General features: G+C 38.7%; 8 protein-coding genes and 1 long non-coding RNA gene across 16 annotated transcripts; 4 read left to right on the forward strand and 5 right to left on the reverse strand.

Annotated features, from left to right (window-relative positions):
- Positions 1-7,515: 7,515 nt before the first annotated feature.
- Positions 7,516-22,665, reverse strand: nfatc4 (nuclear factor of activated T cells 4). Of its 2 annotated transcripts, XM_044220735.1 has the most exons (13): positions 21,999-22,665; positions 17,619-17,785; positions 16,437-16,949; positions 16,128-16,303; positions 14,493-14,655; positions 14,064-14,164; positions 12,908-13,009; positions 12,477-12,664; positions 12,105-12,245; positions 10,928-10,983; positions 10,655-10,781; positions 9,138-9,860; positions 7,516-7,803 (listed from the first exon to the last, which is right to left on the reverse strand). In XM_044220735.1, exons 1-13 carry the CDS (start codon positions 22,189-22,191, stop codon positions 7,733-7,735), a joined length of 2,721 nt encoding a protein of 906 aa, XP_044076670.1. In that variant the 5' UTR covers positions 22,192-22,665; the 3' UTR covers positions 7,516-7,732. The 2 variants fall into 2 exon arrangements, with proteins under 2 accessions (XP_044076670.1, XP_044076671.1); XM_044220736.1 differs by lacking the exon at positions 12,105-12,245.
- A 6,193-nt stretch (positions 22,666-28,858) lies between these two features.
- Positions 28,859-34,602, forward strand: ltb4r2b (leukotriene B4 receptor 2b). The gene is made up of 5 exons (XM_044220775.1): positions 28,859-28,996; positions 31,319-31,898; positions 32,695-32,895; positions 33,006-33,049; positions 33,608-34,602. Exons 2-5 carry the CDS (start codon positions 31,338-31,340, stop codon positions 33,870-33,872), a joined length of 1,071 nt encoding a protein of 356 aa, XP_044076710.1. The 5' UTR covers positions 28,859-28,996; positions 31,319-31,337; the 3' UTR covers positions 33,873-34,602.
- A 276-nt stretch (positions 34,603-34,878) lies between these two features.
- On the reverse strand, positions 34,879-36,523 carry LOC122887503. The gene is made up of 3 exons (XR_006380556.1): positions 36,276-36,523; positions 35,214-35,248; positions 34,879-35,114 (listed from the first exon to the last, which is right to left on the reverse strand). It is a non-coding gene; the product is annotated as an uncharacterized LOC122887503 (long non-coding RNA).
- Positions 36,524-37,780: 1,257 nt separating this feature from the next.
- sdr39u1 (short chain dehydrogenase/reductase family 39U, member 1) lies at positions 37,781-41,784 on the forward strand. Its single transcript, XM_044220776.1, has 6 exons — positions 37,781-37,943; positions 38,465-38,571; positions 38,797-38,879; positions 39,607-39,728; positions 39,855-40,007; positions 40,241-41,784. Exons 1-6 carry the CDS (start codon positions 37,922-37,924, stop codon positions 40,666-40,668), a joined length of 915 nt encoding a protein of 304 aa, XP_044076711.1. The 5' UTR covers positions 37,781-37,921; the 3' UTR covers positions 40,669-41,784.
- A 7-nt stretch (positions 41,785-41,791) lies between these two features.
- mettl17 (methyltransferase like 17) lies at positions 41,792-48,843 on the reverse strand. The gene is made up of 14 exons (XM_044220761.1): positions 48,629-48,843; positions 46,867-47,008; positions 46,604-46,753; positions 46,413-46,500; positions 45,908-45,989; positions 45,631-45,704; positions 45,445-45,539; positions 45,260-45,330; positions 44,436-44,543; positions 44,173-44,241; positions 44,028-44,078; positions 43,834-43,926; positions 43,163-43,359; positions 41,792-42,049 (listed from the first exon to the last, which is right to left on the reverse strand). The coding sequence occupies exons 1-14, from the start codon at positions 48,695-48,697 to the stop codon at positions 41,983-41,985; spliced, it is 1,356 nt and encodes a 451-aa protein (XP_044076696.1). The 5' UTR covers positions 48,698-48,843; the 3' UTR covers positions 41,792-41,982.
- Positions 48,844-49,196: 353 nt separating this feature from the next.
- On the forward strand, positions 49,197-61,552 carry parp2 (poly (ADP-ribose) polymerase 2). Its single transcript, XM_044220746.1, has 17 exons — positions 49,197-49,403; positions 50,817-51,026; positions 51,536-51,700; positions 51,908-51,978; positions 52,852-52,902; positions 53,350-53,446; positions 53,604-53,679; positions 53,770-53,872; positions 54,017-54,170; positions 54,519-54,657; positions 54,760-54,823; positions 54,924-55,058; positions 56,103-56,230; positions 56,499-56,598; positions 56,692-56,790; positions 58,149-58,273; positions 60,076-61,552. Exons 1-17 carry the CDS (start codon positions 49,331-49,333, stop codon positions 60,233-60,235), a joined length of 1,950 nt encoding a protein of 649 aa, XP_044076681.1. The 5' UTR covers positions 49,197-49,330; the 3' UTR covers positions 60,236-61,552.
- si:ch211-284o19.8 (protein lifeguard 1) lies at positions 61,392-69,334 on the reverse strand. 4 transcript variants are annotated; one of them, XM_044220769.1, is made up of 7 exons: positions 69,178-69,334; positions 68,183-68,239; positions 67,085-67,386; positions 66,778-66,978; positions 66,024-66,152; positions 64,121-64,264; positions 61,392-61,722 (listed from the first exon to the last, which is right to left on the reverse strand). In XM_044220769.1, the coding sequence occupies exons 1-7, from the start codon at positions 69,317-69,319 to the stop codon at positions 61,588-61,590; spliced, it is 1,110 nt and encodes a 369-aa protein (XP_044076704.1). In that variant the 5' UTR covers positions 69,320-69,334; the 3' UTR covers positions 61,392-61,587. The 4 variants fall into 4 exon arrangements, with proteins under 4 accessions (XP_044076704.1, XP_044076706.1, XP_044076705.1 ...); XM_044220771.1 differs by lacking the exon at positions 69,178-69,334 and adding an exon at positions 67,545-67,679; XM_044220770.1 differs by lacking the exon at positions 68,183-68,239.
- A 1,514-nt stretch (positions 69,335-70,848) lies between these two features.
- Positions 70,849-79,064, reverse strand: zgc:66427 (uncharacterized protein LOC406256 homolog). 3 transcript variants are annotated; one of them, XM_044220785.1, is made up of 6 exons: positions 78,918-79,064; positions 78,249-78,813; positions 76,849-76,944; positions 76,655-76,760; positions 75,043-75,144; positions 70,849-73,504 (listed from the first exon to the last, which is right to left on the reverse strand). In XM_044220785.1, exons 2-5 carry the CDS (start codon positions 78,772-78,774, stop codon positions 75,087-75,089), a joined length of 786 nt encoding a protein of 261 aa, XP_044076720.1. In that variant the 5' UTR covers positions 78,775-78,813; positions 78,918-79,064; the 3' UTR covers positions 70,849-73,504; positions 75,043-75,086. The 3 variants fall into 3 exon arrangements, with proteins under 3 accessions (XP_044076720.1, XP_044076721.1, XP_044076719.1); XM_044220786.1 differs by having other exon boundaries at positions 78,249-78,810; positions 78,918-79,060; XM_044220784.1 differs by having other exon boundaries at positions 78,249-78,817; positions 78,918-79,054.
- Positions 79,065-79,298: 234 nt separating this feature from the next.
- tep1 (telomerase-associated protein 1) lies at positions 79,299-112,512 on the forward strand. 2 transcript variants are annotated; one of them, XM_044220729.1, is made up of 57 exons: positions 79,299-79,490; positions 80,232-80,752; positions 80,913-81,116; positions 81,285-81,434; positions 82,336-82,500; positions 82,597-82,734; positions 83,088-83,159; positions 83,437-83,561; positions 84,181-84,338; positions 84,893-85,002; positions 85,193-85,271; positions 86,554-86,746; positions 87,307-87,598; positions 87,753-87,905; positions 88,192-88,263; positions 89,361-89,482; positions 89,615-89,623; positions 89,763-89,828; positions 90,590-90,733; positions 90,819-91,110; positions 92,264-92,385; positions 92,637-92,750; positions 92,983-93,100; positions 93,728-93,916; positions 94,809-94,996; positions 95,098-95,239; positions 95,525-95,704; positions 95,859-95,951; positions 96,821-96,956; positions 97,136-97,295; positions 97,784-97,917; positions 98,015-98,103; positions 98,459-98,573; positions 98,782-98,808; positions 98,896-99,106; positions 99,345-99,465; positions 100,049-100,173; positions 100,311-100,410; positions 100,724-100,879; positions 101,454-101,666; positions 102,091-102,147; positions 102,353-102,488; positions 103,260-103,511; positions 103,708-103,859; positions 104,449-104,556; positions 104,725-104,829; positions 104,979-105,108; positions 105,236-105,321; positions 105,602-105,728; positions 106,415-106,545; positions 106,643-106,764; positions 108,668-108,811; positions 109,384-109,483; positions 109,780-109,891; positions 110,033-110,115; positions 111,386-111,490; positions 111,995-112,512. In XM_044220729.1, exons 2-57 carry the CDS (start codon positions 80,234-80,236, stop codon positions 112,112-112,114), a joined length of 7,866 nt encoding a protein of 2,621 aa, XP_044076664.1. In that variant the 5' UTR covers positions 79,299-79,490; positions 80,232-80,233; the 3' UTR covers positions 112,115-112,512. The 2 variants fall into 2 exon arrangements, with proteins under 2 accessions (XP_044076664.1, XP_044076665.1); XM_044220730.1 differs by lacking the exon at positions 89,615-89,623.
- Positions 112,513-114,796: the final 2,284 nt, after the last annotated feature.

Below are 114,796 nucleotides of genomic sequence, written 5' to 3' on the forward strand. Positions count from 1 at the left end.
TTTGGTTTGAAGTGAAACGTCTCAACAACTATTGGATGGATTGCCATAGAGTTTGGTGCTGATATTCAAGGTGCCCAGAGGATGAATCCTGATGATTTTGGTCACCCCCTGACTTATTATTAAGCACCACCAGCAGGTCAAAGTTTTTACGTATCCAGTGAAATACCTCAACATCTACTCGATGAATTGGCACAAACTTTTGTACAGACATTCATGGTTCCCAGACAGTGTTTCATAATGACTTTGGTGATCCCCTGACTTCTCTTCTAGTGCCTCTGTGAGGTTCACATTTGTGGATTTAATTTTAACGTCTCACCAACTAGAGAAGAATTACTTTTATTAATCCCCCTCGGGAGAAATTCAATTGTACTGCTCCTTAAAAACTATTGGATGAATTGCCAACAAATTTGGTTCAGACATTCATGTCCCCCTCAGAATGAATTGTGAAAACTTAGGTGAATCCTTAACTTTTCATCTAGCACCAACATCAGGTAAAATATTTTAGTCTGTCAAATACTTTGGTTTATGACTAAATACAGGCATTGACATTGCCATCACAGATGTTAGCATGCTAACATGCTAAACTAATATGGTGACCATGGTAAATAAGACCTGCTGAACATCAGCACGTTAACATTGACATTGTGATGTTAGCATGCTGACATTAGCATTTAGCTCAAAACACAGCTATGCCTGAACACTCAAAATTCTGCAAATAAATGTAGTTTAAAAAGTATTTAATTGAATTAATTTGTATAGATAGTCCTTATAATACTAAGTCCTGCTGTAAACTGGCATGAGTGATCCAATTACAGGAACATTTAAGGATCCTGTATTTTAAATATTCATACTGAAATAAATGATTGTTGGTTATGTGAAAGTGTTGTTAGTATCGCTGATACCACTGAGAAACAACACTCAACACTCTATTTTGCAGCTCTGTGCTGCTTTCAGACACTTTGAGCTCATTGTTTTGGTTCACTAGACAGGAAAAACCAAAACGGTACCACTTTTTCAAAAACCATGGGCTCCCAGCACAGGAGCTAACACAAGCTAACAGTACACTACCTGCCTGGCACTAATGAGCCTATGAGATCTATCAAAAGTGATTTGAAATCTGTCTTGAAACATGTAATGTAAGAACCTGTAAAAAGTGCTATAAATGAATTCACTTTAAGAAAAAAGAGCAATGCTGATTGCTTGAACTTGAACTGCTCTATGCACACTATTTATACTTCCCTGTTATCTCTCACCACACTTTCTGCTTTCCCCACCTCTTCCCATCACTGTCAGATTCCCTCCAGCTCTCTGCGGACCCCAGCACAACCTACAGGGGCTTGAGTGTATCTCAGGGGCCCAGAGCCTTGACTGTCAGGAGGGTTGACTACCGGTGACCATGCTTCTGAGGGGCAGAGTGGAACACAGTCTATAAATCTATGGCCAGGAAAGGAGACGGCAACGACGCCCAGTTCTGAGACAATGACAAATCATGGAGTTTATTTTGTTCAAGGAAGGGTTGTACCCTCTGGCATGGGAACATGGCTACTACAATAGCAAGCCCAGCCACTGGCAAGTTAGGAGTTAGTGTACCTGGATCACAAGGCAGGAGCACCATGACTAAACTTCATAACGATCAATGTGCAAGGGAGCTTGCATAGTTATTTTGTGTTACAGTACATATGCAAAAAAAAGTTTCCTTTAAGTGTTATAAACTAAAATGGTTCATCAAAATATTAAGCTTAAATAGAGAGTGCTTGACTAAACTCAGTTTTTATTAAAGGCTTATCATAAACGTATGAGAGTATTGTCTGTTTAATTTGTCAAATTCATATCTGATATTCTTTGTTTTGACAGATATACAATACATAATGTTTGCTGTCTGTCCTTTTGTTTTTCTAACTCGCCTCTGTATGTAATGTAATGAGTGTCCTGTAAGCCCTTGTGGGCGGGGCACTTGAATAAAAAAGTATTCATTAATTTGTTCATTCACAAAGCTCAGGCTACATTTAATGAGCCATTGTACCCTGGGTTTGAGTTTATGTGTTTCAGGATGTCAAGCAGAATAGATATAAAAAGAAAAATCACTAAGCAGAGAGGCGGACAGTGTGTCTCTGAGTATAATCCTCCTGATTTCCTACTTTCCAACGTCTTTTGTGGTTCATTTGTTTACATTTTGGGTTATGTATCATATAACATATCAAGACTGTCACCAAAAAACATGTTATATATTACCATTTATATTGTATTCTGATTGTAAACATTATTCACACGCTGCTGAGAATATGGTAAAATGAGCAGGACCTCTGGAGTGAAAATGCAATTAACTAAAGGACTGAATCCCAGCTTTTCTCTTTATTTTCTCGTTTTTCTCTCGTCCCTCTCAGTGAAAAATGTTGATTGACCTGACATTCCTTGGTCTCTTAGAAATTAATTTTTGCAAGATTCAATCTCTGCTGGCATGACGTTAGTCTGCACTGCTTTTGTCTGTTTTACACCATCTCCCAGTAAGCTTTGCTACTGTTGTATACAGTCCTGTGGGGAGTGGCCTTCCTACTCTCCTTAAGTAACTAAATTAATTCTTGGCCTTCCCACTCTGACCCATAAAAAGAACAAAGAGTGTAAGTCATCAGCACTACAATAGCTTGACAGAATCTCAAACGAGGAGGCCATAGAAAGAACTCTGTCTCAAACGCAGTATCGTGTTTCCACTCTTGAAGCGGATGTATTGTTCTCAACACAGCCAAGAGTCAAGTGTGTAACAACAAGCACACTCAAATGACAACACAATACATGACACTGAAGACATACGACTAATTAAAATAGACACACGGGTATGTTGAGTGGTTGGAAAGGCCCGACATTCTTTCATGTGTCCTCATGTTCCCACTGATACAGCTTGTAGCTTCCTGCTTGGCTTCAGTCTGGATTCTAACCTCTTCTCTTTCCAAGCCATGAGAGTCTCAATGGCAAACAGCTGTGCAACAAGTGAAGTTGGTTGGGTTGTTTCCTAAAAAGCTCATTTTATTTCAACACGTTTGTGTCCTCTGACTCTACATTGACCCTTGACTGTGTTGCCATTGGTTGCTTCCACTACATCTCCTTTTATCCACAGGTTTAAAAGGGGAATTTAATCAATTTTACACAGAAAGGTCAGTTTATTTGTCATGGGCAGGACTCCTCAGTTATGTGGTTTGTGCGGGGTCATGTGCAGGACTATTTACAGTGACTTCTTCTCTGCTGGTTGCCTAGCAACTTCACTGTGACGTTGGAAGGAAGTTACTGCTCCCGGCCAAGATTTATTTTTATTTTTTTACACTTTGGTTTTTGTACAGATTAAACAAACGAGATATAACATGTTAATTAGTGAACTCTAGAGGTGCTGGTAGGCGGATTATGTTACCTTTGGACAGAGCCAGGCTAGCTGTTTCCCTCTGTTTTCAGTCTTTATGCTAAGCTAAGATAACTGGCTGCTGGCTGTAGCTTCGCATTTACCATACACACTCCTTTAAATCCCTCTCTTGTGAGTCCCCCAGACTTTAAGGAAGTTTAACACTAAATCGCTGGACTACCCCTCTAACTCCTTTATTACAAGGCTGAATACTGAAAACAGACACTTCTAAATCCTCTCTGCAGCTGAAACAGCAGCTCCTTATGGAAACTCTGCTTCTCTACTCGGGTAGTTTTCCCATACAATAAAGCTTGCGTAAAAACAGATGGCTGTCTGATGTTCATTCAGTCCATAAACGCTGTAGACTGTTTCTCCACAGGTCCTGAACCATGCAGTAAATTACTCTAATGTGATTACTCTGTGTTGGCCATTAATACTTGTCCAGTACAGATACTGAGTGTATGACAGTGGTCCTGCACCCGGCACACACATTTACAGACAATGTTTTAAAATATCTCTCTCTGTGAATCCTCTTTCTCAGCCAAATTCTGGGCACCAACACTACAGTCACACATGTTAAGTAAAATATTGACATTGCAAAAAGTATTGTAGGAATACAACCACAAATACTAATTGTAGTAGTAGCCATAGTATTAATATTAGACTGGAATTAGGATGCTTGTATCATTAGCATTAGCGTTTGTTAATATTATATTGCTATTAAATGCATAAGTATATCAGTAATAGTAATACAAGTAAGTAGGATTATTAGGTGTAGGCTATTGGTATTAGCTTCATCATTAATATTAGTATTCGTGTTAGCAGGCTATCAGTATATTTACAGTGACTTCTTCTCTGCTGGTTGCCTAGGAAGTTACTGCTCCCAGCCAAGAATTTTTTTGTTTTGTTTTTACACTTTGGTTTTTGTACAGATTAAACAAACGAGATATAACGTGTTAATTATCAGTATATTAGCACTGGTAAATTAGCATTAGGAGGCTATTAGTATGTTGTAGTCTTAAAGGGTCGGTTCACCCACAGAAAAACATATTTTCTCACTTACTTCTAGAGGTATCTATCCATGCAAATACTATTTTTGGTTAATAACTGTGAAGGCTAAAGGTAAATATAACACAGTCTCCTGGGAGGACTGGTCAGTGCAGCTGTCCTGACAAGGCTGAGCTGTCTGTGTTTAGGATCCAACATCCAATAGAATATCCACACATGTATAGCTGGGTGAAGAGGTGTTTTGAATCTCAGGAGGTCTAGTAGGGGTTAAAGTAGTATCTGACGTATCCTTCAGATTTGGGCTTGAAGATTGAGATTGAATCTCAGACCACCATTTCTGTTCAAACAGGGTTTTTTAGATTAAATCTGCCCAAAGTCTACTACAGTGTATTAGCACCTTGGTCAAGCCAATCATATGCTAATCAGGTACTTAACAGTGATGAGGGAGGTGCAGCCAGAAAACAATAGGCCTGATTACTGATTACTGGGTCATCATGGAAACAATTAGGTCAGTTTCAGGTGAAACTAGCTAATCAACAGTTCCTGTTCCATTTTTTCACAATTGAGAATGACTTCCGGATGGGAGCCGAAACGTCTTGATTCTGAAAACAGTGTCCAGATGACTACGACTGAAACCTTTTCTACGATTATTAGTGTAGTATTAGTATGAGTTAGCAGTATGAGTGTCACTATCTGAGTCAGTGCCAGTATTATAGGGGCAGCATTAGTAGCATTATTACAGTGGCTGTATCAGTATTGGTATTATTATGGTAACAGTACACTAATGTATTAAGTCACATTAACAGCAGGAAGCAGCAGCCTGGCTACTCTGTATTACTCCCACATACCTCAGTGATCCTATAGTTAGCTTGTCTTTTGAGACTTTCCAGTTACTGAGGCTAGGTTTAGACATAATGGATATTCTGTTATCACATAGGCTCTTTATGATCTAATGAAGGCATTTCCATTAAGGGTCCACTTGGCTGCTGTTTCATGAACCTGTATGTGTCAGTCAGCCTGGCTCAGAGAGCTCATTGTCTGATGTTTGAGATTTTACCTCCCCCTGGTGACACTCAGAGGGATTTAATGTGACAAGACATGTGGATAGAGGAGCACCATATGTTCCTAGATACCAATACAAGAAGTTATGATGTAAGAAACAATTTGGCATCTTCAGGCAGGATAAAGCCTACTTTTGATGTCTGTATCTGATTCTTGAATCATGGTATGAAAAATAGTTTTAAGCAGTATTTCCTGGTGCCGGGGTGAAATGACCTGCTGAAATGAAATATTTTAGGTCATTCAGCAGCTTTAAGTCAGGGTGACCTTGCTTATCTATTCATAGACTGGGAAACTATGCTATGCAGATAATATAATGGCAAATAAAGTTGTGTTTCTCAAAATTACAATTACTCTTGTAAAATTACAAGACAGAATGTACTACATGTCTGCAGATTGTGATAGATTTTATGAGACTTGTGATCAAATGTGATTAACTTGTGAAATGTCATTAAATCTTGAACCAACAGACAGTCACATATTTGTGACCAAACTTCACATTGCTCAATGTTTTAGGAATTCATTCTTTCCAAGTATTTTAAGTAAGAGAAAGGCAGTGCCTATTTGTTAAGAGAACATCAGGATGCTGGGGTTTTTCTGATTGACTGCCTTTTATGTTTACATAGCTATTGATGTTTTTTTTCCCCCTCTTGTCTTTAGTCTTCTTTGATTTCTTTTCTAAATTGTTCTTTCTTTTTTTAAATATCTGAACTGTTGCGTCAGAGGACTGTATCTAAATAAAGGAAAAGTTCGTATTTTTGAACATTTTACACTGTTAAAAAATGCACAAAAACCTAAATGGCAGTGCCAACATTTGATTCCCAAATATGACTATTAACTTAGCACTTAGCGCTGAATATAAACAAATGAATTTAAAAGTTATTTGCAGCAAAAGGGAATGTATTAATCATCTTGGTAAGTGGTTGGTGCTTGGAGTCTTCCCCACCATTATTTTTGCCATATTCATCTCTCATAAACTTTCCATGTGTAACTACCTTTCCTGAGCTGCAGCCAGAGAGAAAAGTAGGAGCTGGAACTGGGATAGTCAAAGTCATGAAGGAATTATGGCTTCAGATTCCAGCAGTAAGTTCTTCTTAAAAGATGTTCAAAGCTCTACACCATCTATATCAATCCCTTACCTCCCTTACCATTAAGGCTTTTTTGGTCTCAAGCTCCCAACATGCCCATTTATGGTTGCACTGAACCATTTAGACCCATAAAACTGTCAAGAAAACATATAATGCTACTTTAGCGTCTTTTTTTTAGGTTTTCATTGCCTTTGCCTTTTTGTAATATTTAAAAACTTTTGTCTATCTTTCCTGTAGCCTCACTCCTTTTAGTGGAGAAAGTACACATAGCAGAAAATAAGACCTGTGAAGTTTTACAGCAGAATGAGTAATATCTCAAACAGTTGCTGATTTAGGGCTGTTGAGGCGTCCCTGCAGGTGGCACTGTTCCTCAAGACAAACTTGCTCTGCTTAGAGAGGATCTAACAAACTATTTCTCATCCAAACCTTTCAAACACCTTTAACAGTCACAGCTGAGTTACATCATCCTTTCATGAGGTCAAACTATCTTTTGTCTCAACACTTTGCCTTTACACCAGCCAGACTCAACATCCAAGATAAGATGAATCTTTGACTTAAGTTGATTTGTCAACTTACCGATCAGTAAAGTCTTTGTTAACAACAGTCACTTTTAGTCATTTTCTCTGCTAATAAGTTATTTCATTAAACTACTACGCATAAATCTGGCATTGCAGAAGTATTCAGAAATAATTGCTGCTATCTGGCAACACAGGATCCTAAATCCTGTTGCCGTTACTCAGAAAATATCCATCACATCCAGGAACTGAGCAGGGAAATGTGTTCTTATTGCAGGATGGATTAAGTTTCTGCTAGTGCAATCTTAAAATAAAGACACATTCAGGAAAAATTAATAATTGGGTCTCCATAGGGTTTAAGCCTTTTTCCTTCAGCCCCTCTATTCTGGATTCACCTTGTATGAGTGTTAATTTTGGTTTTTGCAATAGAAAATACATAAGACACATCAAACCCAAGCACTTTCTTGTATAATTTATAGTGAAAACATGTTAAAAACATTAGTTTCCCTTTATAAAACGTAACAGTTACCAGTGGTCATAATTACAACAGTGTCCTGGTAATCAAATTCCCCTGTCAATATCGCATGTAACTGGAGTGATGCATCTTAATACAAGTGCATAATCGATTTAAAATTATGCTGAATATCAAGTGGGGGTAATGAGCTACTCTGAGCTCAGTTTGGCTGGTTGTCCATCTGTGAGCCTGACTGGTAGGACTGGATGTCCTCCCCGATGAACTCCGTCACTGTGGAGGGAGAAGAGAAAATCACAATCCATCCTTTCATTCACCTCATATACTCAGTGTCATTGGTACAGTTTGTTCAGCTCATGCATTGCTAGAATAAACAATATGTATCAACCTGTAAGAAATTTTATTTTCAATCATTTGGAAAGCAGCAGCATCTGAATAACTTGTCTCCTCCTACACAAATCTCTATGATGAAGCTGAATAGTGCAGATTTCTAAGGACAAAGTCTAGGAAAGATAATAGATCACAAGGAAAACATGCAATGATGCTACTTTGGCCGTAAAACACATTTTTTAAAAATACTTTGCAGCTGAAATGTTTTGCATTGTCGGTTGGCTCATATCAAAATTCTTCATTGCTGACCGGTTCAAAGTGCAAGTTAAGCTCGGCAGAATGGGAACATGTAAAAATACCAGCAGGTGTGAAATTTTTAGAGTATGCCCAGAAACTGCAAGACAGTATCAGCCGATATATTGGCTGATATTAGCTTATCACCAATATATCCTTATCGATGTGTGTATATAAAGAAAATGCAGTATAGAAATAGCACCGAAATGGTAGCTTAGAAACAGTGACTCCTTTCCTGTTAAACGTCCAACTTAGTACATATCTTCGTTTCAATTATTTATAAACAAATTTAAGGGATCTTTATCAAAAAAAATTGTTTACTATATTTTGTTTATTTTTATTCATTTTTATATTATGTGTTAATGTAAAAACAAATATAGGCTGATATATTGTTATCAGATCTTTTTAAACTCTCAAATATCCAACATCAGTCTATCAGCTATAGTGGCTGGCACGTGCTTGTAACAATTCAGCTGGAAAGCGTAAACCCAAATCACAGGATTAAAACTGACGTCTGTGAACTTTCTGTTCGTTCAAACTTTCACCACAGTGACAGAGCATCTAGTGTTTCATTTGTGAAATTGTTTTTTAGTTTGCAGTTAAACTGTAATTGAACAAGCAGGTAATGTGAATGTAAAAATATATAAGATAAAGTATGATGGCACTGGTACGACCTGTCCAAACTGATTAACAGCAGAGTATGGAGAGCATCTCCAACCATGGTATAATGCACAAATGAATGGAAAAAATAATTCAATATCAACAAAAAACAAAGTTATATATCCTAGTTTTTAACACATTCATCCTCCCACTCATCTATACATACATACAGTACATAATAGCATTGTTAAATTACTCATTTCAGTTTTCTATCATTTCTTTATCATCTCTGGATGTCCTTTACATGTCTGTAATGTGGCCAATTAGTTCATCTTATCAACAGATTATTACATATTTAAATAAGATAAATACATGCAACTCACCTTCTTCAAATGTAATGTGGTGCATAGAGGCAGAGCTGGTAAACTCCAGGGAGCACTCCTGGATCTTGGCATTCCTCTCTCCCCCATGTCCCGTCCCCAGCACCCTTCCCTGGGGGTCCCAGCCATCGTAGTGGGAGTAAGGTGCTGGGCAGATGTCCTGATATGGGCTGGGGTTCGAAGGAGGGGAAGGACACACCTCCTGAGGATAAGCGGAGTACTGGGGGTAAGGGGAGGTGGGAATGGGAGGCAGAGGGGAGGTCGAAATGGGACTGCCGGCAGGAAACGGGCTGAGAGAGGAAGAGTGGGAGGGAGAGGGCGAGGAGGACAGGTAGGGAGAGTCCAGCCACGGGGAAGGGGAGGGGGAGGGAGGCTGCGGGCCGCGGGGGTACAGGGGGGGAAGGAGCTCTGTGAAGCCCAGCTCCAGGTTCTCGAAGCTCGGGTGACCATCAGACAGGGCTGCCCTGGACCCGCCGGGCTCCTCCACCGCAGCGTCGGGTTTAGAGCAGTACTCCTCATGGTAACCCATAGTGGGGCAGGGAGGGGAGTAGGTGGAGGGGTAAGGGGGCAGGTGGAAGCCCAGGCCTCGATCGTCAGCTATGGGGTCGCCTCTCACGTGGAAGCCCCTATCCATCCTGGGCTGACCCCCCCCAGGACACACAGTCCCCCCATCCAGGGGCAGCACAGAGGGCCGGGACAGCAGCGGGTCATCCTCTTTGAACATAACTGTGAGGAGAAAACTGTTTCACTAATATGTGGAAAAAATAATTCAATTTCCTCTCAATGAAGACTTTGATATATTGTGTCTTTTTTCAGTAGTTTAATCTGTTAATTCTCTCAGAGAATTTATATTTATATTTTTTATATTTCTTTTTTCTTTTTATGATTTATATTTGTGTGAATGTCTAATTCAACTTTGGCTTTTGGTATTTAATTTAATTTTTCATTTAAATGACTGAAAACATTTTGCTGTGGAGACCTCCTAATGAACATAATAAGGATGATAAATATATATTTTGACTCCTAATAATCACATCATTGAAACAAATCGAGACGATGGGAAAAAAATAAACACCCTGAGACTTAAGTATTAGGAAAAATGCAATTCAGAGAGTACAGTTATTGGAGAAATGAACTCATAAAATAGAAAACATTGAGGATACTTTTTTTAAAGGTCGACGTTAGTGATGTAAAAGTAAGATTCATTTTCAATTTATCATATTTTTCCTGTTTTTCCCCCTGGTTGTTGGCACAATGTTTGTACTTGTAAATGATGGATGGAAATATATGTGTATTTATGTATATATGAATATATCAGTAAGTTGGGTTTTTTGTTTGTCTTAGTAGTCTTTTCATTTGTCATTTGTTTTTTATCGTATTTGGGGAGAAAATCTCCACAGAAATATCAGGGATGATAGTAAAACCATAGGAGCAGCTCCAGATATAAACCCACAAGCTGACCAAAACTGACGACAGAGCGGAGACAGACAGAGGTGAACAAGGTGAGATTGGACACTCACTGGGGAGATACTTGAAGCAGTGAGTGCTGCTCCTTTTCCTCTTCCCGTTGGAGACGTAAAGACTAACCGACAAAGGCCGACTGATAGACAGGTCGCTGTAGGCGGGGATCCTCACACACAACAAACACTATAATGAAATAAGAAGTGTGGACACAGAATATCACAGATTAGAGGAGATTCATCAGATGCTTTAGTTGTATCAGTCACGTTGTTGCAGAGACTGTTCAGAAACTGTAACGTTGCTTTGGACTGATGTCACACATACAAAATTACCTCATTGCTGTTGTCACGGTCGACATGAGCCTCCTCCTCCCACTGTAATTTACCATCTAATAGATAAGAACATTCGGTAGAATTAAGTGTAACCTACATGCACACACATTGACACACAGCCGGTTTAATGAACATAATTTCCTCTCACTGCATAACAGGTAACGCCTAACATTAAAGCTTTTGTAAACGAGGTTGCTCGTAAAGCAGTCTCCACTGATAACTGATTGAAATCTTAACTTCAACTGAGAACATAGAAAAGCTGATTTTTTTGAGGGGGAAAACTAACTGGATGCAGGCATGTGATTTTTAAAAAAGGTGATGATTTTTAATCATAAACATGAGGACATAAGAGTCGATTATTTCTCCAACTTGACTGCTATTTGCCAGAATAAATAATATGATATGTTTGTAAACCCTGCTCCTCCTCCTGTTCTTGCACTCACAAACCATGTTTTTTTTCATTCATCATTTTATGTTAACAAATCTACTAAAATCTGATCTAAAATTATTCTGTTGAATCACTCTGAGACCCTCATAATGTACTTTTTTTTAAATCTGACACTGACACTGTTTGTCTTATTAGCCTACATTACTTGCTTATTTACAAAAACAAAACTTATGTGCAGGTTAAAAATAAACAGAACAACTGTTATCCTTCCTGTTTTTTCACTGAATGACTGAATGTGACTGAGGGAAAGCTCCCTGATTCATTTCAAGTGTCTAAGTGCTGTGCCACTGTACAATATGTAAATGACTGTCTGCTCTTAAAAAGCCTTTATGGAAAGATCTGTATTTATTTACACTGAGGTACTAAATGAAAAAAGAATAGAAAACAAGCACAACATTGAATATGTGGGGCACTATTCAAAACTGAATGCAATGGGCTAAATTATTATTACCCTATTACTGAAATTAATTTTAATGTATTTTCAGACTCATTGATCATATCTGAATTGTATCACTGTTTGTGTAGCAAAAAAGATTTTCTCCTGCCAGCATTAGAAATCCTTTCTCAAACTACCACTACTATTTTCTGGTAGCTATTTCAAAATTTTGTTCTCAGCTCATTTCTGTATTTTTTACTGGCTACAGTTTAGTCAGGGACTCATCAAGACATTAGAGGCAAAAGATAAGAAACAACATTAGAAAGGATTGCGTCTCCTCTGTGGACCTTTACCTGTCCCTCTCTCCATAAAAAGGACTCTGGAGATTGGCAGGAAGTTAGAGCCACTCAGCAGAAGCTCCTCCCCTCCCTCCACAGAGCAGGAAGTAAGACTGACAGACTCGATGACGGGCAGCTCCTGAGCCGAACGCTGGGCTGAGGCAGGGAGAGTCAGGCAAATCAAACCTTCACTACCACTTAATGTGCTTCTAATTTAAAGACACCGTGTGTAGATTTTTAAAAAATTCTGACTTTGGCGACCCCTAATGGCAATGCTACAAATCTTACACATGGTGGCTTTAACAACCTGCTTTGTTTTGTATTATGTAAGGCTGTATTCTCTTTGCAGTTAAGTCTCCATAAAACTGCATCTGACCAGCTACTCACAGCATTCGATGGGCACAGAGGCAACCTGCAGAGCCAGGACTCGGCCAGGCGGGGCCATGGGGGGCGCTAGAGGGAGGTGGGTACGAAACACCAAACGGACACGTGTGTTCTTCCGTCCTACGTCTGTTTCTCCTTTCCTCAGCTCGATGTCCGAGTTCCTCAGCTTGAGAATCCCAGCACAGTCGATGCTACGGCACAAATAATTTTTTTTTAACTGTAAATTTATCCAGGTGGCAGATTAGGTGTTGTATAGTGTTGTTTAGTAACATTTTTCAACATTGGTCCAGTAGAAGGAAGCTAAATGATTAGCCTGCTTCTCAAGTATATACTGTAGACTTCAAATTAGCCTTGAAACTGGAGTACAAGGTTGAACAACATGCACAAATAATGAATCTTGTAGAGGAAATGTTTCCTGTCTCGTTCCTACTCACAGTGCAGTCATGTTGTTCTCAGGGTTTAAGGGGATGTCCAGCAGTTTGGTCCCCGCCTGGACGCTCTCATGACTGGCAGTACCCACCATCTTCCCTGTCACCCTGAGAGGGGAGAAACATTTACAGTTTTTATGCTGAATCAAAGTCCCGTGATAGACTGGTGCTCTGTCCAAGGTGTACCTGGCCTCCTTTCACAAAGTGCATGCAGCACCCCGCAATCCTGAACAGGATAAACGGGTACAGATTTACAATTTTGACAAGTGATTAATCATTTAAGTCATTTATCAAGCAAAAATGTCCAACATTTGCTGTATTTACAGTAAAGATTTTCTGCTTTTTTTCTGTTTCATATCATTGTAAATTTGAATACCTTGGATTTTGGACTTTTGGACAAAACAAGCAATGTATCCTTGGGGTCCAAAACTTGTGCGGACATTTCTTTCTATTATTTCTGACATATTCTAGATTAAACAATTATACATTATCTATTAAAATAATTGATAGATTAATTGATAATGAATTGTTAGTATCTAGCCCTACACAGTTTTTTTTAATTAAATATCAAATTATATATATACATATATACATATATATATATAAATATATATAAATTATATTATGTTTGCTCTGATTACATTTAACCTATAGCGTGCAAAATTTGATGAAACACTTTCAGTTTATGCGTATATCTCTTCATGAAAAGAACAAATAACAAGTAAGGACAATGTCCTGGTTACTAAAACACAGACAAATCATATGTTGTTAATGTCCAAAAATATTCCATAGGTGCCTCAAGACGGAGCAGAATAATAGCATAAACTAGGGCACACAGTAGCTACGTGTCTTTGCTGTTGATGCTCCTCGTCTTCATCTATCTGGAGTTTAGATTAATGGATTTCTGTTGCTCTATTGTGCAATCATATTCAAAGATTTTACATTTTCTACAATAAGCTGATGTTCTCATCCAGAGCAAGCTTCATTGAGAACAACTGGTGCAAGACATTTCCTGGACCAACACTAGAAGCAGCTGGTGAAAAGTTACGCAATGGTTAAAGCCACAGTGGTCAGATTGTATGTTGTGTCCCTTGAATATCAATGTATGATAGAAGGATGCTTGGTAATAGGTTTGATTATGAATAGAAATACGGTTCAGTACCTGTGTATCTGATAGAAAGGATGTGGCCTGATTGATCGGTCATCAGCTGTTCCAACGTAAACCTGAAGGGAGAGCGGCTTCCTCTCTGTGTATCCACAAAGCTGTACGAGAGACACAGTGTGAGGGACAAAATCAAACTGTGATGAGGCCAACAGCAGTGAGCCACAACACGTGTCCTAAGACTTTGTTCCAGTATTAAGAAAAAACACCATTCAAACAAAATGTCTACTTCAGCTTCAAAAGAAATTACATTTAATATAAGGACAGTCAGAGCTGTTAAAATAATCTCATTATAAAAGCAACTAGATTATGAGTATGCAGGATTGTGCAGCATTTCTAGGCACGAAGTTGGTTGGGAAGAGCTGTTCTACCAAATCAGTATTGTCACAACTTTCAGCAGCTGCTGAAATCTGCAGGTTTGCATATCACCTTGACAACAGGATGTCCTGTTGGTGCAGCCTTGACGGCTCCTCTGCTCCCCTCTGTCTCATAGTGGGCTCTGTGGTGTGGACGGGGCTGCACCTCAATACGCAGTTCGTACTGGTCAAACTGGGACGGCAGCGGCCAGTCGAGTGGCGGCAGGGCATTAGACCTACGCGTAAGTGTATTAGAGCAGGAAAACTGTTTTAGTTGCAGTGAACATGGAGGGAGCACACCAGATGCCAATGAATAACTATTCTGCAGGCTAAATGACGAGAGTTACATATAATTTACACATGCAAACATGTTTAAAACAGACAGCATGCAGTTAGTGAAAAGTGGGACTTTTGGGGATTTTGTCATCTGGATGAATAAATGTTTATGAATACAGTTAAAATTTTATACGAATCCAGACAGTGCTGACCCCTTAGCATGTCCACATTTTATTGCTTTTTCATCTTCAACTGCAGGACTTTTCTTTTTTCATTTAACAAAAATCACAAGTGGATTAATGAACTCCAGTTTATACTATTGATGATATGGCTTCTTTTTTTTTTGCACGAAAAGATATAACCACAGTGACATGCTGCAAGCATATCGCCTGGGAATTGTTGGGTCTCTGTAACTAATGTTATAAAGGGTACAGTCTAGACCTGATCTATAGGAAAACTGTAATGAGATAACTTCTGTTATGAATATAAATAAAATTGAATTGAACTGAATTGTTGTATTGTTACATAGTCCTTAGCTAATGTTGTTAAACCTTGAATAACATTCTTAAAGCGGATATACATTAAAGTGGATATACATTATACTGCACGTGAGAGCAGGTGGCCTTGCTTAGTCATTTTAAAACACTGAACACAGTCGGTACTGCTAAGTGAACCAGCAACCAGTTAATGCCTGGTCACACCAGAAAACAGCACAGCAGAATGTATTGCAAAGTAGATGGTGATATAAGCTTGGAGATGTAGTGACCACTTGGCTAGTTTAATTCTTAGCAAAAAGGATATGAAGAGAAAAATCTCTTTTTGCTGTTACTTCTCATTTTGCCAAGCAGGGTTATAGAAAATTGAATGGTGCGACACAGCTATTATGACATCTTTTAACAACAACAAGTTCTGTCTGTTTCCTTAAAGGCCATCATTGTCAGGGTGGTTTTGTTAAAGTTCACCAAAGTTGAACTCTGCACAAGCACTGCACTCAATGTTCCAATGAAATGAATTTATTTGAAGTTGTGTTATAAATGCTGGTGCGACCAAGCTCTTGGTTTCATGCCATCTGCTTTTACAAAAAAGTGACACTGTCTCAGCTCAAAACTGAAACAACTTGTATCACTTTCAGGAGAATAGCAAGCAACATACCCTTTTCCCCCACAATACAATGGAGGTAAACTGGATTTTGTTTATGGTGAAAAATTACATTTAAAAGTCAGTATAAACATGTCCTTTTAGAAGAATAATGGAGACACTGTTTCTGGAAAGTCACATTATATTGAATTCTTTAAATGCAATGTTTTTTATCTTTGTATGTTATTTTCTAATTTGGGTAACCAGCCCTTTAACACATCTTCAATATTTGTAGCTTCAAACTGTGACTTTTGATTTTGCATATTATCATATGTGTGGTGATGTGTATCCTTGCCTGAACAGAGGGCTGTGGGCGCTGGCTCGGGTCCGGCCCCAGGCTAGAGCAGGGGGCACAGAGAGGTAGTCCATGCCCAGCGAGGGGGGCTCTCTCCTGGTCTGCTGGGTCTCTGGCAGCATGCAGGGGGAGCTGTGGCCCGGAGCCTGCTCCTGGTCCACCTCCCTGGGAGACAACTGGAAAACAAAAAGTATGGTTCACCACTTTAGTGCGATGCAAATTTCTTAACTATTTAATATTTTAATCATCTTTCATATGACAAGACAACAAAATTTGAGAAACACCACGAAACCAAGCCAACGTCTTTACCTGTTCCAATGACGTCTTTCTGGTTTTCTGTGGGATGCTGAGCTCACAGTTGCTGGGTTGAGCTTGTGACAGAGTGATGGAGTCTCCACCCTCGAGGTTGCATCCCTGCAGTTCCTCTGAGTAACTGCCCCTCCGTGAAGTACAAGGGGAGGCCAGTGGGGAGTTTCTGCGCTTTTTACCCCCAGGGGAAGTGGGCCTTGAGGAGGGCGAGAGCCCGAAATTGATTGTGGCCTCGCTCAGCTCCTCCTCCTCTACCAGCAGGGAGTCACAGCTGGAGGCGGGGCTGAGCCAGCCACGGGAGGAGGGGCTGGAGGCGGGGCTGGGGCTGAGGGAGCCAGGGCACCTGTCGCGGTAAGAAAAGGGGTCCAGCAGGGGGAGGTAGAGGCGCTCTCGGTCCCACCCACTACCACCGCCCATGTCCCAGTAACTGGAAATGGTGGGTGCTGGTTCATCTTCAGGGGAGATGGTTGTTATCTGGATGCTAGGACACTCGACCACACGAGACTCTGAAACCTGGAGGGAAGATGAGAGCGAGCAAAAGATACCTTTAATTTTCTCAGTTTTGACTCTCAGTCGATAGAAAATGACAAAAATTGTAATCATTTATCAAGCAAAATGCCAAATATTTGCTTGTTCCAGCCTCTCAAATGTAAGTATTTGCTGGGGGGGCATAGAGCCACTGCATAACTTGGCAAAGCATTGTTGTTTAGCAGCTGACTCTCAAATATTGGATGGTGGACTTTCAGACAAGAAGCTAAATGCAACAATGTAATTGCATTCAGTGTTAATTGTATGTAACACTGACAAAAGACATAAACCAACTAAATGATCACTGTAATGGATTACTTTAAGCAAGTTTCAAGACTTTGGAAGAGTGTGTTACGAGTGACAGTTCCTGCGACTTTCTCAAAATGTTTAAAGCCTTAGTTTACCTTCATAGAAATGTACATCTAAGATTTAGCTGAGTAGCTATAATAACTTAAACGTGATGTTAGTGAGTTTGTCATTATATGGAGAAAGTCACTGGTGAGTGAAGGACCCATAGCTGAGCTCACTCCATTGTAATTTGTAGTTAATGGGGTAGAATATGCAAAAGGTGCAGAATGATCCACAAACTTAGGTTTTTAGGTTGAAACCCTCTGATTATAAACAAGCAGGACTTAACTAAACAGGTCGTCTCACCTGTACAGAGCGTGCCGGCAGGCTCTCGTAGGTCCCGCTGAACTCTCTGACGGGGGCCCTCCGTGGTGGCGGAGAATGCATCCCTGCCCGCTGATTGACCGAGGGTGGTGGGCTGGGGATGCTGATTGAATGTCCCGTGTGAGTGGAAGCCATGTGGTTATCTGTAACTGATAGAAAGAATTATCAGACTGAATCTGAGGAAACAGGATTTAGAAAATGAGGTGGCTAACATCACAAGTTCAGAGCACAAATTCAATACACTTGAGAGCAATAACAGTATGCTCTTGTTGACAAAAGTTGATCTTACTTGCTAAATATGCTGATAATCAAATGCCACAAATGTTGTTTACAGTGTGTTCATTTTCCTAATATACACCTTTCCTTCCACATGGCAACAATTTATTTTCTGGCTGCTTTCTAGTGAAAAAAATTGTTGTTTTTTTTCTTTTGTTCAAACACACTTTTCTTTTATATCATATGTTTTGTATTTTGGGGTCTGTGACCTCCCATTAATCTTTTTCACAACGGCAAAAAAACAGTTAGCTCTCAAAACCTGCTGTTCTTTCACATCTGGCATGAGAAAGACTCATTAGATGTCAATCAAACTACTGTAAACACAATTCAAATGAAACAAAGATTCATTTTCTATCATCAACATGCCTTCATCATTCATTACACATCAGTTCTCCTTCATTTACTGATCTGTAATTGTCACCATATGGAAAATGCATGCAACTGGAACTTAGAGTTAATGTCTTTGAAACAGGTGCAGCATTTTTGTCACTTACAATATAAAGGAGTGGTTCGACATTTTGGGAAATACGATTATTCACTTTCTTGCTGAGAGTTAGATGTTCATATTGATACCACTCTCATGTCTGTAAGGTAAATATGAAGCTGGAGCCAAGAGATGGTTAGCTTAGCTTAGCATAAAGACTGGAAACAGGGGGAAACAGCTAGCCTGGCTCTGTCGAAAGGTACAAAAGCAAGTTGTAAAAATCACACGTTGTTGTTTTAGGGGTGGTTATGTGCCAGGCTAGCTGTTTCCCCCTGTATGCTAAGCTAAACTAACTAGCTGCTGGCAGTAGCGTAATATTCAGAGTACAGACATGAGAGTGGTATCAATCTTCTCATCTCACTCTCTTCAGGAAAGCGAATAGGCGTATATCCCAAAATGTCTAACCTTTAAATTAAATATGTTTATATTGAATGATATGAATACTAACTTTGTTTATATTGTTATTCTTTGGTGTTAGTCTTTGTATTGTTGTTAAACTATGTGAGGTAGGATTTGGTTTTATATTCCATAATCTCACACAGTCATATGGCAACAATTTCCTAAACAGCTTTTTAAACTCTACTTTGAGTGTGAAGAAGTATTTCAATACATTTTTTCCATGTATTATAGTCACAAATAGTGCAGTAAAGTGTGAAGTGGGAATTGTAACCAAATCATGAAGTTTACTTTTGGCTCACTGATCCAAATCTTACACTGCTAAGAATCACAAACCCAACTCTGCTGCTAATCTTGACAGTCATGAAGCTAATTTGGGACTTTTCTACATCTCCTTTTTAAAAATTTTTAAAAAAACATTCTCAACAAAAGTCTTTGGACTTTGCCAAACAATCATCCGAATGAGGACACTACCCCTCAAGGCCAAGGTCCCTGCCACAACATTTCCCCAGCGTGGTGTGGTTGGCCTCCTCATGGAGCCAAACGGTAGTTACCCTGTAATGAGCAAGGCTCCAACTGATCATTGGTGCGCTGCAGTGGCGACGGGCCATACAGGCAATTTTTGGGCAACACGGACACACAACAGCAACTGCCAACAAATTAAGACTCGGGGTGAAAAATCTCTGCAAATGTTTCCTGGCAACATAAATATTTCCAAGTGATTAAAGCTACAGTGCTGAGGCAACTCTTCTGCTGGTGGATTTTTCACATGAAACAATGATTTAGATGTTTGTGTTCAGACCAGCAGAGGAGTTTATGGGCCACGGAAACGTACCAAACACTTATTGAAGACAATAAAGCTAAACTCAACTCTAACAGGTTTAATTTACTGTAATATTTTATTCTGTGTCCTGAGTTGAACCTCTCACAAAAAGTGATGTTTAGATCAGTGGTTCCCAACCTGTGGATCAGGAACCCCACATGGGGTTGCATGACGATTAACATGTACAGACCAGCAGAAGATTTTATTTCTAACTAAAGTTACCTAACAGTTATTGTACACGATCAGTTTGTCACTTTCTTTTGGGAAAACACATCTAAAGTGTAACAGATCTAAAATCATATGGCTGCATCAGCTATTCATAAATCCTTCACTAAGTTTGTGTATAAAGTCCTTCCTAAACTCTTAGTAGCTACTAGCTAGTTTCAAACTGGTGATTTACTAAATCGGGTTGCACCAGTAAAACTTAAGAAATGTCCTAGTAAAGACTTTAGTAATGTGTAAATTGATTGCTAGGAAACATCTGTAGCACTGTCCAATCAAAAGCAACCAACTATGTAAACAGAAAGTTACTGCAGCATCACGAGCTGTGATATAACCTTCAAAAATAACATGTTTAGGAGGCCAAATGATTAAATATAACTGCTAATGCATTCATGTAGAAATCTGTGTTAAGAGTGGGAAATATCCAGTTAAGCTAACCTAACCAACAGTGTTTGATCATTTAGTCTATATTATTAACATAATGTTTTGTAATTTGAGGCATATTGTGTTTTTGTGAAATGTAATTTAAAAGTGTTCTCAGTTGACATTATTATTAGAAGGCATTTTGAAGAGGTCGCGAGATGAATCTGAGGCATCGTGAGATGATTAACAGGATAGGAAAGCGAAAAAAAGACACATTTCTTCTACACAGTCGTGTCTATTTTGTCAGACGTTCCTCTAGACATTGTTTATATTTTCTTGTAAATGAATAGCAAATTTTACTTCGTCATGGTTCTTAAAACTATTTATTGAACGATCAAAATGTTTGCGCTCAGACCAACAGAAGAGTTTATTGCTACCAAAAATTTCAGGTCTATTATACTATTATACTTTATTCCGCATCCTGAGTTGAACGTCTAACAAAAAGCGATGTTTAAAAAAAGCAAGAAAATACTTTTTTTCTGCGACACAAAACTGTGTTGTTGTTTTTTTTTCAGACTTTGCTCTGATTGTTGCTTTTTCTTGTAAATGAATGGTGAATTTAACTCTTTAAGCTCTCCTCTTAAAACTATTTAAAATTATTCCAATGAGTTCCATCCAGCGAGATATACAGACTTTAAATTTGGGGTAAATAGAGCACTAGTACTGGACTGGTGCTCTGTATCCACAGATAGCCTGATTTGAGTTATCGTATCAGAAAAGAAAAAGTGGCATCAGTACAGCCCAACATTTGACCTCTTCAGGCATCTAAAAGTTATTCAAATAAATAAAAAAGTAAATCACTGTTTGGTTGAACTTGCCACAACTCGTATACACATCGAACCAATGACCAGGGGTGACAAGTCGACACTGCTTTGTTTTAAGGGGTCACAAGTCAAAGACTTTGTGTGCCACTGGTTTGCATGTTATATCAATAGATAAGGAGAGCTGAGGACATAAACGTGAATTCCAGGAGTGACACCAAAGTGTCAGGAGAGCTCACAAAACACTTCTGCGAAGGTATATGCTCTGAAAAGTAAAAACTCATCACCTAGAGTGAAGAATTGCTCTCTTGTTTCTCCTGCAGTTCACTTTCATGCCTTGGGTGTGGTAATACAACTGTATGCCAGTGTGGGCGGGAAACAAATGAGAGAGTGGATCTGAGGATAGGAGGTGAGTGTGTGTGTGTTTGTGTGTGTGTGTGTGTGGAGTGAAAAATGGGGGAGATGGAGGTTGAGTGAAAGAGGGAGGGAGGTGTGTATGTGGTGCTTGTTCAGTACACAGAGGTTGAGGTTCCTTCCCAGATGGCAGCTGTTAACTCTACTCACACGCACAGCTGATTAGAAACACATTGAGTCTGGGGCTGCATGCACAAACACACACATGCACACACGCAAATGCCCTCACAAACAGGAATACAGTATGCACACATATGCACACAACACACAAAACAAACACACAATAACAATATACTCATGCTCAAATGCTTACAGATAGAGGCACGCATATACATCACATGCAAGTTCAAACACACACACGAACACACACACACAAACACACTTCATATAAGCACAGGCATGCAGATGAAGGCCCTCATTACAGCATATGCACATGCAGCTACACACACACACACACACACACACACAGAAGTTCCCATGCATTAGATATCACACTGTCAGGCCACTCTCCTCCTCTGTCCCTTTACTTCAACACATTCAGCTATCCAATAAATGACTCTAACCCAGGCTGCTGCTGCTGGAAGAGTCCAGGTGCAGCGGGGCGCCCTCACTCTCCTCCCCGGGAACGGAGCTCTCTGGCTCGGCTGTGCGCACCGGGGATGGCCCCTGGCTCTGCCGCGGCGGCGGGTCCTCCTCAAACACCAACTTGAACTCGAACTCGCCCTCCTCCCATCCCGAGCCCGGCGCGGCCCCCATCGACCTACGGCAGCAAGGACAGGATACAGATAGACTGATACAATCTTATCTCCCTGAGTCGGATACAGCGACTTTCCTTGGTGAGCCTCGAAAAAGAGAGTTTCTCGGAGATATTCTCAAAACTTTTGTCCTTCTCCTATGTGCGTGTCATTGCGCAAATATCCCTGCTCTTGGAAGGTTTGGATGTAACTTCAGCAACTTTTCCACGCTGTTTCCACACGATGAGGACTGCGTCTTGCTCGGATATTTGCAACTTTTTCAGCCTTGATGCCTTGCGGTCCAAATCAAATCTTAACTCAGGATATCTCAAAGTCTTTTCCGAAACATATCTCCCAGATACAGTCGGGTCTTTCATTCTAGCTCCATCGCCATCCCCATAACTTCTTCTCCCTTCAAGACAGAGAGAGGAGAGAAAAAAAGTTTAGCAAATATTTTTGTCGTCCTTTACCCTTAATTGCCTTTGGGTGGGTTTCCCAGCACCAGTTGGTCCGTTACTCATTCCCCATAGGACCTTGAGCCTGTCAGTCATGAATCCCCCCTGCCCAGCCTCCAGCCTCCCTCTTCTCCCCCTTCCTCACTCACTCTGGAGGTTTCTCTTTTAGTCAGACTCACTTCACATTTACTCAATACACCAACACATATTTTAAAACCCTGCAAATATGGCTTTTCTTTACAACTTAACCTACATCTTATTTCCCATCATCCACACATCATTTTCCCACTAGAATTAAGTTTATCTCCATGTCATCCTCAGCATCAATAACCATTTCACACATTGAAGTCCAAAACAATATGATTATTATTCCAATCATGAGCAGGACTCATGGCAAACGGCTCACTGTCTCCAAAACCTGCCATTGTGGGCCGGCTGCACGGCCACCAGGGCTGTGATGTTAGTGATGTCAGTTAGTGAACATAAGAGGGCCTATTTCCTGTGGCGATGAACACGACAGCCCCCCTTTTTTGGCTGTCACTCTTCCCTCTCCTCCCCCTTTCTTCTTCTGTTTTTTAAACCCCACTCCTCCTTCCTCTCTTCTCCCCACCAACTCCTCCTCGTGCCTCCTTCTCTCGAGTCTCCCCTCCCTCCCCTTCTTCTCCACCAAAGATCTGTTTCTCATTATCCTCTGTAGTCTGCTCTCTGTCTGAGTCAGGAGACGAAAAACTTAAATAAACACACTCTCTCTGGCTCTCTCTGCCTCAGCCCTGCTCCTTATCCCCCTCCTCCCTCTCTCTCTGTCTCTTCCCTCTGTCCTCCTTCCTCGCCTTCCTCCGATTCTCACAATCATTAGGCGCATGTTATACTGGCGTGTAACTGGGGGCTTGTTTCACTCTCCCTGTCATCCTCTTGGGGTTGTGTGGGCAGGCCTTGGATCCTGGACTGATCTCAAGATGTTGCAGTATGGTCGGGGAGAGAAAAAAAGTGCTACCAGCAGGGCCGACTCAAGACTTTTTGGGGCCCGAGGCAGAATCTGATAACCCAAACCCCTAACAAGTCCCCATATGGCACCATTGGGCACTATAACAAAATGAAGGAGTGCATACATTTCCTAAACACCAGTGGTAAAACATGAATCCGAAGAGAGTTCAATTTGTTTTTTGAGTCTTCAGTTTGGGGGTCCCGTGGTGGCTGAGGGCTCCAAAGCGGCTATTCATTTTGCTGCTGGCTACGTCTAATACCTACCTGTCTACAGTAGGTCCACACTAAGCTGGACAGAAACTACAGGTATCACTGAGAAAATGAAATACCATCCAGAAGGACTTATCAGACACCAAAACACTGCACATCAGTGTATAATAACTATGAGAATAAATATGCACTTTAACTTATATATAATACTTATATATTTGCATCTTTGAAATGCTATTTTTTATATTGCTCTTTTCTGATCTTTATTTTTATATTTTACTCTTATTCTAATTATTATTGCACATTAGCCTATTAGCACATGCTCTTGAGTGTACCACCCCAGCACATTTGTACTTTACTTCAGTATTTCCATTTTCTGTTACTTTATACTATCGATTGATTATAAAAATGTCCTCGTCCACACTAAAATGTAAGGCTGGCATTTTCAGATTCATCCACTCTGTTTTCTAAATGTTTTTGGGTGTGAAGAACGGCGGTTTAGTGTGGATGGGAGGCCTAAATGTAGAATAAAAGATGCATTTTCAACGTCAAGGTTCAAGGTCAAGTTTTAGCTTTACTGTCATTATACAATACAGGATTACACAATGAAATGCAGTTGTAGCCCCCTCCACGCATCACACAGAAGATGTATATTCAAATATTTTAAATTGGAATAGAATAAAACAATAAAATAGAACAAAGTATATAAAAGTAGCTCAAAAGGAAAACTAAATAATGCACAAGGAAGATATACAGTTATGCATACAGTGGCAAGGAAAAGTATGTGAACCTTTTGGAATTTCATGGTTTTCTGAATAAATTTGTCATAAAATGTGATCTGATCTTCATCTAAGTCAAGGGTATTGACAAACATAATGTATCTAAAAATAATTACACAAAAAAAATTCTGCTCTTTCATGTCTTTATTGAACACAGTCATTCAACATTCAAAATGGCAGTGGAAAAAGTAAGTGAACCCGTAGAACTGGTTGACCCCCCATGGCAGCAATAACCTCAGCCAGGCGCTTCCTGTAGCTGTGGATCAGACCTGCACATCGTTCAGGAGGAATTTTAGCCCATCCTTCCTGGCAGAACTGCTTTAGCTCTGTCATATTCTTTGGACGTCTCATGTGTATGGCCCTCTTCAAGTCAATCCATAGCATCTCTATTGGGTTGAGGTCTGGGCTCTGACTTCGGCCACTCCAAAAGGCAGATTTTGTTTTTCTGAAGCCGTTCTGTTGCGGACTTGCTCCGGTGTTTTGGGTCGTTGTCCTGTTGCATCACCCACCTTCTACACAGTTTCAGCTGACGTACAGACATCCTCACATTATCCTGAAGAATTGTCTGATATACTTGGGAATTAATCTTCCCCTCAATGATTGCAAGCTGGCCAGGCCCTGATGCAGCAACGCAGGCCCAAATCATGATGGTTCCTCCTCCATACTTTACAGTTGGGATGATGTTTTCATGATGATATGCCGTGCCCTTTCTACGCCAGATGTAGCGCTGTGTGTTTTTTCCAAATAGTTCAATCTTAGTTTCATCAGTCCACAAAACATTTTACCAATACCACTGTGGAGTGTCAATGCGCTCTTTTGCAAACTTCAGGCGTGCAGCAGTGTTCTTTTTAGTAAGCAGTGGCGTCTTTCGTGGTGTCCTGCCGCGGATAGCCTGCTTGTTCAGTGTTTTACGTATTGTAGACTCATGAACAGAGATGTTAGCAAGTTCCAATGATGCCTTCAAATCTTTGGCTGTCATTCGGGGTTGTTTCTTTACCTCACTGATGAATCTTCGTTGGTGTCATTTTGACTGGGCGCACTTCTTGGTAGAGTAGCAACAGTCTCAAAGCATCTCCATTTGTAAATTGTTTGCCTAACTGTAGACTGGTGAATTTCTAAAGTCTTTGAAATAACTTTGTAACCCTTTCCAGCTTTATGTAAAGCAACAATTCCTGATCGTAGCTCCTCTGAAAGCTCTTTTTGGCGAGGCATGGCTCACATAAGCGTGTTCTTCTTGTGCAGAGCAAACTCCAAAAGTTTGAGGTTTTTTTTTTAAATCATTCAAAGTAGCTGTAGTCCACACCTTCAAACATATTATCTTAACAAGACTCCAGGTGTGCTAAAACCTGACTTCAATTAGCTTTTTTGAGGTCATTAACTCAAGGGTTCACTTACTTTTTCCGCTGCCATTTTGAATGTTGAATGACTGTGTTCAACAAAGACATGAAAGAGCAGAATTTATTTGTGTAATTATTTTTAGACATATTATGTTTGTCATTACCCATTTTATGACAAATTTATTAAAAAAACCATGAAATTCCAAATACTTTTCCTTGCCACTGTATGTATATATATACACACACACAACATGTGCAACATCAGTGTAAGTTATTTCAGATTTAGCTGCCTTTGACTTTAGCGACAGTAACTATTTTAATTTTGTAGTTTTTATACGTGATCAGCAGCAAGATGTCAAATCAATCATTTGAAAAAATAAAGTTCTTACATGCAGGTACTGAATGTGTGCACATTTTCAGTAGTTCAGACACAGAGCCTCTCTAGAAATGGTCAGTTCTGGGGGGTTGTGAAACTGCTGAATGGCTGATAAATTGTTTAAAGGACTGGTGCAATGTGATGGATGAGTGCAACACACAGGAGGAACTGCTGAGTGTCAAGTTTATTGGAAGAAGGGGAGGGACAGAAGAAATGATTCATGCAGACGTGACGCCATCATGTGGTGAATTATCAGAAGAGTTTTACTGTAGCTTTCCTCAAAAGTCAGCTGTACTTTCAGAGCTGAAGGACACAGTTTATCATTGAAAAATGTTTCACAACTTGATTCCTGACACACTGATGAGTCAGAGGGAGACTGATTCAAATTATTTATTGACTGAATCAATGGCTTTAACTGAAGTACATTCTGTGGTGTTATTATAATATGTGCTATCAAACAATTTATCTACATATTATTACATATAATTACAATATATTCAGAGACTGTATATTCAGCAAAGCTGATACAGAAAAGTACTGTTTTAAAAACTGTTGCTCCATTGTTGTTTTTTCTTTGAACACATTAAATTATAACAGATAAGTTAAAAAAAAAACTACATTCACTATAAAGAGTAATGCAACTTGTGGCATTGTTTTAAGAATACTAAAATAAATAAGTACTGAGATGAATATACAAATATAAACTGACACTATTCAGATGTATTTCAAAACATAAGATGCTTGGAAAGATTATAAAATGTTTGAAAATATTGTGTTTCCAAACTGGATATCAGTGGTGGAGGTAGTTCAGATCCTTTACTTAAGTAAAAGTACTAATACCACACTGTAAAAATACTCTGTTACAAGTAAAGGTCCTGCAATAAAAATGTTACTTAAGTAAAAGTATGTCAGTATAATCAAGAAAATGTACATAAAGTAATAAAAGTAAAAGTACTCAAGGCAGGAAAATGACCCCTGTGACAGTTATACTATTATATATTATAGCATTAGATTATTATTTCTCATGCATTAAAGTAAAAGCAGGATTTTACTGTTGCAGCTGGTTAAATTGGAGCTACTTTTAAACTATTTTATACAGGACTGCAACTAATGATTATTTTAATGTAATGATAAGTGTAATGACCTTCAATTTAGTATGATTATTATTTCCAAAGTGTTTCATCACTCCTGCAGAAGCTGAACTGTCATGGAGATACCAGGTTTTTGTTCAGTGGCGGTGGTATGTTCTATAACATACTATATATATGATGAGTAAACAGACTTTATCCTGGACTGTCACATTCAGCGCTGGGAAAGGGAACTACACGCTTCCTTATCTCCTAAGAGACTTAATTTACAGGTGCCCTTCAACAATGTCGCACTACGTGATGTGTGGAGAGAAAAAAAGTATTTTCTCTATATGCTACTTACAGTAAGTATAAAAACAAACAAGTAGTTTCCTGTGTTATTTAAAAGTCACCTTTCACTCTTAAAATGGCTGCAGTGAGAACAAAAAAAAACTTTAATTCATTCAATTCATTAAGCACATGTTTAAGTTATTATTTCAGAGAGATTAAGTATGAGGTGTTTGTTTGTTTGTGTCAGGAAAAGAAGTCACACGAGCAGTGCCCTAAAGTGCTCTGAGCCAAAAGTCTGCAGCCACAAAAAAAAAAGCTCATACAACTTTTTTTTACATATGCAGCAGTACCCAAGACCTGTAAACAGACATGGATGTGTAAAATCTATGGAACTCCCCTTTAAGCTTTTACTTTCATCAATTTAAACACATCTTTCAAGAATTTTAAAGTGATAAAGTATTTAGTGTTATTTCAGACCATTACTGTAGTTGATTCTGGCTTCAACTTCTCCATTTCAGCTGCTCGGCGGCTAACAGACAACTATCATGAAGCTGTCTATCCGTCTCCAGTGTGTACAGGAAATGTGAAACTGCATGAATGTGAGCCATGACGTCACAAGGGCGTGCATGTTCAGCAGACCTTCTCTGGATGGATAAAGGTAAAAAAAAAAACTCTGCTCATTCACTCAGTTCTTGAGCTTCAGCTTTGCGTTTCTCCTCATTTCTCCACTTCTTCACAGACACCAGCATTCCTGTCAGTGTCAGAGACTTGTATGAACTGGTGACTGTGAGTTGTTATGTGTGTGTGTGTGTATTATGTGTTTGCGCTTGTCTACTCAGCATCCCTGACACAGGGAGCTTGTGTAAGAATTGGAACCACCTATACTCCTCTGATCCTTCAGATTACACAACAGCTGAATCACAGAGTGAAAAGTGCCTCAGGAGACACACATACATATGCATTTTGATATGTGAAACTGGGACACGTTTAAAGGAAGAATGCATGTTTGTTCATAAAAATACCTTTATGCATACAGTGTTATAGCACAGATACTTGAGATACATTCAACAGGATTGTCATGTATGGAGATGAATAACAGTACTTAACATAGAGAGAGAGAGTTTTAAGGAAGGCCACACCTCTCTGCCTCCCTCTCTTGTCACAGCATGTTGCTGCCTGTGGGGCAGGTTGTGATTCAGTTTATTATGGGCTGACCTAACAGAGACCGTCACACAAGGGAAACGCTGCAAGAGCCAGACAGAGTGGAGAGCAGCAGTGTGATAACAGAATCCGACACACATCGCAGAGAGACATCAAGTCCTAGAAAGGTCAGTCACTCTTTAACATTCACTGTAAAACTTTGATTTTTGGACTTCTTATTGATTTGATTTTCCTTCAGTTGCTCTCACATTTGCTTCTTTCCGATTCGTCCATCTTAAAATAATAATTTACTTTTCTTGACTTGATTATTTACACCTAGCAGATTTATTACAAACCTATGACTCATTATATTAAAACTTTGGACTGCAAATTGATCCATCACTAATGCTTTACTGGCAAACAGAGTTTCTGGCAGGAACAAGTCATTTGCAGTGTTCTGGTGATTTTCTGATTTTTTCAAACGTTTCTCAGTTTTTGTTTTGTTGTTTTTGTACCAGAATAATTGCTCGAAATGGTAAAAAATCCTATCTTTGCTGTACTTTACAGAAAAAGTTCCTTGTATTTTTTCCCATTTGTCGGTTTCTCTTGCATATACTTTTACAGTCCTTTCCTTAGTTTGTCATTTAAACATAAATCACACCAGATTTTTTCTCCTAAGTGCACTTTGTCCATTACATAAGCATATTTATGTCGTAGCTATATACATTGCAACATTAGATCGTAATTTAATTTTTGTGTTATGACCTGAGCTGATCATTTCTGAGAAACAATACTTCCACCTGACGTCATCAATGTTTTTCTTAAACTTCTAGCATTTTTTTTACTAGTGATTTACTAGTAAGTCTGGCTTTGATTCACTTTGTTTATTTGTTCACTCTCGTATAAAGCCATCAGGGGGAAACAGTTTGCTTTAGTGGGACCAGAGCAAGGAAATTAGGATCAGGAAATTAGGATCAGGAAATTGTTCTTGTTCTCACAAAGGGAAATGTGGTTTTGCAGAGACCATATCGTTTCTGAATCAATTACCTCCTCCATATATCACTCATATTTAGGGATCAACATCTTGAACTGTGTTATTCCTTAAAGGTCAACCTTCTGTGACCTCCGCAATTCATGTTAGTCCAAAGAAGAGAGGCAAATGAGGACAATAAAAAAAACCCCAAAGTGAATCAAAGAATATGTCGAAATACTGCTCTTCTTTGACGAAGTACTGCCAATGTTTGGCGTGTTTTAGCATGCTGCCTCTCAGTTTGAGCTACACTGTTGGCTACAGAGTCTGATGTGAATATTTTAGAGGCTGCGTCAGGGTGGCAGCCATCCTCTAGTTCTGGAAACAGCTTGTGTACCATTGGTGAGCAATATTTTGTAATGTTTATATTTAGTTACTGGTGCAGCATTTTCTCCAGACCATCACCATCTTCGTCTTTGACAAGTAGGTGTGCTCAGAAATCCAACAATCAAGCCCTCAACTTGTCTATCATCTGAATAAAGTGTTATGTGAAAGAACTAACTTTTTAACTGCCTGTTCCTATTAACTTTAAAGAAGAGGGATGAAATGGCAGTCCACATCACACAGATGTACGGACAAATCAGAGATATGTGACGAAAAAGTTCTCGAAGCAAATTGTTGAGGACCACGATAGCAGAGCAAAGATCCTGAGCAAATATATTCAGGAAACTCTCAGAAGAGATGAGGCACACATGTCTGACGTCAGGTTTCAGTCTCAAACTAACCTGAAAGGTTCATAAAAACATCTGCTGACTCACTTTTAATAATATGTTGTGTGCAGCATGCTTCAGCATCTGATCTGATCAATGTTGAAAGAAGGTGTGCATCCATTACCACAGACTAAAAAATTAGATCCGGTATCTAGAAAATGGAGGTGATAAACTGTCATGTCTACCAGCAAAGATTTCTGTATCTCTCTCTGCCCCAATAACACTTCATAATCAGCAGTGGTACACAGATTGTTAACAGAGTGAAGTAAATTTTGTTTCATACACTGCAGAGTATGGAAGCCCATTTCTTCTACTTGTAAAAAAAAATCTACCATATTTGTGTTTTTTACTCACAATTCTTACTTATGTCAAAATAATGACAAATGTTGACACAGTATCATCATTTTGAGATACAGATACTAAGAAGTCATGAGAAAGGCATCCACATGTTTGTCTGATTCTGGATATTTAGGGAAAATAGTAGAACTCAACCAAAACTGAAATATAGTTAATTACATTTATTCGTCAGGGACCACGTACAAGAAACATTAATCTCATTCAAAGATAAGAGATGTATTGTACCAGATTTAGCTACTAGCTCATTTCCATCTGCAGTACCTGAATACAATAAATACTAAATTCAATCAAAGATCCAAACATACATACATACAGATTTTCATTACACTCAGCCCTTTACAATATAAATATCCCCCTCCCCTTTACTTTAATGGCAGACATATTTAGGTTCTACCTTTGTTTCTCGTCCTCAGGATCAAAACTCCTTCTAACATGAACACCTTTGAGCAAAACATTGACAATAACACAGACGATGATGAGAGCGCTGTGAGCAATCATGTCTCCACGACCATGGGTGCCCTCATCCTCAGCTTTGTCTTCCTCCTGGGCGTCCCTGGCAACCTCTTCATCGTCTGGAGCATCCTGGCACGCACCCGACGACGCTCGATCACCACCCTCCTCATCCTCAACCTGGCGTGTGCCGATGGCTTTCTCATGGCCCTCACCATCTTCTTCATTGTCTACCTGGCCAAGCAGACATGGGTCTTTGGTAACGTCATGTGTAAAGTCGTGTTCTACCTCTGCAACTCCAACATGTACGCCTCCATCTTTCTGATCACACTGATGAGCGTGCACAGGCTGGTGGCCGTGGTGTTCCCGCTTAAAGTGTCCACCCTGGTCAGCAAGAAGGTTGTGATAAGGGTGATCGTATGCATGTGGCTGCTGGTGATGATGATGTCTATCCCCTCACTGGTGTTTCGAGATGTGACAGAGGAAGAAGATGATAATATAACAAGATTGGTGTGTGTGCCCAATCACACCCTGTCTCGACATGTAAGTAGACTAGGGCTGCAACTAACAATTATTTTCATTATCTTTTATTATTCTGAATTTCCTAAAGCCCAAGGTGACATCATCAAATCACATGTTTTAAGATAGTACAAAAGATATCTGAAATGTATTCAAAAGTTTATCTGATGCTGATATAAGGCTTCAGAGTTAAACCTCTTTTTAGTACAATATTCCCTGTTTTTGGTTCCTGGACAGTGTTTCCATGTTGAGGGGCAGCGGAGGGATAGTAACAAAATGAGGACATTTCTCACTAAAATGGCTGTAACTTGATTTGTCTAATTTGGATTCATATACATTTTTGCTTGAAAACAGGATCGTGCATTTTGTCCCCCATCACTTACATTGAAAGCACATTAAGGAAGGGATCTTTTCGTGGCCAGTTTGAACAGGAGGAATGATTAGAGCAAGCAAAACCTGTTTCAATGTTCACAAAGGCACCTGACTATTGTTTTAAGACTTTACCAAGTACCACAAAATAAGAAAGCATGGTGGTCGGAGGTGTAAAATAAATAAAACAAATAAACCCAAATACATACAAAGAAGTGAAAATGTATCATAACAATTCTGATTCGCGTTTTCTAGCAGTAGTATCCTAAATCCAACCTTGAATCTACAACAAGGGGTTGACTTCCACAAACAAAAACCTCTTCCATCAGAATCATTATCACATATTGACTGACTCTTATCTTGCACTGCCTTGTTTTGACAGATCCATTCATGTCTACAGAAAGCTATGTAATTATTATAGTGAGCACATCTTGTATCCTCCTGTGTGCAGGTGAGGTTTCAGTATGCCTTTGAGACGGTGGCGGGATTCATTCTTCCTTATACAGTCATCATAATCAGCTACGTCCTCATCCTGAGACGCCTGAGGCAGACCAAATTCCGCCGAAAGGTCCGCAGCGAGAAACTCATCCTGGCTATTGTGGTGATGTTTGGCATTTTCTGGCTGCCATACCATGTTGTCAACATGTTACAGGTGTGTGAGGGCATGTTCACAGTATCAGTTATCACATTAAATAATTTCTGCTTTTAGATCAATGAGCTGATCTTTTGAATGAACACTGAGTATGTTTTGGTCGGTCCAAGGTGGCAGTTGAATGGTTACCAGAGAATTCAAAAAGAAGAATAAAGTGAGTAACCACATATTTCACCCACTCCCTCAAACTAAAGTTAACTTATTTTCATTGACATATGGTAATTTTGGGTACTTCTGGGTGGTCGTTTTATGCATTACAGAAATAGTAATTAGGTAATAATTCAGAATTTCTACACAGTCTTAAGCCAAAGTAACAGTAGCTCTGATGTTTGGGTTTTGCCTGATGTCATATTTGAGAAGAGCTTATTCATTTCCACACCAACTGCTTTGCATTTGTTTTGTCTCATTGTTATTGACTTGTGTCTATTTGTAGTCTTGTTTGTCTCTGTCATTTACTGTCGCTTTGTGTCTCTGTGGCTGTTTTGTGTCTATTTGTAGTTGTATTGCGTCTCTTTCTATGACATTTTGCAGGTGAAGCCCAGGGGGCCCCCTGACCCATTCAGTAATCCACCCATGAATATACTTAAAAGTATTTCATATCAGTTTGTTTAAGTTAAGAGCCCTAAAATGCTTCTGAACTTGAATTAAATTTTTCACAAACCCAAATTTAACATGTTCTAGTTGTGGTCTTAAATATTCTGTTTATCCGCAGTTTGGACAATATCGCTCAGTCCAGTCGTGCAGTGACCTCAGCTTTGGCCTTCATCAGCAGCTGTGCCAATCCTGTCCTCTACACCTTCGCTGGGAAGTCCTACATCAAGATGAACGGCCTTGCCTTCATGGCTCGGCTCTTTGAGGGTACGTCTTTGGACCAAACAGGAACCAAAAAGAGTCGGGCCATGGGTAACGACACAGTGGAAAACATTACTGTTGAGTCCACACACAGCACAGAAAAGGCTTTAAAAACTGGGAGCTGAGCATTTAATAAATTTTGTGCATAAATGAGCGCACTCTGAAAGTAAAAATTTATAAAACTACATTTGGAGTCTGTAGATTTGCTTACAGCAAAATTAGAGCCTGAATTTTCTGTGCTTTAAAAAAAAAAAAAAAAAAAAGCACCAGTTTAGAGGCGACCGCAAAGTATTTTGTAGATGTGTTGAAAGAAATACAAGTTTGACAGGAAGTCAGTGGTGCAGGCACAAGAAAAATAAAACTACCTGATCTTTATATCAGAACTGAAAATACTTAACAGCTACAAAATAACTACCAAGTACTGTAACTACTTAAGGAGCAACTACATTGAGAAAAACTAATTTCTCAACGGGTAACATTAAGTCCATATTTAGCAATATACAAACATCCAAAAATAGTTAAACATTAATGTAGTTTTATGCAGAGAATGAAATTTCTATGTATAGTATGTATACATTGCACAAAGAAAACCTAATACCCCTTTGCCTTGTTTGATCCATATATGTAATATAGTTTTATTAGATCTGCAAGTTTTATCATTGCCCCCTGTGGGATTTTGACAATTACCAGTATTTTTGATTTCTGTTGCACAATGTAGGTCTCCGCTTCAGACTTGAGTCAGTTTTAAAGTGTTACGCATTGATTTATTTTAAACTGTACAATAAATTTTGATTTACCCTGTTTTTGTTCAACATGCAATTTTGTTTTTTTCAATAAAAATTGCATTTTCTCGCACTGGACTAAGTTTTTTTTTTTTTTTTTTTTTTTTACATTTGACACAAAACCCCACATATTCCAAACAGCTTGGAGCTCCAAGACTGCACCAGATACCCAGATTTACACATTAAAACACTGTTCCCTGCTTAAAGATTTGTTTAACGTCACTTTAAGTCTGTGCCATTTCTTACACTTACTAGTAACTAATATCCAACTACTGCTGAGAACTATGCACATTATGTTGTCCACTTTACATGCAGATCATCTAGGAGGTTGTAAAGTAAATGGACAATACACAGTTTAACACTTTATTCACCAGTGAATTTCACAGTTGATACCATGCAACAAGATTTTAATGCAGGGATTTGACCTTACACATTTGTGTAGATTAAAAAAAAGACATTAAATATTTCCAGGCAACAAATCTTTGTTATGAGTTTCAAATTGCCCTACAACTGTATAAACATTCAACTTAATCCTTTGAAACTTCCAGATCCCAAATTGGGGCGATGCAGCTTTCCCATTACCTGCTTAAAAAAAAAAAAAAAAAAAAAAAGGATAGTGAGTATCAAACTTGACCGTTTTAGGAGTTTAGCGTCATGTATCAGTTCAACCAAAAAGACACTCACCTGATCAAGATACTCCCAGTCCAGACTCTTAAATCCTAAAAATAAAAAATATGACCAGTTAGTCTCCACTTGCAATACGACATACATCACTAGTATCAGAGTTGTCAAACCCATCAGTGCAGTGAAAGAATAATCATGAGGTTCAGCTGAAACACGGACTCACATGCAACTCATCATTAAGGTTTGACCATATAATCCAGAAGCTTTAAGTCGATTCATTATAAACAGAAAACTGGAGAAAAATAAACTATCCCTGCAGCAGGTGTAAATGCCGCCTGGCATTACACTCAGTTGCCAGTTTATAGCTACTCCCAGCCAAAACTAATGTAATCTAATACAACAATCCTGCACACTATAAGGTTTTAATGTTAAGTTTGCAAACAGTGTTAATTAAACTGTATGATCATTTGAGATTTAGTTTGTGGTGGTGCTTAAGTGTACCACATTACACAGTCCAGCGTTATTTAGCCTGCACTCATTCATATAAACGGGCTGGATAAAATAGTAGAAACACCTGTCAGTAAAGCACCTCAAGCATCAAAATCTCTAAACTTCAACAAAAACTGATTATAACTTGCATGAAAGCAGGCTTTAGTGCAGGACTGTTGCATTAGTTTTAGCTAGGTGTACATAAAACTGGCAAGAGAGTTATAATAATCCTAAAACTTACATTAGGATTAAGGCTTGTCAGTTGCACACGTAACGTTAAGTTAATTTAGTACTAAACTTTAATTTCTTCAGCACAATTCATGCATAGAAATGCATGCATGAAAGCGCTTCACATAAAATTTAATGGTTTAAAAACAGTTCATTTTGCTCCTAGTTAAGTATTTATCCTAAAAAATAATTCACGTGGGTGCAGGCTTTTAATTTAGGCTACAATTTGTCGAATAACGAGCAACTCGGCTCATTAGCAGAGACCATGAGGTCGGTTTGGCGCTAACAAGCGGCGAGCTAACATTATAATCTGCGCGGAAATAACCGCAACTAACGTCCACAGACATAAATAAATACATAAAGGCTGTAAAGAAGGTGATCTGGTACAAAAATGTGAACATATACCTTAAGTACAGCTTCACACGTGTTGGTGTTTGCCGCTCCGCCGCAACACAACAGACCTCTATCACCGCGACAAAGAAGAGAGGCTGTTAATGAGGCGGAGGCTCCTTTTATCTCTTTATCAAAACCACGTGTTTGTCCTCCGTCAGAAAACATGCAGCTTCCGGGTCTGCGTAGTAGGCTGTGAAAGAGCCAAAATTATAAAACATCTGATGGTGTTTGTTGCAATTATTTAAATCACGTTATCGTGTTTATGTCTTAAGTTGTGGACCTTATTTGCTTTATTATTTGTATTTATTGTAAAGCACTTTGTAACTTTGTTTTTGAAAGGTGCTACATAAATAAAGTTGTTATTATTATTATTAATATTATAAAGCACATGGTTTAAAAAAATAATTATAAACAGCGTCGTCTCTTTAATGTATGTATAGTGATTTTATTATTGAAATTGAATATTTTTTTAACTGAAATGCATCAACAAACATACAGACATCATCCGACCAGCAGCTAAAGGTGCATTGTTAATATTATTCTAAACTAATAAATGAGTAATAAAATATATTATAAAACGGATATTCAACTATAATATTTATCATATAATACATAAAGTTAAAAAATAATTATATGATTGCTCAGAGGACTTACCACCCAACTCCTCATAATACAGTAATATTATGAGACCATAGATGAGATAATGTTGTTGTACCCTATATTCCCCTTTTTTTGTTTGTTCATTTTTGCTCTTTTATGTTTATTGTGTGTCTTGTTTGTAGTGTTTTGTTTTGTCTTTGATTATATTGGCAGCTAAATTTGATGTTAACTCCTTCATCTTGTTGCTGTTTTGTTTTTTTCCTGCCTTGAAACCAATAAACATATGTGAAAAAACATCTATCAATGCGTAGCCTATGAGAAGATTACCCATTAAAATTATTAGATTTACACTAAAACACAAAGGTTTATTGTCACATTCAAATTTAGCCGCAATGTATATCTTCCCCCCTAATTAAAACCCAAATACATAGTTTTATTGAACATAAATTCTTGCATATCTGTCCAAAATTTGGTTAGTACGGGACACTCAATCACTCACAATAAATGCACAACTCTTTATTACAAAATGTGTATTTATTGTCGATAAAAAATATAAAACGTTACATTTTGTAGTCATACTAGATTTATCACTTATTTGCTCTGTATGGTTTAGCAAACCAGTTAATGGTTCCAGCACTCCTGGAGCTACAGGAAGGATCCGAGCTAATTAAAAATGATCAATAATCTCACCAGATGGTATCCATTGCCTTGTCCTCACTTATTGGTATGAACTGTTTAAGTGAAACTTTAGAAATTAGCTTATTTAGCTGATTCACCACATTAACACACTTTGCTTTAGTCATTAAATATTAATAAATAAATGTATAGATAATCAGCTGTGTTTAAATAAACCCGAGAGTGAATCCACCTGTTCTTTTAAACCCCTCCCCCCGGTGCTGTTTTAAACTACAAAATGACGTGTATGCTTGGCTACGGAAGTGTTATGGGACCAAAAAGGCTGAAACACTGACTCCACTCTCAGAGTGGTACAGTTATAAAGAAACGGTGAAACCTGCAGCGACGTTCAGCTGTTTAATCCAACATTGGACGGCAATTTAATGACCATGAGAGTTTTAATAGGTATGTACGTTATTTAAGAATTATATCTTTTTCAAAAGTCGCTCGGAAAGGTCAATGTGACATAACGCTACCAGCTAGCTGTTAGCTAATGGCATCAATCAAGTGTATGTACCAGTAAGTTACGTGTGTATTTTGTTCGTCCAGAATATTACAGTGAACAGCGTGCCAGCTGTGTGATTAAACTTAGAAAACTGTCGTTGTGTTTTTTATTTAATAATGTTATCCAAAGCTAAGTTTGCTAAAGTGATGCCAAAAGTCCTGTTTTGTAAGCATGTATAGTACGCATGCGCACCGGTCTTACTAGCTTGGGCTTTTAGTGTGACAACCATAAAGTCTATGCTGACAAGTGACTGCATCCAATACATTGTGTATGCAAGTATCCATATTATATATTAGTAAAATTAGGATAAATATAACCTAAACTGTCTTTTCTCTCATTTATTGCAACTTGTAACTGATTCTGTGTGCATCTTTGGTTCTTCTGTTTGTATTGGCATTTCTCTATATTGTCTTCCTTGTAGGAGGGGGATCTGGCTTTGTGGGCCGTGAGTTGACTCGCCTGCTCAGAGACAAAGGTCATGAGGTCACAGTGATATCTCGCCAGCCTGGTCCAGGAAAGATAACTTGGGTATGATCTCAGGTTAATTCAGACTTGTAGTCAAACAGTAGGGACCAAGCTCATTTCTCATCTTGTGGAACTCCTGATTCATCACAGCGACTTTTACGTTCTAATGTCTATCGAATCGCATGACTTTCCCCTTCTTGCTGCATTGCAGATCACTGTACTTGTCTCCAAATCCAGAGTAATTTATATACTCTTGTGCTTTTTTTAATTCCCTCTGTGCTTCTGCAGGGTGAGTTGGAGTCTAGTGGCCTCCCACCATGTGAGGGCGCTGTCAACTTGGCTGGAGAGAATCTGATGAACCCACTAAGATGGTGAGCAATAAACAAATAGAACCTGGGTGACAACTTCATACAGCCACACTCTTTCGTCCAGTAGCTAATGCACTAAATAGTCAAAAGACTGTGGACATTCTTGTTCACAACTGTGGCCTGGGTCTGAGGATTTTCATGGCTAGTTTTTCTTGCCGCAGTTTGGGGAAGGTCCTTCCCTGTTTCAGCATGACAGTGCCCCCCTGCACAAAACCAGGTCCGTAAAGAAAAGGTTTTCTGAATTTAGTGTGGAAGAACTTGACTGGCCTGCAGAGAGCACTGACCTCAACCCCATCCAACACCTTTGGGATGCATTGGAACTCTTACTGCGAGCCAGACCCTATCACCCAACATCAGCGGCTGACTTTTTATGCTCTTGTGGCTGAATGGAAGCAAATCACTGCAGTCAGGATTCAAAATCTGGTGTAAAGACTTCCCAGGAGAGTGGTGGCTGTCATAGCAGCAGATTAATGTCTATAGTTTTGGAATGAGATGTTTAACAATCACATGTGGCTGTGATGTTCAGGTGTCCATACTTTTGGCCATGTAGTTTATTTGGCCTGCTCAGTTGTAGCTTTGAATTAATTGAATTTAAGTTTCAATTGATCAACTAAAAATTATTATATAATGGGCACTTAATTCTGCAATTTCTGTATAGAATGAGTATTGCTGTGGATGCTTTGCCAGCTGTTTTTAATGTAGCTGGATCTGTTTTTATTTGTGGTTTCAGGTGGAATGAAAGCTATAAAAAGGATTTGTTCTCCAGTCGTATCGACACTACAAAAACTCTGGCTCAAGCCATTGCTGCTTCCCCCAGTCCTCCTCACTCCTGGGTCCTGGTATCAGGTATAGGTAAGTCTCTTCCTAATAATAAAACTTGACATCCTGATTTGCTGCTAGTAGCAAGTCAGACCAGACAAATAATATAGATATAGTGACATCTGTTGTATATTTCTTACTTTGCTTTTTGTCCCACAGCTTGTTACAAACCCTGTCTGACAGCTCAGTATACAGAAGACAGTGAATGGACACCATTTGACCTCTTATCCAAACTTGTAAAAGAGTGGGAGGCCTCTGCACTTCTTCCTGAGAATGTGGCAAAAACCACCAAACAAGTCGTCATCAGGCCTGGTACGTACAAAAGTGCTTATTTCACTTTAAGTTACTGTAGAAATTCCTGGCAGTTTAATGCTCAGCAACCATCTATTGCAGCATCAGTAAGTTGCACATAGAGCTCTTGGGTTTTTTCATGTTTTGCACAAAAGGACAATAGTTGATGCATTGTTTGTTATTTGAGTCTACTTTACATTGTGATCCTAAGCATTTTGTGGTGGTTAACATCCATTCCTCCCTCCCTCCACCAGGGGTAGTATTGGGCCGCGATGGTGGTGCCATGAAGCAAATGCTGCTGCCCTTCTGGCTCGGCCTCGGGGGCACTCTGGGGTCAGGAAGACAGCCGTTTCCCTGGATCCACGTCTCGGACCTGGCAGGAATCATCGCCCACGCCCTGGAGCCCCCTGCTGACACTCCCTCCCCTTCACCACAAGTGTTCAACGGCGTCGCACCTGCACTGAACACCAACTACGAGTTCACTAAAGAACTGGGCCGGGTCCTGAGGAGGCCCACCATTTTTCCTGTGCCTGGCTTCGTCATTAACACCCTAATGGGCTCTGAGAGGGCCATGGTCCTCACGCAGGGCCAGAAAGTCATACCAAAGAGAACTCAAGAGGCCGGATTTCAGTACAAGTACCCGGACTTGACCTCAGCCCTGAAAGAGATTGTTGGGCGTTAACAGATGAATGTGAGCTGAATTAAGATTTTCTGTAATTCTGTGTTCATATTTACTGGATTACAAGAATATAAACAAATATGACGGCTCAACTTTAACAAGAACTCAGGATCACAAATGGGTGATGGCATCCTTGCATATATTAAGATGCACTGGGATCTGATTGTTCAAACTGGATTGCTCAACATTTAGAGTTGGTCAGGGAGACATTGAAGAACTACATAGCATGATAAAACTGCTTATGCAAATCGAATGGGATACAATTTCGAAGTCCATATCGCGATAGTCCACTTCTCTTGCTGTATGTAACATCACAGATCTGTATTTTGTCCTGTTCAGCAGAATCTGCCCTTTTCTTTCACATAAAGGACTCACGTGCCAAGTTTGAATAGCAGTCTGGATAATCTGGGGCAGTAGGGCTGCAACTAAAGGTTATTTTCATTATCGATTTAATCTGATTATTTTCTTGATTTAATCTATAAAACACCAGAGAACAGTTAAAAAAAAAAAATGTTCATCACAGTTTCCTAGAGCCCAAGGTGATGACATCAAATGTCTTGTTTTGTCTGACCAACATCGAAAATCTAAAGAGAATCAATTTACTGTAATGTAAGACAAGGAAAAGCAGAGAATTCTCACATTTGAGAACCTGGAACCATTAAATATATGGTAATTTTGCTTGAAAAGTGACTTAAACATTTATCCAAATAGTTGCCTATAAATTTTCTGTCAATCCACTACTTGACTAAATGTTGCAGCTCAGCTGGGCACTAGAGAAAAGGTCTGAACAGGGCTTTATAGGTCTTAGTGCTCTTCTTCATTTTGTTTCCCTTAAGCATTTATTCTTGCTGACAAAAGGGTGCGGTATTTTCTAAAAGATGCATACAAAATCTGCTTTCCTTCATTCCTCTTTGATCAGCAGACCCACTACAGTGTAATCATCCTTTTACGATCAGTGGTTCTTTTGGATTTTGGGATTCTTTCAGTAAAGGCATGTAATTTATCCAGATAGTCTCTGAATTTTAACAGAAACATACAGGAGGAATTGCAGCATGCTTGTTACAAGAAATTGACTATATTTTGATGAAGGTGGTGCACAATAAAGGTGGGTAAAGTACAGTAAGACTTGGTTATGACTTTTTATTGAAGTAATCAGAGGTTGTCAAATGAGTCAGTATTTTAACAATTCCAGTAAGGAAACACAAAGAAACTAAAATCTGAGTCCTTGGACAGCAGTCTTATCTTGGTTTTAGTGCGTTTCCATTGTTATAAAAGTCTAAAGAATGCGCGTCTTCCTCGCTGAATCATCATTCTGAATCACTCTTTCTGAATGATGGGCAGTTGATCTCCCCAGTCGCTGCTCCGAGCACAGCGGTACACATCTCTGATTAAAGGAAATTTAAAAAACAGTTTTCAGTCTAATGACACTGGGAAGCCATGATCAGAGAATGTAAACGGCGGATAACCAATGAGCTTAATTCAGTGTCCAATAAAAGCAGCATACCACTGTCATGACCCAAAGGGCTGGGCATCAATACTTTCATCAATATTTTGGTACAGAATCAGAAATGTGTCTGTGGCACCATGTATTGAAGTGCCAAATACCAAAAGCTGGCATTGAATGTCTGGTTGATTTGTACTCTTGTTTACTCTGATCAGATAGAATTTCTGAATTAAATCAAAATAAGAATTTTTGTACATTAATCTGATAATACCTCTAATAATAAATACTGCATATGTGTATCATAGACAGGGTATGAAACACCTGCCATTTGCTGGTAAAATCTGCCATCAAGTTTACGAAGTTTTGAAATGCTCACTTACAGTCAGCATTTGATGCCTTTTCTCAGGCATAGCTTCAAATGCTTTCCTGTCGTTTGAATGATATTTGCATTTCATGATGAATTATAAAGTTTAAAAGAAAAGGTAAACATGGTACTAAAACAGGCCGTGTGGTATTTCTCTATGAAAAATGCACGCTCGTCATTGTTGGAGGAATTATTGGCAGGTAAGTTGTTTTTAGTTTAGGGACTTTATGAAAAAATGGGTTGGGAGGGGGAATGAATCTAATTATTAAAAAGCAAGACCCTCCCTTGTATTATTTATATATTTTAGACCCTCCCCTTGATTTGGCAGACATAAGAAAATGGTGCAAAAAAACACACACAGAAATCCAGCCGCTCCCTGCAGCTGCTAAACAGACTGTTATTCGTCTCTGAATGAGTGAAAATAAAGCCCTGATACAGAGACAGGATAGCTTTCCTCGGCATGTAGCCAAACTCACTTTTCTGACTTTTTTTAAACAATAAATATTACAAGTGAAGAATGAAATAAAATAAAAAAATCTGGGATGAGAAAAAAGGGTGTTAAAACATCCTGCCCTGCTCTCCCAGAAATTTCAGACTACCCTCCCTTAAACAAAAAGAAGATCCCAAAGATTAGTAAACTGATGATGCTGCAGACGCGTTTGACAGTATGTGGGATGCAGGACCTTTACCTGCTGTGTTTTCGTGCTGTTACCACCAGGTGTTGTAGTTTTCCATCAGGGCAGCACATTCGGCAGTGGACGTGTCTTGTTCTGCGCTGCACCGGTGCGATCAGCCTGGCCCAGTCCACGCCTTCTGTTTCTGTCTCCGCTGGTTCTGTCCGAGTCAGAATCAAGTAGCTGAACTTCTCCGTCTGCCGGTCATTGTGCTGAGAAAAATAAATAAATAAGTGGAATCTATCTTTGCTTTGACTGCCTGTTTTTAAGTAGAAATCAATAACATTTTCATAGAATTAGTTAAAATTTTTGCTACCTTCTGTCTGTCACACTGTTGAGATTAAACTTCCCATCACCTGTCCTTTTCACCTCATGCAGTACTTATTGTTAGTGATTATTAGACAATTTTACAAAAAGTTCAAAAGCATGAGGAAGGAGGTCATGTTATAATCCTAAATCAAGTTTAACAAAGCAACAAACTGACTGATTTGACTCAAAAATATTAATTCAAGCTCCACTTATGAGCTTTTTCAGAAGCTTATATCAGTTGAAAGTTAGGTAAAAAGCTTGTAAATGAACCTTGAGGTTTTTTTTTTTTGGTCAAACTACTATTTCTGAGGTCAAGAATGAACTTTCATGCTTAACTAACTGGTGTTTGAAGAACGCAATCCAGAGTTTAATCTTACCCCGGGCAGAGGCAGAGGTTGGTACAGCTGCTGGAAGTTGCAGGGTGTGGTGGGCTCAACGGCCAGTTTAGGACACATCAGTTCATGAGGACACTGGAAAAACAAAACAATAGAGAGAAGATGCAAGAGGACTGTGACACTGCTGGTTGAAAGTGTGGCACGATATTTTAAACCAGCTGGGATTTAAAACGTACCGGAGCAAACACCGACGCTGGTCTGGTGTCATGGACTGTCTTCTCTTGTTTCTGGAGATAGAGAACTGTAAGTCATCAATCTGCTTCCATTAACAAATAATTAACAAAACAAAAGTGCTATATTATTATTACTATATTTGAATACATTCAGTAAAGTGTCTCTGGCCTCCATAAGCATCTGATGGCCCTCTTTGGTCCCATTTTCCACCAGCACCTATACCAAAAAAATGTAAAAAACATAATCAAATGTCATTAAATAAGATAGGACTTATAGGTAGCAGAATAGTTTTAAAGACAAGTTGCAATTTATACCCAAAATGTGTCAAATCTAGTATATATTCACTAAAGGTGCAAGGACAACAAAAGTAAATCAGCTATAGGTGAAGTTTTGTCGTTATTTCAACCAACCAGGTACGAGCTTGTCTTTCTCCACAGAGTGAGCACTGCCTCTTCTCGCTCCTTCCCATTTGGAAGCTCTGACAGGGTGAAGGCGGCGACCACCAAATCGAACTGCACCTGAAAGGAGAAGCACAGGACGGTCAGGGCTCCTCATCCTTGAGATGTATGTGAAGCTGCTGCATCAATTCAAAAAAGTACCAAGCACAAAACTAAATGTGAAAGAGGGAATCCTAAAGATGTTTCTCAACAGTGTGAGTAGCACTTGTAGTCCTGGACTTTTCTCTTTATGAAGTTTTGTATTTCTTTTCTTTTGTGTCGCAGTTTAGTCACGGAGGCCAACCCTGCTCATACTACCTACCCGGTTCTTCTTCTATTTATTGAAAAGATATTTTTTTAATGCTTTTGGAAGCATAAAAAACAAACTGTTGGAGTGAAGGTTTTTGTTAACAAAGATTGCTACTGCATTATTAGCAACAGACAGAAACAAAAACACATTTTCCTGAGACGTGGCTTTCGATATACAGTTTTTATGGCCAATCCAACTGCGATTATCATATATATTACTTAAATACATCTGGGTAATACTGGTTGCAGTTAAACTATTCATGCATGATGATGTGATCATTGGGGAAAAAATGAATCTTTTCACATCTGACATTAATGCAAGAAATGTCTCTTTTTTGTTGCATATACAGCAAAACTCTGAGTTTGAATCTTTGTTTGGAACTCAAAATTGAAGGCTAGAATATATTTTTTGAAGAAAATTTAACTTTCTAACACTGAATACAGAATGTGTTTTTGCTGAAATAAAAAAATTCAGGGGGGGGGGTTACCTTTGGAGAGACCGGGAGGAACTGTCTGAAATAGACTTGTTTGATGTGAGGTTCAGCTCTTTCGTCATCACCTGCTCAACAAAAAAACAAAACAAACAACGCTTAGATTTTCTGATCAAGTATTTGACAAAAGCCCAAACAAAAATGTTACAAATCAAAACTGATGGAAGTGTTTGTGCGTGCACCTTTGAGAAGTCGCTCTGCCAGAATGTTCATCGGCCCGGAGCTGTCCACACAGACCATCTCCTTCAAAGTGTCGCCCCAGCACGAGTGTGACGCCCTGTGGGAGAAGGAGAGAGACTCAGTTCTTACAGTAGTCTTGTAATTTACATGAAAACTCTCTTTATGTTGCACCAGTGTTTTACACTAACCAGGCAACAGTTCCCAGCCCTGAACCAAAATCGAGGAGAGACTGTGGGGCAAAAGAGGGATCCCTCTTCTTTATCTGAAATGATAAAACAGTCATTTAGGACAGACCCCCTAACACATCCAGGGGTCATAATCCTCAGTAATAAGGACATTTTGTTGGTAATGTTTTCATGCTTTACCACTATAAGTATACAAACGTGTTTTTTTGTGATCTGGGTAAACTGACTCTTTAATGATAGCCCTGGTGAGTTAGCTTATGATCTCCATCATCTTCATTACCTCATTTATAGCTCTCCTCACTGCTGCGTAGCCCCCAGCCAGCCGAGCCGCCATGTACACCACACCTAACTCTTCATCATACCTGAAACACAGAGAGTGAGCTGTATATAAACGCATCTACATCTCAAAACCAAGCAGGACAAAATCACGAGTGAAGAGAGGGTTAAAAAAAAACAACCTGTCGCTCCACCTCTGCCTTTGTTCAGAGTCTGATATACTAACATAATAAGTGTCTGAACTTTACATACAGCTAGTGTCAGCATGAAAAGTGAAAATGAGCTGCCAATGTACTTACCTTATAACAGGTTTAAAATGTTAAATAATGGTCAGCACTGGCACAAATCAGACTTGTATCTTGTCTTAAGGTGGGTAAAGAATGCTCTGTCTCCATTAGAAAGTAGTCACATTAATTGAGATTGTTTGTGTACACACTTATACTTTTAAAACTCCAGTAAATTCATGGATAGTATCCTTATATAAAAGAACAGATAAAAGCAAGTGTTACTTCATGGGAGTCCAGTGATATGTGGTTCTTCGGAGCTCTGAAAACACTTTCTTCCTGATGCGGTCTTCCAGCGCTTGTTCATCTATATCTGCAATATAAAGCACATTTACTTTTCTCTGGCTGCTGCATCATATAATCTGTATGCAGTTATTATACATCCATTATTATTTTATGATTCGTGTGTCACCCACCTCCTCTCTTCTCCATCGCTTTCTCCCAAAGTTGTTTCTCCAGGCTCACAGCTTTCTGCCTCAGAGTGAAATCGTCGACTGCTCGTTTTCTGCTCCACAGGAAGTTTGTGAGGCTATGAGTGCGGTCAGTCAGCCGGGTCACCTGAGCTCCTACAGGTGGAGAGATCGAAGAGTCGCATGGCATTTTGACTCATTTCAGGACCAGTGAAGCTACAGAAACATTTGGCGTACCAACTGATAGCCACATTCATAACTTAACCTACTGTGAATAATCGACCGTGCAGCCGTCTGCAGTTCCTCAGGAAGGCGCAGAGTTTTCAGGTTGGTCACACCTGGGTGCTTCCTGTGTACTTCTCCCTTTAGGAAATCTACCTGGGACTGTGGGTGTGCAGCTGCACTCATTCCCTGAGGATAAAAAATAAGCACAAATGTTTCTTTACCAACACTTTAAACGCTAGTGAGTTAACAGTAACCAACCTCCTTCTGGTCTTAGATTAAAGCAAAATAATAGACAGACAAGAAATACCATTAGATAGTTTTAGAACCAAGATTTTGGTATTCAATTTTATTCTGTAGTGAATCTAAGCATATTTTATTTATGATTTCTTCATTGATTAACTCACACTGAACCGCATAGATGTATTTTATCTATACACAGTTTTTAAATTGAATTTACAGGAAATCCACAAGGTCACAATGTATATTCCTATTGCCATATCTAATACATATACTGTATTAAATTGTTTTATCTGTATTATCCACCCCTACAAGCACATACTGTCTGAAGAGCATAGTAAAATTAACAACACAACAACAAACACCAGAAAACTCATAACAAAAATCATGCCGTAGTGTTTCAGAAGCTTGTTTTGTTAGATAGTTTGTTGTTGAGTGACTGAAGGACTGGATTCAGCACTCGCACATAAGTTGAAATCTTTTTCCACAAATAATTGAGTCAGACTGTGATTCAGAAATGCTCTGTCTGTAAAGCTTTTTGCAGAAAACACATTTATAAATATGTATATATACAGTATAAGTATATGATATATGCAATGTATATATCTATTGAGTTTTTACAGAAGCACCATAAAGATTATCCTCTGCCACTGTGCCACGGTGTGGTATGCCAGCTGCATCTACACAAGAAGGTTAGCAACATCAGTAAGGACCCAACGCACTCAGTTCACAGTCTGTTTGTCTCCTTGCCATCGGGGAAGAGATACAGATCCATCAAAGCCCGATCTAACAAACTGAGGAACAGTTTCTTCCCCAGAGCTGTAGTCTCCATCACCCCCACCCACCCATAGCTGTTGAGGACTGAGGACTGGACACTTTATTACATACAATACATATTACATCTGTAATATAAAATCTTCATACTACATTGTATCAATGTTATAATAACAAGTACCTCATTCATCGTGCAATACCTGTTATACTGCACCGTTACGGTTTACCTGCCATGCATAATTAGGCTATATACAGATAGAGCTCACATGTCTCTGTATTGTTTTTAACTATCTAATTTGTTGTGCAATACCTTTTTATATAGTGCCTTAATTTATTATATATAGATAGAGGACTCTACCTCATTATTTTTATCTTGTTTTCTATTGCTGCTGGTCTCTGAGAGTTACCAAACATAATTTCGTTGTATGCCTACAATGACAATAAAGTGTCTTATCTTATAATCGGTATTATAGTCTAATTGTAGCAAATAATATCTTAAGAAAACAATAATTAGCAGATTGTTTCGGGGACCACTATATTTACCAGTCAAAATCTAGGTGAGAAATGTTACATTGCGTTGACAAAAAGCAACGTATTCAAACAGGAACAGACTGCTATTCACAGATGAAGACATGTGATAAATTAATGAATAAGAACAGTAAGTTTACTCCTACATAAACTGCGCTGTGAACAGAGCTAAACTATACTCCGTTTGTTTATCTCAGTCCTGTTTTTAACTGTCTGACCTCCATGGTAAAGATGCTGCGTTCAATGACACTCACAAACTACACTCACCCTGCACATCATCTTCACGACAGTCGCCTTCTGGCAGAGGACACAGGCGCCATAGCTCCGTGATGCCATTTCTTCGGCGCCCGAACTGTGACTTCTTCTGTTTAAATGGCTCTAATTTTGAATTTAACTTTCATCCACACCGTGAAGACCACGGAGGCACGTTACGATTTTTTCTTTAACCAATCCTTCAACAAAATAATTCCGATCATCGGTTACGTCGGAACCTTTCGTCCCGAGGTTTTGTTCCACGAGCATATATAAGAGAGACCCCTCACTCTGCCCTTGTTTCCGGGTACAGTCCAACATCTCATCTCGAAGATATTAATTTTAGCATAGTATGGACACAATTACGCATAAGCACGACATATTAAAAGCCATTGCCAAAGTTGGACTATTTCTGATGAACTTTGAACATACTTTGAGCATCAAGCTCGACTTTGTTTCAGGTTTAGTGCTGAGATCGTTGCCATAGTAACGGCAATGCCTCCACGCTTTTTTTTTGACGAGGGTGTAGAGCGCATGCGTCTGGGTCACAATAGGTTTTGTTTTAACCACGGAGTGATTCATCTCGATGCTAGACGATCTTTATATTTTAGCGGCACCACAGACTAGGAAACAGCGGCGGGGAAAGTTTTCCGCCGTCTTTGTTGTCACTGTGTCACCTTCGTTACTGTACCTACCTGGCTATTTTCATAAACCACCATGAGGCGTACAAGAAGTTCGAGAAATAAAAGTCAGAGTGCACAAGAAAATGAAGAAGTACAGTCAAAAACAGGTTGGTGCTAGTTTCCCGTAGGAAGGTTAGCTTGACAGGATAGCTAGCTGCTGTAACGTCGGCTATCGGGAAAATAAAGGAAAAAAAATGTTACGTACTTATGGCCCATGCAGGCTTTACTGTTGTTGCAAAGCTTTTTAGGAAACAACATTTGTTTCTGCCCAGGGTGGCATCTATACCTGTAACAAGTTGACCATGTTAGTAAAAACCAGTCATTGCCCCACACTTAACACCTGTTTAAAACTCCAGTAACCTAAAGGTATTTGAGGCCTAAAGTGTGCATTTCTCAGGTGCATGTGCATTTATAAGGTACAACCGTTTTGTACAGTCTATGGGTACAACTAGCTAGAACCAATACAGTCTAATACAACATGCAGGATGGTTATAATGTTCAGTTTTTGTTTTAGAAAGGTGTTGATTCAACTTTATAGTCATTTTGGAGGCTGCAGTTTGGGGTGCTGTTGAATCAGCACTGATGTGCATTTGTCCAAACCTATGTGCAACTCAGGTTATGCTTTTCAGACAAGGCATTTTAAGGCAACATATAAGTTGGAAGTAAAGTCGTTAAAGACCACTAAATTCATTCTGTTTCTAATGATAATTGTGTAGTTGTTTTAAAGTACATACTGTTGGGGGGAAAGTGCTCAATCAGACGAATATCAGCAGTAAGAATAAGCTTTTACAGCTGATATCAGACTGTATTGGTTTGGCAATATGTTGGTGCTTCTATTAAGATTGTTATCCTAAACTGCTGCCTTGGTAATTGAAGACTATCTGGTTGAATCAAAGTTGCAAAGAAGCATATTTTGTAGTTTTTCCCTCTCTGCCCCATTTGCGTATGATTGGTCAGGTTTTCCCTACATTTTTCTCTGCAAGGACCTCTTCAAAACAGATCCGTATCGGATGCCAGACTCAATTTCAGTACCTCCAAAAAGCTTTACAAATTTTAAATATAAAAAAGAAACAACTGAGTCAACAATAACATAAAACGTATTAACAGTGTTAACTACATTTTTTTCCTAAAATGAAATAGAAGGTGAACCGAAACAGTAACGTGGAAGGGAGAGACTGCAGTCAAGTATTTCAATGAAAAGAAATGCCATGTCGTGTCTATTAATTTAATCAGTCCCAACTTTTCTTCAATCTTAAATTGAAAATTTTTGTTCCACACTCCCAGTTGTTAGATATGACTTAGTACTAAAATATGTAAATATACTACATACCAGAGCTGCTTTGCACGATTATTTTCATTATTAATTTAGTAGCTATTTTTGATTAATTCAACAATCATTTTCTCTTTAAACTCTCAAAATAATGACAAGGGAACTTACCAGAACTTAAAGTGCTGTTTGAAATTAAAGTATTTGAATTGTTACAGTGGTAATAACAGCCTTTCTCACTGTGTGTGTTCAGTGTGGCAGTGGAAAGGAGATGATGGACAGTGGGAACCATACTCGCCTTCAGCCTGCGCCTTGTTGGACTCCGCCGTCTCTTCAGGAAAAACCTCTGTCACTCTGACTCTGGGCTCTGGGACGGCCTACGAAGTCGACCTGAAGAAGATGGTCCAGATTAATCCTGTCACCAAGTACAAGAGGAAGATTCGCTCTCAGACAGTAAAACCAGGTATGTGTGTGTTATGTGTTATGTCTTATGTCTTGTCATTTTCTGCCACAGCACGTTTTATTTTAAATAAGTTATATTATTTTAAATTGTTTTTTAATTTCCGTCATCTCCTCTGCTTGGATTTTTGCTATCAGTGTGTATTATTTTGCATTTAATTAATAACTTTGTCATGTTGATGTCTTAAGGTTTCTTAGGGTGTCTTGTAGCCAACAAATCCAACTTTCCCAAAAATTACCATCATCCTATTTCACATTTTTTTAACAGTTGTTTTATTAGATTTATTACATTTAATAGATTTACACATTTTACACATTGTAACCTTTTTAGGAAAGGCTTTGTGTAGTAGTTAGTAGTCATAGTAGAAGTATTAAATTAAATTTATATTGTTTTTGTTCAGTTTTTTAATTGTATTTGTAAATCATTGTATCATTGTATAAATCTATAATCATTGTATATCAACATTACTGAAGGTATTTAAAATGTTTCCTCTCTTGTCTTCTTTTGTTCAGAAAGTTTGAATGAAGCTGGTGACGTGACTGCTCATAATGGGAGGCCAGTTCAAGTTAAAGAGGAAGAGGAGGAGCAACCTGCAGCTAAGAGGAGAAGAGGGCAAAGCAAAAAGGAGAGTCAGACAAAAGCTGAAGAAATGCCCAAAGAAGAAATAAAAAGTGAAGGTAACGTGGATCTAATTGTCATGTATGTTGCTATGTAATACCGTAAGACAATGAAATAGGATTTTAAAGTTGTGGGTAACTGGTTTCCGTTTTAGTTTTGTTTTTTCGGTTTATTCAGGTTAAAAGGACATGGTGTTACCTGTACTTCATAGTAGATGTCAGTTGACCTCATTAATGGTTTGTCTCTGATCTTTGGATGTTGAACAGAGGTTGTGAGGACGGTGGTCATGAAAGGAAAAGCTCCAGTGGACCCTGAATGTAAAGCCAAACTCGGAAAGGTGCAGTATCTATATCCACACGAGATATGAAACTCAAGATTTACATGCTTCTGGTTTAAAACCTGTTTGAAGAGCATTCCAGTTGCAGTTCCCCTTGAGAGCATGTCAGTTTGTGGTTTATTATACATGGGTGTGTTACTATTCTGTTAAATGTCGGATCTTAAATCAGTCAATTGATTGCCGTTTGAATATTTTAAATGATTGTTGTACCCAGAGCAACTTCTTAGAAATTTTATTTTGTGTGTGCAGGTCAATGGGCAATAGATATGAAAGCATATCACTGCGGTTACTTACAGTAACAATGTACGATGTAGGTTTGATTCTTGGAAATGAACATTTAATTAGTAATCATTATTAAGTATCTTCTATAATCTTTAATAAAACAGCCATACTAGCACAAACATTTAGAGCTGCAACAGTTAGTTGATGAAAAGAAGACAATGAGTTGTCGACTATTTTCATAATCGACTAAATTGCTTCAGTAATTTTTATTGCAAAAATTTAAAATTTGCTGGTTCCAGCTTCTCATATATGAGGATTTACCACTTGTCTATATCTATATATCATATATGATAATGAATAAAATATGTTTCAGTTTTGGACTGTTTGCCGAACAAACCAAGCAGCTTTAGGGCGTCACTTTGGGTTCTGGGAAGTTGTGTTGGCCGTTTTTCACTACTCTGTGAAAATGTACTTTATCACTTGTGTTATGTATGAACAATTTCATAAATCATTGTTGTCTTAATAAACTGTACAAAAAAATTCATGCAGTGTAAAGAAAGGAAATAAGAAGTTTACAGTTTTTAATTTCCCCCTGCAGATCAGGTGTGGTTACCTTCATTTATTTTAGTAACTGTTCAATTTCTCTTTCAGGCTCATGTTTACAGTGAAGGAAATGATGTTTACGACGTGATGCTAAATCAGGTAAAATGTTTAATAGCATTTAATTACAAGTTGACTCAAAGGGATCTGCCAAATGAATATCCTAAAATGTTGAGAGGGAATTTTCTTACACTCAAAGCTGGAAGGGCTTTTTGGTCAAAATTCAAAAGCAGTAGTCTTTATTTCCATATTGAGTAGTGCTGACTGACTAAAAAAGTAATTGTCAATAGTTAATAGATATTCAATCACAATCGTTCACCACAGTTATACTTATTAGAGCGAAATGTATTTAACTACGCTTCTTGGCTCGATAACGTTCCGGCTGTTTTCACCTACACTTCAATGTGTGATATGCGATTCTTCATAGCTAATAATGCAGCTCCTATACTGAAAAACAGAAATCAAGTGAAGGCTTTAATTGTATTTTCATTTTACATTTTGATTTGTGGGAAAGTGAATATATTGTTACCTTTCTGTTTTATTTTGTAGACAAATCTTCAGTTTAACAACAACAAATACTACCTGATCCAGCTGCTGGAGGACGACAGCTCCAAGGCTTACAGTGTGTGGTTTAGATGGGGCAGAGGTGAGTTTATGTGCCCATGATTGTTAGCATATCTGACAGATGTATAAATGTTTGTATTTAAGCAGGAAATTAACACCAGCCTGCAGTTCAGAAGATCTTTTCTAAATTGTAAACTAACCGATTAAATATATTTTGGTGTTTCTCCACTGTTTTTCAGTGGGAAAAGTGGGTCAAAACAGTCTGACAGCCTGTGGTGGAGACCTGCTGAAAGCCAAAGATTTCTTCAAGAAAAAGTGAGATTGTGCTATTAAAAAATATATTTCTGGATGTCTCCCATTGAAGTGAGATTAATAACATTCTGAAACTGGTTTGTTTTGCCACAGGTTCTTTGACAAGACCAAGAATGAGTGGGAACACCGAGCGAGTTTTGAGAAAGTAGCTGGAAAATACGACATGGTGTTCATGGACTACAGCACGAATGAAAAGGCAAGGAGCAAGACAAAGAACCAACAACTTATATATCTCCTCATTATCTTTGTAATTAGGACTTGACAACTCAGAAATAGGAGCTTTCATTGAATTGCAGGTAAGGTCTATCATTATGAACACTGCCGTATTTCACTGTTCCAGGAGGAGAACCAGACCACAGTGGATGTTGCACTCAAAAAGAGGACCTCCAAGCTGGATGTGAAGATCCAGTCGCTCCTGGAGCTAATCTGTGACCTCAAAGCCATGGAGGAGTGTGTGCTGGAGATGAAGTTTGACACCCGGAAAGCTCCTCTCGGTCAGTCTGACAGAATCGAAATCGCAATAGAAATGTACCGGAATTTGTCCCGTTATACTCTTTTAATTTCTACTAACAACATTCACAGAATTTAATAAAATTTTACATAGAGCACATATAGCATTTAAAAATATTATATATATATATATATAAAAGTTGCTGCGATGTGATCCAAAGATGCAATAAAACAAGTTCTCATCATTTTAGCTCCAATTGTGCCACCTGACTGTATGAGTAGCTGGTGACAAACATGTAACCAGTATTTTCAAACCTTTCGTTGTTGTGCTTCATATTTCATATTCATATTTCTTCATATTTTAAATTCAGTATTTATCTTTCTACCTGCAGGCAAGCTGACCTCAGAGCAGATCCGTGCAGGCTACACGGCACTGAAGAAAATTGAGACGTGTATGAAGAAGAAGGGCAGCAGTCGTGAGCTGCTGGAAGCATGCAACCAGTTCTACACCCGCATCCCTCATGACTTTGGGTAAGGAATATCTGGCTGTACAGTTAGAGAGATGCACTAATGCTGCTGTGAAATTGATGTCTAAATGCTGACTTGCTGTAACTAAAAGATGTAATTTTCCAGGTTGAAAACTCCTCCAATCATTCGTACAGAAGATGAGCTGAAGGAAAAAATTGCACTGTTGGAGGTACAGGGGTTCTCCATTAAGTGAGGTCTACAATTATTCTGTTTATGTCTTTACTTAAATCTGTGGTCATACATTTTTTTTATCTTATTTCTTTTTTCAGGCTCTGAGTGACATTCAGATAGCAGTGAAAATGGTTCAGTCCAGTGAAGACAGTGATGAACATCCTCTGGACAGACAGTACAGCTCCCTCCAGTGCCAACTGCAGCCTCTGGACTCAAGCTGCCATGAGTACAAGGTCAGCGTTTTTCTATTCATAACTGTTACAGTGATAATGATTTATTAACCTGGACTAATACACTGCTACTGTGTTCATGGATGCACGCTCAAGATTTATGTGGAGCATTTATTATCTAACCAAGTCACTGAAATTGTCATCACAACAGTCAAACCAGAAAAGTAGGTCCAAGTCAATCAGGATTTTCAAGACACTCTTTCAAGACAGTTTGCTCTTGGCCAATTAATATTCCCAAACCAACATCATAGGCTGATGTATTTGTTCTTGGTCAGTCAAACTGCACCAAAAACATCAAATGATCCAAGGCAACTTAATATAATATCCTTTGCAAGATGATGATGCAGACGGCACTCTCTGTGTTGCGCTCTCTTTTTTCTTTTTCTGTTTTTGTTTATTTGTTCAGTTTTCAGCTCTCCCTTTCCGATTACATTCACCGGGGAGGAACTTTTATATACACATCTATTTTTTCACGTACTTGTATGTACATTATAGTTAAATGTTTATCTGTCTTTGTTCAGCTTTGTTGTTGTTGTTTTTAGCTGTAGTCCTATGTCTATTTGTCTCTTCCTGAAAATTGCGTGTAAGTACATCGTGAGCAACGAAAAATCTGAGTCAATTTCCTTGTAGGTGTACACATACTTGACCAGTAAAGCTGTGGATCCTGATAATCCACATATAAAATGTTGAACTGCTCCTCTAGGTCTAGTATTTTGTTGAAAATCGTACATGTACTTCAGTGCGACTGAATAGCCCTTATTGGATTTTTTTTTAAACTATTGGTGAGGTACCTTGCATACGTGGTCAATTGTAGATGATGTTGCATATTAATGTTTTTCAGCTACAATGGAGTTGAATGTCTAAAGAATTTTCAGATGTGTTTATATATGTGTATGTATATCTAAGTATATCTGTATCTATATCTATAATGTAATGGTACATGAAACAGCAACATTTTCTTTGTAGAGCTGCCTTTCTGTACAAACTTCAAGCCACCACACAGGGAGGGACTGTTTCATTGTAAACTTTCCTCTTCTCTGTGTGAAGGTGATAGAAAAGTATCTACAGTCCACTCACGCCCCCACCCATTGTGACTACACCATGACTGTGCTTGACATCTTCTCAGTGGACAGAGAGGGGGAGAGTAACAACTTCCTCTCACAGTTACACAACAGGTAATACACAGTGGGCTTAGTGTTTGTATAAATTGGGAATACACCTGTTGGCTTTGATAAATACCATTACTGGTTTATGTCGCCTCAGATGTTATATTGTATGTGCTGTGCTTCTTTGAAATCTGCATTGCTACAAAGTTTGCCTGCATAACGTCTGACAATGAAATCAATAAAATATGGTGCTCTTAGAAGTGAACTTCTCTTCACACAGCCCACTATGTCTATCTATCTGTCTGTCTACCTACCTACCTACCTGTCTGTCTACCAGGACTCTGTTGTGGCATGGTTCCCGTCTGTCTAACTGGGTCGGCATCCTCAGTCAGGGGCTCCGAGTGGCCCCACCTGAAGCTCCTGTCACTGGTTACATGGTAGGATGGACAGAAAAATACATGCAATTACTGTTTTTCACTTGATACATCCGTATCAAGTGAAATAATAATTTCCGTTTCTCTTTCATCTAGTTTGGAAAAGGCGTCTACTTTGCTGACATGTCGTCAAAGAGTGCCAACTACTGCTTTGCCAATCAGCACAACCACGTTGGACTGCTGCTTCTGTGTGAGGTGAGTTGATTGACTCTTTTCTGTGGCCAGATTAAATGTTTTGTCTCACCTGCCAGTGGCTGTTAAATGGCTGGTAAAGAAAATTTACAGAAGTAATTGTGTGTGCATCCCATTCTATATTTAGGCCAAATGCAGTACAACAGATTCAATGGAGGAAAAAAAGTGTAGTGTCTGCACACTGGATTTTAGCTCCCCAAAATTTATTAGTATTATATTAGTATTTGACTGAAAAAGGCAATATTTCGACCCTTTATCATATTTTGAATGTTTTTCAAATCATTAAAAAAATTCATATAAAGACTAACCAGCCACGTCACACAATATGAAAACATTTTAATCAGTGGGATCTATTAAATGTGATCAAATGAATCAATTTTTTTCTATTTAAACTTTGTATAGACTTGTCTTGTATCACTCTGTTTCAGGAATATACTTTTTTCTTTTTCTTTTTTTAAAACAAACAGACATTTAGGGTGTTTTTTAGATGTATTTTGTGGGATTACTGTGACTGTGTTTTGTGATTCTTTCAGGCACTGACAATGTATTTTATCTTGATTATGTATCAAGTCATATCATGAATAGGTACTTATAATGACATCAGCATTTGGTGTCTGTATATTTGTCAGATGAAGACCAGGTAGGGAGCAAAACAGTGTGCAGGAGTTTTATCATTGGTAAAGAAAGTTTATCTGCCAAGAAACAATTTTGCCATCCAGTATAACCCATATACTGTAATTAGTTTGGGTGTTATCAGTCTATAGCATAGGTTAAGCACTGTGTAAAACATTGAACTCATTTATAGAGTAGATTTGCTTTTTGCAGGTCTCACACCTGCTATATGTCAACTCTATTTCTACAAATACTAAGATGTTCAATGATGATGTACACTGATGAGGAGTGTAAAAAAAGTATGTTTACATTGTTGTATCGTAGAAAAGGTTTAAGTCGTAGTCATCTGGACACTGTTTTCAGACGTTTCGGCTCCCATCCGGAAGTCATTCTCAATTGAGAATGACTTCCGGATGGGAGCCGAAACGTCTTGATTCTGAAAACAGTGTCCAGATGACTACGACTGAAACCTTTTCTACGATAGAACACTCCTGGACGAATGAGGGACTACACCGTTTTACATTGTTGTATTAAATTTACTGGGAAAGATAGCAAGAGATATCCTCCAAAGACTAATTGTGCCAGTAGTTGGTGCGTTTATTTCAGACCCTGTAGACCTGCCAATACAAGTCCACAACTCGTATTAACAATAAAAACCAACATGATGTGAACTTCACATTACATGTTTGGCCCAGATGTGATGCAGCACTGTTTTAACGTCCATGCTTTGTGTCTGTGTGTGGTTGCAGGTCGCTCTGGGAGACTGTAACGAGCTGCTGGATGCCGACTTCGAGGCCAGCAGTCTGCCTGCTGGAAAACACAGCACCAAGGGCCTGGGACAGACTGCACCTGACCCCAAAAACTCCATCACTCTGTTAGTCTGTCTCATTACACTGATACATTGGATACAGGCCAAACATTGATTTAATTGTGCTCACTGTTACACAACAAAAATCATTACATTATCTGAGAGGGGGAGTTTGTTAATTACAGTAGCAACGAAAAAATGCAGGTTGATGAGCACAGAGAAGAATAAAAATATAATATAATATTACAAGAAGTAGCCCATAAAGAGTCTATATTGGTTTTAAAGAGTTCTTTCTTTGAGATTTATAGTTATTTGACAAAACATTTTCCAAAACAACCATCACCACTGGTGTCTTCTGATGTGTCCTACTCTGCTAACTGTAAAATAATTTTATTTCTAATTTCTTATATGTTTATGTTTGTAAAGGGTAAAAAAGTAAGTAAGTAAGGGAAAGTAAGGATGTTTCCAGCTGTCGTTTTCCTATTAACTTCACAAAATAATACATTTATGTATTATTCTATAATATTATTTCATCAGTGTGTTTTTACAACAGTAAATACATTCAGCTCAGAAACCCCAATATCTTTATAGTTTTTGGCTAGATTACCTAAGATGTTTATTTTATCTATGTAGACCTACATGTATTTGTTGAGGGCCATTTTCAAGCACATAAAAATGTCAGATGGTTTTACTCCAGAAAAAAGGCAATTTGGAGTAAAACCACTAAAATGAAAGTCAAAATACCTAAATGCTGACCTCTGTTTGCTCTGTAGTGGCTCGTACACTAATGGACTGACCTTGCTTTACTCTCATTTGTTCTGCTGTCTCTCCCACTCTGCTGCCTCGTCTCTCTAGATTTCACAATCTGAAAAAATACTGTTTTTCTTTACAGAACAGTCCTCGGGGCATGAAACTAATTTGATTTAGTGCCATCCTTGAAATCCAAATCTGATCCACCTCAAGAGACAATCCTGGTTGTTTCAGTCAAGTCATTTTGAAGCATTTTATGGTTCTCAAATGTGAGAATTTGCTGCTTGTTACATTATACCAAATATTTTGGGGTTTTGGACATTTGATGACGTCGCCTGCTGTACGATGTTGTGATGGACATTTTTCACTGTTTTCTGATTCTGGTTTTATAGACGATTAATCGATAATGAAAATAATCGTTAGTTGCAGCCCTAGTTTTAGCCCCTCTACAATAGAGCTCTAACGATTAATCGATAGATGGGAAATTGATCTGCAACAAATTTAATTGATTAATCGTTTTAAGTAATTTTTTAAGCAAATATGCCAAAATCCTCTGGTTCCAGCTTCTCCAATGTGAATATTTGCTTTGTCTTCTATGATTGTAAAATAAATATCTTTGGTTTTTGGACTGATGGTTGCACTAAACAAGGTATTTGACAACATCTTGGACTCTAGGACACTGGGATAGGCCTTTTCTTTTCTTCTTTTTTTACCATTTTCTGGACCCAACGTTTAATCAATTAAGAGAAAATAAGTTTTAGATTAATCAGTAATAAATATAATCATTAGTTGGAGCCCTAACTGAACATATTTTGCATTACTGCCAACCAATTTCCAAATAATTGTATGATATTTTAGATGAGATTTACCACCTTCCTGTCAGCAACTGGTTACAGTTAATCTCAAGCACGTCTGAAGTCTCTGCAAGTTAATTTTCATATTGTGCTGGCATGGACTGAAACTAGTAACTCTCTGAAAGGTTGGAAATCACTCTAAAAACTTATGGTATGTTTTCAAAAATAGTCAGAAGTATTGTAAAGGAAAGGCAATTTGTACTCAATGTGTTAAAACCACCAGAATGGTCCTTAAATAAATGCAACTTTTCAATTCTTTCTCAGGGATGGTGTGACTGTGCCAATGGGGCCGGGGGTGAAGACGGGGGTGGGCAAATACAACGCTTACTCCCTCCTGTACAATGAGTTCATCGTTTATAACCCTGCCCAGACTCGCATGAGGTACCTGCTGCGGATCAAGTTCAACTACTCTTCACTGTGGTGAGGCTGCTAAAAACAGTATGGCTGTGTGAGTCTTTGGGGGATTTACTGTCCACAAAGCAGGGATGATACATCAGTCAGTCATTCTTCCTGTACAGTTAGATACTGTTCAGCTCTTGGTTTTAGGGAAAGGTTGTTAAACCTGAACACACTGCTGTGAGTGGATAACAGAAATGTTTACTTTCTCGGTGATGTATTGGTTGATTATCAATTAGTCATTTGACAGAAAATGAATTGGCAACTGTTTTGATAATCAGTTCATTGTTTTAGTCATTTTCGAAGCAAAAGTGCCAAATATTATGTGGTTGCAGGTGACTCACTGCTTTTCTTCGTCATATCTAAAATCTTTGGGTTTTTAACTGTTGGTCAAATAAAACAAGCAATTTGTTGGCTGTGGAAAATTAAAATAGGCATTTTTCACTATTACATTTTATAGACAAAGCGATTAATGGATTGATCAGGAAAATAATTGGCAGATTAATTGATAATGAAAATGAACGTTAGTTGCAGCCCTACAGTGATGTCAACAATGGGTCCAAAGTTTATACAAATCACTTGATATGTAAATGTGAAGAAAAACACCAACAAAACTGCTTCTACTTTTTCCTACAGTGGGTTTTCTCTACTAATACGACATTTCATCTTCGTTCTTTTTGAGTCAGAAAATGATGATGGACCCTCTCAAAGAATGTCTGAATATTGCTTTGTCAGTAGAGTGAGACTGTAGGTTAACTATATCGCTGCCGAAGCTTTGGTAAGGGTAAAAGATGAGAAGGAATACATGCGATACGGTATAAAATATGCTAAACATTTTGCACTACTTTTTGTCCTCATATCAATGTAAGATGTATTGTATTACATGTTACGTATGGCAATATTCATTGCATTTTGGTTTCTGCTTTGGTGCTGTATGAAACACAAATGGTCTTATGGATCTATTGGATTATCAGTGTGTGTAATAACATAACATAATGATTTGGAAGTTCTTTAAGCATGTTTGACATAAGCATTTGTATTGAATAATTCCCTAAATGTTATTGAATGTATCTTATTAATGTTGAAAAACTAGAAATGGATTGCTTTCATTTGTTTCTATAATTGTCGGGTCAAATTTTTGTATGGGTTAACGTGCAATGCAAAACAACAAATACAGTACAACATTGTTTTTATATCAATTTTTATTTATGTAAAACTGAGACAAAGACAAGATTCTGTAAAAACACTGAAAATCATTCATTCAGTGTCACTAAAAACAGGATGCAGTTACAATATATACATTAAAATAATAATAATAAAGGACATTTTCATTGTGGTTACAGTTTTGGATGTCCGTCTGTGTGTTTTGTGTATGAAGATTCACTTCCTCCCCAGCAGGTAGAGGAAGATGAGGACTATGTCCAGGTAGATCATGAGAGCAGCGTTGATGTATTCCTCTGGATCCAGACGGTAGCTCATCATCCCCATCAGCAGCTGACAGTCGATCATCAGGAACTGAGACAGGCAGGAAGGGAGGGAGAGGAGGAGAGGAAGATTTAGGACAGGGTGAGAGATTACTACCAGATAACTAATAGTAAATTATTACATGTCACAGCAGGAAAAGGCTCACTGTCATAACTTAATGGCAAACTTGAATAGAAGAGTCAATGTTGTTAGTAACATGAAAACGTGTTTCTTGCCATGGGAGAAATGTTCCTTTTGCTAAGTGGCCCTTTCACCATTGTTGCTGACAGATTGATGATTTCACTTAAACTGCTGCTGTGGAAGTCACTTTATGTGTGAGATTGGATGAATTCCTAAAAATCAAACTTATTACATCCACTCTCTGGCTTGTGTGGCTTTGACCCTTGCACTAATTTAGACTTGGTATGCCTTCAAAGCCTGTAAACATACAATATATTGTTCAACCTCACAGAAGAAGCTGTTAAGGCAGGACAAAGCTGCATTCAGACCAAAATGCGCCTGGTGAAATTTAGTGTGGTCAAAAGCAAGGGGGGCAGGAAATGGGTAGGGTTGTAAACATAAGCTGTGTCCCAAAACTTACATACTTAACATACTACATACTTATTCCATAGAGTACGCACTACATCATAATCATCATAGTATACTGTGTTTGCTGTTAGTATACAAAAATACCAACACACTTTGGAAAGCTACTGCCAATTAAACTGAACAAAGAGACATCAAAATCAAGATTTTTATGGAGCTGTTTCACTATCACCCACAATTTATTTTAATGTTTTTCAGCTGTGAGCAGCTCCTCCATTTCCTCTGTGCATTGCATTGTGGGAGAATAGTGTGCATCAACAGCACACTCAAAAAACAACCTTTCATTAGTATGCTACTGGCTGGTTTGTATAGTATACTTTATTTTGACACTTTTCCAGTGTGAAAACCTGCTTAGAATCTGCATGTAGTATGGATCTGGGACACGGCGCATACAGTATTTACCCTTCGCCATTTTATTTTAATGTTTGAATTCTGAGTTGAATTTTATGCTCTATATAGTACCCTTAAAAGTTCTCAGTAACAATCCCACAATGCAAAGCGTCACATTTTATAGCTGCAGAAGTTACTGTTGTGCAGCTCTACACCTGCCACACAAATTTCAATTTACTGCTCACAATAGAGTAAACTATTGAGTGTCTTTTACATATGGAGTAATGAATGCGTGAACAAGGGAGTGATTTCGGACACAGGCCTAGACACACTCATTGTTCACAGGTGTTTTCCTTTATTTTGCCTGATTAGATCTCTTCTCGAGGCTGAGTCGGCATGTAACACTCTGTTCAACTGTCATTACTTTTCTGTTGAAGCTGTTAATGAAAGCACCTGTTTGGGAGTGCAGTACCTTTAATGTGGCTGATAAAGACATTATTTCCACTGCTGTACACTCGTTTGTTCTAACTAAAACCAAGTCACGAGGTTAAATGTAAAATAAAATAAAAAAAGTACTGTAAATGAAGTGGAACTGTGCATTTTGACGCCACAGTGAACCTCCCACAGAGCTTCCTTTTTCTCACAGAAAAATTGTTCATAGCTGTAGTGGCAGACAATATTCAACTGTACAAAACTGTTTGTATTTCTGTCTAGCATATAGCATATAATGACTGGTGAATGCTTTTACAGGGTATCTGCAAGTCTTGAAAAGTCTTAAAAAGCATTGAATCCAGTTCCCTCAAAAAAGGCCTTTGTGAATTTTATTTACAAAGGTCTTGAATATTTTTTCTTGCCCGCCGTAGACAGCAACATTAGTTATAACTTTTTTTGTATGTGGCTGCAGGCTGTTGGGGGACATTACTCGTCTATAAACTAGTGCAACGGCTGATAATGCGCACAGGAGGCTGTTTAATCCTTTTTTGTGGAGTTTCAGTCAGCATCATCAGACCTGTAGCAAACACTGTCACTTCAGCTAGCTGCAGTAGCTAGGAAGCTCATCGACTTTATATTACTAGCAAGTATTGTTATATACAGCTGGGAAGTGCTGACAAAAATGTGATATATGTAATAATAAATTCATATACTTAATAAATAATTGTAGGCCTTATTGTCCTTACTGGTTTTCCGTCATTCTTTGATGGTATGACTGTGAAACAGGCATTAAATTGTGCTCTATGTGGTATTAAAAATGTCTTAAAAAATCTTATATTTAATTTGGTGAACGCTGCAGGAGCCCTGTTTTATGTGAAGCACATTACAATACAAATGTGGAATCAAATCTATTAGTGATAGTACCGTTTAACCTGCTGAGGTGACCAGGACAACAGAAGTACGTGTATCTGATATGATTTTGTTCCTTCTACGTGGGAACAGGGCACAGGGAAGTGCTGTATTGTATTGTTTTTCATCCCTTTAGATAATAGTATTATTTTAATTATATTGTTTCCCATACCAGTGAATATAGCAGAGCACCCAGACATCCATAGGCGACATCAGTGATGTAGGAGTAGTAGAAGGTGCAGAAGAACCCAAACATGATTATGTCCACAGCCAGAATCAGCAGAACACCGTAACAAATAGTGAAATCATAACGAGTCTGCAAAACACACAGAAAGACATTAGTACATTAATACATTTCATTAATACATTCTTTGTCCATATATTCCTCAATACAGCTGCTTTTAAGTACAATTAAACTTTATTCAAATCAGTGTAAGTTCTTTACAATAAAGGAAACAAATATCACATACAATACATGACATATATTGATCAATATACATTAACATGCATTAATAAAATTGAATTAAAATACGTGTTACATTTTTTATATACCGAACAATTGCACAGCCCACCTACACACTGGGCCAATATACACTTTAGCATCTGAATATTTTATCAGAATCAGAAATACTTTATTGATCCCGAGGGGAAACTCTTTCGTTACAGCTGCTCACTGTCAATGTGCACCTGAGAATAGATGTACTAAGCAAATCAAAATATAATACACTACAATACAGGTAAGATAAATTAAGTACAAGTGGATATAAAGTATAAAAGCTAAAATAAGTGTAAGTACCAAAGTGGATTTACAGGTTGATATGTACGGTATAATACAATGTAATAATATAAGTAATAAGTAATAGTGCAATAATGAGTACTGTCAAGTTAAGTGTAGCTTATTAAGATGATTAGGAGACGGTGGATATTGCACAGCAGTAATAGAAGTATGAATAAATATCAATAAATAGGGAATTTTAAACTGAAAACAGAATATATTGCACAGCAGTATTAAACAGAGAATATTGCACAATATTTCAAGTATTGCAGAGATGTTAATGATCAATGTCCAGTTTAGTGACTTAGGGTCATACAGACTAACACTTAGAGGGAGGAGTTAAAGAGTTTGATGGCCACAGGCAGGAATGACTTCCTGTGTCGCATTTTGGGGGATGAGTCTTTCGCTGAAGGTACTCCTTTGTTTTACCATATGTATTACACATATTTATAATTTTTTTATCTTTGGATTTTTATCATTTATTACCTTTTCTAATTCTTATTTTTACTCTTATTCTAACTATTATTCTGTATGGCACACAAGCCTTTTAGCACAGCCTCAAAAGGTATGCCACCCTGCATCTTACTGCACAAAATGAGCATGTGACAAATAAAACCTTTGAATCTTGTAATAATAAAATATGGATTCCTAACCCTGTATCTAACAGGGTTTGCACATAACTACTTAAATTCAACACATTTTTAATAAGACCTAGAAAGTAAAAGGGATGTACTGTAGCTGTTGTCTTGTTTAGTCCAAAGTCCCTGTCTGTTGTTTGTACAGTGGATACAGCTGATAAGAACAGCTGTAATATAGAACACATTTAGATATATTCCATTAATCTGATTATATATTTTCTCCATTCATCGATTTTATTTGTTGTGTCCTCTGTCTCCCAGAGCTCAAGGCAACTTCTTTAAATGTCGTGAGTCTAAAACCGAAAATATATTAAAGGTAAAAAGTAACAAATCTTTGAATTGAAACAAGATTTTGACATTTTGTTCTTTAAAAAATGATGAATCAGTTATCAAAACAGTTGCTGATTAAATTTCTGTCAAGCAACTTATAAATTAATCGACTAATCGTTTCAGCTCTGCATTCACATTCTGCCGCCTTCTGATACTATTTTCCAGTGCAACTTGTATCGTCCTAAACTCAAATATGGATTTCCTTTACGAGAAACAGTTGAGAGCTGTAACTTCAAAACTGATACATAAGCATATCGCTTTGATTAAAATAAACACAGAAATAAAAACAGCATTTTGAAATGCAGCTCTTTGGCTCAGCCTGGTTGTCTGACCTGTGCAGAGAAAGCGATGATTGCGACAGAAATGGCCAGCGTTGCTCCCATAGTGATGACAACAGCAGTGGTGTTGTGGAAGGATGCAACGGTTCCCACCATGTAGGACAAGCTCAGGGTGACCACAACCTGTGGGCACAAAATATCATCTGAGAAAGCTCTTTTTTTCATAGTTTGCTTGATGGATAGCTTCACAAGTTTAACTACTTCAAACAGAGACTATTATTATGTTTTTAAATAATTATAGTCTTTTATAGATCTTGTAGAAAAAGACGTTAAGTGTAGACATGTTTTTTTTTTCTACCAGAAACCCTAGTGTGTGTGCACTCCTAACCCTGGCAGTGGTTGTGCTCTGCATAGTGTACCTAACAATCACAATACAGGAAGTGCCTGTCCTAATTTAACATACCAACAAAACCTCAACTGCTCACAGGGAATCGGTGAGCATGTGTACTCAACTTAGAGACTAGAACTAGAGGAAACTGAGGTTTTCATTTGGAAACAAAAAAAAATGTCTAAGAGAGGTCTAAATATTTAGGAAAGCCAAGCAGAAAAGTGCCTTCTTATTGAGCAACATTTATAATATATATATATATATATATATATATATATATATGTCCTTTTAAACTACAAAGCTATTAAATGTTTTGTTGTATATTTTTTACTATAGTCATCTGTGACAGTATCTATATTGTGTAAAATGAATTTCCACATTAGATATTTGGGGTTTTATTCGCCCGTATTTGTAACCCACCAGTCCCACGATGTTCCAGGGGTGACGCCGACTGAAGGACTTGCAGCAGTTGAGGGCGGTGGCAACCACGAAGAAAATGATGAAGGAGCTGAGGTAGGCCCACAGGTTGGCCTGCACCGCCTCTTTGACCACACTGGAGAAGGTGAACACGCACACCACACTGAAGGTGAACAGCAGCTGGAGAGTCAGGATGCTGAACACCTACACACGGAAAGATTAAGAACAGCACTTATAAAAATGAAGAGCTTCATTACTAAATATTCTGCACTGTAAAAGCTTATCTTAGAGTCACAGATATTGTACAAACCTTTTTAACAAACCCTCTTCTCACTGTCTTGTCATCAAAAGAAGATGAGGCTATAAGTGGAGTTGTGTCCTCCGGGGCCTCCGGGCATATGTCGCGGAAAGACTCGTACCCACTGGTAGGCTGACAGGTGTAAGTTGTGTCGACTTTGGGTGGAGGGTACGTTGCCGGGGTAGCAGAGTAGGGTGGAGGTTGCTGCCCTTGGTAGGAGTACGATGGTGCTGGTGAGGACACATCATAACCAGGAGCGTCCTGTGTCTCTTTGGATGTGAGGGAGTCAGCTGTGCCTGACATTCTGGAGGAAACTGGGCCAAAGACAAAGTTCACTCAAATAAAAAGATGCAACTTATGCAAAAGCCAACACGGGTGCGACAGGGTGCATTCTGTTCAGCTGAAGCGTGTGAAGAAGTTCTTATTTTACATAATTAAATATACTGTCTGATTTACTCATTCATTGATTTACCAGCAGGGTCAGTTGTCCATTTCAGCCAGTGTTGCTGATACAGTATTAAGTTGAATATTGTCAACAAGGTGTAAGCCTGAGTGCAGGTGCAACTGGACCATGTTGTATATCTCTTCAGTCATCAGTTGTCAATGACTGATGAGAGAAGAATGTGGAGGGAGATAAAAACAGCAGAAATTACAATCTCTGTTGTTGGTTTAATATAGTGAAACAGATCAGGATTTTTTAAATACAACCAGACCTGCTACTGACTTGTTGCCCAAGAATGGAGTAAACTTTAGGAAGTAAAACTTGAACTGTGGGGCCTCTTCTCTTACAGTCAGTAAACATTGTGGGAAACCAGTGTCATTTATTTAAAAAAAAAAAAAACAACCTATGAGGTCTTGGATTCATGTGTTCTCCAACAGTCCTGATAACCCATAAAAATCTGTATATTTTATCCAAGGTTGAAAACACTGCAGCAAGTTATAATAACAAGACAACTGGCCCTTTTGCCTGCTCCCCTGTGAACTGTGTTCCCTCTTTGGACTCACTCCCCTGCTTTCACCTCTGCTAGCCGGTAACTTATCTGCGTTTTGTCTGCCTGTACTTGCCTGCATACCACCCCACAATAAACATGGAAGTTCCGGCTACTTTACCTTGAGACTGCTTCCTCGTCATCTGCTTTTGGGTCCACATACCTCTATATAGCACCCCTGTTACGACAACAACAGGCGTTTTTTCACAGCAGACATTTTGACTTGTCATAGTAGGAAAATCACAGGTGTTACTATTAACCCTGAAACTGAAGCAGCTAAATGGAATTCAGCCATCATTAACTTTATTTACATCTGTGCTTTTACATTTACATTGTGCACCTACGTGTCAAAATGTCTTCTGTGGAAAATGTTCTATAAACGTAGTAGTAGAAATACATTCAATTACGATATGTTTAAGATATAATCAATATCAAAAATAAATAGTATGTCTTTGGGGGGTGTTTTGTATGAAGAGATTTTACAGTATATGTATATTTTAAACTTCAGTGAAGTTGTGTAGACCTACTTAGTTTTACCTACACGCATTTGAATGGACTGGTATTTGTTTTTGAGCATTAAACATTTAAGTACATGTTCAGGGCGGTAGGGTTCCACAGGGAATAGAGACATATTTCTTCTTCCCCTGATAAATTAACTAAAATTAATACAAATAAAATGAGTTTAAAAGAGTCGTTGTTGCAGTTATACTTCCTGCACCTACTTCCTTTTTAAATTCATATAGCTTCAAGAGTCACTTCACCCAAATCACACAAGAAATCTGATGTACCCAAGTGTTTTGGGGGGGTTTGACAGGTGTTTTGAGGTGTCTATCACTGAGACTTCTGCTGCCAGAGATCTCAAAACCTCAGCAGATGAAACCAAAACTACAGTATCTGCATAAATAAATAATAATTGATAAATGGCAAAATATATATTTTTGTCTATTGAGTGAAAATACCCTTTAAATCATTATTAACCAAATAATGTTTGGTGTCTTGTTGAAAATACCAGTAAATACTTCAAAAATGCAGCAGAGTAAACAGTAAATTATTTGCTTTTACTGTACAGAATAAGTTACGCTCTGTAAAAGAGAACAAAGCGAGTGTTCTGCTTACCTTTTCTGCTGGGTTGTAGTTGTGTCTGAGACAATAGTCCAATAGTCCAACACCACACAGTGCTGTGTGAAGAAGACTCCTTGGTGATGGGTGTCGTTTTTTCTACCAACCTGTGGTGTAGAGTTTCACTTCCTGACAGCATGAAGTGAAGAAAAAAAAAATCTGTCTGTAAAGACCCACTGTGCGGAAATTGAAAAACCCCACTGTTTCTGCACTGCTTCACAATAAGTCAGAGGTCATCAAAGTGGAGTCTGGGGACTTCCAGGGGCCCCTGTGTCAGTTCAACAACATTTCACTGTTCACTCTGTGGTTATCCCTTTTTGCCAGCTCAGTAAAGAAAATCATCAGATGGGACAATTTAGGACACATTATTATCTAACTTGTGTCTGGGAATACTTGACCTGAAAATGTTTAAGAACCATTGCTGTCAGCTGTTGCCAGGCAGAGATTGTAATTGCAGTAATAAGTGTGTAGCCTGTTTCCAGACCTCTGAATCATTGCCCTCGTCTCAGTTGTTTGTCATAAATTCAAACTGAAATTGAAACTAAATGGGAATTCAGTCTGATTACAGTATTGTTTGTGCCAACACTACATGGTGTATTTCAATCAGATCGGTCATTTAAGAGTAGGGCTTGTACTTGTAGCATGGAGGTAGCACTCACTACTATACTACATATACTAAAAGTTCATTCTTGATTTTGGAAACAGTTGACAAGAAAAACAAAATCTCACCACAAGGTTGACTCAGTAGCTCTATCAACAGCTCTACTGGAGCTTTAAATGTGTCACATAATCTTAATCAGCAGAGGGAGTTTGCCCAGTTGTCATGAAATAGTAGATGTTCGAAATGTAATTTTTTCTTGTCCGTGTTGGCTTAACATTTTAATAGAACATTCATTTTCAATGGTAGGGAACAAGGCAGAGGAAGATCATGTGATACCATTGAAAGCACATATTGCTAATTAAAAAGAAATAATTCTGAGCACAACTAAGTTTATTTTCAAAAATGTATTTAAATGTAACTAATGTATTGTGTCCATGCTGATATCAACGTCGATGTGCATTCAAGGGAGAATAAATAAAGAATAAAACTGGCATAATGGCATAATATAGAATTTAGAGCTGACTGACTGAAAATTAATGTAAAACTATTTTTATAATCGATTGTTTCAACCACGTCAGTCACTGCCAAACTAGATTCAGCTTCTCAAGGATTTCTTTATTTCTTTTCTTCATATACCACCGTAAACTGAATATCTTTAGGTTTTGGACTGTTAGACAAACAGTCCATGTTGACCTCTGGGAAATTATAATGTGATTTGTTTTGTTTTGTTTTCTGACATTTTATAAACAAAACTATTTTCAAATTAATCAACAATGAAAATCATCATTAGTTGTAGCACTAACAGAATTAAAGCTCACATTTGCAAAATTGTAACTATCTTTACAGTTAATTTTAAAATACTTAAGTATTAATAGTTAAAAGGGAGGAAAGAAGCATTAACTTAACCTTTTAGCATGTTCTTTTAAAGTAGTTAGTTTAAAAGATTTGTGCCATCATGTAGTGATGTTAAGTGTAAATTAAATTCTCTTATTAAAATAAAACTCAAAACAACCACAAACGCATCACTGACACTTAAAAACACAAAACTGACAGACATTCACAAAACATCTCTCACACATATTTATTGTAAAAAATACATATAAAAACAATTTCTGAGACATACAAAAGATTGGAGCTTAGAAACAGTATACTGAACAGACAAAGACCAAGCCATTTTCTTGAATTTCATTACATATTTACAATTTAATAAATAAAATTCAATTTGTTTTTTTACCAGAGTAAAAGGCAGATTGTCCATATCTTGGGGATGCAGATACCGCTGTGGTGACTCTTTGAAAAACATTTTCATCTAATACATCTGCCTCAAAGCACAGGGCAGACAGGGGATCAGTGCCCTGCGATTCAAAACTGAGGATTTAGGGACATTTCTACAAAATACCACCCTTGGTTGGAGAGGAGCTAGTTTACACAGAGTGTATTAACATTGGTTAGCATTGGTAAAAATTGAGGTATTGCACCACACAGCTTAGAGGGGGGCAGAAAGAAAATGAGAGTAATGTGGGGTTTTTAGATTGTCTATTATCTTTATCGACAACCCAACCACCACCAAACCCCCCCAAACACACACACACACACACACACCCACCCCTCCCAGCCAAAGTATACAACATCATAACTTATCACCACAACAAATGTAACACCTAATGATCAATGCACCTCGTCTTCCGCACTCTTTCACACAATGCCCCCAATGCACAAACAGACTTTTGGCATTATCTTTCTATTCCCCAATACAAAAAATGAGAAACATGCACTGAGCTGCTCTCTAGTGGCGGAACAACTCGTAGCACCTCAGACTGCAGAATAACAGGGACCAGAAAAGAGAGGGGGTGAAAAAAAAAAAAAAAAAAAAAAAAAAAAAAAGAGGCTGGGGTGAACAAACTAGCCAGTAGGAAACCTGTGCACCGGGCTGACCTCTAAACTGATCCATACCTAGCATAGAGATTAAAACACATGGAACAGACTCGCCTTTTGAGCAGGCAGCAAAAGCAAATCAATTCATGTTTTTGTTCTTTCCCACTTTACCCTGGCCTGTGTACAACCTGTATCAGACAGCATCTGCTGAGCAGCCTTACTGTTGGGCTTCCACCTCAGTTCAGCCTTAAAAACACCACAAATACCTGCTTGCACAACAACCCCTTCACCAGGCAAAGGCAATCAACACACACACAAAAAGGCAAAGGAAAGCCATTTAACACATTTAGCAATAATCATGATCATAATGTGATGATATAATATATAAAATCCTAAAAAAAAAAAAAAAAAAAAAAAGGAAAGGGGTGGGGTGGGGGCTAGTTATGTAATAATTAACCATCAGCTATACATAGCCTCCAGTGTTGGAAAGAGAGGCAGATGCCACATGGTGTAAACATGCCGTCCCTTTACCCCTCCTCGATCTGGCATGTAACCAGATGGCAAAACTGTCGCTTGGGGTCTGGTAAAAAAATCCGGACTACACCCCAGAGAGTGTTTGAGAATGAAGAGGGAGGAGGGGGGCAGTGGGAAAAAAAAAAATCCCAAACCGCATTCAAAGTACAACGGGACCACATGAGCCGCCATGTTGCGTACCAATGCCACATGTAAGAGGATGTTTGCCAGCTAGCATGCTTTGCTAGCATTAAAAATGAAAAGGGTAACCCGCTTGACCAAGCAGACTTCTGGGCAATTTACAGTAAACACACACACGCACACACAAAGCCACACACTTACACACAGTCATGCTCAGGACATTTCCTGTCCCTGGTCATCATCTGAACACACACACACACACACACACACACACACACACACACACACACACACACCTTATGTGACCCAAAAAACAAAAGAGAAAAAAAAAGAAAAAAAAACAGCCTTGAAGGACAAAAGTGCTCGAATTGGTGCGTACACCAGTGCTACTATGGCCCTATGAAATACCTACAACCCTCCTAAACACTCAGCAAGTAGCAGCACATTAAACTCAGAGCTAACTAACCACCTACAAGAAAACTGACCTACTCAGAAAAACAATTAGCCCCCAAAATTCCCACTGAAATGTTTACAGGTAATAGAAAAAAGAAAACACCTACTAACGGCAGCCCCCATTCACCAAAAACAAGCCCTCAACTTCCAGCTTGTTCAAAATAAAGCAATGTTTATGTGGTAACAGTTCACGCTTTCAGTGTGAGGTTGGTTCATTTGGGGTTAGCCGAGGAAAGAAAACATTCATTCAATGTATGACATGGAACAATACTCTTTCTGCAAAATACTTGATAAAAATGACCAATCCCATTAGGAGGGAGAAGAATTACACAGGAGAGGATCCAGAGTCACAGTTAAAACAACTTTTCTTTGTTCCTCCCCAAGTTCAAGATCTTTATGAGGAAAGTTCCATCGTTCTGGGATGATAATGTTTATTTGAGATTTTTTTTTTGTTCCGCGGATTCAAGCCAAGTCCGTTACATAGAAAGGGAACCTCCTCCACTTCTACTCCAACACGGGTCTCGATCAGATATTAGATGGAGCGGCTGTTTTTACCGTTGGCTTGAAATGTCCTAGAACAAGTTCAAATAGACTGATCCAAGCGGAGAGCGCCGGGTGTTGCTAAGTGGAGCTTTCTCTTAGGATCGTCTGTTCTCCAGTCAAAAATAGGTTTGCGTCTGAGAAGGACAGTTGGCTTTTATTTGTTCAATTACCGATTTTATTGGGATTCAGTGTTGTCTCCTGTAAGGGAGGAAAAAGACAGACTGGCCATTAGACAAAGTACTACGTACTGTAATGACTGTATTGAAATATAGTCTGCAGCAGGGCTGGGCAACATGGTTGAAATCAATCACATTAATAATATTTTTCAGTATAATATATCATATGTTATGGCAAATGCATGCAAAATCACATAAAATAGATAAACTAATGTTCAATGTCTGTTCTACTGTTTCACATCAAACAAAACACTTGTAAAACAAAAACTTCAATAATACATTTTTTTACCTTTTAAATTACACTTAAGTGCCTGATATACTCCAAAACAGACGCAGAAACAGATATTTGTAAAAAGACAACACAATATTATCATCACAATACGATTCCACTGGACACTGATAAACGGTAATATTGAAGTATTCCCCAATCATAGTCTATAATGATAAATATGCAGTACTGTTCTCATGAATATCCATGTGAGCGTACATGCAACACACTTCAGTCTTTATACCTTTTATCACTATGTGCTAAAAAGTGACAAGTTGTCAATACGTGTCTCATAGAGCCACAAACATTCACTGCTTCCAGCTTGTCAAGTGAGGATTTGATTATTTTCTTTGTCATACATGATGGTAAACCTAATATCTTTGGACTGTTAGTCGGACAAAACATGACATTTGAAGACTTCACCATGGACTGTGGTAAAATATAACAGGCATTTTTGACTATTTTCTGACATTTATTGGACAAATGATTAATCAATGAATTGAGAAATTAATCGGCAGATTAAGTGATAATTAAAATAATTGTAAGTTGCAGCTCTAGTGTCTTAGATTAGGTCATAAGCATCCTTCTTTGGTTTTCACTGTAAACTTTCCTAGGGAAATGTGTAATTCCTGTTGCTATGGATACAGTAACATTAGACGCCTTAACAACTGCATCTTATGTTTATCAAACACTAATTTTTTAACTGAATCTCGACTCAATCCAGTTTACATCTGAAGGATTTGTTTACATCGGATGTACAAGAAATTAGGTTGGGTTTTGACCCTCAATACTTTTTTAAAAAAAATTTTAAACTTTTTTCTTTTATTCATTACCCACCGAAGTGTGTCAAATACTGAAAACTGGCATGAAATGTATTGTGTTTTGTACTCTTAACTTTTGAGCAGATAGTTCATGGTTTCAGTGAAAATTGGACCAATTTTAGACCATTTTATTCAGGAAAAGTTCTTGTACAGGTTCTTGTGAGTTGATGATTAGCTAACTACCTGATCTAATCTGGACACCAATTGTGTGAATGTTTTGTATATGCTGTAGCTTGCAGATTCCACATTGATCAAATGCATCACCATTATCCTCGTAGCTTGATTACTTTTGGTACGGAAAAGTGGGGCAGCATTGGCCATAATCTACTCCAGTGACACCTTGGTGGATTCTGGTTTATTATGTCATAGACCCTTATGTATTTCTGCACTATCTCAACAGTAGCATTGTTGTGCCTGATGTTGAAGCTAATTGCATGTCCTGATCATTTAGTGGGTCTTACACGTACATACCTGAGTCGGGTTGGTCACTGTGCAGAATACATGTGATCCGCGAGTCAATCAAAGGGATGTTCGGGGCAGCAGGGTTTCACCTTGGACCAGGAATCAATGCAGCTACAGGGAGAAAGAACAGAGATAGGGGTGGAGACACCAAGACATTACATTTTGATTAACTCATGTTAATGTGCCAGAACCTCTATTGTGGGTTTCTGAATGTGGTGTCTCCCACAAGGCTTAATCCTCTTACTGACAGAGTGAAACCAAACTGAATCACTGCAGCAGGTTATGAATAAATATAAGAGCTCTCAGGCTTGTTAACTGCAACAGAGCCAGAGATAAGATGCGATAAGTGTGGTGGGCTGGTACTTACCAGTATTTTTATTTGCCTCAATCACTAATATGGAGCTGAAACCATTAATCTATACTTGAGTAGTCGATTGACAGACACAATAATCATCAACTATTTTAATATCCCATTAATCGTTTAAGAAATTTTTCAAGCAAAAATGCCATCCATTTACTAGTTGCAGCTTCTTAATTGTGACGATTTGCTGCATTTTCTCTCTCTTATGAGAGAAATGTATGCACGTACAATGAGTATGTTTGGGTTTTCCTAATCTCAGTTGCTCGACTGGGTGGATCAGAATGTCAATTACACGGCCACACCTACAAACTGTGGTACAAAGCTGAAAGCTTATATGTTCTATGACTTAAACAAAAGGTAGACATGTGTGCTTTATCTGAGATTAACTTATGTATCAACTTTCTCTCTGCTGGTTATCCATCACAATTAAACACCATGTCTGCTTTTATTGTTGTCAGGGTAACATTATTGTTGTATTGAAATGGGATGTGGATTTTCAAAGCAATAAGCACTTACAGCTGCTCGAACATGCATTTACCATGATTACCTAATCTTGGTAAATTTCAAGTCTCAGCAAGTCCAGTCTTATAGTGTGCTGACATTATGGGAAACCTTGGAAGTTGTGTAAAACCAAAAAAGTGTTGAACATTACAGCATGCTTTGAAAATGAAAATTTGTAGTAAATGGGCTGAAATACGCAGAAACATTGGTGGTCTTTTAACAACTTCCAAGTTTTAAATACACATAAAACTCTTTGCTAGCAGATCTGTTATGTCTGTGACTATGTCTCATTAAAATGTTACGATGATGCAGTTATTTTCAGTTGTGAAAGCTCTATTGACAAATATTCACATAATTTACTTGTAAAATAAATTGTTACAAGACAGAAACACAAAAACTGTTGATTCTTTTGCTACATAAAATGAACAGATGTTCGCTCTTATACTGCACTTTATCCATTTGATCTCATGTTCAAAGTAATGATGACAGTACCTCAGCAGTGGTTGTCAAGATCACTTTTAAGAACATCATATCATGGAAAATGACATCAGTCTCTTATCTGATATGTGCACTAGTACAGAACACCTTTTACATCTTTATTTTTGAAAATCCTTAGCCCAAAATACATTTCCCCCACCATATGCACAATGCCTGTTTTTAATTTTACCTGAACTCATTTGCATTTTTTTACTCTCCCCTTTTCATTTGTGTCTGTCTGTATTTCATTGTGATGCAAATACATCAACTGAACTTTGTTACCTCTTATGGTAGACGCAGAGGCAAGCCAGCCTGGCGATGGTCTCTCCCTGTAGCAGATCCTCCAAACAGATGGAACACTCTCCGCTGTCTTTACTGAGCACATCCGCTGTACACACACGCACAAAGCAACCATGAAGGTTTCCAGCCTTTTAAAAACACAGCTTTCTGGGCCATTTCTGTGATATGATACTTACTATTGTAAGGTAGGGGAGGAGACGTGAGGCAACTCAACAGGTGATCCTCGATCCGACCCCCTGGGAAAGGCTTCGAGCAGAAAGGACAGCGGATATCTGCACAGAGCAGATACACAACAGAGCTGAGATTAACACACTGTGTCACTGCGAGACGTAAATGACAGATGATGTGCGCATCGCATCGAGCACAAGTGTTGTGTTTGGACATCTAGATTAAACAGGCCGACTTGGCAAACCGAAGAGCAGACTGAAACACAATCAGTCAGCGTGAAGGCTGTATTCTCATCCCAGAGATAGTGTGATGTCGAGTGTAACTGACTCAAAATAGTTTGAAACTTTATTTGACTGTATTGCACAATGCAACACAGTGACTAGCGCTGGAGGGATGGCCACCGCTAGAACCGTGAGTGGATGGGACAGACGGGCAGAAACGGTGCCTTGCTGCCCTACATTCGCCTCCATCTATGAGCTGCTTGCCAGCAGTGAGCAGGCTTGTAAAGTTGTGACCCATTTCCCTACACTTGCTAGAGGGCTGGCCTGGGAAAACCACCACATTGTTGTGTTTTGGCTCGAAATGTCTTGTTTGGTGTAGAACCACCACCATCTCTGTGTTTTTGATTGTCTAATGCAGACCAAGTATGCATTTTCACTTCCTCTGCAAACTCATGTTCCTGTTTTAATGCACTTTAACGAAAAAGGTGGTTGGTTACTTAATGTTTTCAATTTGCATGCTGCAGGATCTAACACTGACATCCACTGTCAACAGGCCTTGTGACATGAAAGAGCTTGTATGTCTCCACTTCCAGTTTTGCACCATAGCTCTGCTTCATACAATAGGGTCTCTGATGATTTTAGTCAGCATGCAAGCACGGGAAAAGAGATTATCTGTTTCGGAATGTAAATTCCCCAAATAATCCATTTTAATTTCACATTGGGTAGATTGGGGGTTGCACTGGGTGATAATCTGACACAAAATTCATAGTGTGATGTGAGACTAAATGTCTTTGAGTTTGTTATTACTATTGAAACAATCTAAGATATATATATCTTTTCTTGACATTAAAGGCTGTTCTAATTTTTTCTGATTTCATTTGCTATTATGGCTGAGTTGACAATGAATACTCCTATCTACTACTTGACTTATCATATTCATACACTATCACGTCAACCACATTTGTCTTCAGTTAAACATCAGCTGACTTATGGGAAGCATTAACAGTCATACCCCAGATGTCATGTCATTTATGTTGAGGTTTTGATTAATTTCTTTTTGCTGATATTACTCTAGTACACACCACAAACTACTTGGAGACCAGCCAATTATTATGGCAAGTGTGATTATGCGCCACAAATAATACAAAATTACATGTATAGAAAATACCACTGCACTGTAAACTTACTGCCATGGCGGTTGTTAACACGGTAAAGGCCGACCCAAGCCTCTGACACCGGCCGCTGGTGTGTGCCTCGGACCCGGGCGGACCTTGCGCCGACGCTGCGGGTGGAAGAGTGTCGATTCCCGGGAAGCCGCTCGGAAAAAGTGCGGTGGGGCGTGCGGCCTGTCTCCTCTCCTTGCTGATGTTCCGCTACGACGGGAGGCTCCGGGCTTATATCCCCGTCTTCTTCGGGTTTCCCTTCGCTGCTGTTGTCGTCCGCAGGTGACGCTTGGCTAATGCTGGAGGGGATGCTGTGGTTGTCAGCGGGGCTACCGTCGGCACTCGCCCCGTGCTGCCCCAGGTCCGAGTCGCTGCCCTCCTCTGATCGGCTCCGGTTGGCCTCGGTGTCCTCGAAGCTCCCAGAGAAGTCGACCATAAGACTGGTGGGCCTGGTACAGCGGGGTCGCCGACAGGAATCCCGCTTTGTGCCATCTTTTCCGAAAGCGGAGGGAACCGGGTCTTCCTGTAGGCGGCTTGCTCTCGTCCCCATCTCTAGCAAGCTAGCTAATTCAGCTGGCTAGCCGAGCTGCTTCCTCAAAGCGAACCACCACAGAACAAGGGGTGCGAGTTAACCTCGAAACGACCCTCAAACTGTCAAATATTCTTTTTTGAACTTTAAATAATAACAAATACCTGACAACCGAGCCCAACGGAGACGATATGCGTAGTTCGACGTTCCTTCTCTGGCCTCAGTTTGTCCTTACTGTCCACATTTTCCTTTCTTTTTTGACGTGCCCGTTCTCGCTGCTGCAGCGGAAATAGAGCATTTTCGCTTCCTCTTTTGAGCCGTACACAAGCAGTTACGGTAACGTCACCGTATCGCCCCGTAACTTTAATTTAAATATTAAAAATATATTGACACGTTTATGTTGTAATTGTTGTGTTTGTTTTGTGATTATTGTTTGTTTTCTTTCTAAGCAATTCCGTCTTCAATCGACTAAATATTCGATTATTTGAGGATGGGCGCCCATATATGTGGTATTACGGTAAAAAAGTACACAATAATACTGACCAATCAGTGCTCTCTAGCCCGGCAGCTGCTTCCTATGAGGAAACTTACAGTAAATTAGGAGCTACATTTCGCTCAATAGGCGTCAAAAATAGATGCTAACACTGCATTACATCAAACGGTAACATTTTACACCGGAGGGCACGTTTGTGCAGAGGAAGTGCTATCCACGTGGAGTTTAAATTGTGGTATTTGAGGTAAGTTTTCTGCGTCTAATCTAGGTGTCCATTGCTAACCACCACACCTACACAAATTTATGAGTCATTGCAAAGAAGTAGGCTACAAGTAAACCTCCTGACTGATGTTGACTAAAGTCTCAGTTCAGTTCATTTATGGAAGTTAAATCCAGTGATAGGATGTTCTTTGCAAAACTGTACTTTTCTTTCTGAATACTCCACACAGTCTAGTAGTTTATACGTAAAAAAAAAAAAAAAAAAAATTATGAAAACATGTAAAATACTGCTTCACTAATATGTAGAAAGTGCTTCAGGTACACCAACAATTCAGCTCTGAACCAACTTGAAACTTTTTGGTATTAATTTAAACATTTTCTGTCCGTGAAAGAGTTCTAATTTGGTCTAGAGCTGAGTTTTTAGTGTGCAGCAATCTTTTGCATTGCCTGTGTTTGACCAGAACCAAACTGAATTATACTCCTGTGTGGTGGATTTCTGATGTATTTCACTAATGTTATATTATCTATGCATTGTGATGCTCCTGGTGTCTAAGGAAACTCTGTGCAAAGTCTGTTGGGCCTTATGATGACTGTTTCCGGACTTTGTTCCCCTTTTATGGATTCTTTCAATTGAACACACCCTTAACTACATTAGTACAAAGCTTGTTCAAATAGTTGAAGGAATGCTGCTGAATTGCTTGTCTCAATGCTTCATGCTATCTTGGATTGTGAAAGGTCTTTGACCCTCTGATGTGTTTCTCAACAGAGATGAGGGCGCTGACTTTGCAGCAGGCAAATGTGGCCCAAGGAGAGCAGCAGCAGGCCACGTGTGGGAGAAGTTTGTCTTCCAACTATGCTCCTCCGAGTCTGGAGAATAAATTCTTAGCTCAGACCTCCACGCTGATGCCCCAGCCCGGCTCTTCACTCTTAAACTTTGCAGCACAACCTTCCTCCTGCCCCTCTCTCCAGCCCTCCAGCCTGTCTTCCACCTCATCCTCCCTTGTCTCCACCTCTTCCATCACCTCTCTTCTCCACAGTACCGAGAATAAGTTCCTAAATAGCCATTCACTTCATTTCTCTTTTCCCCTGACCTTGTCTACATCTGTCCCTAATGACTCTCTGCTCTCCACATCTTTGGCCAGCAGTGCTCTGCTCAGTCGCGTTGCTCATCCTCCTTCATTCCTCCATCATGTTCTGGGTGGAGAACAGAAGAAGTATGATGGAGGAGACGAAGGCAGAGAGGAAACATCTGAAATGATGGAGTCCTGTTTTGGAGAAACAAGTGTGGTACATGAAATGTTCTTCATTTGTTTTACTTTTTTAACCATTTGTCTTTTTGCACAAACTGAAAATGAAATTACCATGGCTGCTAATACATGACAAACACCATTTCTGATGCATCCCATTTGGCGGTATTACTGTTTTTATATAACTTCTTCTGCATTAGACACATTCTGAGGAAGATGATGTTTTGCCAGAAGAGGAGGCGGAGGTGGAGGAGGATGATGCTGGGACAACCATGGAATTACCTGTCCTGGAAACAGAGTTGGGCAACCAGGATCTCGAACAAGCTATGGTCATCAGACAGGAGGAATTTGCTGAGATTGATAGAGGAAATGAAATTATTGAAGAGGAGCTGAATGATAAAAAGGCAGGAGAAAATATTTTACACTGTATATGTATGTCATAGAAATAATATTCTCTGCACCAGTGCTACCAAATTATGTTCCTGTGTGCTTATTTTATACATTTATTAAAGTGATTATAACTCCTCTGAGTTGTGAACACATACTTTATTATCTTTCTGTCTGTTCCTCAGTATCTCCTGCTGAATGCGGTGTGTTGCTCCCTGGTCAATAAGAGCACAGCTCCAGGCCAGAAGGACTGGGACTCAGAGAACAGTGTTTGGACCAGGATCACAAACCTGGCGAAGGACATTTCTGTCTGTGACCCACAGTTTCTTCTCAAGGTGTGTATGCATGTCTGTGTGGGTGGGTGGGTGTGTGCGGGGATATGTATCTGAAGGCATTTTTATTTGTAAACTGGATTGTAGTTCCTTAACTGTTATTTTAACTAGTGGTGATGTTTCAACCCTACTGGGACTTCATCATGCCGTTATTATGGTCAACCAATCAAGGAAAACAACCTAGAATAAAATGCACTGTAGCAATACCAGTTCTAACAGAAATCACTAGAATCGGGGCGACCCGGTAGCTCACCCGGTAGAGCGCTCGCCCCATGTACAAGGCTGAGTCCTTACCACCAGTATCTTGTTTCATGTGAGTGATCCACTTTACCCAATATTTATCTCTCAAAATATAGGTCAACTTTTCCAATCAAGAATTTTCATGGAGGATCAGTTTTACACAAATGTTGCTTTACTGGAGCTTTTTGCTGGCTGCAAGTGAAATCTTTGTCACGTATCTCCTTATATAGCCTCCTCAGTGTTTCCAAGGTACATCACAGCATAGTTGTTTGGAATGGCATATCTCATAATAACTATTATGGCTGAATTTACATAGTCCCAGAAAGGTTTCTGTTAGTGTAACTCTAGAAAACATTAGTGTGGTTTGGCTCTAGCTTGCCACAGAGGTTCTTCTACAGAGGAAGAAGCGCCTTCTTTCCCCCACTTATTCACAATATAAAACATTTCTTTGAACACAGCAGCTGATTGTTGTATTAGCTTCTTTTTTGCCAGAGAAACAGGCCACTGAAATTAATTTTTAGATCAGTTACTGAAACGTAACTGCCTTAATTTGGCACAGTGAAAACAATCGAAGCGGACAAATGGTACACATTATGACAGTAAAGGCTTAGAATCATTTTCATCAGTCATGTACAGTCTGCTTGTTCTTTCTTTTGCCATTCAGGTGGCAGTTTACACTCGGCAGGAGTTGAACATCCGCATAACAGCAAACTTCTTATTGGCCCTGGCTGCCAATCAGCCCTCCACCAAGCCACATGTCCGCAGATACTTCTGTGCTGCTGTACAGCTGCCGTCAGATTGGCTGGAAGTCGTCAGAATCTATAGTACAGTGAGTCTCAGTTAGCGTCTACAGTGTGGTGGAATGTAGATGCATCAGTGCTGTCAGTTCTGTCCTGTTTTTAACACTATGTTTGTCTGTTTCCAGTGCTTCAGCCACTCCCTGCCAATGTGCCTGAAGAAGGCAATGGCTGACAAGTTCAAGCAGTTCAGCGAGTATCAGCTGGCCAAATACAACACACGCAAACACCGCTGTAAACACAACCGCAACAGGCCCAAAGCCAAGGTACAGAAGCATTCATTTTGGTCTCTGTTTTTTCATTTAGTTCAATGTAAAAAAAAAATAAATAAAAATAAGGTTAAACCAAATAATACTAATATTACACCCCTGTTATTAAAAGAAAACACGTATTAGTGATAAGTGTGTTTTGCTATTGTTTTCAGTGTGGTCAAAAAATAAAGGTTGACACCCACACACTATTAACCACCTCGACTGAAAATGGATCTAAACTTTGTGCGGTTTCTATTTTAGCACAATTGACTAATTTCCCTAAATTAATACTCAGTGCATATGTGCCTCAAATATCCTCTCTTGATCACTCCATGATTTGCTCTACGTACGCTATCATTGATTTCCAGAAACCAACTGATCAGCAGCTAAAACAGTGGGGGAACTTGCTCAGATCAGATGCATCTATTCTGAAGAAGTTTGTAAGTCAATATACAGTACTTTTCTGTTGTGTCACTAAATAAGTTATTCCATTTTGAGTTACTTGTATTTTTGTGTTTTCATAAGTAATTTAGCTAGGCTTAGGTACTTTAAGTTCACATCCATCTCTGCTGTGTGTGCAGATATGGGTCCAGTGCAGATTGTTAAACTAAAACTGTAAAAGCAATATTCATTCTGAACATAAAGACCCACCTTCTTGATGTTTTAGAAGTAACCTCATCACGTGGGTAACTCTGGTTTATTTGTGTATGTGCGCAGCTGCAGATAGAGGGCAGCAAAGTGGTGGTGGATAAAAAGCAGAATGAGTTCAGTATAAAGAAGATGATCAAGAGGCTTCACATTAAAGAACCGGCTGAACATGTTATGGCCATTCTGGGAAGAAAGTAAGCCACGCAAGCACACACATTAACACACTACATACTACATGCTTTTAGTATCATTTAATCAGCTAGTTGAATTTAGTTGGTGTTAAGCATTTTTCACACAGAGCAAGCCATATAAATAACATTCACCTGCTATCTGTCACTCTACTTCAGTTTACTCCCTAACACATTTTCCTCCAGTGGTGGAAGTTTGGTAACAGCTTACTTTAACCCCCAACCCCTCATTTATCATCTATAAGCAGTATATAAACCTATAATAAACTGTTTATAACAAAATGCAAATTTTAGAGAAATGAAAATGTGCACAATAGTCCCGTTACCCGAACAAGAACTATGATCTCTTTATTACATGCTCCTTTTTGACCCACTTAAAGCTCCTTTTTTAGAAGAAACTGAGGAGCATTTACTGTCCTCCAGCATTTTACTCATTTATTGTTTAGACAATATGAAGAAAGAAAAGTAGACAGGGGAGTGGAGAATAAGGAGAAAGGGGTCCAGTTAGATTCAGTCTCAGGCCTGTTGTGTTATCTCTGTTGTTTGAAAGGCAAGTAACTTTACCACTGGGCTATCTCTGGGCTTGTCCTGCTTCCATTTTAAATTGTGGTTGTGTTGGTCCCAGGTATCCCGCTGACCTGAAGACGTTCACCCACAGTGGAATGAAGGGCGTGTGGGACAGGGAGAGAGCCGGGCAGCGAATGAAGCTCAAAGAGCCAGAGACGTGGGAACGCCTGCTCAGCCGAGAGGGCAACAAGGCCGCCACCTGGGAGAAGCTCATAGGTCTGCTGAGCGCATACAGACATTTTGTTAACTGTTTCCAAAAGTTCCAAAATGTTAAGCTGTTCCAAATTTATCCAGGGAAATTTGAACACTCTTTTTTTCCAGAAGTTGTCTGTTTCATATTGCACGTCATTTGTTTGAAAGAATAAAAGCCCTACCTTGTTATTAGATTTACAGCATGCACAGGCCTGCTGGCCAGAACACTGTAATTACTGAATCACCAGTTCCAAGTGCATGACGATGGGAAAACTACAGTCATCACAAAAATCTTTCATATTTTGTTTCTAAGTACTGTCTGACTTTACTGACCTACAATTTCCAATCTGGTCCAGAGTTTCATTCCAGCATTTTTCGAGTCCAAAGCTCTAAATCACTGGTATATATGGAATGAGAAAAGCAATTAATCCAGTACAACACACTTTACATGAGACATAAGTCCAAACACGTATACATTCAAAAACACACATACTGTATGCATATAACAACCTATAAATACTTAAACACAGACATGTCCATGATCACACATATTGATGAATAATGTCTCTACTGTACAGACAATAAGTCTCTTCCATTCATGGCCATGCTGAGGAACCTGAGGAACATGATCATTAAGGGCATCAGTGAGGCTCATCACAAGAAGATCCTCAGCAGACTGACCAATAAGGTGAGATCCAACACAGCAAAGCATGTACTACATACTTATTTTATAAATCACAATACAGTCAGTAAAAGGTAAGAGTCAGATTTTCGTTCGTCAGTTGGTTGTTATGTTTCTTTTTTAATTAAACTCTTATGGTGCAGTTTATTAAGTTCTTTCTCTAAGTTTTTTCTTTGTGTTTTTGATGTGTTTATAGAAAGCAGTTATTCAGAGCCGACAGTTTCCCTTCAGATTCCTCGCTGCCTACAAAGTTGTCATGGAGCTTCACTATTTGGGTGAGATACATATATATCAAGTAGCACTAAAACTTTTGGCTGAAAGTCGCATTAAAGAAACTCCTCTTTTAGGCAGCTCGTTTTGAAGGCGAGGTATCGCATTTCACTCATTCAGTGTTTGGAAAAAGACTGAGAGTCCTATCAGAACTTTTTTTTTAAATGAAGAACAAAAATGTCAAACTTACAATTGAAAAATGAAATTGATAAACACAAATATGCAAAATCATTAGAACTGTATTGTACCGTTACAGCCTTATGTTTTCTCTTGCTGTGGTTCTTACAGGATGTCATATTTTGTATTTTTCTTATTGTCAACAAATCTCATGTAAAGATTAGGGCTGCAGCTAGTGATTATTTTCATTATTGATTATGTTTCTTGATTAATCATTTGGTCTATAAAACATCAGAAAACAGTGAAAAATGTCCACTACAACCTCCTATAGCACAAGGTGACATCTTCAAATGTCTTGTTTTGTTTGACCAACAGTCCAAAACCCCAAAATATTCAGTTTACTAATCAAGTAAGACCAAGAAAAGCAGCAAATTCTCACATTTGAGAACCTGTAACCATCATTGGAATTTTTGCTTGAAAATTACTTATTATTTACAAGTATTGCCTGTGTTTCCAAAGCCTGGCATATCTTATTCCTCTGTGCCATAGAGCTCCATTGTTGTCCAAAAACTATTAAAAACACATCAGTGAGCCACACTGTTGCACTGTTACAATGAACACTAGCACTGTCATTTATGTTGAGTCGATCCCACATACACCGTCCTGCAGCCATTAACACTCACCAGAGCACCAAAACTGTATTCATCCACAGCTCAAAGTAGTCCCCAACAAATGCTCTATTTACTCCTGTTTGAGTAACGTTTGCTAGAAACTACAGCGTCCAGCTGTTTCACTGATTTCTGAGCTTTTTTATAAATATAACTATATATTAGTAAACCGTTTTTTAAAGATTTACGTCTTCAGTAGGAACCAGTGGACTTGGACGTGAGTGCCACAGTCAGGGTAGGCCAGTCAGAACACATTGTTGGTTTTGGTCCTTTCATGGGAATTATTGACAATATGAAAAATGTAGAGTAATGCCAACCTCATTCTTTAATATCAGTGTTTCATATGATGGCCAGCTTTCAATATTAAACCAAAGCCCAATATTAATCAAAACATGTTGACAAACTAACATATCAGCCTAACCTTGATTTAATAAAGTGTACCTCTGACATAATGCAACACAGAACACATACAGTACCTCCTCTTTGCCTCTCTGTCCTCTAGCCTCAGCAGCACAGCAAGCACTCCCCCCTGTTAAAGAGATCCTGAAGGGCATCCTGAGGAAGATTCCCAAGAGCAGGTGCTTCAATCGTCTGGACTGGGAGACGACTTCAAGGAGCAGGATAAGGGTGACACTTGGAGTGCCATTTATCTATCGACTATACCGAATGAAGAAGGCCCAGCTCCTGAAGGCCAAGTATGAGAATGTGCTTTTAGTAGTTTTCTCTGATATTCTACTAATTTATTACATTTAAAATTTAAACCCACAGTTGTTTTTGTCGTCTATGGCTGATGCAACACAATACCAATGAAGTATATTCCTAGTTAATGACAGCTCTTTGGTGCACCGAACACTGTGTCTGTTAGTTCTTCACTGGGAAAAATCTTTCTGGTGCACAGGAAGTGAGAGAAGCATCAGCAGTTTGAAATAAACAAAAGCATTGGTTAGTTAGCTTGAGCAGTGATGTCCATCATGACTGAACAGGCAGAGCAAAGAGCAGCACCTACGGAAACTGAGACTTCAACAGAAAACGAGTAGTGAAAGATGTCACTGAACTGCAGATACAGCCTGACAACTGAACTCAGGGAAGTGCAAAAACATCACAACAATACTGCTTCACACCAAAGATGCAGCCAAAAAAATTTTTTGAGGAACAACCTATTTCTAAAAGAAAATTGTGCAAAAGCTTTTCGACATCTACTTGGATTAAAATACTCTGTTATATAATGTAACTGTTTCTGTGTCTGTGCATCCAGGCAGACCCTGTACACTGTTGCTCTGTTGGACCGTTACCGCAAAGCTCTGGAGACGGCCGTTCAGATCTCCTGTCGTTACAATGTGCCGCCACTCCCTGGACGGACCCTTATCGTGCTATCCACTAACATCAGGGATGATCAGACCTGGAATAAGAAACAGGGTTTCTGCCTCCCACCAGACCCCGAGCAAAAAAACAATGATGAGAAAGAGGAGGAGGAGGAGGAAGAAGAAGAAGAGTCCGGGAGGAGAAGGAGGAAGAAAGAGCAGGAGGATGACAAGCTCAATGCTTCTGTAAGGGCCTGTTTTCTTCTGATTAGCAATAACACAAAGGAAGACATATGAGCTATTTGACTTGAAATCGGACAACTCTAACCTAATTAGTGTTGTTTCAACTGTATTTTGTTTTATTTTTTTTACTAATCTCTCCAATTTTACATTCTCTCAGATGATGGAGGTGGCAGTTTTGCTCTCTCTGATGATTGGCAGCAGTGCCGAGGACAGTCGGCTCTGCTTAGCTGGCTGGAGTCACTGTGAAGAAGTCACGCTGAAGTCTGATGTTCTTTTGGATAATGTCAGGACTGTGATGAAGCAAATAAAGGTCAGGGCTTTTTTTCTGTGGCATCCTTCTTGTGTTTCATGTAATGAAAATGTTTTTTCATTCTCTTTTAACATCTCATACCAGCATTCATTTTAGCATTCATGAAGTGACGTACTTTAACATCTAATGAAGGAAAAAGTCTTAAAATGCCTCTAACTTCAAAAAAGTAAACTATGGATGGACACAACTGAATTTCTGCATTGGTAGAACAACAGATGAGCTGTGTTTTGAAGACGTTTCTGTTCATTGAATTTGGCCTTTATTAATGAATACTTCTGTTTCACAGGCATGTTTAGACAGGTCACATGATGAAAAGGACAGCAATAACCTCTCCACAATGCTCACCAAGAAAAACAAGGTTAGTTTATTTGTACATATGCAGGTTATTTTCATATGTTTGGCCAATTATTCTCAGTTTTATGATTTAAAACAGAATGAGATCAGTGGTATTTAGGGGAGAGTCAAAAGGTAATTTATTAAGTGCCAATTATTTATTTTTCAAGTAGTATTGTGGATCTGAAATTTATTTTTCAAATAAATAATTTATTATTATGTCTTAAGTTTGCTTTTAAAAGCTTCTATGTTGAAACTGCCTAAAGGAGGGCAACAAATATCTTGAGATGGTTTTACAGTTAGAGAAGAGTTATAAGTGGTGTTAAGGAGGCATTTCTATGGTTTTAAAAGAAATGTTTTATAGATATGAAGCACCTAACTGAACTGGCTTGCAGCTCAGTCATGCACATTTATTAGACAACCGAGTCTGCAAAAGAGGAAGCTGTTCGGAAAAGAAATAGCAGCTGAAGTTTCGAGGTTTACACGTGTCCCTGTCGCCACCCACAGGCAAACAAAGTAATAGCTGCTGTAATTTGATTACTTAGCTACCTGCAGGCAATAAGTGTTAAACGTTTTTTGTTTTTTTTAGCTGTGGTCTTTCTGTGTCTTTGAGGTTTTACATTTAACACTCTACCTCCTGTTCCAATAAACAAGAGATATTTAAGTGATTTCAATAATACTTTGACTTGAACTGTGTGAATCTAACCTCTCCTCCCACTGTTACGTCTATGTACAAACAGCAGCTATGAAAAAAAGACACACTTGAGTTCAAATATTCTTTGCCTGCGGGGGGCACATGTTTCAGAATTGCAGCAGCTATTAAAGTACTTTCCTTGCATGTAGATGGCGCACATCTGCATATTAACTCCTGCGGTTCTAAAATGCTGCTGCAAGGCGGCCTAATTTGGACTTGAACTACACATCCAAAAAACTGATCTGAAACTGCTAGCACTGTGGTTCTGCAATTTAATGATATTTGCTGAGCCAATACCTGAGTTTCAGGTACATGTTACATCAATGACACTGTGTGTCTTTGTTGGACGGGTGAGATGACGTTGCTTTAGATGACAGTACAAGATGCTTCCTTGTGATCCTTGACCTCCATATGCTTTTGTATTTTAGGTGGACAACATCATTGTGCTGACTGATGTCTGGATCTTGAATGACATCGAGTGGCCCATCAACAACTACAGGAAGGAAATAAACAACAAAGCCCTCGTGGTGCAAATCTTCTTGTCAGAGGAGTAATGTCCCAATTTGCTGCTGTAGCTGCTATTATTACTTTATCTCACAGACAGTATTGGGAAGCTAAAGTTGCACTCACACCAATCACAGTGACTTAAAATTGACCATGTCCTGTCTGTTTTTTTTTTCAGCATAGACAGGTACTTTTATATATTTGTTTAACTTGCAAAAATGTACAGTAGACATATTTAGAGCCACAAACTAACATTTACTGACATTTAGCTTTCAGCTTGTTTCTTTTTTCCTGAATGCATTTATTTTTGTACTGACTACTTGCAGAGACCCGCAGCACATCTCTGACAGGAACTGTGTGAAGCTGACAGGCTTCAGTGAACAAATGCTGAGGTAAAATGTCATTTTCATCCAAAAAAAGATTTATATAATTTCTATAAAGAATTTTTAACCCAATGGCACTTCAAAGCAAACTCTTCGCTTTCTGATTATGATATATTGATAAAGGTAGGAACTTATTCATTTATTGTTTTAAGGAGTTCAACATGTTAGGAAATATGCTTGTGTGCTTTTTTGCCAAAAGTTAAATGAGAAGATCAATACCACTCTTATATCTGTCTGTTAGATATGAAGCTGGAGCCAGCAGCTAGTTACCTTAGCTTAGTACGAAGACTGGAAACATGGGGGAAACAGTTAGTCTGGCTAGTTCACCGACCAGCACCTCTACAGCTCAATAATTAACACGGTACATCTTGTTTCTTAAATCAGTACAAAAAATTAAGTGTAAAAACAACCTGGAAGTCAGGGTCCTGGCCAAGAAATAGTCCAGCACATAACTCCCCATAAAATGTAGAATTGTCATTTTTACACTTCCATTTTCATACAGATTAAACAAACAAGATATAACATGCTAACTGGTGAGCTTCAGAGGTGCTGGTAGGTAGATTTTGTTACCTTTGGGCAGAACCAGACTAGCTGTTTTCCCCCCTGCTTTCAGTCTTTATGCTAAGCTAAGCTAATCAGCTGCTGGCTGAAGCTTCATAGTTATCCTACAGACATGAGACTGGTATCAATCTTCTCAACTAACTCTCGATAAGAAAGTGAATGACTGTATTTCCCATTATGTTTAACTATTTCTTTAACTATATGACCAGGTTTGTGGCAGAACGAGGATCATCCAGGCTGCTGGACCATGTGGAGCATTTAGACAAACTGCACAACATTCCACCGCCAGAGGGAGCCAAAGGCCCTCAGACCACAAACAATGTCGTCCCAATACCAGCCAGCCCCAATTTAAGGTAATTTTTATTTTGTGGCAAAGAAGCAATTATGGGCAGTTTTCTAATTTTATGTTTAATGTTGAACTCCTACCTCTCTCCTCAGGTGGCGAGGTATACGTGTGTTTATCTCCTCCACCTTCAGAGACATGCACGCTGAGCGCGACATCTTGGTGTGGAGTGTGTTCCCAGAACTCCGGCGTCGTGCTGCGTCACACTGCCTCTACCTGCAGGAGGTGGAGCTGCGTTGGGGTGTGACAGAGGAGGAGTCGGGGCGGGCCACTGAGCTGTGCCTGTCAGAGGTGTGTCGCAGCCAAATGATGGTAGGAATCCTTGGGGAGAGGTACGGCTTGGTGCCTCCCAAACCTGTCCTCCCTGACCTGCCGCAGTACAGCTGGGTAAGACATATTATGAAATAAAATTAAAGAATGAATAAGTAGAGCTGTGTACACAATGTGCTCAGAGCTACTTGAATATATAAGTGAAGTACTGATGCTTTATTCAGGGCAAGAACCTATTTTATTTAGATTGGGATTAAAATTGGCTCACTTTAATTCTCCAGGCAAGTGCAGAACAAACAGAAAATGATTCAAAGAGAACTCCTCATACTGCACTATTTTCCCATGAGGGTTCATTTTTACAGTTATGAGCCTTAAAGGGACAGTTAACCCCAAAATCAAAAATACATATTTTTCCTCTTACCTGTAGTGCTATCTATCCATCTACATTGTTTTGGTGTGAGTTGCTGAGTTTAGGAGATATCGGCTGTAGAAATGTCTGCATTTTTTAATTTAATGGGACTAAATGGCACTCGGCTTCTGGCGCTCAAAGCGAAAAACTCAACAGAAATGTCTCTTTCCAGAAATTATGACCCGGTTACTCAAGACAATCCACAGATTTGTTGTGAGCAGTTTTATGTAGGAACTGGTAGAAAGAAAATTGTTCCTACATGAAACTGAAACAACAAATCTGTGGATTATCTTGAGGAACCCGGTCATGATTTCTGAAAAGAGACTGACAATGTCCCTTTTTTAAATTTGATTCTTCGCATCTTACATAAGAAAAATGAACTAATCACAATCTTGAAGGGACATTAAATAATCTGATATTTACTGATTTCTACCTGCAACCTGTAGGATTTAAATTTGTTCAATGTAAGTCTCCTAATGCAGTCTCTGGCTTGTTAGCCTTTGTTGCTGAAATGTGTTGTGAAACTAGTCACCTGTTGCATCATAGATCATTTAAAAATGAGAGAAAATGGTGCAATAATTATCCTGAAACACAAGTAGCATTCAGAAACTGAAAATTATTATTTAAAGGTAGAAATGTCATCGACTGGTGAAGTAACTATTATGTTATTGTTAGTGATCAACAGGCCAATCAGACCTTTGTAGAAATATTTTGGTGAGTTTGTGATATAGGGCATGAAAAATCAAACTACTTTTAATACTTTAAAGTGAAAGAGAATGGTGTCTGTTCTTAAATGTGAATTTTAATTTAAAATATTCATTAAAATATTGAAAGAACCATAATTGCGTTGTTTGTTTGCAGCTGGCGTCGGCCCCTGCAGGCCTGTCCATCACAGAGATGGAGATCCGTCAGTTCCAGGCTCTTTACCCCGACACAGCACACCAGCGAATGTTCTGCTACTTCAGAGATCCAAACATCACCAAGTATGCAATCCATGCTGACATTCACATGTGACAGTTTGTCTAAACTTTTTATACTCTTTAAGTGTGAATAAATTAGTCACTTTAATGAATTACTAACTCCTTCCAATTCATTTTAAAAATGGCATAGGATGTAGATGTTTTTGTGTATAATATTTGTGATTCTATTAAGTCGGTTTCAATGCTGTAATACTACACAGTTTGCTTGAAAACCATTTAATGTTTGAATTTCATTTTCCTCCGTTGTTTTTCAGATCAGTTCCGGTGGCTTGGAGATCTGACTTTGTTCCTGAATCAAAGGAGGCCGAGTCTAAAATGGCCTCTCTGAAAAGAAGGATCCGGGCCAGTGAAGTCAAGGTCACTGAAAAGTGAGTCATCTTGGTCATATCCTTACGGCACTGAAGTTGTGGTACTAAAACAATAGTTCACGATTACTTTTACGGTACTACTCAGACTTTTATTTGAAAAGTATTTGTTAGACCTAATCTGTGTTTTTCAGTATTGACTGGTGAAGTACAATATTCTTAAAAAACTAGCATTCTGAAATTAAACCACTGAAATTAATTAGTTGAGCCTACTTGTCTGTTTTTTCTGTCATAGTTACCCATGTGAGTGGGGAGGCGTTGTGGAGGGAAACCCATATCTGAAAAACCTGGAGGACTTTGGCAAGGCCGTGTTGGAAGACCTGTGGATGGCTGTAGTAAAGCAGTTTGTGGAAGTTAGTTACTCTGACAATTCAATCAATTTCATTTCCAAACTTCTCATTAACCAAACATAGCTATGTGAAACCAGTGGTGGTAGAAGTTATCAAATCATTTACTTAAGAAAAAGTAGCAATACCACACTACAAAAATACTCCATAACAAGTCCTGCTTTCAAAATTTACTAAAGTAAAAGTATTAACAACAAAATGTACTTTACGTACTTTATGTATCAAAAGTAAAAGTACTTATTATGCAGAATGGCCCAGGTCAGTGTTGTATTATGATAGTATTGGATCATTATTAATTATGTATAAATATGTAATATATGTAACAAATTAAATTTTGTAGTTTGTCGAGGTGGAACAATTTTAACTTCTTCAAATACTGTTGGGTAGTTTAATCTATAATAATGTATCTTTTATAAACTGGTCCAACAAGTCTATATGCTTTGTATGTAAAATATTAATCTGAAAAGTAGTGGAATAAAAAATACAATATTTCCCTCTAAAATGTAGTGGAGTAGAAGTATAAAATACCCTAAGATAGAAATACTCTTTCTACCGCTGTGTGAAACCACTAAAGTTACAAACTTTACAAACAGTAGATGACAAATAAACACCTCATTATTCTGCATCTGGCAGGAGGATGACGGGGCAGAGGCTGTGTCCGATGTGACTGAGCAGGAGGTGCACCAGGGGGCGCTGCAGAGGCAGTTCTTCGGCAGGGCAAAGCTGCTGTTCGGGGCCTTCGAGACCGTGGAGCAGGTCCAGACCAAAGGAGGGATGATGGTGGTGGAGGGAGGACCTGGCGAGGGCAAAACTGTCTTCATGGTAAATTTCTTAAAGGAATTTTATTCTATTCTTCAGGAATTTTAACATGTTGATTACATGTATACAGCTGGATCCGTATAGGAGTTTGGACAAAATAAAGGAAACACCACATGAAGGCTTGCTTGTTCTTCAAAAGCTCCAAATGTAGGAGAGACACTGACATGCCTGATTATCATTACTCCGATTAAATTATTTTTTTTTCATTCAACTCTCAAGATTAGCTGTTAGATGTGTTGTTGTGTTTTTGAACATGGTGGAGTTTGATTTGACATGCAGTGAAGTTCTGCATGGTTTCATATATGGCTGCAACTAACGATTACTTTCATTATTAATTCATCTTTCAATTATTTTCTGGATTAACTGATTAATTGTTTGTTTTATGAAATGTCAGGAACTTGTTAAAAAAACTGCCTGTTACAATTTCTCAGAACCCAAGATGACATCTTGAAATGTCTTATTTTGTCCAACCAAGAGTCCATAAGCCAAAGATTTAGTTTACAGTGATATTAAGCCAAAAAACATTGCAAATCCTCACATTGGAGAAGCTGGATTTTTAGCATTTTTGCTTGAAAAATTTGATTAGAAAATTTAGAATTTGAAGAGTTACTCGATTATCTAAACAGTTACTGATGAATTTTCTGTTGATCAACTAATCCGTTAAGCACCACAAACTAAATCCTCAAAAATCATCATAAATTTGAATCAGCACGTCTCTAAAACAGTTTCAACAAAAACATCATAACCTTAAACCTCCCTTAAATGTAGGATTTATTACAGGACTGTTGTATTAGACTTCACTAGTTTTAGCTAGGTGTACCTAATAAACTGGCAACTGAGTGTAAATTCTCTACATGGGTAACATTACTACCTATATGTATCTCTCTCCACACAGGCTGCTCTAGCAGACACCCTCAGGACTGGAGTTAAGTCCAGGACAAAGCTTGTCTGTGATGTCATCTCCTACTCTACAGCTGCCAGCCAATCAGCACGCTGTGTGGAAAACCTGCTTCGATGCCTCGTTCAGTGCTTGAGGAAGATGAAAGATACTGAGGAGGAATCACCTCTTCCCCATTCTTACAAGTAGGTAGATTGTGAATTGTCCTTAAAATAGATTTACAGGTACGTCATATTGTATACGCACTAACAGCTGTTGCCTTTCCTTTAATTATTTTTGATCACAGAGATTTGCTGTCAGAATTTCACTCCAGTTTGAGTGACATGAAGAAGAAAAAACCTCTTGTGCTGCTGGTTGATGGGGTGGATCTTGTCCGAGATGGCAGAGGTCAGCTCAGCTCTGATTGGATACCACAGCAGCTTCCACAGGTCCGTTACACTGGTTAGAAAATTGAGGGAAAACGCACACCCATTCTTGTGAGGTGCTGGCTTGCGGACATAAAGATGAATTTATTTCAACTCAGTAAGATCGACATTTCTTCAAACTGCCGAAACGTTGATCTTTATAAGTTCACATGGTTTGGTTGTAGGACAAAAGAAATACTATCTGAATTTTTACCTCCATCTCTCCATGTATATGTATTAGGGATTAGTGGTTGAATTTATAGGCATTGGTCTGCTACAGTAAAACTCAGATTCTCTTTTTCTTGTCAGGGTGTTTGTTTGGTAGTGAGCATCACATCCAAAGCAGCACTGCTACAAACCCTGGCCAAGAAAAGAAGCACTGTCCTGTTTGCCCTGGGACAGCTTACCATGCCGGACCGGAAGGAGATAGTTCAGAAGGGACTGGACACCTTCGGGAAGAAACTCAGTGACTCTGCATTCAACAACCAGGTTCTTGTTATATGTTTTGCACTGTAGACTAGCAGTGTTCACATTTTTTGTGAGTCTCCAAATTCTGGAGTTTTCCCTACAGAGTATAATCAACGTGTAGTTAATGTTTTCTTTGTTATTTTTTCCTAAAACTATGGTGTGTCTGCTTGTCCAGCTCCAGACGCTGGTAATGAAGAAGGGAGCAGGGAGTCCTCTCTACCTGCACCTGGCCTGTGAAGACCTGAGGAACTTTGCCTCCTTTGATAAGGTACATATAAAATGTTTCTGACAATATTAAAACAAGACTAAGCCATGCTAGCGACTCTGTGAGACAATACTTGAGCTAAATGCTCACATCAGCATGCTATGATGATGTTTAGCAGGTATAGTGTGTGAGCATGCTAACATTTGCTAATCAGCACTACATATAAAGTACAGCTGAGGCTGAAAGATGGTGCACTCAATACAGATGAACTGTATTTGAAGACTTATATATGACGTATGTTAATGTTCATGTACTTACTATGAAGATACTGAGGTTGTTTTGTTTTCCTGTCTTGTTTTGCTTTTTCATTATGATTGTGGGTCTTTGTTTTGTTGATGTGGGAAGTGTATATGATGTAGATTGTATATATTGGGTAATCTAAATAAAATCTTTTTAAAAAGTACAAGTGAGGCTTATGTGAATGCCATTAGTTTTGCATGTATTTGATCATAAACCAGAGTATTGGACAAAATAAAATTTTGACCTGATAATGAAATGAAAGATATTTAAATAAAAACTAAAATGTCAACCTCATGCAGGTCAAGTAAACTTTGACCTGCTGGTGGCGCTAGAAGAAACGTCACAGGATCACCACAGTCCTCATAATTAATCCTTTAGGGACCTTTAATATCAGTAGCAAATTTCATGGCAATCTTTCCAATACTTGTTGAGTTATTTCAGTCTGGACCAAAGTGGTGGCCCGATCCAGCCGACACACTGGCAGACTGACGTTTCCGCTAGCATGGCTAAAAAGGATACAATGTACAGTACATGACAGCTGCTGACATAATGATTGATGAAAGGAAGATTTCAGTTTATTTTTGAATGTACAGTATATTGTTGCAGTATTCTTCTATGTCTTTGTGTCTTAGTTGAAGGAGAGCCTCCAGGGCTTGCCTCAGTCTCTGAGTCAGTTGGTGCACCACAGCCTGGACAGACTCTGCTCGCAGTACAGAGGCATGCTGGGACTCCGCTGGGCCCTGGCGGCACTCACTGTCAGCACCACTGGTAAGATGAGTCAAGTTTTTAGCGTTATTTTTTAACCTTTTATGGAGTGCTACATTGGGTTAATTGGTAGGAAGTCCAATACAGCGAGTGCTAGAATATTTAAAGGGATGTTATAACCAAAGCGGTAATTTGCTTAATTGTCTTTGGTTGCCTCAACATTTTCTCCTCTTGATCGACAGGTCTGAGGGAGAGAGACTTGTACTCTGTACTAAACACATGCAATGACCTATCCTCACGCGACGGACAGGTCACATGGCAGCAAGTAAGGCATTTGTCCAGGAAGCCCAAAGGACGCATTCCCATGGCAATGTTCACCCGCATAGTGCAGAGTATACAAAGGTATGAATGTGAATATATGCGATTTTTGAAAAATCCACCACTGGGAAAAATCTTATTATCTCATTATCTGGGACAACAATCTCCCCCAGTTGACTTTGGTTGCTTGTCAAAATTCATCTCTGACAAGCTGATAAAATGATAAAATCTCAAAGTAAGTGTAGCAAAGGTCTGTTTTTATCTTTACTCTCTTGCACTATAATTTACAGTAATGTTAGTTTGTTTTACTTTAGGATTTCAGGTTTTTTTTCAATACATATTGCTCTTTTCACTAAAATTGAATACAGTAAACAGATTAATATTTGATCACCGTTTTGACAACCAAAAGGGTTTATACTGATTGTGTGCTTTTATATTTCCTCCATGTTAAAGGGAACACACATTTTGGAGAAAACTGTTTGTTTAGATATAGTATACTGAGGTGGGTAGATTATACACAACAATCCTAAAGGAGGAAGAGATAGTAAACGTATTTGGATCCTTATCTGCAGTCTGATTGGTCCGTCTCATTGCCACGACACTGACGACCTGCTGGCTCTAACCAATCCGGAGGTGAGGAAGGCCTTTGAAGACTTTCTCCTCCCAACAGAAAGTGACAGAACCAGAGCTCACCTCGTACTGGCAGGTAAAGTACACACAGTCTGTTTTAATACAGTATAAGCAAGTATAAGTCACTGTATATTTTAATTAGTCTTGTATCACTATACTGTCTCTGTATACAGCTCATCTATGGGCACTAGCCGACCCGCAGGGCGCAGATAACTTCCTTCACTGTGAGGCCAACTCTGTCATGCACCTGCCTTCCAACCTGGTTAGTCATCTTCATTCACCACCACTTATAACATAAAAGCTATACAACATGTACAAACTACATAAGTCTCCAGGTGGTTCTACACGCCTGTCATTACGACTTTATGGTGTGCAAAAAAATTGTTGGACGTTTTTTAAACCATGCAATGAAATCAAATTAAAACAGTGTGTTTGTCAAGCTCTTGATTGTGTTTGAATAGTAGTTAGGGCTAGACGAAATGCTTAGTCCGAACAACTGGCTTGTACAGAGACATTTTCTACATCCTGGTCAAAAACATCCTCCAGAGAACCACAGTTACTCTTGATATTTATTGTAGATTTTAACTCCTGGCTGCCTTTTATTTGGCTTTGGTCAGATTCAAAGTGGCCAGCTGGAGGCGCTTCATTCCCTACTCTCCAGCTACTACTTCCTGTATGCTAATGTGCGCCACGGCCTCCTGCACCACCTCCTGGAGACCTACAGCTCTTATGGTGAGTATGCATGATGATTCTGTATGATGATTGTGGTAACACCTTGTGATAGTTTGGCTGCTGCTTTTTAGATGGTTCTGCCTTTAATCCTTCACATGTTTTCTTATGTGCACCTGACTGAAGGGCAGGTTTACTCAGCAAACCTCCCCTCGATAAATGATGGCTAAACAAAAAATCCTAACGTTTGTGAAACTTTGCTTTCCTGTAGATGACAAGCATAAGTCTGCACCCTCATGTAAGTGCTTAAAATACATAACGCACACATATCTCTGCCAAGTGTGTTTTATTCCTTCCTCATACAAGTTACTCTTTGTGCTCTCAGTTGGCTTCCAGGGTCGTCTAGAAGAGTGCCGGAGTTTCCTGCAGCGTCACGCCCCCCTGCTCTCCTCCTGGCCGGCTCTTTGCATTCAGCAAGCCCTCAACGAACCTCCTGAGACCTCTGCTCACACCTGGGCACAAGGCCTGGTGGGAAAAGGAGGGCTCCGGGTAGTTGAGTGGCTAAACAATGACCATCAGATTCTTCGGGAGACCAGGTAAGCAGGTTGTCTGCAAGCTGGTTAGAAGTGTTAGAACTGTTAAATCCACTCTTTGTCATTGAGAATGAATTTGGAGAACTTTAAGTCATCAGCTTATTTTTGTTTTCATTCAGATGTAACATATCTTCAGCTTGTATCCTTTTTTTTGTCTTTTTAACCTTGTATTTTTGCGATTGTGATTAATTCAATATTGATATATAGAAATGTGACGATGGTCTTGTGTGTTTCATCGCAGTGAGCTGGTGTCGACCTTCTCCTCTGAACCGACCTGTTTAGTTGTGAGCTTGGATGGAGAGCTGATGGTGGTTGGTACTGGACAGGGAATGCTGCATTTCATCAACACACAGACTGGACAGGTATAAACAAATTTTCCAGTAAAAATGTACTTTTCTTTTGCCTCCCTTCGGTGTGTTCTTCATCATCTCACTTCTTCATCATGTCACACATTCTGTGGCCTTATAGATTTACTGGGTTTGTATTCATGGTTTCTATTTAGCAAATGAGTAGCATTCCTGACCATTTGTACACTTCACACATTATTCATTTTCAGTTCACAGTCAGTACATCTACATGCACACAAGAAATCAGGTTGCACGGAAAATCTGACAGTACATTTACATGCACTGTTGTAACCTGGTCACTGTAAAATCCATCCAGTCCATGTGTAAATGCAGCAGGTCAGTAATTAGATTTCTAGAGAAATCTAGCTGGGAAAATTGGGTTTCTCTAATCCCCACCCCGATTACGGAAATCAGGTTTCATGTATACATGATGTTTAAAAAATCTGATTCCTGCAGAAATTGATTGTAGTGCATGTAAACACAATATCTGTAAATATGCTGTGTTGTATGTTTGAGAAACATTACTGTTCAGTTGTCAAACATGCTGAGAAAAAAATCTACAAAAATGTCAAATCTACTCTCTCCTGGCTGTGAACAGGAAGTGAAATCGCTGGTGAGCAGCTGTGATGGCATCTCAAGCTGTGTCTTCCTTAAGGATGGACGTCTTGCCACCACCTCCTTTGATGGACGAATAGAGATCTGGGACATCGAGCATGGCTGCAGGTGAGAGGAGGTTTGGAAGGAAAATGTACAAAATACCTGTACGAATCCCCTAATCCTGTTGGATTCTGTTTTTTCTTCAGATGTAGCGTAGGTTAATGATCTTTGAAATAACTGACTCATGTTTCTTCTCCTTGCAGGACTACTCTTATTGATGCCCACACTAATGCGATAACAGCAAGTGATATCACTGCAGACAGGAAGCACCTTGCAACTGTGTCTCTGGACTTCATGCTGAAAGTTAGTCAAACAAATCACATTAGACTTTGGTTTGCGAAATCAGTTGCTTGTTTTCTGGTGTTGGTGTTTCTTTTTTCTGCCTTTTCTTTGTCCATTTATTCTGTGAGATTTTAAATAGCTGTTATTTTTTATTTTATGTGTCCCAGGAAGACTAGAAACCACTTTGTTCCAGCTAATGGGGATCTAAATATCTAAAATAGAATTCACTGCTATCAAATGATGCTGTCAACTATTATGAAATTGTACACGTCACTTTAACAGTCAATGTTATCCATCCTTAATTATGCTGACTGAATGTTTTTCTGCTTTTCAGGTGTGGTCCTCTACTAAAGGTCATGAGGTAGCGGCCCTGCCCAGCTCCAGCCCTTTGAACTGTGTGACCTTTGACCCCGAGGGTCACTTGCTGGCTGCTGGTTGCTGGAATGGGAACGTGATTGTGTGGAACTGGCTCCAGAATAAAACTCTAACGGTGAGTTATCATGAGGACAGGCCAAAGAAATGGTCATATAAGGAGCTAAAGTCAGCTTAATGCTCACTCTTTCAAATTAAAAGTCATAATTTTTGTAACGAAAGATAATAAAAAGAAGATTTATAGGATTGACACTTTAAAGAGGAACTCCAGCAATTTTACACATCTGTTTACAGGTCTTTGGGAATACCACTGCACATGTGAACAATGTTGTATTGTATAAAGCATTTTGTGCCTCCAGAGGGAGCTGTGTAAAATCTGATAATTGCCTCATGTGATGTCACTTGAGTCAGCGTCGGTTGGAGCTGAACACTACAAGTTTGGAAATGAAAAACATCTGGGAGTGTAGCGTTAGAAAGAAGTGAGCTTACCCGACATCCGTAGCCCACTCCTCATCTCTGTTTGAGGCTCGCGGCTCAAGGCCACATTAGCCGCTATTAGCATAACACACCCGAATCTCCAACTGATCTGTTGGTGGTCGAGTTGCATTGTGGGTAATGTAGGCGCCAGGTTTTGACAAGGAAGAAGAACGTTTTAAATATAACCACTATTTCTCTTCTGCCTGTTCCCTCAGTCCCTGTCCGGTCACCAGTGTTCAGTGCGCAGTCTCTCCTTCTCTCCCTCCTCCTCCATTCTCTGCTCTGGCTCTGTGTCTGGAGAGGTCAGGGTGTGGTCAGTGCCCACCTCCACCTGTGTGGGATGTTTCCAGGCTCACTTCGGAGCCACAGAGGCCCTCACCTTCCTGGATGAAGGGAGCATGCTGCTGAGTGCCGGCTCTGATCACACGGTGAGGCGTCAGTGCCTGTACATATTGAACTTTTATCAGAGAAATTAAACTTAACTCTGCAGGCCAGAGTGGCTGGATTATAATAATATAATTACTCCACTACTGACTTAATCACTATTTAACCAAAAACAAACAAACAAATTACGATTAGTTGCTTATCAAAAAAAACACATTCAGAAAAAAGAGAGTTTTGTCAGTACATTAGTTTTAAATACAAGTTACAAAAATGTTTAAGACATTAGGAGATTTATTTGCTTTTGAACACTAGAATGGTTCCTTTTTTATGAATTTGCTTTGGGAAAACAAACACATTGCAGTCCTTCCAACTGAAATTCAATGCAGGACAAGTGCACCTGGACCTTTTCACTTATTTTGAAATTAATAGCCTCCTTTTTCTGTGTCTTCTTGTTCTTCTGTAAAACAGCTCCAGCTCTGGTCAGGTGGACTTGGACGTTCGGTCACTGCATTAAAAAGTGATGAAGTAAGTTCCTTATTTATCTTGTGTATAAGTGTTAACGTCATGTTGCCTTGCTTCATCCATTTCAGCTATCTTTCACGCCATGGTCTATGTGTAAATGAATAGTTAGAGCATAATTGAAAAAAGACAGCTGCCATTTGTTGAAAAATGTTTAGTTTTTTACCCCACAAGTTTCTCTCCAAATCGATCCTGTCATTTGGTCTTTTAGTGCGAGCTGAAGTCTCCTCCGAAGAAACGGAAGTCTGTAACCTCTGAGCCTGCTGCTCTGTGTGTGGCTGTTAATGGAGACTATGCTGCTGTGGGATACCATGGTGACGGCATCAAACTCTTCAGTCTTGACTCAGGTGTGTTTATGTGCTAGGAATGTAAAAAAAAAATCATATTTACTAGATTAAATCACTGGAAGACGGTAATCTGACTGAACAAATACACATACTCAGCTGACGCCTAAAAGAAAGATGAGAAGAATTAGCTTCAAATTCTTCAAATTCTATCATATACCCTTGTAATTTCAATGTTTACAGGAGTTTTTGTGTATATAGCTACAATCACATAATTATTCTGCAACATAAACATTTTAAAATTTAACAGACTGAAAGAAAAGCTGCTTTGATTTAAGCTAGACTGATATGTTTATGAGTTTTTGCAGCTTTCCGCCTTTTTTTCTTACTCTCATATTGTGTCTGTATTGTCTGTCTGTCTTGTGCCTTTTATTGTGAAGTACTTAAAGACATCTGCTCTGGAAGGGGTGCTTTATAAAGAAACTTTGCTTATTTCCTTTTTTGCCCAAAGAGGAAGATGAATAGATAATAGATGGATAATATATTAATAAAATCAACTATGAGTGATGTACTAAAAAACAAGACTAGTAATATAGACAATATATCAACGATATAAATCTGATACAGTAGTAACAAAGCCTAAAATACTGTATATATTGTAGTGACTGATGCAAGAGCATGCACTTGAATCTTGAACCCAACTGACCTTTAATTCAAGTCACCTCCTCTTATTTCTTTCCTAACACTCCTATCTCCCTCCACCCTGTATAAATGTTGCACAAAATGAAGATCACTATAACTGAGTGACCATAACTGTTTTTATGTTGATCATAGGTGAGAAGATTTGGGCTTCCAGGAACCTTGATGTGTCCATACTGTGCCTGCTGTGGGTCGTTCCGGACGCAGAGCAGACCGAACCTGAGCTGCTGGTGTCCGGAGGAAGTGACAAACGTCTGAGGGTCTGGAAGAGAGCAGAAGGAGAGGAAGGAATGCTGGGAGGCCTGACAATGTTGGGAATGTTTGGTGTGCAACTAGGCACCATCCTGGCATTAGCACAAAACTCCACATACCTGGCTACAGCTTCAGGTAAGTGTTGCTGATGGTAAAGTAAAAACAAGACCTAGTGTTTTACAGAAAAGTCCTTAAACTTCAGAGAAATAAATGTTATAATGGTTTCCAAGGCAACAAAATATATTTATCAGGTAATAGGTGCTTTTCAACGTCACACTTTCTATTAATAACTGTTGTGTTATTTTCCCTTCTGTATTTCCGTTTGAATTAGATGACTTTACCATTGTTCTGTGGTTGTTGAGCAATCTGGCCCTCGACACATACGTTGAGCCTCATGCATTTCTGAGGGGCCACAGCGGAGGAGTCACCTGTCTGGCTTTCAGCCCTGATGGTGGACAGCTGCTGTCTGGTGGAAAAGATCAGGTACATGCGTTTGTGCTGTAGTGTTGTGACGAAATCTGAATCTTGGGTTTGACACAAACACTGACTGTATTAATACAAAACATTTGCTGCACATGGACATTTGTGCAGGGTTTTTTCTTATGCTGGCTGTAGGGCTGGACAATGTGACACAATATATGATATCACTGAGTGTATTAGGCAATGTTGCAAATCAATTAGCAGCACTGCTTTATGGGGATATTGGATTTTTATGATTTTTTGTATCAATGGTTATTTCATTGATCAACTGTGTTTTTAATTATTTTCCCTCAAATGTACTATGTCACAATAAACACTCAGTTGGCAGTTTATTAGGTACACCTAGCTCAAACTAATGGCGTGTAATACAGCAGTCCTGTAATAAATCCTCCTTTCATGAAGGTTATAATGTTCAGGTTTAAAAGAGGTAATTCAACTTTAAGATCAAGTTGAAGGATGTAGTCTTGTGGTGCTGTTGAACTGTATTGTGTCATACAGAGAGGTGTTGCTGTTATTTAGCCTACCCTCACTGATATTAATGAGTGTAGGATTGGTCAGTGTAACGCAGTACTGACAGGTGTCTGTGTTTCAGGCCCTGATGGTGTGGGATGTGAGTGTGTCTCCTGCTGTTCTCTCTAAGTCGCTCCCTCACTCTCACAGAGACTGGATCACATGCTGTGTTTGGACTCCAGACTGTGTGGTAAATCTTCATTTAAAAAATAAATACATTTTTAAAAAAGTGTCGTAAAGAAATGTAACTAACTTGAGTTACAGGGCTACTACATGAGCAATTCATATTACTATACTGTGTTATTTACAGCATTATTGTGTTTCCATAAACTTCATCAGCCTCCTTTTTCTGTTCCAGATTAGCTCTTCAAACGATGGGAGGCTTTGTTTATGGGATCTGCAGGCGAGCCGGCGTCTCCAAGAAATCTCCTGGAGGAGTCCTCTTACATCTGTCTGCTGTCTGGTGAGCAAATTATACATCTACCTATCAGAGAAAACTCTGGTATGAGCTGTCTTTGATTTCTCTCTTGAGACTTGGATATAAAAAAAACAACCCTCAGCCTCATTAGAGGATTTCTGTGTTGACTTGGTGTTTGGTGTTTCTGTGTGCAGGGACAGTATGTGGTGGCCGGCTGTGCAGAGGGAGCGCTACATGTTTGGATCTGGGAAGCAAACACAGAAATCTGCCACATTGCTGCACACAAGCAACGTATACACCACTGCTCTCTCCTACCAATTACAGGTAAATGAGCGCACACATAAATTCACTCTTTGTATTTGTCTCTCCCTCTTTATTTCATATTGTACGATATAACAAGTCTTTTATTTATATTTTTTTATATATATTTAATTGATGTTTTGTTTTTAAGACAAGAACAAAGAAGTGAACCCAGAAGAAATGACTGTTTTCACTGCGTCTGATGATGGCACAGTGCAGCTCTGGAAACCACTACAGGTGTGTTGGTCAAAATGAAATGGGGAAGTGGTTTTAAAGAGTTTTCCCCAATGTAGTTTAATATTTATAGTCATATTAATGTACTTCATTTTTGTCTTTTTTATGCTTTTTAGTTTCATTCACATTTTTTAATTTTATTTGGTCTCATCTTTAGTTCTGGTCTAGATGCAGAGCTAAATGACTTCCTTAGGGTTCTTAACCAAAATAAAAGAGTGGACACTTATTTTCACTTATTTTTCTGTTTTGTCTCCTCTCTCACATTATGTATTTTTCCATACAGGTGGAGCACTTCAGCACCTTACAGGGTCACAGCGGTGCGATATGTGGAGTTGTTCGCAAAGAAAGACTCCCAGAATTCCTCACTGTTTCTGAAGACTGCTCATTGCGATGCTGGACATGGACAACAGGTAATTCTGCCTCTATACCATTAAGAAAGAAAATGGTTCACAGTGGATACTCCATCAGTGTGCATTCATGTAATGCATTGCTCCAAAACAAGATTATTGATAACATACTGTTTAACAGTAATGCCCTAACCCTACTTAAAAAGATTTTGTTTAGTTTCCTTAATAGATACTTTATACTTTCTGACAACTGATAATGTTGTATATGCATCTTTCCTCTGTGCTTTACTGTCTTGTCTTTGACTGATGTTAAATTACAGCTTTTTTTTTTTATCTCTTTGGGAGAATTTCACTGTGAATGAAAATACGAATTATATTAACCTGAATAACGAAGTTGGCAGTATTTTTTAGCCCTCAGTAGTGTCTTCAGATATTCCTTTCAGGCTGCAACTCCGCTCTTCTCTCCTCTGGCCTACAGTGGCTGGACAGTAAAAGGACACAGTTTAGAGAGACTTCAGTAGGAAAATCAACCATGCGACATGCGCCCCCCCCCAAATATTTTGTTCATTATTGAAATCTTCAATAATCGTAATTACTCATCCATTTTTAGGAACAAAATAGTTGTGTCACACTAACTGAGAGAAACCTGCCTTCACTTGTATATATTACTAGTCACAGTAGTCACCTGATGTGGTGTGTGACCTTTCTTTTGAAGACTTTCCCAGTTCACCTCTGTGTTGTCTTTTCAGAGGGCTCTCCCAGCCTGAGAGGCCCAGTCACAGCTCTGTGCTTCTCTCAGATAGATGATTTGGTTCTTGCTGGTTATGAATACGGTTTGCTGGAGATATGGCAGCACAACACTGTGGTCGGCCACAAGCAGGTGAAGACATGCACAAAAAAAGGGATGTATACTGGACACAACATGTGTGTTTTTGTGTTTGTGTAATCACATGATGTGTCTGTTTTGTGTGTGTCAGACTTCAGACAGCATCATCACAGCGATCTGCTCCATGCCTGATAGTCAGTTTGCTGTCAGCTACATGAAACTTGATGTTGATGTGTGGAAGCTGGTGTGGAATCAACAACACACCACCGCAAGGTAAACAACAGCAAAACAGTCACACAACTAAGCAACCATACGGGACCTACACTATCCTCCATTTTGTTATCTTTTATTTAAAACCTTATTTAGTCAGAAGTTATGAACAAATTCTCCTTTACAATAAAGACCTAGGGAAACAACACAAGAAAGCAACTGAATAAAACAATAAATACACTTTTATTGATAACAGCATTCATTTGCAGGTGACAAAAAGGAAGGGAAAAATGCAAATACAAACTCAAAGTTAAGGCTTTCTCTCTGTTTTTAAAGGTAAATATTTAAAAAATATGTACATGAGAAAGTAATTTCTTTTATTTTCATACCTTAAATTTGCAGTAATTTGAAAGCAGTGATAAGCTGTGCTTTGAGAATTACACATTATCTGATTAATGTGTCAAAATCAAAACATTGTCTCTCAGAGCATCCCATGACATTGATAGAGATTAGTACTGATACAGGATGGCAAGCCACATTAGCAGGACGCGTCAGATACAACTCCCCTGCAGACTCTTCTCATTTGGAGCAGTCAGATATTTGAACCTCCGGGAAATACAAACTGGTATCTGAAGCAGCTCCTATACATTTCCTATAATAGTGCAATTCCTGTAATCCTGTAGCAGCTGTGCCAGTTTCTGTAGGTGTATAAAATCAGCAACTGTCAGGAGTAAAAAAATGGAAGGATACTATCTCAAGGTATTTTTTAATGGTGTACCAGTTCCCTGCTACTTAGCCTGCCTATATCAGGTTGGGGTTACAATACAGTAACAAATCTGCTTATTCTCAGTTTAGCTTGACACAATTTTGACGATTCCCTCTAGACAGAATACTCTGCTTGGAGTAATAATTTGCGCCTGATATGGTTTTCTTCAAAATTCTTCAAATTGCATCTGCTAGGTTTTTAAAATCCTAATCTGCAAAGTAACTAGTAACTACAGCTGTCAGATAAATGTAATATTTACCTAAATATAGGGGAGTCGAAGTATAAAGTAGCATAAAATTAAAATACTCATGTAAAGTACAAGTACCTTGGAACTGTACCTAAGTACAGTAAATTTACTTACACCACTTGGGTGACAGAGAGCCCTACCTGTCTGTCCCAGCCTACATGTCCTTCCTCCCCTGCGCCACTAATGACGATAATGATGATAATAATAACGATAAAAATTAAAAAAAAACTTTATTTATACAGCACTTTTCAAAACAAAGTTACAAAGTGCTTTACATGGTTGAACCAGGATTAAAACATTTTAAGACTGCAATGAGGCTAATTAAATCAGACGTTATTGATCCCCGAGGGGAAACTCTTTCGTTACAGCAGCTCACTATCACGTCAATACACACAGGAATAGAAGTACTAAGCAAATCAAAATATAATACACTATAATACAGGTAAGATAATTTAAGTACCAAGTGGATATAAAGTTTAAAAGCTAAAATAAGTGTAAGTACCAAGTGGATTTAGAGGTTGAGTATGTACGGTATAATGCAATGTAATAATATAAGTAATAAGTAATAGTGCAATAATGAGTACTGTCAAGTTAAGTGTAGCTTATTAAGATGATTATGAGATGGTGGATATTGCACAGCAGTAATGGAAGTATGAATAAATATCAATAAATTAAACTGAAAACAGAGTATATTGCACAGCAGTATTAAACAGAGAATATTGCACAATTATTTTAAGTGTTGCAATGATGTTAATGATCCAGTATCCAGTTTAGTGACTTTGGGGTCATACAGAATTAACCCCCAGCCCATAGTTATGATGAAATGGAGGTCAATTGGGGTTTCGAGAGTGCTGTTTCTATAGAGTCTTAGAAACATGGAGACATCAAATAAGGTGTGACGAGTCTGATTGTACATACTAACCAGCGCTGCTCTGTATTTCTGTTTCTCACAGCCTGAGGAAGGTAACCACGTACACAGTGATGGACCCAGTGGTCCGCCTCAGCTACTGCACAGTCCTGATCGGTGTGACACACACTGGAACAATACTTGACGTCACACTAAATGATGAGAACAATTGGACCCACAAAGCCACTAGGTAACACTACATATACTGAACTGTGCGTACCAAAATCTTTGTCCAGGATTTTCAGGGATCGGTCAAGGTTGTTTTAATGAATCATTGTTGTTGATCAAGGCTAATTATTAGGTTATGAATTTTATAGAAAAGTCACTTTTCATCATTATTGTGTGATTTGTTGAATTGAGACAAAGGAATGTTTATTAAATCAAACCCATTTATGGTCGAGGATATTGCTGATTATTTTTTTGTTAGTATTTTAAATCAAACCTGGCTGCAGATATTTGTTACTTTTCCTGATTACATTAGCCCTAAATGATAATTCTAGTTATCTGAAACTGATAAATATTGGTCGTTTAATGCCCTGCATCCTGGGTCAGAATGAATATTTACAGCACCACACCTTCTAAACACACAGATTTTAAATTTAATGTTTAAGTTTGCATTAATGCAGCTTCTATTGACATAAGCTCAGTTCTAGATATGGTGCTATTGGGTTTTGTTTCTTATGCACTGAGAGGTTTTATTTTTTTAAGCCCCAAAAAATTAAACCAACCTTAAAGCTCCTTGTGCATTTATCTTTATTGCAGTTGGAGCCAAAATGTCCGGGTTTTGGGGATGATCCGTAATGACGAGAAAAGCATGTGGCTGGTGGGCGAATCAGAGGGAGAAGTTCACATTGGCTTCATTGTGAGTTTTGCCCAACTGCTCTCTAAATAATACTAATAATCTAAGAACACTAAAAATATAAATAATAGCTCTCTGATTTTTTCATGAAAAGAAAAAATATATATATGTTATATACAATCTGGCAAAAAACTTTGTTTTACAGAAAAATATTCCTTCATTAAAACAAAAATTCCAGTTTAGATTAATGTGACATTAATTTGTTAGAAGAACAATTCCTTTTCGTCTGTCTAAGCAGTCCCTACATTTCAATTACAAATGTAAGTAAATGCTGATGCCTCTGACCTCTCTTTCTTCAGTTTGCCATGGGCCCCAAAAGTACTCTCAATTCAGCTTTCAGCTCCATGAACCTACAGACCGACGACGAGGAGAAGAAGGGGAGCCTGATAACAGCTGTAACTGTGGACAAAGGTACTAACATCTACTAGCAATACTGTTTGCACTGCAGCTCTTACTTCAAGCATAACCATAGTTACAGCAACTTCTGTACCTGGCAGCTTGTAATTTGTTTGTGTATCGTGTGATTATCTAATGTGTTGTATTTTCTTTCAGACTTTGTTGTGTGTGGAGACGTGAAGGGCAACATGTGGTTCCTCCAGCTTTCAGAGCTTTCCTCATGGAGCAGCAGAAAACCTGTAAGAGACTCTTGACTCTGAAACAGAACATAAGAGATTAGTGTATATTTTTATAACATAACATTTAGCAAAAAAACACAGCATTTGCTTGAAAGAGGAAACTATAGTTACAGCTGATGAACTTTTCTACATATAGTTTTTAGTGAGGTATTGCAACTTGGTGTTTCTCATAAAAGGCAGTGGTGGAAGTTAAGGTTAAGTACAGTTTTGTACTTGTACTTTACTTGAATCTTCCCATTTTCTGTTACATTATATGTCTATTCTGATCATTAAGGATAAAGATAAGAAGGTCCCACCTTTACCAGCTGCAACATTAAGGCCAAAACACACTGCCGCCAAATGGCGCGCGTCAAAACAGCCGCCCCAATTATTTTCTATGTACAACCCCCACACCGGTAGCGGCTGGACCCTTCACCACTCCACTGTCCTATTTCCAGCGTTGCAGCCCTTGAAAAAAACTGTTTTGTACTTCAATTCAATGTTGGCCCAACTACAGACGTTATTTACTAGTTTGTTGCTTGCTTTTCATTGCAGTTTTAACTATTTCACTTGTGCCTGAATCTACAAGGCAAAAGTTAAATAAATAAACTCCACTCGCTCCCTGCTTGTAGGTCCACATCCCGGCTCACTGTCCTCACGTCTTGTAGTCGCTGTCTTTCGTGTGTGTAGATCATTGACTATATATAATATATACATATACAGTCTATGGTGTAGATCAGTGGATGAGCAGAGACAGTTGTTGACGTGCTGCAGCGCTTCCTATTGGTGCTAGGGGCACCATACCGCAGCGCAGCGGCGGCAGTGTATTTTCCACTTTAAAGTAATTAATGCATCAATAATTCTAATAATATAATATATATATTATTCTAAAATTGGCTTGCATAATGAACAACGGCTGCAACATTGTTTGATCATTGCTCATCATTGATTTAGTTCATAAAATGTCACAAATGGTGAAAAATACAATCACAATTTCCTAAAGCCCAAGGTGACGTCCAACAGTCCAAAACCCAAAGACTAATTGTCGACCAATCGACTAATTGTTTCAGCACTACTTTCAACTGACAAGCTGTAAAAGTGCCCTTAAGTTAAATCTTAAGTAACCACAATTTAAAAAAGCGTCTGCCTGCCAATAACCAGCAGCTGTGTTTTTTCTGGCAAAACACCTCCCATCGGGCAAATAATGATAAGGAAATAAAAGCAAAGGGAGATAATTGGCCGTTGCTTTAAGCCACGGCTTTTGTTTTTAATGATGATGTTTTATCCCCAGGCTCACAAAGACAGGATCCGCGTGCTGAGACTCACTGACCGCACCATCATCTCAGCCTCTGACGACAGGACGGTGAAACTGTGGGACAGAGACACCAAGAAACAGGTACATCAGAGTCTTAAAAAGAACACTTTGACATTTTGGGAAATACACCTATTCGCTCTCTAGTGGATAGTTAGACGAGAAGATCGATATCACTCCCATATCTGTACGTTTAAATATGAAGCTAAAGCCAGCAGAAAGACTGAAAACAGCTAGCCTGGCTCTGTCCAACAAAATCCAACTACCAAGAAAAAGTCTGGCACATAAAATGGTCAAGTGTCATTTTTACACTTGGGATTTTCTACTGATTAAACAAGCCAGGCTAGCTCTTTCCCTCTGTTTCCAGTCTTTATGCTAAGCTAAGCTAACCAGCTGAGAGTGGTATCAGTCTTCTCCTCTAATTCTTGGCAAGAAAGCGAATCAGCGAACTCTGAAAGTTCTGTTCTCTTCTTATGCAGCACACAGACTCATTTATTCCTTCACCTTCATTTTTAAATTATTTTAAAATGTCTTTCAATAACCCTTACCTTTCTCTGTCTCTCTCTCTGTCTCTCTGTCTTCCTCCAGGTGGGGATGTTTGTGTGTGGAGGTCCTGTTCTGCAGTTGGAGGTGAACCCTGAAAAACCCACTGAACTGGTTTGTGGTGACGGACAGGGAAAACTCTACTTTCTGTCCTGGAAAGAATAAATCTTAAGATATTACACACTAAATTCAGCATGTAGGGAATACACTTAATCGCTACACTAACTAAAAGATTACCAGGAATGGTTTGCTTGTCTTTGCTTCTATGATGGTGAATATGAAATAAATGTACAAAAAAAGAAGGTGAAATGTTAAACTACATACAGGGGTACGCATCTATGTAATAGTTGCAAAGTCATGTTTACATGTGCCTTTAATTTAGATGGAAAAAAACTTGCTTTAAAAAATGTTATCAGTTATAGTTTTGTATGAGCTGAATCATTTTCTTTTATTTGAACATTGTAACAGAAATAATGTAGGATATAAAACACCTGAAGTGGGATAATGGGTGCAATAATCATAAATTATCTTTTCTTTGACAATAAATTATGTTCATGTCAGCACTTTGTTGTTTGGTTTAAAGTTTTTTTTTAAAGGACTAAATGAGAAAACATGAATTTACAAATTTACAAAATTTCCTGACATTTAACAAATGTGTCAGTAATAGATTTCTGACCTGGCTGAAACAGGATTTGCATTTAATTAGTAGCATTTATTTTATATTCCTGAAAGAAAAGAGCTGGTGACGGTCTTGTTATTGTCAGATTTTATAACACAGCTTATCAGCTAATGCTTTTACAACTCCGTTATCTGCACTGAATTGCTTCTGTTATGGTGACAATGAGCCACATTTAGTGCAATAAAACATATTAAATAAATAAAACTATACCCAGTGGTGCACACTGAATTTGAATGAACACCATGAAATTAATAGAAATGTTAACCTTAATGGGACAGTTAATAATCACAAAATAGTGTTGCAGTATATTTCAAACCATAGATTTTTATTTTTTTGTCATGTTTGTTTCTGCCATGATTGTCTTTAATACATTAAAACACATTTTTCTAAATTATTCTTATGGAGAACACACCTAAGACGAAACACAAAGATAATGCTCTTGCATATTCAATTATTTTGGTACAATTGTATTTTGACAAATGTGGGACTCTTTAGATTGCCTTCAGGTGCCATCGGATATCGCCTTAACGTGTCCCATGTGGTGCGTATAGCATGAAATATAACAACTTAATTTTGGGCTTATTTGTGCTGTATTAAAAGCAACTGCCAATTAACAAAACTGCTCTTTCATAGACTGATATCAGAAGGGACATGGTCAGCTTTGACAGGAAGTCACGTGAAAGCATGAAACAACGTTTAAAATGTTCTTTTATATTTGTGAAAGTTTTATGGCTCTGTCTATTTAAACAAAATTAAGTGGCACAGCACTTTTCAGGTAATGTGGGGACATTTTCTGCTTTATTTGCTATAAGATTATAGCTTTTTTCATACACATGTTACTAATATGTGAGTTTAAAAAATATTTACAAATGTTCAGCGTCAACACACCATTGACTGCATAGATCAGCCAGTTTAACCTAGGACTTGATCAATGAATTATGTATCTGATGGGGCAATAAATAAATCCATAAAAGCTTAACGATAAAAGTGAGTTTTCAAGAGCGACTTAAAAGAAGAAAAGATTAGATAATTGTTATTTGAGGACAATAATTACAAATTTGAAGGAACAATTTATCAAACGTTTCCCTCAAGAGCTGTGTCTGAAATCACTCCCTTGTTCACTCATTCACTACCCCCACTTTACTACTTTACTAAACTGTAAAGTAAATTGAGATTTCGGGCACTTATTAATCATCATTTTGTGTCATCAGTGACAAGTGTAGAGTTGCACAACAGTCATTTTGCCATGTATAAAATGCCACATATTGCATTGTGGGATTGTTATCAACAAATAGTGTACTGCCATGGACACCACTTTTTCAGTCCATGTGGGAATAATTGAGGGCACACATTATAAAGTGCATCAATTTCATCTTAAGTACACTTAAATAAAAAACAGAGGGTAAATGTAGCGCTATATATAGTTAATAGGGTGTAATTTCAGACACATAAGATGTCTTTTGGAGCCTCCGGGCGTCATGTGACCTGCGGTTTTGACTTTGGCCACTATGCCAAAACAGTAGCTGTGTCGTAAATCCAAACTACATACTAATTCTATGTAGTATGTACTACATAATTGTCATAGTATACTGTTTTTGCAGGTAGCATACAAAAATATCAACATATGTTAACATTTTATAGCCAACTAACAAGATATGATAGCCTCCATGTGTCGTCGGTCGTCGTTTTTTTTTTTGAGCTGTTTCACCACCACCAGCTTTTCTCAGCAGCTCCTCCATTTATTTCCTTTGGGCATTGTATTGTGGAAGAATAAGCAGCATACTCAAAAATAATTATTATTACAGGTAGATAGAAATAGCCATACTGCTACAAACAAGGACAACAAAGCTGAACAAAGACGTGAAAGTGAAAAAAGGTGAAAAAAAATTGGTGTGTATATAAAAAGTACATTGAAAATTGTTATTGGCCAACTGTACATTGTATACATATCATCAATCCATTTTCTACCGCTTGGTCATTGAGAGCAATTTAAAAACGTGATATATGCAGGGCGAACACAGACACAGACAAGGACAGACAATAAAGCTGATTCTGATTCTGAAATATAAATAAAATGCATGCAACAATGACCAACAAGAGAGATTGTGTGATGTTGGTCCGGTCCGGGAATCGAACCCACGAACCCACGATCTCCTTATTGGGAGGCA

The sequence above is a fragment of the Siniperca chuatsi genome, linkage group LG13 (assembly GCF_020085105.1).
Source record: "Siniperca chuatsi isolate FFG_IHB_CAS linkage group LG13, ASM2008510v1, whole genome shotgun sequence".
NCBI classification, from domain to species: Eukaryota; Metazoa; Chordata; class Actinopteri; order Centrarchiformes; family Sinipercidae; genus Siniperca; species Siniperca chuatsi.

Excerpts from the sequence above, each read along its gene's own strand:
- nfatc4 (XM_044220735.1), bottom strand. The coding sequence starts at position 22,191 with ATGGGGGCCGCGCCGGGCTCGGGATGGGAGGAGGGCGAGTTCGAGTTC. Across the intron at positions 13,010-14,063 it reads CCTTTCTATCAGATACACAG|GGTGACAGGGAAGATGGTGG; the intron begins GTACTGAACCGT and ends CTCCCCTCTCAG. Across the intron at positions 10,782-10,927 it reads ACCGTGACAACAGCAATGAG|TGTTTGTTGTGTGTGAGGAT; the intron begins GTAATTTTGTAT and ends ATTTCATTATAG.
- ltb4r2b (XM_044220775.1), top strand. The coding sequence starts at position 31,338 with ATGAACACCTTTGAGCAAAACATTGACAATAACACAGACGATGATGAG. Across the intron at positions 32,896-33,005 it reads ATGTTGTCAACATGTTACAG|GTGGCAGTTGAATGGTTACC; the intron begins GTGTGTGAGGGC and ends GGTCGGTCCAAG. Across the intron at positions 33,050-33,607 it reads AATTCAAAAAGAAGAATAAA|TTTGGACAATATCGCTCAGT; the intron begins GTGAGTAACCAC and ends GTTTATCCGCAG.
- sdr39u1 (XM_044220776.1), top strand. The coding sequence starts at position 37,922 with ATGACCATGAGAGTTTTAATAG. Across the intron at positions 38,880-39,606 it reads CTGATGAACCCACTAAGATG|GTGGAATGAAAGCTATAAAA; the intron begins GTGAGCAATAAA and ends TTGTGGTTTCAG. Across the intron at positions 39,729-39,854 it reads GGTCCTGGTATCAGGTATAG|CTTGTTACAAACCCTGTCTG; the intron begins GTAAGTCTCTTC and ends TTTGTCCCACAG.
- mettl17 (XM_044220761.1), bottom strand. The coding sequence starts at position 48,697 with ATGGCATCACGGAGCTATGGCGCCTGTGTCCTCTGCCAGAAGGCGACT. Across the intron at positions 46,501-46,603 it reads AGCGATGGAGAAGAGAGGAG|ATATAGATGAACAAGCGCTG; the intron begins GTGGGTGACACA and ends TTTATATTGCAG. Across the intron at positions 45,990-46,412 it reads TATCACTGGACTCCCATGAA|GTATGATGAAGAGTTAGGTG; the intron begins GTAACACTTGCT and ends TCTGTGTTTCAG.
- parp2 (XM_044220746.1), top strand. The coding sequence starts at position 49,331 with ATGAGGCGTACAAGAAGTTCGAGAAATAAAAGTCAGAGTGCACAAGAA. Across the intron at positions 53,873-54,016 it reads ACTACAGCACGAATGAAAAG|GAGGAGAACCAGACCACAGT; the intron begins GCAAGGAGCAAG and ends TCACTGTTCCAG. Across the intron at positions 56,231-56,498 it reads CTCTCACAGTTACACAACAG|GACTCTGTTGTGGCATGGTT; the intron begins GTAATACACAGT and ends TCTGTCTACCAG.
- si:ch211-284o19.8 (XM_044220769.1), bottom strand. The coding sequence starts at position 69,319 with ATGCTGTCAGGAAGTGAAACTCTACACCACAGGTTGGTAGAAAAAACG. Across the intron at positions 68,240-69,177 it reads ACTACAACCCAGCAGAAAAG|GGGTGCTATATAGAGGTATG; the intron begins GTAAGCAGAACA and ends TTGTCGTAACAG. Across the intron at positions 66,153-66,777 it reads CCTGGAACATCGTGGGACTG|GTTGTGGTCACCCTGAGCTT; the intron begins GTGGGTTACAAA and ends TTGTGCCCACAG.
- zgc:66427 (XM_044220785.1), bottom strand. The coding sequence starts at position 78,774 with ATGGGGACGAGAGCAAGCCGCCTACAGGAAGACCCGGTTCCCTCCGCT. Across the intron at positions 76,945-78,248 it reads TGTTAACAACCGCCATGGCA|ATATCCGCTGTCCTTTCTGC; the intron begins GTAAGTTTACAG and ends TGCTCTGTGCAG. Across the intron at positions 76,761-76,848 it reads TCCTCCCCTACCTTACAATA|CGGATGTGCTCAGTAAAGAC; the intron begins GTAAGTATCATA and ends GTGTGTGTACAG.
- tep1 (XM_044220729.1), top strand. The coding sequence starts at position 80,234 with ATGAGGGCGCTGACTTTGCAGCAGGCAAATGTGGCCCAAGGAGAGCAG. Across the intron at positions 83,562-84,180 it reads ATGGCCATTCTGGGAAGAAA|GTATCCCGCTGACCTGAAGA; the intron begins GTAAGCCACGCA and ends TGTTGGTCCCAG. Across the intron at positions 86,747-87,306 it reads GCCCAGCTCCTGAAGGCCAA|GCAGACCCTGTACACTGTTG; the intron begins GTATGAGAATGT and ends CTGTGCATCCAG.